This window comes from Hemicordylus capensis, chromosome 6, assembly GCF_027244095.1.
Source record: "Hemicordylus capensis ecotype Gifberg chromosome 6, rHemCap1.1.pri, whole genome shotgun sequence".
Lineage (NCBI taxonomy): Eukaryota > Metazoa > Chordata > Lepidosauria > Squamata > Cordylidae > Hemicordylus > Hemicordylus capensis.
The window spans coordinates 104068121-104183361 of record NC_069662.1 but is presented as its reverse complement, the minus strand read 5'-3'; the positions used below and the strand labels follow the sequence as shown (position 1 = coordinate 104183361).

Below are 115241 nucleotides of genomic sequence, written 5' to 3'. Positions count from 1 at the left end.
ATTAAATAAACTACTACCTTACCTCTGTAAGTATTTAATATACAGTATAGCAAGATCTTCACTCCCCTAATCATATTCTTTACCATCCCTTTGCTCCACCAAGCTAGTTATATTCTCACCCCTGCCACCTTTTATATTGTGCTTGGAAAGTACAGATGGCCCAAAATGTGTTTGCCAGAGTATTAAGTGACAATGGATGCTCTGTGAAATATTACCAGCTGTACTGCCACCCAGTTATAGTTCCGAGGCCCAGTTTAAAAGACTGGACTTGACCTTTCAAGTCCCATGCTGTCTGAGGCCCGTGTATCTTGCCTGCACCAGTGAGAGCCCCTGCTTTGTAGGGATGTGCGGTTCGGTCCGGATCCGGACCGGTTCGTCCCGAACCAGTCCGGATCCGGCGGCTCGATCCCGGACCGAATCGGGCCCTTCCGGGACCGAGCCGGACCGAATTCGAGCCGGTTCGGTACCGAACCGGCTCGGGTTTCCCGAACCGGTTCGGGAATGTAATTGAGTCTCTGGAGTGTCTCTTTAAATTTCCAAGTGTGTCCTCCATTTTGTGTCTCCTTCCCGAAACTTTTGCTCCTCCTTGCATCCATTTTGTGATGCTATTTCCAGGCATTGTATTGGCTGCGCTATTGATCCCTGATTGGCCAGAATGAGTCCTTTGGTCTGGTAGGCTGCTTGGCTGTTGCACTGTTGAGAGCTGGCACCCTGTTGGCCGTGGGGGGAGTGCAAAGGTGGGGGCTCCCAAAGGAGGGAATTTCAAACCTATATAAACCCAAGCCTCTTCTCTGGAAACTTCTCTTGGCTGCGGTTGTGGGATCATCTCTGAGACCTGCTTGCCCTTTGCTGGCTGCTCTGGTGTCTCTGTGAGTCCTGACTGTGTCCTGTGTCTCTCTGTGTGTGCTCTGTGTCCACCTGCCCTTTGTGACTCTCTGTGTGTCTCCTCTCTCTGTCTGTCTCTTGTCTGTATACTGTGTGTTACTTCACTTTACTTTCTTCTTAATTTCCCCCAATTTTCCCTGTTCCTTGTCTGTCTGCTTTTCTCCCCCCCTCCCCCCCTTTTCCTTCTCATCCTTTGGGCCTACCCTCCCCCTCCCCCACTCCCACCCACTGCATCCTCATTGCTTTAAAACTTCTTCCATTAATTATTGCTCTTTGTCCTGCCTTGTTTTTGTCCAACTTTTTGATTTTCACATTGCATTGCATTGGTTTCATTTATATATTGCTTGCTGGTTTTGCTTAAATTGTACCATTTTGTTTGTTTCTGCTGACTGCTGCTGCCCTGCGAGTGGGTTCCCTGAATCCCTCCCCCCCACCCCCAGAGGATTCTGTTGTTGTTTCTTGTTGTCCCATATAATCAGTTTTGGTTCCCTGCTCCCAACTTGCCCCTCCAAGGCCAACCACACCCCACCCCAACCCCACCCCACCCAGCCTTCTCCCAAGTTTGCTGCTGCCAAACAGAGTCCAGTTTTCTTTGCTTGGTTCCACTTATTCATTTGCTATTATTAATTTGCAGCAATTGTGGTTTCATTGTCTCTGTTCACTTAGTGGCCCCCCTCAGAGTCTGTGTTTGGTTCCCCCTCCCCACACCCACACCCCCAAGTTTTTTCTGCTGGTTATAGTCTTTCTTTTCATTTTTTTTTAAACTTCTGGCTTGTGTTCTCTTGATATATATTGCTTTATATATTTTGCTACCCTCCTCCTCCTCCTCCCCCCCTGCCTGCCCCCCCCACCCTCCCTCCTCCCAGACCCTAGCCCAGGCCCAGCTCCTCCCCCAACCACCCCATCCAGCCTAATCGCTGCTGCTGCCCGAGTTGTCCCAGTTTCTCCTTTGCTGTTTGTTGTTGCCCCCTCCCCTTCCCCCCAACACCCCTCTGCCACACACTAGCCCCCAACCACACACACCCTCTCTGCTCCCCCAACCGCAACCCTTTTTTCTCCTTGCCCCTGACTCTCTCCACTTACCCCAGGCCCCCTGCCACACACTAGCCCCCAACCACACACAGCCTCTCTGCTCCCCCCACCCCACCTCTTTTTCTCCTTGCCCCCGACTCTCTCCACTTACCCCAGGCCCCCTGCCACACACTAGCCCCCAACCACACACACCCTCTCTGCTCCCCCCACCCCACCTCTTTTCCTCCTTGCCCCCGACTCTCTCCACTTACCCCAGGCCCCCTGCCACACACTAGCCCCCAACCACACACACCCTCTCTGCTCCCCCCACCCCACCTCTTTTTCTCCTTGCCCCCGACTCTCTCCACTTACCCCAGGCCCCCTGCCACACACTAGCCCCCAACCACACACACCCTCTCTGCTCCCCCCACCCCACCTCTTTTTCTCCTTGCCCCCGACTCTCTCCACTTACCCCAGGCCCCCTGCCACACACTAGCCCCCAACCACACACACCCTCTCTGCTCCCCCCACCCCACCTCTTTTCCTCCTTGCCCCCGACTCTCTCCACTTACCCCAGGCCCCCTGCCACACACTAGCCCCCAACCACACACACCCTCTCTTCTCCCCCCACCCCACCTCTTTTTCTCCTTGCCCCTGACTCTCTCCACTTACCCCAGGCCCCCTGCCACACACTAGCCCCCAACCACACACACCCTCTCTGCTCCCCCCACCCCACCTCTTTTTCTCCTTGCCCCCGACTCTCTCCACTTACCCCAGGCCCCCTGCCACACACTAGCCCCCAACCACACACACCCTCTCTGCTCCCCCCACCCCACCTCTTTTTCTCCTTGCCCCCGACTCTCTCCACTTACCCCAGGCCCCCTGCCACACACTAGCCCCCAACCACACACACCCTCTCTGCTCCCCCCACCTCTTTGGACCGCTGCTACTGCTGTGTCCTCCCCCCACACCTGAATCCCCCCTCCCTGCTGCGCTGCGCTTCTCCTCTCTCCTCTTTCTCTCTATCATCTCTCTTTCTCCTCTCTCTCTCTTTCTTTTCTCTCTCTCTCCTCTCTTTCTCTTTGTCCCTGCCCCCCCTCTCTTTTCTCTCTCTCTTAGTCTTTTCTCTCTCTGCTCCCCTTCACTTTCCACCTCCTCTCCCACAGCTGCAGCCGCACACAGTAGCCTACCCACCTGGCGGCTGCCATCGGTTTTTTTTTTTCTTTTTATAGTTTTTGGTTGATTTTGTCTCTGCTTGGGGGTGAGTTGAGCGACACAAATAGTGTTGTCTCCTCACTTCTGCCCCTCCATCGTTGTTGAACTACCCCGGTTGCCTGTGTGCCTCGTGCGGCCGCCCTGCTGTGTCTCAGCCCAGGGTGGCTGGCTGGCGGCGGCGAATCCGTGACCAGCAGTGAGCGGCAGGAGAAGGACCGGAAGAAGAGGGGTTAGTGCGTGTGCGATTGTGCACCTTTTGTTGCCCCTTTCTCTCCCTAGCTGGCGGTTTTAAATAGGGACACCCCTATTCTGAAATGCATTTGGGTGTGGGGAGGAGGGAGGGAACCTTGGAGAGGAGATGTACTGTTGTAAAACTTGTGTCTTCATGCCCATGCCCAATAAAGAAATTGCTGCTGTGTGTTGCGTTGCATTGCATGCGTCTTGCAGGTGGTTTTTGAACAGGTGCCTTCCAGAGTGCTTCCTTGCCTCTGGGGCAGTCTGAGTGGGGTCCAGGGTTCTGATGCGATGCTGCCACTACATGCTGGGCCCATGCCATGCCAGAGTGCTTCCTTGCCTCTGGGGCAGTCTGAGTGGGGTCCTGGCTGGGCTCTGATGCTGCCACTACATGCTGGGCCCATGCCATGCCAGAGTGCTTCCTTGACTCTGGGGCAGTCTGAGTGGGGTCCTGGCTGGGCTCTGATGCTGCCACTACATGCTGGGCCCATGCCATGCCAGAGTGCTTCCTTGCCTCTGGGGCAGTCTGAGTGGGGTCCTGGCTGGGCTCTGATGCTGCCACTACATGCTGGGCCAATACACACGTATGATGATGATCATGATGTTCAATCCATGAGGCTGCCATCAAGTGTTTGCTGCTGCTTGCTTGCCATGGCATTGGGCAGGCAGAGTCACAGAGTGGGTGGGTTCAACCTCTGTGTTGGTGTGACTGGGTTCTGGTTTTGGTTGTGTGCAATTTAGAGTCACTAAATAGGCTGCATTGAGTTTGATGCTCCCCCCACAGGAGCATTACTTGAGAACCACCCCCCAGAACCCACACTTTGTGTTCCAGTTCACTAAATAAGGGTTTCCTCCTTTGATCTGCAGGTTCCCAAGCGTTGACTGCATCCCTCCCCCACCCCCGGTAGGTGCTGTGCCCTCCCCCCATCCACTCTCCCCCCCCCAAAAAGTTAAAAACTTGCCACCCACACCACAACTACTCCACCCAACTGCCCGTGCCACCCTCCCACACCGGGGTTCCACCCTTTAACCCCCTATTTTTCTAAAAAAAACCCTCCCAGACCCATCTCCCCAATTGGCTTGGTGGTTGACTCCCAAAAGGACACCCTCCCCCTCACTTTGATTGGCTTCCCCCCCCCATATCAAAAAGTCTTCCTTTCCCCCCAATTGGCTTCCTTTTTTGAAAACAAACTTCCCCCCCGCCGCCTCCAAATCAGCTGCCTTTTTTTTGGCCCCTAAGCCCCTCCAAATTATTTTTTTGACCCTGTCTGGCCTTCCTCCTAAAGTCTCCCTCCTTCTGACCTAGCAGCATGTCTGAGCGCCGTGTGGCGGGCAGGGCTCGCTCAAGGCTGGCAGGCAGAGGTGGGAGAGGCCAGGTGCGGGGTGCGCCTGCGGCACGGGGAGGGAAAGGACGCGGGGAGCCTGAGGACACCCCAGTTCTCCCCATTGGAGAATTCTTTGCTCCGGCCCCATCTTTGGTGCGCAGGATTCAGTTCCCCACGCCTGCTGCCGCCAATCGTGGCAGAGGCAGAGGCACCGTTAGGGCTGTGGTGGGTCCCTCCTCGCCAGCGGCACCAGGTGCTGCTGAGCTACCGCCAGTTGTTGAGGTGGAGGAGACTGTGGAGTTGGAAGAGCAGGTAGAGGGCGGTGAGGACCGTGCGGCTGGCAGCGATGCAGCCAGGTTCTCCCTCCCTCTGGGGCCCCTTCCCCCTATCCTTTCGCCGCTCAGTGGGGCCCCCCCTCGTGAAGCCCGACACTCTGGTGGGGAGCGGTCTGGCGAGGTGGTGGAGGAGAGGCCTGCCTCTCCGATGCCAGTTCAGCCGGGCCCTTCCTCCGCTGTGGAGGGCGGAAGGGGTGGGTTGGGTGGCAGCAGTGGGCAGGCAGCGGCGGCCGCCCCCCCCAGGACTGCAGCCACCCTGCGAGAAACGGCCTAGGACGGCGCCCAGGGCGCAGGAGGCCAAGGGCAGTGGTGCATGGGTGCATTTTGAGGTCCCTCAAGATGACCCATTCCACGCCCGCTGTGTCCACTGCAGGATGCTTGTCAGCCGTGGAAGGGACCCTGCGCACCTGGGTACGACGCCTATGTGGAGACACCTAGAGCGTCACCACCCAGGTCTCAGGGGACAGGCTGGCAGTGCTAGTGCGCCTTGTGCATCTGCCACTAGGGCGGGCAGCGGCAGTGTGCCAGCCAGCAGGCAGGCTACACTGCCCGTCCAGCGGTGGACGCAGTCCTCGGGCAGCCAGCGTATTGTTCGCGTGGACCATCATCACCTCACCCGCCTCATAGGGGAGATGATTTCCACCGATGACCAGCCGTTTCAGGTGGTCGAGAACAACGGCTTCCGCCGGATTCTCCAATACCTGGCTCCCGAATACGTCATCCCCTCAAGGACCACGTTCAGCCGGAACGTGGTCCCATCCCTGTACCGCCGGTGCAGGGAGCTCGTGTCGGCCGAGCTGCGTGCAGCTCCGGCCGGGACAAGCGTGCATTTCATGACTGACCTCTGGACCAGTGTCAGTGGGATGCACGCTTCTTTCCTGGCCCTCACTGCCCACTGGTGGGGACCGGAGAGTGAGGGGACCTCCGCGGGCGATGCTTCCGGGTCCGGCGCGGCTCCCGCTGCACTACGGCACAGGTGGGCCGTCCTGCACGTGGAGACGATGGACACGAGGCACACCGCGGAGGAGGTGGCGGCCGTACTCGACCGCCAGATAGAGGAGTGGATTGGCGGGTGTCCACACCTCTCCCGCGGCTTCATTGTCACCGACAATGGAGCCAACGTTACCGCCGCTGTCGAGACAGTCATGGACTGTGTGAACATACGGTGTATGGCACACACGCTCCATCTGACCGTCAGGGACGCCCTTGGCCTTAAGGAGCTGAAGGCGTCCCAGGAGAAGGGGGCCCGCCCCATCCCAGCTGCTGTTGCTGCCACGGCCACGCTTGTGGATAAGTCCCGCAAGCTGGCCACCCACTTCCACCGCAGCGAGAAGTCCAGGAGACTGCTTCACCAGAAGCAGGATGACCTTGGCCTTCCTCGCCATCTCATCCCTACGGATGTGGAGACGTGGTGGAACTCCACCTTCCTCCTGTTCCAGCTCCTGTTGGAGCAGGAGAGAGCCCTTGTCGCCCTGGCGAGGGACGAGTCCTTGGATGTCTGCGACTTCTCGAAGGCAGAGTGGAAGCAGATGTCCGAGGCGGTGTCGGCACTCGAGCCCTTCCAGCTTGCCACGAAGGGCTTGTGTGGCGACACCACTCCCTTGAGCCAGGCGCTGCCCACAGCTGTTGGTCTCGAGAAGCTGATGGGTGGACTCCATATGTCTCTGACCACGCCAGAGGGTCGGCTGAGGTCTGGGGTTGACAAGCGGCTCGTTGATGTGCTGGGAGACAGGGAGGAGTATGTCCTCACTTGTCTCTGTCACCCAGCCCTCAAGGGCAATGCCGTGAGTGCCAACGACTTGCCCAGGTGGAAGGGCATCCTGGTCGAGAAGGTTAGGGAGGAGGAGGCCGCTAGGGCCCGCAGAGACCAGGGTGTTGGTAGTGGTGCGGGGGCAGCCCTCGTGGCCCAACCCGCACCCAGCAGCAGCATGGGTGGCCAGCCGGCGTCAGCTTCCCCTTCCCCTCCCTCTTCCCAGTCCAGCAGCGCGGCATCCCAGGCGGCGCCATCGCAGCAGCCATTTGCTACTGACTCGAGATCCGCCCAGTGGTTTCAGCGGTTCTGCTATGGCGCCATGCCTGGTATGCAGGAGGCTCGACCTGCCAGGTCCCCCTCCAGTGCTGAGCAATGCGTTGCGCAGTACTTGGAGGAGCCTGTGGAGGGAGACGGCGTGGACTGCGCACAGTTCTGGGCGAGCCGCCGCCAAGTCTGGCCGGACCTGGCGGTGGTGGCTGTGCGCCTCCTCTCCTGCCCCCCAACCAGTGTCCAGAGCGAGCGGGTGTTTTCACGTGCCGGGGACGTGGTGACACCCTCTCGCTCCCGCTTGGACCCTGGTCTGGTGAAGCAGCTGGTCTTCCTTAAGGTGAACCTCCCCCTGTTGGGCTACCCCAAGCTGGAGTTTGAGCCGGGCGAGTGATTACCGTGGGTTGCCCCATGGTTGGTCACCTGCCTGGCTCGACCTCTGTGCTTATCCCTACCCCCCCCCTTCCACCTCTAGCTGAGCTGACGTGACAGATGCTGAGCCGTGCCAGCCAGTCGCAGCGTGTAGTGTGCCCACACAGAGATGCAGTTGTAGTAGTAGTTGTAGTGCTGCGACTGGCCAGATGTTTACAATGCCCACGCCCACCTAAAAAGAAACCCAGTGCTGACCAGCACAGGCCCTTTATCTATCCACCTGTCAGCATTTGGGGACCTGGCGTGGGCACGGCACACCCCCCCAAAGTAGCACAGCCCACGGAGTACTAGACTTAGCGGCAGCGGCGGGTATACGTTCTAAAATGCAGTGTAGATATGTAAATACTGTATGTAAATAAACATGTAAATAATTTTTTCTTTAAAAACCCCATGTCAAAATCAAGCCTCAAAATTATGCAAAAGAAAGAAAAAAAGGTGACAGAGAGAGAACAAAATGATGAATGCCAAATGAATTGATTTTATTGAAAATGTTGCCAGAAATCATGTGTGGGGGGCTTGGTTTACATGGAGAAAATGATTGGGTGATTTTTTCAAATGAAACGAATGAATTATTATCATCTTATGTTCATCTTGATTGTGGTCACTGTTGATGTTGGCTGATGGCAAAAAACCCAAAACCATCAGAATATCAATGAACTGGCTGCCAACACAACATATTGATTGATAACTGTGCAGGGGGGGAATTGGGTCTCTGTGTGTGTGTGTGTGTGGTGCAGGCGCAGTCTGTCTCTTCCTGTTGTGTGTCTGTCTGTCTGTCTGTCTGTCTGTGTGAATGGATGCCTAGCACTGTCTCTCTGTGTGGATGCTTTCTGTGTGTAGTGTGGTGTGTGTCTGTCTACATGTTTTTTTTCCTCCCCCCCCCCATGCCTCCCTCCATCCTTCCCCTCTCATCCTCTCCCTTTCCTCTTCACCACCTTCCATCCTCCCTCCCTTCCAGCCCACCACCGCCTCACCTGCCCCCAACCCCGGTCTGGCAGATGATGAGAGTCTGGTCCCTCCCACCGAAGCACACACGTGAGCACGTGTGTGCACAAATATGTGGCTGACCAACTCTGAGCCGGACCCTCCCCCCTTCAATCCCCTCTACATCCCTCTCCCCCTCCCCTTTCCTCCCCCCTGCCTCCCTGCCTCCCTCCCTGCCTCCCTCCCCCCTCCTAGCTAGCAGCGCACACATACACACACAAAACACCTGTGGTGGCAAACACCACCAGCACACATGCACTCACACTGGTGCCACCACCTCTGCCTTGGGCCTCTGTGTCCTTGAGCAGATATGTGGTGGTGGACCAGAGAAGCATTTCTTTCCAGTAAGGCAAAAGGCATGCACTCACTGCACACACACACACACACACACACGAAGAGGTGAAAAGACGAGAAGAGGCAACTTCTAGAACCAGCAGCAGCAGGTGAGTGTCGTGTAATTGTGTTGCTTCCCAAGGCCACTGCCCATGCTCAATGCTCAGTCTGCTGAAACTAAAGAACTAGCTACAATCATCCTTCCTCACACGCAGCTCAGCTCAGCTCAGCTGCACAGCACACTGACTAACTAGACACTACAGCTGGTGGTAGAAAAAACAGAAGTCTAGATTCTAGAAGATGTCCTGGTGGATTTTAAACTTTCAAATCTGTGCTAGGATTGCCTCGCCCGCCTCCTCCTCCTCCTCCTCCTCCTCCTGCCTGTAATTGTGCCCTCTCCCCTTGCAGTTGCGCCGTCGTGATGGGTTGGTGATGTGCGTGCGCCGTCTACTTGTTAGCTCTCTCCTCCTCATGTTGGCTGGGCTTGCCAGGCACTGGCTGGCAGCAGCTGTTGGCTGTGTGCTAGGCTCAGGCTGTGGCACGCGTGACTGGACTGGGAATGTTATTGTAGCGGCAACACTGGTTGTGGTGGTAGCAGTAGTAGCTGTTGCTGTTGCTGGGCTGGTGGCTGCTGGCCTGTGCTGACTCTGCGCACTTGGTCTGGTCTGGTAATTTGGATGCAGATGTAGGGTGTGTGTGCATCATCCATGGGGAGCAGCAGAGCAGAGCAGAGCAGGTTGGCTGGCTTCTGTCTGTCGGGCCTAGTCAGTGGCAGGCACTGAGTGAGGCGGTGGTTTCTTTGGGCGTCACATCACCCATCATGCAGAGCGGCAGGTCTGCTGCTCTGCTGCTCCGCCTCCTGCTTCTTCTCTGTGTGTGCTGCTCTTGTGCTTAGTGTGCTGCTCCGCTGCTGCTGCTGTGCTGGCAGGCAGCACAGCAGTGGCCTTTTTGTTAGATCAGAGAGTGGGTGTTGTCTCTCTGAGTGTCCTCCTCTTACTTGCTTGGATAGGAGTGGTGGTAGTAGGTAGGCATTAAGATGGACTGACTAGGTGTTACGTGTTAGGGCGCCCAGAGAGAGGGGCCAAAAAGATGGGGTGGCAATTGTTGGGTTGCTCCTAGTATTATTGGTGAATTTTTGAAGAAATTTTTTTTTCCATTGGCTAGAATGGGGGTTTGGGGCTGCCCCAGACCCGCCTCTGTGGGGTGGCAGCACCGCCAAAGTGGGTCCGGGGCCATGGCAAAAATGCCCTCAGTCCCTCCCAGCAATCCCCGTAGAGATAGGAGTGATGGTTCTGTTGTTTTTCTGAGGTGTTCTGAGTGAGTGTGGATTCTGTGATAGCAAATGAGAGTGGATTCATGGTGTCTCATTGGAAATCTCATTTGCTATCACAGAATCCACACTCACTCAGAACACCTCAGAAAAACAACAGAACCATCACTCCTATCTCTACGGGGATTGCAGGGAGGGACTGAGGGCATTTTTGCCATGGCCCCGGACCCACTTTGGGGGTGCTGCCACCCCACAGAGGCGGGTCTGGGGCAGCCCCAAACCCCCATTCTAGCCAATCAAAAAAAATTTTTCTTCAAAAATTCACCAATAATACTAGGAGCAACCAATTGCCTTGGGATTTTTGGGGTGGAGGACACCCATGGGTGGCTACCACCCACCCCAGCTTTTTTGCCCCTAAGGGCTCCACATTGTGAGTTATGGGCAAGAATTAATTTTAAAAAAAAATTGTAAAAAATCAGAGGAAGGTCCAATCGACTTGAAATTTGGGTGGCACGTAGAACACAATGTCCCCTTCAAAACCAGCCACTTTTTGTGATCCGAACCGGTTCGAAACCGGACCGGACCGGGGGGTGGTCCGGCAAAACCAAAACCGAACCTCCCCGGTCCGGTCCGGACCCGGTTCGGACCCGAACCGAACCGGGAGAACCGGTTTTATGCACATCCCTACTGCTTTGTACTCCTCCAATCATCTGACCTCAAAAGTGGGTGGATAAATGAAACAAGACCATCCCAGTGATGGCACCAAGATTTTGGAACTACATCTTCTGCAGGGGGCACACCTTGCTAACTCGGAAATGGTAATGTGAGACAGTTCTGTTCTAGAGGGTTTTTGCAGCCACGACAGCCTTTAAATCACGCCGTTGCTACTGGCTATGTTTTCAGGCCTTTGCTTCTTATTGACTGGGTTTAGTAGAAATTGTGCATTTTAGTATCTTTTACTTCACTACAATCGTTTCCACAGTTTGGGAAGCTGGGATAGAAAGAAATCCCTTCCTCCAAACAACCGAAGAACTGACATAACTCCAAAAAACTGCATAATGGAATAACTGAATGGCCCTTAAACATGTGCTACAAGTACAAATTTAAACAAGTATGTGCAGTGCATCTTTAGAGGTCATTCAGATGAACAGCTCCCAAACATGAAGAGATGAACCAGGAGGGTGTTGGAACGTCCATGTCTGGATGGGACAGAACAGTACAGATCTGCAGTCCCTCTTTCTTCTTGTGTGCTGGCCTAGTATCATTGAACTGGCCCAGTTACAAGAAAGCTAAGTACCTGCATCTTGACCACCAGTACTCTTATTCTTGTATATAAAAGTCATTTTTATGCTTGAGTTCATCCACCACTCTGCTCACCTATATAAACATCATGCTCATTTTACCAAAATACCAGGATGTAGATGTTATTTCTTAGGGTGAATAGATGGTAAAGGTAAAGTGTGCCGTCGAGTTGGTGTCGACTCCTGGCGACCACAGAGCCCTGTGATTATTATTATTATTATTAACATTTTATATCCCACTCTTTCTCCAAGAATCCCAGAGCAGTGTACTACATACTTAAGTTTCTCCTCACAACCACCCTGTGAAGTAGGTTAGGCTGAGAGAGAAGTGACTGGCCCAGAGTCACCCAGCTAGTATCATGGCTGAATGGGGAGTTGAACTCGGGTCTCCCCAGTCCTAGTCCAAAACTCTAACCACTACACTACGCTGGCTCCTTGGTAGAATACAGGAGGGATTTACCATTGCCTCCTCAGTATGAGATGATGCTACAGAAAGACAAATCAGGTACAGGAAGGTAATGCTGGGATTATATTTTTCCCTTAAAAGATTTGCAGGAGATTTGGGGCCTGCTAAAAGCAACCCCCACCACCACCCCCAGCCATAACAGGTACAGATCAGTTAGGCCACTTAAGTTTTAACTTGCCAGCATCAGAGTCATAATGACACTATTTGCCAAGTAGTATGTATGTGTCAGCAAACTCAAATATTATATGAAGAAATCAACATCTCTTTAATAAAGACTCTAAGCAACCAGAGAGGGTTCACGTGATAGGTTACTTGTTGGTGGCTTGCTTGTGTGTGATCAGAGAGCAGGCCAAAAGCTGAAGTTATTAACGCTACAGGCTCAGGGAAAACCTCCATTAATACTGCACACTCAGCAGTTTATCATGCATGACAGCAAAGTAATTATGCTGTTGGCAGAGTTCAGAATACACAAGCAGTAGGCAAACACAAGTTAGGGTTTTTTATTTTTGTTTTTTAAAGGACTATTCCAAATGAACTGTGGTAGAAAGGTGGTTTAGAAATGGAAAAATAATTGATGTCTTTAAAAGATTAAGAGACTGGATTTACTGCAGGAATTCTCCCATTTTTATTAAGATTTTCATTGGTCTTACTAAAGATAGAAAAACAAAGATGTCCCACCTATGCCACACAACAGAGAAGAGAAAAACAGACAAAAATTTAGGCACTTTATTTTTGCTCTCTCTGGGGCACGCTTTACTGCAAGAAGAATACAGCAGGCCCTAAATTAACTAAGTAGTTTGAAAACAAAGACTATTTTGATAACTTACTACCTGCGCAAATTAAAGCTTTCACTGAAAATCAATTTATCAAACCAGGGAAGTCAAAGGTGGGAAGATAGCGTGTAATTTTGCAACAATTTCTTGCCAAGAGCAAAAGAAATAACACCACCAACATTGTTGATGTCATTTAATTTTCCAGTGTGTGGTGATGGGTATCTTTCACTCTCCTACAAGTTCCTGGGTGACTGTTTCATAACACAAATAAAAGTTGCAGGAAAAAAAGAGCCAATCTCTATGGAAAATATTTATAGAAGGAATGCAAAAAGCAACTATTTCCCCAGGTTTGCAGTGTAGACAGGGCCTGAAGTATTTATTTCCAATATATTGAGTTCACTAGGTAGGTAGGTAAATAAATTACACACACACACACACACACACACACACACACACACATCCCAGCACACTGAGATAAATACATTTTCAACACCCTTTGAGAAGCGCGCAGAAATTGGCCAGAATGACATTCAGGATGGCATTCCATAATCTTGGTCCCACTCTAGAAAAAAACCTGTCCTTTATACTTATCTCCAATGATAGAGAAACACAGAGTAAGAGATCCTATAACCACATGTGACCAGGTTCACATGGGCAGGCACCCTTGCCTATGCCTGGTTCCAATATTTACTCAGAAGGCAAGTCTGCATGGTAGAGTGGATGCATACATGTCCGGTGAAATGCAGGTGCTTCACACATGCAGTTGCATGAGTGACATGCTTCTTGCCCACTACAGTGGTAGGAGAGAGACTTGTGCAACTCAGACTCACACATACAGGCTTCTGCATGGAGTGCCCAATTCACATATTGCTTGGGTATATTGTAGAAGGGAGGACATCAGTATCAAAACCAGATGTATTTATACCATGTTCACAGCTCACTACTGGAAGACAAGCCTACCATGGCGGCTGCTAGGACGCCACTGCACAGGATCAACAACAGGGAGGTGTCATCGTTTGGTGGAGAAGAGCAAAAGGGGAGCTGAGCAATTAAAAAAAAGCAACAATCCACTATGTACTGTGCATAAAGCGCCACAGAACTGAAGGAGGTCACAGCAGTCAGTACTGGGTGGAGTGTGCTGGGATGTGGGGCTGGAGTCTGTCCCTGTAACTCAGGTCAATGGTCCAACTCTCATGAAGAAGAACAAAGGATGAGCCAATTTATTTCCATGTCCTCAAGTATACTGTAAGTGGGCTCTTCCTATCAAATTAGCAACAGCAGAAATGACAAATATTGAAAAGCAATGTTGTTTTCTACAACTTTTATTACAAATGTAATTACAAAATGATTAAATGAATCCAAAATAGATACTAAAAGGGCCAGGCCACAATACAGAATGAAGGCAGCAACAGTAAATAATATGATAAAGTAAGCACTTTAAGAAAGATTTCCATTATCCACAAGTGAGAAGACAATGTCTTAATGCCCCCTCTCTTCTGTCCTTTAAGAAGCTCCTGAAAGCCTATTTATTTTGCCAGGCTTTTAGTTTTTAATATGTGTGGGGAGGAAGGGTTCTTTTTCTTCTCTCCCCCTCCCCCCCCACACTGCCCTTCTGCTCTTGTCTTACGGTAGTTGTTGTTTTAATTTATGTAAACTGCCTCAAGTCTAAGGAAGTCAGGCGGTCAATAAATTTGCTATTAAAAAGATGTCATAATACACATTCCAGTTTAAGATTATCTAACCCTTTTGTTTTACACAAATAATTTTTATTCTATACAAAGTTTTTAAACTTTACAGTGTCTTCCCAGCTATCTGACAAACATTTCCCATATTACGGGTGGAATTTAGAAGATTATTACTGTGGCTGGGATCCAAAGAATAGCAGAAATATTTCTACACACCCAATGGACCTTTAGGTTTTTATTTCTCAAACAGCAGCCCTCCATGATATATGCAAACTACTTCTGAATTATGGAGTGTTTCACAAGAGGTTTCTAATATGGCAAGGAGGTGGATGGTTCAAAGAGGAAATATCACAGGACATGTCCAAACTCATGGGTGTGCCTAAAGCAGCTCTTTGGATCCCAGCCTATGTTGTACAAGTCTTCTATTCTAGGGCTGCAAACACAGTGGATAACATCCCATGGATAATGCTCACGAGTGCAATGAACAAAGATACACCCATGCAAGAGCATCACACAGTTGAGTGAATGCTTCAAGGTTGCTCCATCTCTTGCACTCTTAGTCCACTCCTGCAACAAGGACAGCGGCAGGCTACGCGTCATTTCCTGCGACACATACGGACTGAGGAAGAGGTCGCACAGCAGGAGGTGTGTCCCAGGTTGCACAAGCACACCTTTTTGTACCAGCACAACACTATCCTGGAATGCAAGCCCCCTACTAACTAGTGCAACATCCTTGCACTAGTGTAACACATTTGCACTAGCAGCGTTGGTCTAGATGTCAGCTAATGCGTTTAAAGGCTTTGCCTTATGCCTCCCAATGGCTACATAAAAAGGGATGGGGTGACATCGGAGTCATCAGTATTTAGAGCAGTGAGTGCATGTGCATGGTCTGAGGGATGGGAGCTTAAATAAATCCTATTTGCATTGGCTTTGAAGCAGAAACCGCAAACATATTGATCAAATGCTAGGAAGAGGTAATCCTGATTTTATTTCAAAACAGAGAAGGAGCCTCAACAGGTCTACTACACAATAAATCCCACTGGCTCTCTTACGCAGTCATGAGATTCCTACCAATTCATTACAGTGTCTGAACTCTTCACAAGATGAACAACACAACAGAAATCTAAGACATTGAATGAAGATAATTTGAAACATAGGCATTTTACAGATAAAACCATTAAATGCTTTGTGCTGATACAAATAGTTCCCTAAACATTTATTAGGTCACCTGTCTACAGATGTCCACAGATACCATGATAAACAATAACAGCTTGAAGGGAAGCAGGAGGAATCCAACTTGCTTCCAGTTTACAACTTCCTTGCCAGGTCACTTGGAAGTGATCCTTACCAGCAAGTGGTTATTTACAAACCTGCATTATTAAGCAATTATCACTGCAGCTTTTCTTCTATGTTAATAAATTCCTTTAAATTAAGAGAGGCACATGGGTGTAAGCAGTAGCATTTTCTTCTATCACCCAACTGCATGGAAAATTAAAGATTACTAATGCCAAAATGGGGATAACATGTCATAGCTTAACAGATGTTTATTTTAGCAGCAAACTGAAATGTAGGTTCCTTTCCTGTAGGTTCGACAGAAACCATCTCCTAGCAGTTTTCTCAACCCTTTAGAATTAATTCCAATAGTTTTGGAGTGAAATACCTTTTAATGAGCAGATGTGAGCACTTGCAAGCTAATGCAACTGAAAATATATAACGACCACCATGTTCTTGCATCCCAGCCTTCAAGGAAGCTCTGACAACACAACCTCCAGTGAAGGGAATGGGGAAGGCATCAGTGAAGTATTGGACAATGAAACTTCAGACTGACCTCTTGAAACATTTTGCCCAAAAACAATTCTAATGAATTAACAGTAACATTCACAATCAAGTGGCTTTCATGTAAGTGGACCATGTTGCACACTTTTAGAAAGCAGCAAGTTGTGAGAAACACCCTCTAATTCTATCGAAAATGCCATAAGTACACGACAACTCCTGTTCCAGGACAGACTTGGGTAGAAGTTGTTTCCCTTTTGTAATTTCAGTGCTGCTTAAACAGTTGCTGGGGTACCAGATCTATCCTGATAAATATGGGGGAAGTCATGTCAGCATCTCACTCTAGGAAGAAGTTGGCTGCCTTAATTTGCCTAACTGGTTGTGACATGTAGGCCGTTTCTTCCCACCTGTAAGCACAGGCTGAATGACAAGTCTAAGACTGTTATATAATATACCCATTAACAGTCGACAGGTATAAATGGTTTTCTCTAAAAGTCTCCACATGGAGTTAGCCTGTTGGGCCCAGGACATCAATGCAAAGGTTTGCCCATGCTTCCCTCTACTCATCAACAGCATCCTGTGCAGTCATATGGGCTGCTACATCTTTGAGGGGTTCATTGCTTGACTTGTTTTCACCAACAGCAAGCACACCATCTGGCCCTGGGTCCCAACATTTTACTGCAGAATATTACAATCCTCAATAAATTTCATCCATATACATACGAGACTGCACATGTAACCAAGTACACAAGAGAGATATTGTGAATGTCACAAATTTAAACATTTTACTAATAAGATTTGAGAAAAATGAAAACCACTTTTAAAATATACTCATAAAATATAAATATACTCATTGGCCCTTTTAATATTAGCCATATCTCCTTTTGTGGTTTCAAACTGTTTTGTCACCATTCTGTTTTCTCCTTTTGAGTGAAAATGTTTTCCTCTTAATATTTTCCCAGCAGGCTAATTTTTTGTTTCTACTTCCTAATTTTTTAAATTTCTATTTTAACGTAATGAACATTCATAACATTTCTACCTTTTACAGAAAGAAATATATATTTAAAGAAAATTGTCATTATATATAATTTACATCTGAATTTTAAAAAGTCATACTAACAAGTTGTATTAGTTTGCTATACAGGTAGCCCTCATTATTTGCAGTTCCGTATCTGCGGTTGGGCAATATATAGCTGACCTCATTATCAGTGGTACGCAGCTTTGCATATCTGCGGTTTTCAGCGGCGCAGTTCTGTTCTTGGTCATGCTCTTGCTGCACATGCTCATGGGTTGTGAGAGGAGGTTTGAGGAGGACAGTGGAGTGCTTTGGTGTGCATGTTTTGAGTTTTTTTGCTTCTAAAAGCCATTTGGGGTAGCATTTGGCGTCTTTAGGGAGCCATTGCTCTGGAGCTTGTGGAGGCTTTTGGGACTGGGAGCCATTCCTGTGGAGCCTTTTTTGGGCCATTTTCTGGAACCTCGTGTAGCATTGTGTTGCCCTCACAAGATGCCAATTATCACTTTTAGCCATTTTAATTTTGATGAAATTTAATTAAAAATTTCAAATTAAAAAATTAATTTTGATTTTGAGAATTACAACGCTATATTTAAATTACAATTAAAATTCAATTTAAATTAAAAATTAAATGTTGATTTTAATTACCCATTTAAAATTGATTCTCTTCTCATTCCTCTGTGTGCATTGACTTGAATTGGATTTAATTTTGTGCTGCCTCTTTGGCTACCTACCAACCAAATAGGCCAAGGGGCTTGTGCTGCTATGCTGGTTTTCAACAGTGGGGTGACGAAACATCATGTTTATGCATTAATGAAGAAGCCGTGGGGCATTGCTAGAGGAGCCAGGGAGTGGGAGAGCTGAGGTGGCCAAGGTACTGTGCTGTGCTCCATCCTTATTTCAGTCATTTTCCGTGGCTCCAGAACATAACCCCACAATTCCCATTTATTTAATTTCATTATTAAGTAGGCCAGAACAGAACCGCCATGAATAACAAGGGCTGTCTGTACTACAAAATGGACAGAATGTAGACACCAGTTCTTCCTATCCTGGAAAGTATGATAAAATTCTTATTGCTCAAGGCACTGTCAATAAAAAACCCTATCTAAGTTTGTGGAAGAGAGATGGCTAGGTGAAGTAAGGAAGAGGTAAAGACAAAGGTTTATCTTACAAAGGTTTGGAGAGTACATCAATAATGTTTGTTAGGTGGTGGACATAATATCTATTTCCCCCCACTTCCTAGTTTTTCCCTGTATATAAGCATGAAAGTATCTTTAAAAGAACTCCAAAAGACTGCATTCCTTCAATTGATCTGGACAGAAGACTTACACAATTCCTCATTTTAGCCATTATCCCATCTCTCCTCCTCCATTATTGGAGCCCTTTTCTTTATGAAACATTTATTATTCTGAATTTGTACCACTGCACCCACCCACTTTTTCACCTATCCGTTTATTCTCTATATTCTTTTAGCTATTTCACAATCCTATCTCAATCAACATTGCCTTGTTTTTCAGCCTACTGCTTCTTATTTAATGGTAGTGCATGGGCAGAAGATTGAACAGGTGCAGTTCTGCAAATTCAGTATTCTTTAAGAAAAATACAAGTGTCCGCAATGCAGGATGTGTGCATGTATAAGAATTGTACAAAGACTAAGCACTGGGACAGTGAAGTATATAAATGAAAGTTAACAGTCTGGACACACCTTTAAAAGAAGAACCGTTTCAGCTTCACTCAGTACTTATAATAATAAACGGCATAACAGAGCTTAGACTTGTTGGTTATTCAGTGGCTGATTCTCTGTTGCATTGAGTGTGTTGGCTCTATTTTCTGGTTGTCTTTGTCCTCTTGCTTTAAGATTCTGCAGAATCATGTGACCAGCATCCACAATAAACACTATACTTGCGAAAAATCCAAACACCTGCGAAATGAAGTGGGGGCAATATAGACATGTCAGTTGCGATTCTAAGACATACAAGAACATACTGACGATCTTCACAGTCCATTTCCCCCTGGTTTATAACATGACAGTATTGAAGAGCACCTCACCTACTTCACAAGCAGGGAAAGGCTTCTCAGCTCTGCCAACAGACACTGTAAGTTAAGCAAGACCTACAGCCCAGGCCAGCACACAGCAGCCCCAGCGGTAACTCTGCCTGCCTAGCCATGGGCTGCATTGTCTGATCAAGCATGGGCTGCAGGAGGTGAGCAGCCAGCCCCACGATGACAGGTTGGCAAAATGCCACTTTGTCATGAATCTTCGCTACGCTGACCAGACAGAACTGCACAAGTGCAAAGATTTATAGATCTCCTCAAATGAACATTTTCTGTGTGCCCCCTGCATTATGCTTTCCTGCTACTCATCACTAGCATAGTTAAGTGCTAACAAGAGAGGCACCTTTTAAAAAATGGTGATTCTCTTTGTTTAGCAGGGGGAGAGCAACTGGCCCTATTCATCCCCAGCACAGCATCCCTCCAGTGGCTGATGCTGGTGTCTAGCTTATGTTTATTTTTTAGATTGTGAGTCCTTTAGGGACAGTCAGCCATTTTATTTATTTACTTACTTATATCTATGTAAACTGCTTTGGGAACTTTTGTTGAAAAGCGGTATATAAATATTCTTTGTATTCGGATTCCTTCAACAGCACTGGGAATCTTGTATTGTTTTAGCTATTCTGAAGGCTCTTCTTTTGCTAGTCTTGCAGAATTATGTACTCACACATGCATGCTGTGTTTGTAACAATACACCTCCCTTAACCTTCCATTTCCTTTGGTTTCTTTCTTGGGTGATCACTTGGCAACATCCACTGAGAGCTTTGTGCGCTGCATGCTGTGTGCAGCACATGTGCACATCCTCTTCTCATGAATACTATTCTATGCACTTTGGGGGCAAGCTTAGTTTTAAGGTGTTATGGGCTGCACTAGTTCAGTTGTTGAACTGCACTAATTACACTGCCGGATGGATGCCTTCTCTTAAAACTCTACTAGGGTATGTGAAGTGCTAAAGAAGTGTTGAGAAAAAGTGAGGTACCCTTAAAATATGGGTGTACAAAAACACACATGTAATCGCACATGCGCATGTACACACAAACACACCCCACACTTGCTTTTAATATAAACTTAGAATAGGAGGGGCAACCACTCTGATGAGAGAAAATGCCCAGCCTTTGTTCAAATGAATAAAGCACATCATGACAAGGTTAGCACTTATTCTCCAGGTTGCCCATTTTAGCACAGAAATTCAGCCCAGCACAGCATATGGTGTTCAGTGTGCACAAAAATTCAATTGTATTTATCATGCAAAACACACAATTTTGGGGGCGGTGAAATAACTCCAGAGTGAACAGGCCCTAAGGTAGACTTCAGGAAGTTTGAAGCAATCATTGCTCCATTGTAGACCTTCAATTTCAGTTCACAATAACTTGGCATTTACAAGTATATTATAAGTGCCCAAAGGAAGGTAAGACTGAAACTGTAGGGATGCACAAGATACACAAAAGGTTTTGAAAAAACAAACAACATACACCCCAAACTTCTAAATGCACCAATATTAGGAAGGCTTCTGTGAAGCCACATGTGAGACAGCATCTGTCTTAATGGTCTCATAAGTTATACTAGAGCCAAGATTTTCATTCAGCTTCATTCAGAGGGCTTAGGAAAGAAGCGGGACTTCTCTCATTTGCCCTGGGATGTGAAGAGGGTTAGAACAGTGGGGGCGCCTCTCCAACTGCTCAAAATGGATTCCTGATGGGATTGAGAAGGGATTCCATCATCCCAAAAATTGCATTGGAAAGGAGATCTCTGGGGAGGAGAACTGTGTGCTGCTGGTGTCCTGTTCGCCAGAGAGCTGGGGGCACTCACCAGTGGCGAGCTGGCAAGTGAATTTGTAGATGCCTACCACACAGATCATATAGAATGCAAGTACTGGGAAGAAGACTGATGTACTTACAACTGCAGCCATTTCAGTAGATGTCGCATCATTGAGTGCAGCAAAGATAATTGAAGCTAAAAGAAAAAAGAGCCCCACTGCTGGAATGATCCAAAAATCCTACAAATAAAGAAAATATAAAACTATTATCAAAAGTCATTTCTTTTTTTCCAGCTTTTCTTTTCTAATGCACATTAAAAATAATACTGCAAATAAGTAATACTTTCATCTTTATCTGTTGGCCCTCACAGCAAGTGAACCAGGGGACTATCAGCAGTCCCATTTTATAGATGGGGACATGAAGCTGAGAAGCAGTGATTAGTCCCAGACTATCCAGTAAGTTTGTGGCTGAGCGGAGTTTCCCCCCCAGCTCAAAGTAACCACACTTCATCAAACTAGCTTCAAAAATATAGGCTGGATTCAGATGTTTTCCAGCTACAAGAACGAACCTGAAACAGCTGCAGGTTCACAAACCAACAGATGGGAGGAAAGCTTTTGGTTTTGGTTTTGACCATTCTGCATTAACCACAGTTCCCTAGATTACATAATGCAGAGCTGTAGCTGAATTAAAACCAAAAGTTTCACTTTCCTCTTCCTATAAGAGAGGAGAGGGGAATGTGTGAGTCATGGCACCCTTAGGCTCATTCTTATAGCAGGAAACCATTATTTCCTAGGTTATTTCTGAACCTGGCCAAAGTTTCTCTTTCTTCTGACTACATTTTCACCAGAATCTACTTTGTCTAGCCCATGTTTGATGCCAGTGGTATTCACTGGGAGCAAAGGAAATTGTGTTAACCCAGGTCAGACCATCAGTCTATCTAGCTTAGTATTGTCTACGCCAGGACTTGACAGTTTTTCTTTCAATCTAGGAGCCAGCCCAAAACTTTAAGAGCCTTTAATTCTAACTTAAATGTATTTCTTTGTGCATGACCCTGAGAGATTAAGTGTTCTGTGAGGTGGTTGGAGAGTCGTGCCACAGTGTGCGGACAAGAGCCACATACCAAGGAGGGTCACTGAGTCACATGCATCCTATTTAGGCAGCATTAGCACTTGGCTCTTCGGGTTGTGCAAGGAAGGTGGAGTGAATGGAGCGGTCTTACCAGCAACTCTTGGTTCCCCTCCACTCCTTTCCCTCACCAATTCCTTGCTCACTCAGCACCCACCACCTGCTGCCTTGCTTTGACCATCCAAACAGCACTAGCCTCAAGTTTTGCTAGTCACTCTCTGCATGCTATGTTCATGCAGAGAGAGCAGCTCCCTTCCCTCACAACCTCTCTTGAGTGTAGGACCTAGAGGTGTGAGAACCTGGTTTGATTCAAACCGGCCCAGCTCAACATTGAACCGGCCCAGCCCCCAAGAAGAGGGGACCGGTCCGAGTTTGAACCAAGTTCAAACCCTTCTTGGCCCACCGGTGCTCCCCCACAACCCCTTGCACTGCGGGCCAGCCCAGTTCCGGTCTCCACACATGCATGGAGGCCATTTATGTAAGGACATAATCCTTACCAGATTCCCCTTCACAAGCAGAGCACTTGAACCAGGACAAACTGGGTCGAACTGGTTCAAGCCGGTTCGACAGCATGAACCAAACTTCTGCTGGTTCTAATAAACCAGTTCAGTTCAAATCTGGACCGAATTGCCTCTGCTGGTTTCATGTACACCCTTAGTAGGACCATCCATAAAATATACTATTATTGGGTAGATTTGTTTTAAATGCAGCTCAACAAATAACCTCTTTAAATAAAAATGCTTTTGTAAACTCATGTGAATTGCAAAACATGAGAGCCCATTCCTTGCCCTTCCACTATTCTCTGCCACAGACACACAAGCATACGAATCTGCCTTAGACTGAATCAGACCATCGGCCCACCTAACTCATCTCATCTACACTGACAGGCAGCAGCTCTCCAAGGTTTCAGACAAGAAAAATCTTTCCTAGCCCAACCTGGAAATGCTAGAGATTGGACTTTTGCATGAAAAACATGTGCTCTACCACCTCCCCAGTCAGGTAACAGCTTTACATGTAAAGGATGTTGGGCCATGGAAATGGAGCAATACAGGGGCTGAGCAAGGTTGGAGTGGGCCCAGAGACAAGATTTTAAAATGCCCCCCCCCCACTGAAGCTCAGCTCATGAAATAAAGAAATCTTAAATGAGGCTGAACAGTGTCACAAAAAGTAAAATTTATCTCTCTCTCTCTCTCTCCTATGTGCCACAATAGAACATCATCCTAAATAGGGTTTTGTAAACTGTGGACGATGCAAGTCATTTAATGGTACCAGAGAAAGACATGCTGTTCTGGTACCTCCAGGTCACATCAATTTCAGAGGATGAATACAACTGAAGGAAGCCCGGGCAGGTGCGTGGCTGGGGGAGTCAGTCATGTGACTTGCCTCGGGGGGGGGGGGGGACAAAGCAAGGGCCCCCCAGACAACTGTCTCCCCTTGCCCTATTATAGTTATGCCCCTGGAGCAATACATCTTCCCTTTCTGCCTGATGAGGTATAACTGGTTTGTGCTAAGACGACAATCTGATGAGCACATCATAGTTCTTTAAAGGAAGTCCAGCTACAAGAGAAACAACACACAGGCACCCCGCCCCCCAATAGTTCCTTTGAAACAAATTACCATTTTTATTGGCCAAGTTCCATAGTCCCTAGCTAAATGTTCTTTCAGTGTACTTCATATAAAATGCTTTAAGTCGCCAATTCATGTTTTGGACTGTTCAACCTACAACTCCCCCTGGCTCTTTTAAGAGGGAGAGAGAAAACCGAAGACCATGTGGCGTAATCCTGAGCATATAGAAATGAGAGCTGAACAGGGCTTCTATCAACACAACAACAAATGTAGAACATTTGTAAAAAGCGGCTTTCTTTACCAGTTGTTTTACTTTATCTTTTCCAATTTTCTCATAGAGAGACGTGCAATACAGAAGGAGAATCGAGACACTCAAGAGAAAGGCGCTACAGCTGACAAACTCAAAGAAGTAAAGCCCACCACAACTGTTGCACTCTTTCACAACTTCTTCACATACAAAGGCCAGAAAGGACAGCACCTGGGGGGGGGGAAGAAAAAAGAAATATTAGATAATCTGTTCAACAGACTGCAAGACATCACTCCTCAGTTTAGGAAAGTTTTTTAGAATCCTTATCTTTACCAACTTTGCAAGGTATGTTCTTAAAATCCTTACCGCATGTCGAACTTCTGCAAGGAGATATAGGCCAGTCTCAGCACCATCTCTGAACTGTTTTCTCTGCATCAGCTAAAAGGGTGCGGTCAACCATTGTCTCTTAATTGTGTTCTCTTTCTCTCTCTCCCTCTCCCCACCACCCACACACAGAGCAAGGAGTCATAGCAAATCACTGAGTTGAGATGGTAAAGAAAACCCCTATAAATATGTTTAATTTGAGAAGAAAAATAGGACCAAATTGAAAAGAATATTGTGTTTCTGCCTAAAACATACACACAAAGCATTCAGAAATCAGCTTCTCCAGCACCAAGCTAGAAAGTATCTCAAAAGAGCAGGAAGCTAGGTATGATAGTGGGTCACTGCATATTCTTGTGACTAAGTATGTCGACAGCAGGAAAGCCATACCCCGCCCTCTGAATTAACAATATTACTAGATCAAGCAAGAGTGCCTCTAACTCATTCCTGTATCTAAAAACAAAGTAGAAGTTTATTGATTGATTGATTAAGTGCCATCAAGTCGGTGTCGACTCTTAGCGACCACATAGATTCTCTCCAGGATGATTACATATGTCATTTTCAAGCACACATGGGTATGAGCCACTCCAGATTCTCAGCATTCCCATGTCTTTCTCAGAAGCTGTATATAAATTCTTACTGTCTCATCCTTACTGTTTATCTCACTAAAAGGTAAAGTGTGCCGTTGAGTCGGTATCAACTCCTGGCAACCACAGAGCCCTGTGGTTGCCTTTGGTAGCATACAGGAGGGGTTTACCAATGCCATTTCCCATGCAGTATGAGATGATGCCTTTCAGCATCTTCCTATATCGCTGCTATCCAATATAGGTGTTTCCCATAGTCTGGGAAACATACCAGTAGGAACTCGAACCGGCAACCTCTGGCTTGTTAGTCAAGTCATTTCACTATGCACAGTTTATCCCCAGATTGCCTCTGGCTTTCATCTGCTTATGTTTGTGCGTAGAAGACAATGTGACTCACTTTGCCTTGCTTTCAGTTTTCATACTCAGTTCAGTGGTATTAATAATCATTCTTCCATAACAAGAAAAGGAACCATACAGAACTCACGTGGCTAGCTGGTCTCTTCAAAACAGCCTCCAAACATGCAGAAATAATGCCATTAATTTTCACGGCAAAAATAAGTGTGGCAGCAATTCATGGATGTTAGATTGATTTAAAAGCTTTTTACCAACCAAAAGGGTTCTCCAGTTAACTGGACAGCAATTTTTTTAAAAGCCTAAGGTGTTGTTATTTTTAACCAAAACTTCAAGTACCATCTTAAAAGATGCATTCCCTTATTGTCTCACATAGAAGGGAATGCTTCTTCTAAAATTAGGCCTCCTATGACACCCATCTAAGGTAAGTAAAGTATGCTGTCAAGTCAATTTCGATGCCTGGTGCCCACAAGGCCTGTGGTTTTCTTTGTTAGAATACAGGAGGGGTTTACCATTGCCTCCTCCCACACAGTGTGAGATGATGCCTTTCAGCATCTTCCTATATTGCTCCTGCCCGATACCAGCAGGGATTTGAACCGGCAACCTTCTGCATGTTAGTCAAGCATTTCCTCACTGAACCACTTAAGGTGGCATGACACCCATCTACATCACCTAAAACCAATAGTCCTATTCAGACATTATTAGTAAAATGCTGTGAGTGAGGACAGTGGGTAAAATGGAGTCGCAAATCCTGCTCCAGCCCCATCTGTCATCCTTGGCAGCGCACCACTCTGAAGTGGTGAATGCCGCATCCGTGATGGTGGGCACTTCCATACTGGGGGGCACGGGCATATTTCCATGTTTAAATACTAAAACTGGATCCAAGTTCTAGTCCCTATCGTGGAGCTGTAATTATTGTGGGACATGGGGAACTACTTCTGTAACCAATAATGCTTGCATATCACCAGATTAAGAAATATGACATCATATACATGGTCAATTGGTTTTTAAGACTGGTAGTATGAAGTCCTTTTAACTATATAACAGTATTAATTGCTTGGGGAACCCACAAAGAAGGTTAGGGAACCCACAAGAGGGAGGTTGCTATTCCCGTGTTGTAAGTCAATGCCTTAACTTTAAAAGACACCTCTTTGCTTGGTAGCGGGGATTGAAAGTCATCAAGAAAAACTTTTGTGCAAAAACAAAAACCCAAATTGTAGCCCGTTCCTGCAAGTAATGCTAAGACGTTTCATGAGCAGCTGCTCTGACAACAGGTTATTGTTTGTGTCGTACACATGGTTAGTAGTCATAATCTGCAAGGCTAGGAGGTGGTTAGTAGTCATAATCTGCAAGACTAGGAGCTGTAATACTAGGTTTAACTCATAACAGAGATGGAAAGGAAAGGAATGTTTGTGCCGTCGAGTCGGTGTTGACTCCTGGCGACCACAGAGCCGTGTGGTTTTCTTTGGTAGAATACAGAAGGGGTTTATCATTGCCTTCTTCTGCACAGTACAAGATTATGCCTTTCAGCACCTTCCTATATCACTGCTGCCCGATAAAGGAGATTCCCATATTCTGTGAATCATACCAGTGGGGATTTGAACCAACAGCCTCCTGCTCTCTAGGCAGGTTGCTTCCCCGCTGCACCATGGGGGAATCATATACTGAAATCAATTTGCATGTTCAAACAATTATCCAAAAACTGAGCATTTCCTAGCCTAAATATGATAGGAAATAAATTCACATGTGCATTAGCACATAGGCAGGGAGTGGCTGATAGGACCTCGGTCAGAACATGCAAGTGTTACTACTAAGGTAATTGTTTATGGAGATACCAGCTGTTCATGAAATACAATTTCTTTTAGTAAAATAAGTGACATCTTAGGGAAAGGAATCTAGGTGTGAAGTTCTGTTTCTCTCTTGTAAGCTAAATACAAGAGAGGGCTAATCACTTTCAGAAAAGTAAGAGTACTATTTTTGTACACTGCCTAGAGAAACACATATCAGGCAGTATAAAGATTTAAAAACAAAAACAAAACTATGTTAACTTCATATATAAATTGAATATGCCAGCATCTGTGACCTAGGAACCAGCAATGAAGTTGCCAGAGATGGTCTATGGGAGGAAAGCTGATCTTGTAGTAGCAAGCATCAATTCTCCCCTTTGCTAAGCAGGGTCCAACCTGGTTTGCATTTGAATGGGAGACTACATGTGAGCACTGTAAGTTATTCCCCTTAAGGGATGGGGCTGCTCTGGGAAGAGAACCTGCATGCAGAAGGTTTCAAGTTCCTGCCCTGGAATCTCCAAGACAGGGCTAGGATAGACTCCTGCCTGCAACCTTGGAGAAACTGCTGCCAATCTGTGTAGGCAATACTGAGCTGGATGGACCAATGGTCTGACTCTGTGTAAGCAGCTTCCTATGTTCCTGTCTGTGGATCAGTTCAGGATAATTCTGTTCGAACACGGAAATTCATTTTAATATATGGTGTCTGTCTGTCTGTCTGTCTGTCTCTCTCACACACACACACACACACACTTTCATGTGAATTCCAAACAAGAGATAGTGAAGCAGAAAGGTAAATGCAAGAACAATATGTTTACTTGTTATTTCTCTGTGTAAACCACCCTGAGCCATTTTTGGAAGGGTGGTATAGAAATCTAATAAATAAATAAATAAATAAATGTTAGAGACAAGTGACCAAAAAAAAATTTAAAATACTGAGGGCAGCCATGTTGAGCCATTAGAAAAACCCAAAAGCCACAATCGAGTAATACTTTCATGACTAACTAAAACGACACAAAGCCTTACACAACCTTTTATGTTTTCCAGAACTCTTTATCAGGCTGGATGTTAAGCAAAGCAAGAAGTGGGTGGGAGAGCCGTACGGATGTGCCGAAATGTTACTCGGCATCTGCATCATAGCAAAATCCCTTAAACTGGCTTCCACAGGGCTTCTACAGCACCTTTAACATGGAGGAGAACAGGTCCGTCCCTGCTCATCCTCTGCTCGCCACCATTACCATACTTGTGGTGCTCCCCCCCAGATATTAGTGCATGCTGGCGGTGCTGTCCCTAAGCTGCCCCTGTGCAGTGCAGTGGTCATTTACATGGTCATGGAGGCCATGTGCATGCTGGCAGTGCACGGGGGCAGCTGGGGGAGAATGATAGCTGGGCGGGGGGGAGGAGGGGGAGGGAGTGCCAAATCTACAGCAATGGTGGTGAGTGGAAGAGCAGCAGGTATGGACCTCCTCTCCTCTGTGTTAAAGTGGTTGTGGAACACTGTTCCCTCGAAGGCATGCACATGAGCACACACTCATACATTTTCTGATGTCCACTCCGTTAATTTTAGATCCTGCCCAGGTTGAATCCGGAAGGCCCCATTCTGAATGCATGTGCGCACACACTGCCTTGATACTGCTGCCCAGAACAAAACCCACTCCGCACACAGATGAAAAAAATGAGAATGAACACTGCTGTGGAAGCCCTCAGTTTTAAAGGGACTGTGCTGCGATTCAGACACCGAATCACATTTCGAGCACATCCCTAGAACTGGGCATGGCATAACAGTACCAAATTCTGCCGTCTAAGAGGGAGAAGAGGAGAAGGTGTAGAATACAGAGCACTCGATACAGTGCATGCGATTAAAAAGTAACATGTGGCTTTTCTATCCAGTTTCTGCCCAAGCTAGCAGATATTTTGCATTTCAGAGTGAATCCTCTATGAGTTTCCTTCTAGCACTAAGAACATGAATGTGAATTCATATTTTAAATCTGGATCTGCCACAGTACTGATAGGATTTCAATTTGTTAGGTTTTTAAAAGCCACTTAGTTCTGGTCTGTTGGTTTAACTATGGAATAGTCCATCCTTCCACATATGAAGATAAAAGAATTATTGCAAATGAATTTCCCTTGAGACAATGATTAGTCACTCTTCATGTATTATTATATTGCAATTTCTCATATCTGGGAAACACTTCTTAAGCTCCAGTTTCTTCAAAGACACACTTCTGCTGGGGTTTGGTAATATGTAAATTTATTTTACCCATGGACAGCCTGGAAAACAAACAAATAGATCATAAAATAAATCAATCCAGAATGTTCACTCAAGGCACAAATGACTAGGTTCAAACTATCATTCTTTGTTCACATTATGCAAAAACCCAGCTCCCTTGAGAAGTCTAAAATGCTGGGGAAAGTCGAAGGAAAGAGAAGAAGAGAGCGACCAGCAGCAAGATGGAGGGACTCAATTACAACAGCAATGAATGCACCGAGAGACCTTAAAGGCCAAGCTGAAGACAGATCATCCTGGAGAGAATCTATGTGGTCACTAAGAGTCAGCACCAACTTGATGGCACTTAATCAAGCAATCAAATTTATTTACATGCAACCTATTAAAACCAACAATTCATCGTTTGCGAGCCCTGTTAGTAGCCGAAAAGGTAACTAATAACCAGTTGAGCATATGGTTCTATTTCCTTGCTAGCGTCAACATGAAATCATTTAAAACCCAGATATTACAACCACTAACAACAACTGCAATACTTGCTGGCAGGGAATGAACAGTAGAATATAGTGTAATACAATCAGTGTTAATAGTAGCTGTTCATAATGCAAAAATAGCAAGGAAATACAGAAACAATGCATTGTGCAAACTGATTAGGTCAGAAAACAAGATGAAGTTCAACAGACAAAAAAAGTGAAGTCTTACATTTAGCTAAGAAAATCCAAATGCACAAGTATAGGGTGGAGGATGCCTGGCTTGGCAGAATCTATATGAAAAGGATCTGGGTGTCTGAGGACCACAAGTTGAACATGAGCCAGCAATGTGATGCAGCTGCTAAAAAGAGCTAATACACTATTGGGCTCCATTAACAGAGGAATACCATCCAGATCCCAAGAAGTAAGAGATCAATTCTATTTTGCACTGCTCAGATGTCTATTTAAATTCTAGGCCCATTCACACTACGTTCAGCACTCATATGAGTGTACACAGGTACAGATCTGTACGCAGATACAGTCATTCACTTGTTATGTTGATTGCAGGCACAGAAGTACACTTTCCATCTGTACCATGCATTTGAAGGGCCTGCATCCAGGTTCATTTTTAAAATGAACAAAAGTACAGTCCTTCACACAAAACACATGTGCAAATGTACAGACATCTGTAGACTCGCACAGCATAATGACTGAATTGGGCTACTGTGTCCAATTCTGGAAACCACATTTTAAAGACATGGATAAACTGAAGCTGGTTCAGAGGAGGAAAATAAAGACGGTGGGAGGTCTAGAAATGAAGCCTGTGAGAGGGTGCTAGGTATGTTTAGCCTGGCACAGGTTAAGGGGAGATACTATAGCTGTCTTCAAATATCTGGAGGAATATCATATAAGCGGAGGAGCTGATTTGTTCTCTGTTGCTCCTGGAGGGCAGGACTAGGAGAAATGGGTTGAAATTTCAAGGAAGCAGATTTAGGAAGACTTTCCTTAGAGCTGTTCAAGAGTGAAACAGACTGCCATGCATAGGGGCTGGCTCTCTTTCGAGGTTTTCATACAGACACTGGATAATCATTTGTCAGGGTTACTGCAGTAGCTCCCTGCACTGAGCAGAGAGTTGGGCTAGAAGCAATACCCCTAGAAACGAGCAGAGAGTTTGACTAGAAGCAACATCCCCTCTAACTCTAAAATTCTATGGTTTTATTAAAGTGAATTCCATCAGAAGTTGCCTGATAAGAAGTACACAGTGAAAAGAATGAAGTGCTGTGGCTGTGTTCATCACAATCAATGACAGACAAAGTGGGCCTGGAAAAGCATTTTAACACTTCTTGGTGATGCTTTGTTTAGAAGACCACACACACATTTATTTTGTCAGCCCTGCACAAGCATTTCTTAAGCACCAGTGCTTAGCTTTAAGGAGCAAGGTAAACCAGACACTGGGTGCATTTTGAGCCCTGGGATTACAGGGCTACCCTAAGATTGAATCCGAAGATTACAGGGCTGATATTTATCTTGCTAAAAACTAAATAGAAAGGAAGGACTCACATCTTTACACAGAACACACACACACACACACACACAGGGGGGAGGGGGAGAGAAGAAGAGAGAGAGAGAGATCTAGTCACTATACTAGCGCAATATTTGGACATATTCAGGAAACCTGTGACACAATAATCTGCTACTGTGCTGAACCAACCTGTTTGTCATTTGAGAACTAGAAAGACAGAAGCTGAGGCCCTAAAAAGAGCAAGTTGCAGGCAGGGGGTTAGGGTTGGGGAGCACTTGCAACTTTGATTTTACACAGTCAGAGGCAGTGACTGCTTTTAAATTTCATCCTCAGTGTGAGTCAGGGAGGCTTAGCTAGGGCCCCAGAGGCCGGGTATGTGCAGTCTCCCAGTTTCACAGCTGCTTCCACCAAAAGTCCTGGCAGCCATTGGCATCAATGTCAAGAGATACTATGCATGTGCAGCAGCTCTAAGCAGCAGGCAGTCCAATCTCAGAACTAAGGATCTGAGCTACACATCCTTACTGAGGGGCCAAGCTCTTAACCTCTTTCACAGCAAATATAAGTAGAAGGCTTACTCACGTGACCTTCTAAGCCTGTGGCAGCACCAGTTTACATATAAAAACACAGGAACATAGGAAGCTGCCATATACTGAGTCAGACCATTGGTCTATCTAGCTCAGTATTGTTTTCACAGACTGGCAGCGGCTTCTCCAAGGTTGCAGCAGGAGAAGCTAGGGAGTGAACTTGGAACCTAGATGCTCTACCCAGAGCGGTTCCATCCCCTAAGGGGAATATCTTTCAGTGCTCACACATCAAGCCTCCCATTCATATGCAACCAGGGCAGACCCTGCTTAGCTAAGGGGACAAGTCATGCTTGCTACCACAAGACCAGCAATTCTCTCCTATTTGAACTCAATCACATCCTTGTGGGCTGATCTGACTGAGAAAGGGCCACCCATCATTGTCTTCCTGGCACAAGGATGAGTACGCTGCATGTTGGTATTCCACTTCAACCTCTCAACATGCAGCAATTAAGCTCAACATTGACTACACAAACCACTGACATCATGGGCTCAAGCGACCAAGTCCTACTTCATGCCTAGAAGAGACTGCATTCAGGGGCGGAGCCATAATTGTGCAAACAGGTTCAAAGAACCTGGGCCACCAATGGGAAAGGGCAAAGCCCACAGGGGGGTGTTCCTCGGGATCCGGAAAGCCCTGATTGAGTTCTCCCATGCCCAGGCTCCAAAGAGCCCTGAGCGAGCTCCCCCCGCCATCCATTTCAGGTAGCGCTTGCTGCCTGACAGCATTTATTTCTCTTTCTCTCCCTTGCTGGAGGAAGAGAAAAGGAAATAAAGGCCGTCAGGCAGCATACGCTGCCTGAAATGGACAGGGGAGAGCTTGCTCGGGGCTCTTCTGAGCCTGGGTGTGGGTGAGCTCACTTGGGACTCTCTGGAGCTTGAGCCATGCTCCCGTGCGCATGAAGGGCCACTGGGCAGGGCCAGACACAAGCCACCGTTCAGCAGGCTCCACGCCCGATTACATTTAAGGACAATTCTTAGAATACATAGAGGCTGACTTGTCTTTTGGCTTCTCTGGCTTTAGTGTACAGCTTAATCAGTGGGAAAGGAAGCTTTAGAAGTCTGGTTCCTTTAAGAAAACACCTGAAACCTCCAGAGCTAGTAACGCTGTTGCCACTTCACTTGAGTTGCAAATGGGAATGAAATTTAATCTACCAATTGCTGGAGGAAAGCGCGCACACACACACACACACACACACACACACACACACACACAGTCTAGTACTGTTGTCACCACTTAAGTGATAACTGGGATCCTTCCAGATTAAGAAGAAAACCTGGAGTGTGATTCCCAGTTCTCCCCTCCCACCTTTCTAGTAATGGATATGGAGGGTAGTTTTGCTGGATGGATGTACAGCTAATGCTGTGGGGTGATAGTCATACTGGTACTTCCACATTTTTGGTAAACTACTGAAAAAATATTCCCTCCTGGAAGCCTATCATTTGTCAAATCCACCCAGATTAGTGAAATAGCAGAGCTGTATGAAGAGAAGGGGTTAAATAATGTACAGTGCACTTTTAAACTTAAAAGTAGCAGCTTTCCATCAGTGCAGAGCTCACATTCCCTACATGCTTTTTTTAAACCCACAAATTAAAAACACACCAATGAATTAAAAATCATTCACGGGCCTGAGGCAGCACTGTTTGTTATCAGTGATGTCAGGGGTACTGTCCAGTAAGTACCTGCCACTCTTGCCACATTCTACACATACTATAGCAATTGCTAGGTTAGTGGGGGGCTGCATTTTCCCCAATTAAAAATAGTGCATGGAGGGTACTACAGAAAATAAAGTCATGGATTAAAAAAAAAAAGGAGGATAAATAAAAGGACAACATCTTTTATCCAAAAAATGCACCACAGCCAAATTTGCTTGGCTGGAGAACAAATACAGATAAGAGAGGTTCTTCTATACTCTTAACATCAATGATCACCTCTGTAAGACTGGAAGCTATCATGTCACAAGTTCACAGGACCTTTATATTAAATATGAAGGGCAGCATTCAGACTAAATAGTTATTACCTTAAGCATCACTGAAATCACTGAGTTAAGTTTAGAAGTCCCATCAATTACAATGGGCTTTAGTCTTAATTAAGTTAGTCTGGATGCTGCCAATTATATTTAACTAGTCGGTGAGGCCCATCATTGACCAAGCAAAGTCATTTTACATGGATTATACTGACAGGGAAGTTCAAGAAATTAAATATATGTAAAAGAATTATTAATGTAGGATTTCAACTTCCAATATTATCCATTGAATATTTACCCTATATGGAAAATTTGAATCACAGTACTGTACATTTGAATCTGAGAAAGATCTTCTACTTATCTTGGGCATGTAATCATTTTGGAATTGATTATTGAGTGTTAAAAATCTTTTGAGAATACCAGCAGTTAAAATATGATTATATGCATAATTTCTTCTAAAAAAATTTTTTTTTAAACAAACTTTTCCCTGAGCATATTCTGGTGTAAAAAGTAGTGCATCCAGCTAATTTCAGTGGCAGGATTGTATATGCAAAATCTGGTATCTGTAGCTCATTTATGTCGCACAAACCAACCAGCCAGCCAGCCACCAGCCAACCCACCCACCCTTCAAAATATATAATACACTATGCTCCTGTGAATTGACAGTCCTGTGCCAGAAATTTCTAGTCTTGTCTACGGGATGCTGGATTTTTTCCGTCAACATTTGTTTAATCAGTATTGGAGGTTACATCACCAAAGGAGATTTCATTGTCTATGAAGAAGAAGCTATTCTAACTGTTCTTGGAGCGCTCTGTCTGCCACTGAACTCAGAAGTTGCTACTGATAAGATCAAACAGTGTTGTTAGAAAAGAGGTTTATGTCTTAGGTTTGGAACTGTTATGTCATTTAAAGATGATTTGGTCAACATTTCTTGCTCAACAATGTGTTCACAGTAAATTTAAATACATTGCAAAATCACTTAACTACCTCAATAAACCAGGCCTTGACAAACTTTCTTTGGATCTAGGAGCCAGCCCAAAAATTTAGGAGACAGAAAATTGTTGAAATTACCTGACTAGGTGCCACAGTTAAATTTCTAGGTGCCATGACTCCCTGGTGCCTGGGATTTGTCAAGCCCTGCAATATATCTAAAGTCACTTTTATCCATGGAAAGGTATCTGAACCCATTGGTTGCCCTTCACTAACTACTAAGTCTGGAACCAAACCCCTGCAATATATTTTCAAACTATTAACTGCCATGAAAAGCAGTGCTTAAACAGAGGTTGGAGTTGAAAAATGTAGGTGGTAGTGGGAGCAGAATTCAGCTCCTCCACCACCCACCTGCCCATAAATCGCCCTATGAAAATAAGATGTAATAATCAACCTTTCTGAAAAACCAGTTAAGGTGCTTCAGGTAGTGCACACAGAAACACAAAGGACAATCAAGCCAAAATGCAAGTTTAAATCCACCATTTGATATAGCAGCTTAAAACTAGAACACACACACACTCCAAGCATTACTTAGTATATTTCATATTCATGAAGAAAGGTACATGACAGCAACTAAGAAGTACTCCTAATACAATGACAGTGCTTGCTATGCCACAATGGTGCACGCTCTGGTCTGGTGTGCAAGGTTGGCCTTGGCTGCCTTAGAACCCAGGGAGCTAGGGTAAAGAGAGATGAAAAAAGGGAGCTATGCAATTCCCTGATTTTAAGAATATATATGCACAGAGCCCTGAGCACATCAAGATTATGCCACAGCCACTCCTTAGGATGCTCTTCAGATGGATGGCAGTGAGATGGGATAACATCCCAGCACAGTGAAAGGGAGAACTGACTTTGGGATAAAAGTAGGATTGGTTCCCAGGACCACAGAGTCTAGTTGGACAATGCAGAATTCCTTTTGTACCAAGAGTGCCCCCAGTTTGGAAACGCTGAATGCAGATGTAATGGAGACCAGACAAAGGACCTTGTGAGTGGAGTCTTGGGAGAGATATACCAGAGTAGCTCAAAGAGGGGCACACATTTTTATTATTGTTAAGTTTATATGCCACCTTTCGTTAAAACAACCCCAAGGTGGTTTACACAAAAATTAAAACAAGACTATAAAAAATACACAATTAAAATATAAGCTAAAATATAAAAACAGATCTGACTAAAAAGATTTAATACACAAGCATAAAATAACCATACAAAATACAAAGAAGCAGCAGCAGAGACAATAATATAAGAGCCTAGGTAAAAAGCCAAGATTTCAAACACTTTCTAAAAACGGTGGTGGAGACCAATGAGTGAAGCACCACCTGGAAAACATTCCAGAGTCTGGGGGCAGCAACAGAGAAGACCCTGTCCCATGTGCACAACAGCCGAGCCTCCCTCGTAGTTGGCACCCGGAGCAGAGCCCCCTCAGCTGACCTCATCAAGCGGATAGTAACCTTTGGGAGCAGGCGGTCCCTCAGGTATCCAGGGCCCAAACCATTAAGGGCTTTAAAGATCAAAACCAGCACCATGAATTGGACCCGGAAACACTTTCAAAATGGGCATGATGTGATCCCAGCGGGCAGCTCCAGATAAAATCCTAGCTGCCGCATTTTGCACTAGCTGCAGTTTCCGATTATTATTCAAGGGCAACCCCACATAGAGAGCATTACAGTAATCCAGCTGTGACGTGACTAAGACATGGGTAACTGTGGCCAGATCTGCCTTCTCGAGAAAGGGACGCAGCTAGCACACTAGCTGAAGCTGTGCAGAGGCACCCCTGGCTACTGACTCAACCTGAGTTTCCAAAACAGAGCAGGGTCCAGCAATACCCCCAAGCTGTGCACTTGCTCCTTCAAGGGGAGTGCAACCCCATCCAGAACTGGTAGAATCTCCTCATCCTGAATGGCTCTCCTGCTGACCAACATTACCTCCACTTTGTCTGGATTCAGTCTCAATTTATTAGCCCACATCCAACCCATCATGGCTTCCGGCCCCCGATTCAAGACATCCACTGCCTCCCTAGGATGAGGTGACAAGGAGAGATAGAGCTGAGAGTCATCTGCATATTGCTTACAACTCAGTCCAAGACCCCAAATGACCTCTCCCAGAGGTTTCTTGTAGATGTTAAACAGCATGGGAGACAAAACCAAACCCTGCGGGATTGGATTGGCCAATGGCCACAGAGCTGAGCAATAGTCCCCCAGCACCACCTTCTGGACCCTCCCCCAAGTAAGGACTGGAGCCACTCCAAAGCAGTACCCCCGATTCCCATACTCAAGAGGTGGTCCAGAAGGATACTATGGTCGATGGTATCAAATGCCATTTGAGAGGTCCAGCAGAACCAATAGGGACGCACTCCTCATGTCTAGTTCCCGGCATAGGTCATCCACTAGAACGACCAAAGCAGTTTCAGTTCATATCTGGGGTGGAAGCCAGATTGAAAAAGAGTCTAGATAATCCCTATCATCCAAGACCCTCTGCAGCCGGGACACCACCACATACTCTATCACCTTGCTCAAAAAGGGAAGGTTAGAGACAGGTCTATAGTTGTCTGGGTTGGAGAAATCAAGGGAGGACTTTTTTAAAAAATAACAGTCCTACCATCATCTCCTTGAGGCATTCTGTTCTCCCTTAATGAAACATTAATAATCACCTCCATCTGCCTTTACCCTCCCTGACAGCTTTTATTAGCCATGAAGGGTAAGGCTCAAGAGAGCACAATGTTGCCCACACATTGACCAGGATCTTGTCCACATCCTCAGGCTGCACCAAATGAAAATAATCCAACACAATAGGACCAGATGGTACCAGAGGCACGTCTGCCAGAACGGCCAAAACTCTGGAGTCCAAATCAGCACAGATGCAAGCAATGTTATCTGCAAAGTGACATGAAAACTGATCACAATGGGCTGTAGAGGATTCCTCCCCCATTACCTGGGGGTATGTGTGCAGCAATGTCTTTGTATTGAGAACATAACAGCCCTGCTAGATCAGGCCCAAGCCTCATCCAATCCAGCATCCTGTTTCACACAGTGGCCCACCAGAAGCCACTGGAAGCCTACAGGCAGGAGTTGAGGGCAGGCCCTCCCTCTTGCTGTTACTCCCCTGCAACTGGTACTCAGAGGCATCCTGCCTTTGAGGCTGGAGGTGGTCTATAGCCCTCCAACTAGTAGCCGATGATAAGACCTCTCCTCCATGAAGTTATCCAAACCCCTCTTAAAGCCATCTTGGATGATAACACAATGTAACTGATAGCCAGCTACACTGTGTGAGAAACTGGCTACGTGAGCCAGGCAAGCTTGCCCCTTGTCTTCCTTTCCAATGAAGGACTGAGCTTTTGTGATGGCAACACATATTTCTTGCTCACAGGTCATGTTCAATGCATGCACAATGCGTGTACACTGTACACACGCGCAGTTCCATGTTCAACGCACGGATACCCGCGCACTTTCAATCTGCCCCCTGTATTTGAGGTGACCTGTATCCAGGTTCACTTTTAAAGTGACTGAACGTACAAGCGCCTCATAAAGAAACACGAAGGATGTACCGATTACCTGCACGCGCACACTACTGTTGCGTCCCAGCCGGGCTACGGCCGCCAAGCAAAGTAACAGTGTAGCGGATTACCAATTAATTGTAAAGGACAGCGGATGGCAACGCTTCAGGCCCAAGTTTGCATTCCTCAGCGCCAGTCCGGAAACATCCCGCTCCCCAGAAGCGCCAGGAGCAGGAGACCAGTCCGCTCCGCCCGTTGCGCGTGAGCGAGGGCAGGCAAGCAAGACCGGAGGGCCGGGCGGAGTCCTCCCAGTCCCTGCTTCGCCCGCGGACTCACCAACTCCAGGACTTTCAGGATGAGGCGCAGGCAGCCCAGGTGGGCGACAGAGCCCCCACTGCAGCGCGCTCCCTTGGTCGCCGGCTGCTCGGCAGGGACGGTGGTTTCGGCGTAGACCGGGGTGCCGTTCTCCATGACCGCGGAAGAAGCGAGCGAGCGAGTCGCAGTAGCTGTAGTAGGTCCTGCAAGAAACCGAAAGGAAAAGGCGGCCCCACCTCAGCCCAGAGGAGGCGGAGTCGCCTCGAGCGGACTGGGGAAGGGGTGGAGGGAGGGTGCCCCACAGCGGAATTCCCCGAGCCGCCTTCCTCGCAGACGCCGGCAGGCAGCTTCTTCCTGCCCCCAAGGTAAACACGGGCCCTGGAAGCAACAGGCCAATGAGTGCTCGGGGAGCCTCCGTGGAGGCGTGGCGGGCGGGCGGCAGCTCCACTCCACTCTGTCTGAGACACGGAACCGAGACGAGGGCAGGGGAAGGCGGCGCCCCCCTCTACCAGCCCTCCATGGAGCTGGCGGATAACTCACCCTAATTTCGGTTATTCCCGCGAATAACAAAAGGCTCAAGCCAAGAGCCGCGGCCTGGCTGTTAACAAACCTATTTTCAAGGTCAGGAACATGTGCAGTAAAAGGAGGAAGTGCCTCTGAGCACGCACAGAGTACTTTTCTCGCACCACTAAATAACCAGGGAGGCGGGGAAGTGACTTCTTAACAGACACTTGAGCTTCCTTGGTTTACAAATCGCTACTAGAACAGTATCCATGTGAAAGTTGAAAGGCTACTTCTCTTGAAAAAGTGGTAATTATGTATTTCACAATATAGAGCACTCACAAGCGGGATTTTGTATTGGGGAGATGGGGAGGCGGTTGGATTTATCATATCTATACAACGTGTAGATTTTATTTATTTATTTATTGTTAAATTTATATACCACCTTTCATTAAGAACAATCCCAAGGAGGTTTATAATCCCTGCAATTGCACATTAGAATGGTTTTCCGCTTTCCATCCCTCATTAATACCTGCATATAAACACAGGCTGAAGGTGTCCTTTAGGCAAAATGATTTTCTAGGCTGTATAAGTTTTAACATATTCCTTATACCCATGGAAAATGCAAAACAAAAAACTTCAACTACCAAAAAAAAAAAAAAAAATTAAGCCCAAGAGGTAGGTAGTACAGTCTGGGGAAAAAACCACTTGTGACAGTTGGTAAAGGAAACCAAAAGCAGAAGTAAGTTTCCGCACAACCCAGTGAGTATTAGGGAAATAGTACACACTGGAAAGTACATTTGACTTTAAAATGAGTGTTAAGGTATTTGTCAAAGTGGCTTTAGGAATATGTTCTAGCACATTATGTAGGAGGATTGGGTGAAAATAAGACTATTTACCAAGCAACTATTTTACCAAGACTATTTTCAAGATTTTCTGCAGTACATTAAAAAGTATTGTTTGTATTTAGTTATAGGTTTATATTGTTTTATGATGTGCTGATGCAAACTGAAAAAAGTGGTATATAAATATTTTAAGTAAAATAAACTTTCCACTTGGCACTTGGTAAGTTCTCTGTCTGCATTGTCATACTAAGTGGTTAGGACAATTTTACCAGGCTCCTGGTTGCCTGGAGCCCTGACAAGGCAGTGATTTTGGAAGGGCAGGTATGTGTTCACATATTGTCCAGATTTACTTTGAAGTCCCTGTGAGCTACCAGGGGCATTCCTTACATGATTTGGGTTTTTCATTGCACATTGGAGCTTAGCCCAATTTATGTCCAGTGTAAAAAATTCCACTTTTTGCATCTAGTTTTTGGGCAAATTCAAAAAGTTTTATATGTCCCATATCTCAGAGTATTCCACCCCTCTTAAGCCCACAGTGCCACCTAATGGTGCAGTGGGAAATGACTTAACTAGCAAGCCAGAGGTTGCCAGTTTGAAGCTCCACTGGTATGTTTCACAGACTATGGGAAACACCTATATCAGGCAGAAGCGATACAGAAGATGCTGAAAGGCATCATCTCATACTGTGCAGGAGGCAGCAATAGTAAACTCCTCCTGTATTCTATCTACCAAAGACAACCACAGGGAGCTCTGTGTTGCCAGGAGTCATTTTACCTTTAAGCCCACAGTAAAGCCTTTTGTCGGGGAAAGGCCATGGATTTTTGATCACACAGAGAAATGTGATACTCCCTGCTACTTAGCAGGACAATATGAAGGATTTGCTTACTAAGTGGCTATTACAATGTAGTGAATTAGCACTTAATAACTGCATTACTCATTTTTAAAATGCAGAATAGAAAGTGGAAGACCAACCAGGCAGCCTTCTGATTTTCAAAGGGGTTTACTGAGTTTTCAGAAATATATTGCACAAATAAAAGCATAAAAGGAACACTGACAAAGCTATCCATACACCCCTCCCCAGTTTCTCACTCTTTGGAATATAAGAATTAAAGTTTAACAAAGGAAGATCCTCCAGTTTCAATGCCACATCAGTTGGCACAAATTACACCCTCCCAAGAAGAAGGCTGGGCAGTGAGAGTGCCTGTGTACAACTGTGGATAGAGAGTTGAACTCCTAGAGCTGGGAGACTTGGGATCGAGTCACAATTATTTTCCTTGAGCAAAGCACTCTGAGCTTTATCCTAGACACTTTTACTCAGTAAGCTCTATAAACATCCATGTGATTTTCCCAAGCAACATATATGTAGAATTCTAAAATCTGGAAATCAGGGACATATTCTACAAAGTGGGGGCAGGGCTAAGATTGTATACTATATGGTACAAAATGCTTTACATCATCATCATAATCCGTAACATGCACTGAAAGAGAGTAGTTCAACCCATCCTTCTAACCCTCTTTAAACACAAAGGTTATGTGAGAGTCTTGAAAACATGTTACAGAGAAAGCAATGTAGATTGTATATTTTTAAAAATACATTTTAAGTTACATCAGTAATTTATTTCTTTAAACTTGTTAAGAAGTTTGCAGTTCCCCTCTTGTAGACACCCATAGACATACAAATATATTTCTATAATTCAGTATATGTCTCCAGGTAACCTGCCTAGGGTATGCTGCACCTGGTCAGAACAAAAAAGTGAGAGGCAACTACCAGGGAACTGTTACTATTCCTATTCTTTCCCATCTCTATATATTAAACCTGCCATATCCCCTTCCATATATGGCAAGTTTAATATATAACGAGAGAGAAGTGTCTCCTGGGTAGTCACATCTATCTATCTATCTATCTATCTATCTATCTATCTATCTATCTATCTATCTATGTCTAGACACGTTTAGCATGGAGTTGCAATACTAGGCTCAATCTTAGTCAAAGATGTTTAGGAAATAAAATTGTGTGACCTTGGTAAAAATACAGGAAACAGGAGTTGCTTACCTTTATTTGTGGTCCTTGAGTGGCCCACTTTCATATAAAAATTGCTGCCAGGTGTAACACTGGGTGGAAAACTCCTGTAAATGGGCAAATTTTCTTTTCCTGATAAAACATCTCAAGCCCAGGGGCATGGCTATATATAAGTACGGATATATAAAATGTGTATGGGGATAAGAGAGGATGACTTTCATAGTGGTTTAAATTATGGATCCCACTAAGTCTTGTTTGGAAATGCATCTGTCAGAGCAGTAGTCACAGTGAACATTAATCTGAAATGTGGCACATAAAGGTGATACCTAGTTGGCTAAATAACAAAGGGGCAGATTGCAATCCTATCAGTCTGTGCAACTCATCTTTATAATATATGTACATAGTTATATACATGGGAGTTGCTGTGGTATACTCATAATATGCATGATCATTCCTGTAAGACGCAAGACACAGTTGTCTCAGACCTTCTAAGATTAATCTATTAGTGGAGTTTTACTATTGTAGCTTTGTTGAGAGAGAGAGAGAGGGAGAGAGAGTGTGTATGTGTGCGAGAGAGCTTGTTTGCACACACACGAATGTAGGAGTGTGGACCTGGACACCCCTGTCCAGGTAACTAAAATAGGGCAAGGGGAGACAGTTGTCTAGGGGCCCACTGCTTTGCCCCCCCCCCGAGGCAAGTAACATGACTGACTCCCCCAGCCATGCACCCGTCCGGGCTTCCTTCAGTTGTATTCATCCTTTTTACTACAAAAATTTTTACTACTGCTTTTTGTTACCACTATTCAGCCTCATTTAATGTTTCTTTACTTCATGAGCTGAGCTTCGGGGGGGGGGGGGCATTTTAAAATCTTGTCTCTGGGCCCACTCCAATCTTGCTACGCCCCTGGACCTGGATTTATAATCTTTTGACACAGTCATGTTTTATTTGAAATAAAAGGCCTGTGAACAGAAACACATTCACACACTTTCCTGCCCTAAGCCAGATGTTTCTACTCTTACTTAAAGATGCTGGAATATTCTTCAAAGTCTATTGCTCTTTGTTTAGTAAAAATTGGAGGTTGCATGAAACAGGTAAAATTTTACCAACTGCTGGAGATAGTTTTGAAGTGCTTTTGATAAGGTTAATGAAGGTTGTAAGAGAAAAGAGAGGTTTTTGTCTTTACTTTAGAACTGCGATTTCATTTAGGGCAGCTTCACATGCAACAATGGCATGCAAGCTGGCGGGACACGAAGGTTCCTGTGGAGCGCACACTCTTAGCGCGAGCTGCAAGTTGTAGCCATTTCGCAATGCCTGAAGCTGCCAATGTCATAGGAACATAGGAAACTGCCATATACTGAGTCAGACCATTGGTCTATCTAGCTCAGTATTGTCTTCACAGACTGGCAGTAGCTTCTCCAAGGTTGCAGGCAGGAATCTCTCTCAGCCCTATCTTGGAGAAGCCAGAGAGGGAACTTGGAACCTAGATGCTCTACCCAGAGCGGCTTCATCCCGAGGGGAATATCTTGCAGTGCTCACACATCAAGTCTCCCATTCAGATGCAACCAGGGCAGACCCTGCTTAGCTATGGGGACAAGTCATGCTTGCTACCACAAGACCAGCTCTCCTCTCCTGTCAGATTTGTTTGTTTGTTTATTGTTGAATTTATATACTGCCTTTCATTAAAAACAACCCAAAGGCAGTTTACAAAAGTTAAAAACATACAATAAAAATGACAATTAAAATATTAAGCTAAAAATATAAAACAAATCTAATTTAAAAACTATAAAATACAAGCATAAAAACTATAAATGAGTAAAAATACATAGAAGCAGCAGTAGAAACAGTCATGTACAGTGAGGGAAATAAGTATTTGATCCCCTGCTGATTTTGTCCGTTTGCCCTCTGACACAGAAATGACCAGGCTATAATTGGAATGGTAGGTTTATTGTAGCTGTGAGAGACAGAATAACAACAAACAAACCCTCAAAAGCCCAGTGCCCAAAAGTCAGCAATGGATTTGCATTGTAGTGAGGGAAATAAGTATTCGATCCCTTCACAAAAGATGTCTTAGTACTTGGTGGCAAAACCCTTGTTGGCAATCACAGAGGTCAGATGTTTCTTGTAGTTGGCCACCAGGTTTGCACACAACCCAGGAGGGATGTTGTCCCACTCCTCTTTGCAGATCCTCTCCAAGTCAGAAAGGTTTCGAGGCTGATGTTTGGCAACCCGAACCTTCAGCTCCCTCCACAGATTTTCTATGGGATTAAGGTCTGGAGACTGGCTGGGCCACTCCAGGACCTTCATGTGCTTCTTCTTGAGCCACTCCTTTGTTGCCTTGGCTGTGTGTTTTGGGTCATTGTCATGCTGGAATACCCATCCATGACCCATTCTCAATGCCCTGGCTGAGGGAAGGAGGTGCTCACCCAAGATCTGACGGTACATGGTCCCGTCCATCGTCCCTTCGATGCGGTGAAGGTGTCCTGTCCCCTTAGCAGAAAAACACCCCCAAAGCATAATGTGTCCACCTCCATGTTTGACGGTGGGGATGGTGTTCTTGGACTCATAGGCAGCATTCCTCCTCCTCCACACACGGCGAGTTGAGTTGATGCCAAAGAGCTCGATTTTGGTCTCATCTGACCACAACATTTTCGCCCAGTTCTCCTCTGGATAATTCAGATGTGCATTGGCAAACTGCAGACGGGCCTGTACATGTGCTGCCTTGAGCAGGGGGACCTTGCGGGCACTGCAAGATTTCAGTCCTTGACGGCGTAGTGTGTTACCAATTGTTTTCTTGGTGACTATGGTTCCAGCTGCCCTGAGATCATTGACAAGTTCCCCCCATGTAGTTCTGGGCTGCTTTGTCACCGTTCTCATGATCATTGCAACTCCACGAGGTGAGATCTTGCATAGAGCCCCAGACCGAGGGAGATTGACAGTTATTTTGTGTTTCTTCCATTTGCGAGTTATCATGCCAACTGTAGTCACCTTCTCACCAAGCTGCTTGGCGATAGTCTTGTAGCCCAGTCCAGCCTTGTGCAGGTCTACAACCTTGTCCCTGACATCCTTCGACAGCTCTTTGGTCTTGGGCATGGTGGTGAGTTTGGAAGCTGAGTGATTGCTTGCTTCTATGGACAGGTGTCTTTTATACAGGTACTGTAACAAGCTGGGATTAGGAGCACTCCCTTACAGAGGGTGTTCCTCATCTCAGCTCGTTACCTGCATATAGTGAAAAGACACCTAGGAGCCTGAAATCTTGCTGGTTGATAGGGGATCGAATACTTATTTCCCTCACTACAATGCAAATCCATCGCTGACTTTTGGGCACTGGGCTTTTGAGGGTTTGTTTGTTGTTATTCTGTCTCTCACAGCTACAATAAACCTACCATTCCAATTATAGCCTGGTCATTTCTGTGTCAGAGGGCAAACGGACAAAATCAGCAGGGGATCAAATACTTATTTCCCTCACTGTAAAAGCCTGGGTAAAAAGCCAAGATTTAAGAAGCTTTCTAAAAACTGTGATGGAGTCCGAGGAGCAAATGGCCACTGGGAGAGCATTCCAAAGTCTGGGGGCAGCAACAGAGAAGGCCCTGTCCCGAGTGCACGACAGATAAACCTCCTTCATTGTAGGCACCCAGAGCAGAGCCCTCTCAGATGACCTTGTCAGGCGGGCAGCAATCCTTGGGAGCAGGTGGCCCCTCAGATTCCCCGGGCCCAAACCGTTAAGGGCTTTAAAGGTCAAAACCAGCACCTTGAATTGGACCCGGAAACGAACTGGCAGCCAGTGCAGCTCTTTCAGGATGGGTGTGATGTGCTCCCACCGGGCAGCTCTGGACAAAACCCTAGCTGCTGCGTTTTGCACTAGCTGCAGTTTCCGGATATTCTTTAAGGGCAGCCCCACATAGAGCGCGTTACAGTAATCCAGCCGTGACGTGACTAAGGCATGGGTAACCGTGGCCAGATCTGCCTTCTTGAGAAAGGGATGCAGCTGGCGCCACCGCCTCCACCTGAGCTTCCAAAAGCAGAGCTGGGTCCAGTAGTACCCCCAAGCTGAATACTTCCTCTTTCAAGGGGAGTGCAACCCCATCCAGAACTGGTAGAATCTCCTCATCCCAATTGGCTTTCCTACTGACCAACAGTACCTCCATCTTGTCCGGATTCAATTTCAGTTTATTAGCCCACATCCAACCCATCACGGCCTCCAATCCCCAATTCAGGACATCCACCATCTCCCTAGGATCAGATGACAAGGAGAGATACAGCTGAGTGTCATCCACATATTGCTGACAACTCAGTCCAAGTCCCCAGATGACCTCTCCCAGCGGTTTCATGTAGATGTTAAACAGCATGGGGGACAAGACCGAACCCTGTGGGACCCCACAGGCCAGTGGCCACGGAGCCGAGCAGTAGTTCCCCAGCACCACCTTCTGGACCCTCCCCCCAAGAAAGGACCAGAACCACTGCAATGCAGTACCTCCAATTCCCATAAAGAGGCAGCCCAGAAGGATACCATGATCGATGGTATCGAAAGCCACCGAGAGGTCCAGCAGAACCAACAGGGACGCACTCCCCCTGTCTAGTTCCCGGCGTAGGTCATCCACTAGAGCGACCAAGGCAGTCTCAGTCCCATACGCGGGGTGGAAGCCAGATTGAAAAGGGTCCAGATAATCCATATCATCCAAGACCCTCTGCAGCTGGGACGCCACCACACGCTCTATCACCTTGCCCAAAAAGGGAAGGTTAGACACAGGTCTATGTCCAGGTTGGAGGAATCAAGGGAGGGCTTTTTTAGTAGTGGTCTTACCACCGCCTCCTTGAGGCACAGTGGCATCCTGCCGTCCCTTAATGAGGCATTAATGGTCACCTCCAACCATCTACCTGTACCCTCCCTGGCAGCTTTTATTAGCCATGAAGGGCAAGGCTCAAGAGCACACGATGTCGCCCGCACACTGCCCAGGATCTTGTCCACATCCTCAGGCTGCACCAACTGAAAAGAATCCAACACAACTGGACCAGATGGTACCAGAGGCACGTCTGCAGGAACTGCCAAATCTCTGGAGTCCAAATAGGCACGGATACGATCAACTTTATCTGCAAAGTGGCAAACTGATTACAGTGAGCTGTGGATGATTGCTCCCCCATTACCTGGGGGGATGTGTGGAGCAATGTTTTTACCACACGAAACAGCTCTGTTTGTCTGCACTGAGCAGATGCAATGGAGGCGGAGGAAAAAACGTTTCTTCGCAGCCTCCACTGCCACGGTGTAGTCCCTAAAATGGGCTCTAGCCAGTGTTTGGTCGGATTCGTCACGACTCTTCCTCCAGCGTCGCTCCAGCTGTCATCCGAGTTGTTTCATCGCCCTAAGCTGCGAGGAAAACCAAGGAGCAGATCGGGCTCCACCAAGCCGGAGAGGGCGTTTAGGAGCAACCCTGTCAACAGCCCGGGCTTTCTCTCCATTCCAGAGATCAACCAGGGCCTCAACAGGGTCACCAGCTCTGGACACTGGAAACTCCCCGAGGGCCGTCTGGAATCCAAGCGGATCCACAAGCCTCCGGGGGCGGACCATCCTAATCGGCCCACCACCCCTGCAGAGGGCAGATGGAACAGTCAGACTAAACCCCACCAGATGATGATCTGTCCATGACAAGGGAGTGGTCTCAAATTCCCCCACCTCCAGATCATTTATTTCCCGGTCGGCAAAAACCAGATCCAGAGTATGTCCTGCCACGTGGGTAGGGCCCGATACCAACTGAGACAGGCCCATGGTTGCCATGGAGACCATGGAATCCTGAGCCGCACCCACTAGGGGGGCCTCAGCGTGGACATTGAAATCCCCCAAAACAATAAGCCTGGGGGAACCCAAGGCCACCTCCGAGACCACCCCTGCCAGCTCAGGTAGAGAAACTGAAGTGCAGCGGGGTGGTCAGTACACCAGCAGAATCCCCAGCCTATCTCAGAGGCCCACCCTCAAGGACAAGCACTCAAAATTCTGAGATTGCTTGACTGGGCATCTGGAAACGGGGAGGATCTCTCTATAGATGACTGCAACGCCCCCTCCCCGACCCTCAAGGCGGGGCTGTTGCATGATCTGGAAACCTGGAGGACAGAGCTGAGAGAGACCAACCCCGCCCAGCTCATCCAACCAGGTCTCCATCACACATACCGGGTCAGCATGCTCATCCACAATCAAATCGTGGATGAGAGATGTTTTAGCATTAACTGACCTGGCATTCAGCAGCAGTACCCTAATCCTCGAGGGAGTGTTCTCAGAGCTCCCAGGGGTCTCAGAGTTGGGAGAAGGGCTGGAAAAAGGAACAGGCCTCAATTGCCTGGACCGTTTCCCCCTGTAACGGCCTGCCCAACTCCCACTGCCATACCTCCCTCTGCCCGCTACCCATGATATTGCTGCCCCCACTCCATCCCCATTTTTCCACTTTCCCAGACTAACCACTACATCTCCTTGGCTTAATAAAAAACCAACTATAGATTCAACTCTTGCTGACTTCTTCGTAACAGGAAGGTCGGTCTTCCGGGCCCCCGGCAGCTCGCCCCATGGCTGAGAGCCCTTGTGCTCTCGCCCTTCGGCTCGCGCCAAGAGGCTTGTGCCCTTGGGCCAGCCTGCCATATATATAGGAACAGAGCCCCAGCAGCAGCAGCCCAGAGGAGATCCAACACACCTGGAGGAAAGGTGGGGCAGAGGCAAAAACAGCACAGTCAGTGCCCCACCCAAGCTGTTCCCTTCTTCTTTCACCCAAGCCCTTGGGCCAGCCTGCCCTATATAGGAACAGAGCCCCAGCAACAGCAGCCCAGAGGAGATCCAACACACCTGGAGGAAAGGGCAGTATAGAAAGGGCGGTATAGAAATCGAATTATCTATTATATTAATTCTCCTGGGTGTGCCTTGGAATGTGCATCCCAGCTGACTGGCTGGGCGGCGGACGCGCCTGATTGGCTGAGGCGCACCCAGGAGAATTGGTTGTCATGGCAGTGGCCCGGCCGTGGAGGCCAGAGGTGGTGGGCCCAGCCCGGCCATGGAGGCAAGGCCCTGGAGGGAAGAAAGAAAGTATGTGGGAGGGGAGAAGTGGCAGTGGGGAGGAGAGGAGGCTGGGCCCGGAAGCGGAGACTGGGGCAGAAGCAGGGGGGAGAGGTAACCACCAAAGAGCACACAGATGGTCTGTGCGGGGTCAGCTAGTTGTTGTTATTGTTGTTGTTGTTATTATTATTGAACCAGTTATCACTTTTTGTGCTTAGGGGTTCAGCTCAGTTTCAAGGCAACCAAGATGTTTTAGGTTCAGAATCTGTTCTGGTTCACTTAAAAGCCATCTCTGAAGCAGCATTTTGGTTCAGGTCTACTTTGATTCCCTGTATGCAGCAGTTCCATTATACTATAGAAATACTATAAATTAGCAGCTACGGGACTGAGTAGCTAGTTATAATCAACAAGTGAAATCCCCCCCGCCCAGCTTGCACTGCTTCTTAGCCCATGTTGCCCTCAAAGTTGCCAAATCACAATGTGGTGTGACAACATAAACTATAAGTGACAGAATTTTCATTTTATGCAGTTATTAGAAGGCAATGCATTTTGTCAAGGTGTAAGCTCTAGATCTAGAAATCCAATATCCCACAGTTCCCAGCCCTCCAAACCACCTGTGCCTTCCTACCACGTGCAGAGCTCCTCTCAGCTCTGGACCCTTTGGGAGGCCCTACTATCTATTTGGCTCCTCCTTTCTTCCAGCTTGCCTTTTACTGCAGGATACCCATCAGGAGAGCTCCATCTCCGGTGCTGCCAATTCATCTGGCAGCAGCTTGGAGTTATACTTTCTCAGTAGCTACTTGTAGCTTGTGTAAAATATTCCATGGGGGAAGAAAAAGTCTATCATCCTTAGAGGTGTTCAAGAGCTGTGAAGATCTCTTTTTTAAGCTTAGCTTTTAATAATACTTAAATAGCTTTTAATTAGTTTTACATTAACTTTAAATGGCTTTATTTCAGATTATGAAGTGCCCCGAGCCATCTTGGATAAGCATTATATAAATGGAATAAACGAATAAAACTCAGTGGTCTCAACCTCTCACTTTTCTGAAGGTCTCTAATTTTCAAACCGCCTGTTGTGTTCTATTATGTTTAGTTACCCCTCTCTTGACAAGCACCCCAGCACTTCTCTCTCTCTCCCTCTCCCTGCTACCCCAAACCTACCCCACATTTGGAGCTTGCTCTTTTATTTGAGTTTTCTTACCTCAGTTCTTCATCTCCTCTGCCCTTCTTAATCCCCTTCCCCTTCCCTTGGCTTTCTCTCTATGTTTCGACACAGTTGCCTAATGTGTAACCTTCCTTTAACAAATCTGCCTCTGAGCTACATGCACCTTAGCTTCTGCACCTCCTAGAACATCTTCCAGTCCTCAGATCTGCCTTCACAACACTACTCCTGCCTCTAGGGCTTGTGTGAGATAGCCGTGGATGCCTAGGGTGGGTTGAGATGTCCTCAACTATAGAAGCTGAGCAAGAAGAAGCCTTCATGGTAAGTGACCAATGCTCCTTTCTCAGCTGCTGGGTGAGGACCTCTCACGTGGGACATGGCACAGCTGGACCCTGGGAGGGGGGTGACCTCAGCTACTGGGGTGGGAGAATGTGCTGGAGCATGCACCTGCCAAAGGCAGCCTAAGAGGAACATATGAGGTACAGTTTGTAGTGTCTTGTAAACATGGAAGGAGAGGACCATATTGCCGCTCTGCAGATGTCTTCTAGTGGAGCGTTTGTGGAGAATGCTGCTGAGGTGACTGCTGACCAAGTGGAGTGAGTTGTAATCTTCAGCAGTGTAGGAAGGTGTTGAACCTCATATGCCAGGGAAATACAGGCCTTGATCCACCTGGCCAAGGTAATGCCTAAACTTGCTGTCCCATTGGCAGGAAAGACACAAATAACACCTCTATGGAGTGGAGTGAGGAAGTCCGTGACAGATAAGCCTTCAGACAGCAGCAGACGTAAAGTTTGTGCCATTCTCTCTCTCTCAGATGAGGGGTTGGAGCAGAATGACAGGAGGACCAGGTCCTGCGACCTATGGAAGGCTGAAGCCATCTTGGGCAGGACATTAGAATCCAGGATCAAGGTGACAGAATCTGGAGAGAGAACACAAAACCTTGGATTGTTGGACAGGGACTGGAAACCCGTCTAGCTGAGGTAATGTCTATCCGAAAAGTCAGCTTTATTGAGAGGATGCGTAGAGGTATCAATCGGAGTGGTTCAAAAGGAGTTGTTTGCAGTACACTGAGGACTTTGTGTAGGTCCCATGAAGGAAACCTGTGTTCCACTGGACCAGAGGACAAGGCGGCCCCTCTCAAAACATTTCAAGTGTGCGTGGGAGGTCAGACCCCTTACCCTGAAAGGTGAGAGTAGAGTCCCCAAAGCAGCTGCATGTCATTTGATGGTGTTTGCCTTCAAGCCCTTATCCAGGCCATCCTGGAGAAATGGCAGAAGTTCTGGAAGTCCACATGCTATTGCAGAGAGCTTGCATTGTCTACACCACTGGAGAAAAATGCGCCAAGTGGATTGGTAAATCCGGTTGGTTGAAGTCTTTCTGGATGTGGAAGATGGTATCTAGGACTCGCTGGTCGTATCCAAAATGGCTTAGGATGTTGCACTCAGCCGCCGTGGTTCTCTTTGTTTAGCAGGGGGAGAATAACTGGCCCTATCCACCCCCAGCACAGTACCTCCAGTGACTGTTGCTGGTGTCTATCTTATGTTTCTTTTTAGATTGTGAGCCCTTTGGGGACAGGGATCCATCTTATTTATTATTATTTCTCTGTATATACCGCCCTGAGCCATTTTTTGGAAGGGCGGTATAGAAATCAAATGAATGAATAAATGAATGAATGAACATCCATTATATCAGGGGCAGGAAACCTCAGACTCTTGACATGTTGTCAAGAGTGCCGCAATTTACAGCATCACATTGTAACAGGAATTATTAATGGACCACAGGCGTACTGACTCGATCAGCACCATGGCAGCTGATCAGAAACAAACACTCCGGCAGGCCCTCCTACACCAATGAGCCCCTTCAAGCTGCCAGAGAAGCCCCCCCCCACAAGAAGAGCATAATAACACCCAGCCCCTGAGAGGTGGAGGGCCTCCAAGCTCACCCCCACCCAAACAGCCACCCACACCGCAAGACGAGCCTATGGAGCCACCAGCAATGCCGGCCATCCCTGCTCAGCCTGCTCTCAGGGTGCCTCTGAATACCAGTTGCAGGGGAGTAATGGCAGGAGAGAGGGCACACCCTCAACTCCTGCCTGTGGCTTCCAGTGGCATCTGGTGGGCCACTGTGCGAAACAGGATGCTGGACTAGATGGGCCTTGAGCCTGATCCAGCAGGGCTGTTCTTATGTTCTCTGCTGAGTCCAGGGCCTGTTAGGCCTCTTACCCCATACGAGCCCATGCATCCTGAGGTAACCCCTGGGCCCTACCAACCCAGCAGCTGAGAATGACTTCCTTTATTGTCATAGAACCTGGACTGCAAATAGCTTGTTTCTCAAATACTTGGAATGTTTGTGTCACCACACCAGCTTAACTAGTCACTGTCATAAACACAATACAGTATAAAGACAGGCCCTTTACCATATTTACCCAAATAGCAAATTACTCTGAATTTAAGATGATCCTCTTAAAAAGCAGAGGTTAAATACAGGTTATTCCTTCATTTTCTTGAAAAGGAACAGAATTAAAGATGACCTCCTGATAGTCTTAACTTGGAAAAAACCTAGTCTTGGATTCAGGTACATATAGTAGGTGTTTAGGGCATATAACAAGGAAGAGCCAAAGCTCAGTGGCAGAGCACATGCTTTGCACGCAGAATGGTTCAATCCCCGGCATCTCTAGGTAGAGTTGGGAAAGCTCCCTGTCTGCAACCTGGGAGAACTGCCATCAGTCAGTGTGGTAGATGATACTAAGCTAGATGGACCAATGATGTGATTTGGTATAAAACATCTTAACTACCACACGGAAATGTTAGTACACAACATGGATACATTTACCTGTCTGTGAATACACAGAACTTTGGCCACATAAATGCTATCTATCAAGTAAAGAAATTTGTAGCCCTGCTCAGACAATTTCATGCACTATCAACACACTGGGGCAGGGGCTGGCTAGACCATGTCCTTTGGCTCTACCCTAACCCCTCTATAGTGGTAGTGTCGTATGAGTACAGGCTCTGTACTGGCAAGGTGAGAGTATGGGGGCGGGGACTCTATCTGCACATTTGTAAGTTACCTGCAATTTTTTTTATTTTTTATTTGCACAGGATAGCTTATTTTGTGTATACACTGTGTCAACGAAACATGTCAGGGGACAGGTCTAGCAAAAGCAATGTCGCTCCCCACCTTCATGCACTGATTCGACACAGAATTGTCTATGATCACTACTTGAGATTCTCTGAAAATTCTAACTTAAGGGTGTCCTCTCCCCCACCCGTTTTTCAGAAACATGAAGACAGTCTGTGTACTGTATTCACAACAAAACAAAGCTAGGCCTACATGATGCATATCTGGTAGACACAGGACAAGTTTACATTAAGAGATTACATTCACACCAATGTAGAAGTGTGTAACTGGATGAGCAGCTTGAAAGTTGATTTGACCTTCCTGCTTCCTTTTTAAGTTTTCATATGTCCTGTGCCTTGACAATCTGGAACCACAGCTACATGTTTATTTCACTAAAGTAAATTGGCAGGGGTGGTGGTGGTTATAGGAGTAATTTTCATACAGATCAGTGTGAACTCTTGAGCTGCAGTCCAAGAAAAGCAAATTGTTATTGTAATCATAAAATCAGGAAAGGCTTGGAATTTTAGTAAGCATTTCCTTAAAAATAAACACTCAAGATGTTCTAAGGAGATTATTTAAGGCTATTTATTTGCTTTAGTTTTAAAAAAAGACTCAAAATTATTCTTCCAGGGCCTTTCTCCCTCTGGATATAGGAAGAAATGGAACTTCGGTCTTACTGGAAATCATTTTTGAAGAACTGTATCATTTTTCAGAGGTCATGTCACTTAACAGCAGTTAAATTCAGTTAAGTTAGGCCAAAGCAAAATAAATAAATAAATGAGACTTCTTGGAATGCAGAGTAGTTGCTGTTCAGGATGTCTGTGATGAACTGACTGAAAGGCATGTGAAAGTAAAAATATCTTTTCTGCATAATTGAAGTTCTGTGTTCTTGGAACTCTACTGTACTGGCATCTTTCCAGACATTTTCTTTAATAAATTTTGCAAGACAGAACTGTCATCATATAAGCCATTTAACCTGTGCAGGTTGGCCGGGTTGGCCAATCCACTAGACTGTCGCCTAGGGCCCCAATTTTTGCGGCGGGAAGGTGCTACATGCACCCCTTTCCTTCTCCAAGCAACCATTGACTTGCTGGGAGTACCCATTCGCTCTCCTCCCTGGAGCAGGGCAAAAGAGCACTCCCAACCTTGGCTTGTTTTGTTCTCTCCCCTGTCCAGAACAGTCTCTCATCCCAGTGAATGGGCAGCCTGCATTGTTCAAGCTGGGGCTCCTCACTTCTCAGCTGTGGGAGTGCCAAAGTCAAACTTTGTCTAGAGCACCAAAAACCTTAAGGCCAGCCTTTTGTGTTTGTCATTTGTTTGGAAAACACAGCATGTGTTGAGTATGGGTCTCACATAACATTAACCTGAGAATTGCACAGTCACTGAAGTGATGCTTTCTTCTTGTAACAGTTCAGAGTGATCAGCAGTTGTGCTAGTCGTTGTGAAATTATTCTGAATCCTGCCATAAGTTCTGTTGGTATGTTGTGATCAGGACAGACTTAACCCAATAATCTTTGGCTGCCAAATCACATGGCTTAAAGCAATAAACCCACATTTCTGTAGATGTGTGGCAACTTACTAGTTGGCTTAAAATTAGGGTGCAAGATTTCTTTAGTTGATTGAGGTTTACATTTCTTAGGCAAAGAGTGGTGTAATCAACAAGCCTAATATCGTAAAAATAAAAAACCCCAAAGTTTATCATAAACAAGCTGAAGAAAAAGAGTATTTCAAAAGATGTGCAACTGTACTTTTTAATACTTTCCTTTTAAATGTATAGTATTATTCAGAATATGGATGTCTTACAGATGTGTTCTTCATGCTGTACTTAAGGTTTCAAACAAGGGAGTTAATTGTGAACAAGCAAGGCATCTTAAAGTACTTACATTCCCTAGATTTTCTTTGTGTAAGTTGAATTTTTCATGGTCTCAGCTATATCAACCATTATTCTTTCATTCATATTACACTGCCCTGAAGATGCCATAGTCTATTTAAAGAAGGATTCTCTCTAGTTATTAATTTCTTAAGCGGGCCAAAGTTCGACTGCTACACTTCTGTCCTGAAAGCTCCCACCATATACCCTTATCTGTGGGAAATGGTTAGGATTATTCAGTGGTGAGGGAAAGGAATTCTGCACATTCTCAAATGCACTTATTTCACATGTTCCAAGGTTGAACCCTGACTCAAAATGAGTTCCCATTTCACACACTCATGTTTGAAAGCCATGTCCAATATTTGTTGAGTCGTCATGATTGCCAAAGAGCCAGTGTTTTGGTTCTGATATCTCATGGAGCCCAGATTGAATCCTGGTTTTGTGCAACATTTCCTCGCTTTGGCTGCGTGCCCACCCATCCCCCGCCCTTCACATACAAGGCCAAGGCAGAGTGCATGCACCTGAGGCTGTGGGACATTGTGTGACATCCGAACCAGGTCAGTAACATTCACGAGGTTTTTTTGGATAGGATCTTTTTACCAGTTTAAACATAAACATTCAATAACTAAGCATTGTTGGTATTTATTAGGGCTGTGTGCAGTCACATTCATCTGACAGAACCAATATGCCCTCTATCAGGCATTATTGGAATGAGTTCAGACATGACTACAAGGAGTCCCGACAGTCAAAAGCTCTCACTGAGCTCCCTACTGTGGCGCATGGACTACAACATTCCTGTCTGACCAACTTATATAGTTAGCGAGCCACTTCTTAGCCAAGAGGCTGCACAGACCATTTAACTAGCGGGGCTGGTTGTGAGGGGTTGCTAACTGGAAATCAGGAGAAAGGGAAACTGGGAAACCCCCTATAGGGAACCTTTGGGAAATCCAGCCCAACTCAACTGTTTTGGTGGGCTGCGTCAGCCCTCCCAACAATTTTCCTGTTGGGTCTGGTCAGATCGAATCTGCCAGTATTCATGGTGCACAGGCCTAGTAAAGGTAAAGTAAAGTGTGCCATCAAGTTGATTTCGACTCCTGGCGCCCACAGAGCCTTCTAGTTTTCTTTGGTAGAATACAGGAGGGATTTACCATTGCCTCCTCCCCCACAGTATGAGATGATGCCATTCAGCATCTTCCTATATTGCTGCTGCCCAATATAGTACCAGCAGGGATTCAAACTGGCAACCTTCTGCTTGTTAGTCAAGCATTTCCCTGCTGCGCCACTTAAGGTCAACACAGGCCTAGCATTTATATCAAAATGCCAGCTCAGCTTGATTATAGCATACATTTGGGAAAACATTTTATGTTAAACTTTTACTTCAGCCAAAGAAAATAAATGCGAATCTGGATGTTTTCATTTGCACCACTTTGGTTAAGTAGAAGTTTTCTGTAGTTTTCCGCTATGCTTACAAAAGCCTGTGTTAAGACTAACTGTATTTTATATGCTACATACACAGTTATCTTTGCTTTGTGTCATGGCATCAATTTAAAAAACCATGTTTTTCCCTCTGCAAAATGTGATCCTAAGTTTGTCTATGTTATACAGCCACAACATATTATAAGCACAAAATCAAAATGCTAATGCCCACTAGAAAGTCTGGGCAGCTAGTATCCAACCTACCTGAAATGTTTCTGTCCACATATGCCATAGTGAGCACTGATTCTGATCTATTTGACACCAACCAGGTGCAAAGTTTCAACGAAGAAGGAATGGAGAATGGCATTCTACGTGGTGGCTTCACAATAACTTTTTTCCCTGGAAAGGAGACAGAGCACATTCTAAAACCATTCTACTTTTCCATTTGGCTGGTATTTAGTGGCCAGGGTTAGACTTAATGTACTTGAGCTATTCTATATTTTGAAGAGCTTCTGGATTTGTTTATGCAAAATGAAGTCATACTTCACGGTTACCTACAGATACCAAATTTTTCACCTGGTATATGCTTAGTGAAAGGTTTAACATTTTTGGTATTTTTTAGAAGACATTCTGAATATGATGATATTTTAACTATTACTGTTCAGATTAACACACAATCAGATCAATAATTCAAAAACATCATGCCCAAGAGAAGCAGAATATCTTTCTTAGATTCAAATTTACTATGTATAGTAATTATTCATTCAATAAAATGTTTGAAGTTGAATTCCTATTAATTTACACTATTTTTACTTTTTCCAAGCACATTCATAAAAAAAAATCTGTGACATTTAATTTCTTGAACTTCCCTATCAATGTAACCTACACAAAATGACTTTGTTCAGTCAATGATGGGCCTCACCTCCTAGTATTAGTATATTTTAGTAAGGTTAGTATATTTTATCCCATTTACAGTATTGCTATCTTCATTTTACTCCCTCATCATACAGATCGGCTGTCAACAAGAGGCAGATCCAGACTACTCAGTCATGATTAAGCCCCACTGAAATCAATGAAACAAGTTAGCCTCGACAAACTTAAGTCTCATTAATTTCAATGGGATTTAGTTATGACCAACTTAGTTTGGATGCTGCCTATTAATTACAAGTCTACTGATACCTATTTTCTTGTCCTTTTAAAGTTTATCTTATCACTAAAATGCAAACATTTGTAGAAGCTGCATATAATACAGAAAAATCTTCTTTGCCTGTGCTTTTGTTTGCTGCCTTAGCACATCAGCAAATTCTAACAAATGCTGTGCAATATACATGCAGAAAAACATTTGTCTGTTATTTTAAAGGTGTTATAGTTTGCTACAAGATATTCTTATGTGAACAAAATAGAGGCCAGATACTTTAAACCTTGTATATAAAAACCTTTTCAGAAATATGGTTTTAACGTGCCCAAAAGTTTTAATATTGTTACAATTCAAGATTTTGGTATTAAACTGTAAATTAAGATTGTAGATAAATTAACTTACCTCATCTGTAGCGTAAATTCATGCACATCTTAAATGCACATCAATATGTTCATTCTTTATTTAGAGTAGTAATCTGTTTAAAAGGTACAATCTGTGCCATGCATTTAATTAGAAGTGAAAAACATATAGTCTTCTATAAACTGCTCCTTAATGGATTATGTATTTGTTCAGCAGTTACAATCCTTTCCCCCCACCATTGTTTGAGCTCTCCTCTTTATTATCAGGCAGTTGTGGAATTCTTCTAAAAAATATTTTGCAGATCTCTGCCTTATTGAGTAATATGTTTAGACTCGGGATGTAGAAATTCTGCACCAGAGAGAAATCTTCTCTGTAATCAAGTTTTAAAAGCAGCACTTTCAAATATAGGACCATATGCAGATCCAGGCTTAGTTTCTTCGTTGCTACATATATTGGCAATGTGCCAATATATACAGAAGTGTGCTCTGGGTTTGTTTCTTTGAACAGCAGTCCCACATATCAAACTGTGATAGTGAAGGAAGTTTCAGAAGCAGCTGGATGTGGTTATGACATGTGGGTCTGCTGCTCAAGAGGAGGAAAAATACTAGCGACACACAAAGTAGTTCTGTGAAGTTCTTGCTGTTTTAGGGACCTTAATTAAAGGCACTAGTCCAGGATAAATACCAATCCACCATGCTTTTCTGCTGGCAACTATCTAGGATCTCCTGCAAGACACTGCATTAACAGCAGACTCTAACCCCAAATCTGTGTATAGCCTTTAATTTGCAATTATAGACATTGAAACAGATTCTTAGACATGTTGGTTTAGGGCCCAAGGAAGGTCCGAGATCATCCAAGCATCAGCTACTGCAGCACTGCTAAAGCTAAGCAGATATAAACCTATCAACCCCTTGGAGGGAGACCACTGGAAGCCCCATGCAACAGAAGTATATAAATGTAACAGATATTTGAAGACACAATATTGCTTTAGACAAACAGTTAATACTCTCTCCCAGAAATGTTAAAATGTACTGGTCTGGAAGCAACTTACAGAAAAGGGTATGATACGTGAGACTGATGGCAGCTTTATCAACAAAGGAAAACAACTGTTTACTCTCTAATTAAATGCAATCCATTTGGATCCATATGGGGAGAAGGACTACAAATCCCATAGCTATCCAAATAATGAAAGAAGGCTAGTTGATAGATAAAGAAATATCTGAAGTCAGTTATTGTGTTTCCTATGGTAACTTTTGTTGCTTTCTACAGACAGTATGCTCCAGAGTTCCAGGTCCCTCAGGAATTCCCACCACTAAACTACCAAAATTACTTTTTAGATATCTAAATTCATTCATCTTTTTAAAACTCTGGAATTTAAAGAACACTCAGAGGTTCATTGGAAATCCTCAATAGTATAATACAGTGATCCAATATGACAGTTTAGTTCCAATAGTAAGACATTATTTAAATCTCAAATGAGATCACAACAGTCTGCAGTCATATTCCAAATCAAGTGTTAAATTTTATTTGAGTTAGTTTATTGATGGTGCACAAAAGAACAACAACTGATTGATCTCTTTCCAACAAAACTAGTAAATCCTTTCCCTGGAAGTTAATTTATAAAATTTCATTAACTAAAAAGGTTGGGAGATCAATATAAATTAAGTGCCCATGTTGCATATCCTTTCCAACTCTTCAAGCTGTCTGTTGCATTACAAATGATTAAGTGGACATGTTCAATTTTACAGAGTGACACTGACTTTTTAAACAGAATCCAGGAATCAAAAACTTCTGTATGCCACATTGTACTGAAGAGCAGTCTTACACTGTGTAATAATTTTCCATCTGTACAGTTCCTTTTTACAAAATTGGGCAACACAAAGACATCAACCGCTTGTCCTTCTCTGAAAGTTTTTCAGCTCCCTAGTTCCAGTCACTGAAGGAAGAGGCAGAGGCAAGTTTAAATTATCCCAGACAACTGAATAATGGGCTATATTTGGTGTCTTCAAGATGCTTCACCTTCTGTAGGGGATGCAGGTGACGTTGGAGAGACCAAATCTGGTTTTCGTGACATTCTGTCCAATTCAGCTTGAACATCTGTTAAGACAGGCTTCTGGCCTACATATAGAGGAGGGCACAAAACAATTATTGAAATGCAGCTTCTACAAGGAGTGCATCTTCTGATTCCTTTAAATAAACTGCATTTGTTTCATCTAAAAAATAACCAGGCAGCGGCAAGTTGCCTACTTAGCACTTACATTTATATACCGCTTTATAGCTGAAGCTCTCTAAGCGGTTTACAATGATTTAGCATATTGCCCCCAACATTCTGGGTACTCATTTTACCGACCTCGGAAGGATGGAAGGCCGAGTCAACCTTAAGCCCCTGGTCAGGATCGAACTTGTAACCTTCTGGTTACAGGGCGGCAGTTTTACCACTGCGCCACCAGGGGCTCTACTTAAGATTCACCAGGGGCTCTACTTAAGATTCATTATAAAGCATTACACTTGAAGCTCACTATAAAGTACACGAATCAGAATCTAAGTGGCATCTTTAAAAGAAACGGAACTGTTACGCACAAATTTGGTTGTCAATGAGTGTAGTACTATATACATTTTACATAGTAGTTATGTCTAAAATACTATGCAATATTTCTGAATAAGAGAGGATCGTTTATTTTCAGGATTAGAGCGCTCAGTACTGCTGAAAACTCTTTGTAGTAGCCAAAAGCCACTTCAAACATGCAGCTTCTGAGGTACAACAATCTGTTTTCAGGTCTGAGAAAGAGAGTTGGCAACTCTGGTTTCATTGACCAGTCAAGTATTGCCAACTGATGACCAATTTGACTGTCATCAAGCATTCCATTAAACTGGGATGTTGATGATGCTTGAAGAACTGGCTTGCTGCCTTCTTAGCGCAACTATCTTCTAAAATTAGGGTTTTTTAAAAAAAGTAGTTAGTACTATTTTGCTTTATTTCCTTTTTTTTGTAACTAAGGTGAAGGAAAGAAGGCCACACATGCTCTTTCAGCTTTCTCCTGGCTCCACTAGGACCCACTCCCTCAAAACACACAGAAGGGGCAATAAAAAGAGATCAGTATCTGCTATGCAATGCAACTGAAGCAGATTTCATCAAAGTATGTCTGGAGTTTTTCTGTGATAACTTCAACCAGCATTAAAAAAAAAAATTAGCTTACATTCAACACACCAATCCAGTTAGTATTTCTTTTACAGTTAGTAAATTAGCATATCAAAAGTTTGGAGGAGCATTCCTATCAGTGGCAGGTCTATAATTTAACTGGGGGTGGGGAAGAGCTATTTAAAACTTTTCCTCAACTGCCTCTTTGTCCTGGCACTATCCACAGTGATTCATGTAAAAGAGAAGAGAGGCTTTGCTACATCCCCTTCTCTGTCCTTGCCAACGAGAAGATACCATTGCCACCAGATTATGGCTTCTAGCTCTAGTTCTGCTGCAACCTTCTACTCTGAGCTCCCCCAGCTATCCTCAGTTAGTGGTTTTAAGAGAGAAGCATGCAACTAAAGCAACATCTCCTCAAGATCCTTTAAAACACTCTTCCCCCACTCAGATCTGCCACTGGTTCCAACTGATGCAAAGCGTTATACCTAAGTATACAATGGAATTGCAAGTTACATGACAAACTTAAGCAACTGAAATAAGGCTGTATTTCTATTCTCCACCCTCCATGTTATATTTCTGCTCTGGGCAATTTTATTTTATTTACAATTCTTTTTGGATGACATAGTCTAACAAGCCAAGAGAAACTATATTCCAACAGCACACTCCATACCATAAGTCATGCAGTGACATGTGAGACCACACCTATATCTCACACTCACCCCAATAACATGCCTGTTGCAAAGGACATTGCTTCTGTTCTTAAAGCGAAAATCTTTACCTGACTTTTTTGCAGATGGTGGTAAACTGCTGCTGCCACCACCTCCAGATCCCCCTACTCCTGCAGGACTACCACCACCAGGTCCACCGGGCGAGCCAGTTTTCTTAGTCAGCAAACTGTTGAAGAAGTTAGCAAGGACTCCTTCACTTGTAGCTCCAGCTTATTTCAAAAGAGAGCGAGAGAGAAAGAGACAAACGTTTGCTCTTCCAAACATACTGATAACAGTTAACATCCAGACTAACACCACTCCCAGAGAACATTTTGTGTATGCAATGGGGAATAGGCAATCACCAATCCTCCCTTCCCTCTGCAATCACCTGTGCCTCCCAAGAATACATCCCTAAGAGTGGTGGTACCCTCAGACACATTTTCAGAAGGCTCAGATGGCTGTGGAAGGCAGGGGTGCATCTAGGTCATTTTGGTGCCCAGACCACCCCTGGCGGGAGGCCCCCCCCCAGCCAAGTACACCCAGCGCAAGAGGGCCCCCAAGCCTACTTTTGGGGGCCTTCTGCGCCCACCAAACATTCCTTAAAAAAACATTTTCCAGACACTGTGCGGCCATGGCGTGGCTGCTTGGAGGTGCCAGTAGTCCTCTCCTCTCCCCCACCGGTGGCAACTGGAGAGCAATGCTGGGCATGGGCTCACGACGAGCTCTCACAACTGTGCAGGCATCACTGTCCGGTCACTGCTGCTGGCAGGGGGTGAGGGGAGAAGACTGGGGGACTGCTGTGGGCAGGGCAGCCTGCTGCGGCAGTGGAAGGAGCATTTGGAGCCCCACCCCCAGGCAGCGAGGACTGGGCCAGATCCCTGTGGCCTGGTCCTTAGAGTGCCTCTAGTAGGAGGAATGGGGCTGCGAAAGGAATTAGCTAAAATTATCCCTCTCCCATTGCTCATACAAAACATTCTGCATATGTAATGATCATGGCGATATGCAGATGAAGTATTTATTCAATATGAAGTATTTTCTTTGGTTTACAGCTTTCCCTGAAATTTTACATACAAACAATGAAAAAGGGAATTGGATCTAAAGGTTAGTTATGAGTACATTCCCATTAAGGGATACAATCCTTTACTTAATGTCAGGGTTTTTTTTTTTGTATCTAGCCTTCTTTGGATCCAAAATAGGTTGCTTACCTGTAACTTATGATCTGGAGCTGATCCGTTGTCAGTCATGAGAAATGCATTACTGCACCTGCACAAGGACCTTCTGGATGGGTTAATTAGCTCTTCTCTGGCACCCCTCCTGCCATGCCTTGCTTTACTCAGCAATCAGGCGCCATTTTGATTCTGTTTCTTGCCGAGCGCGCCTGATGTTTAGATGATCCTTGAAGTGTCCAATCAACTGTCCATATAGGTAAGTCATCTGCCAACTTTACAATGTTGCAGCAGGAAGGTACTGGTGGGTCTGTGGGGTTGTACTGTGGAGTCCCTTATTAGGGCCTGCTTAGAGGCATCTTTTCCAGCACGGAGTCTCCGGTTTTTGTTCTTTTGTCCAAAGAACCTTTTTGTGGTACAGCTTGTACTGTTTCTTATAATCTTTATGGTCTTGACACTGGAAGCCAGAACGTTGTTGGTTGAAGTTCTGGTAGCGGGAAGACCCTTGAGTAGTCACAACAGACAAAAAGCTCTTTGCTGTAGACTTTGACTTCTTTAAAGTCTCCATCATCAATGCGATCTCTCATGTCATTCTGCAAGGTTGAAAAATGTAACCAGGCATGGCGTCTGAGAGAGAGACTGCAGTGGTCATTGTCCTACATTCAGTTTTCTCCAAGTTTCTGAGTGTACTTAGCTGCTGTCTGGTAAGGTCAGCTGTAGAATTCTAAACCACCAAGTCCGACGTCCAGAAACCAAACAATAGTAAACTCACAGTCCGTAGATCGAAAGACACAGTCAAATCTGATCAAATAAAGCTTTATTTTCTAATCTCTGAGGAGCAACAACCCAAAGGTCTCGACACATCAGTGGTCAAAAAGAAACTGAATCAAAATGGCGCCCGACTGCCAGGTAAAGGAAGGCACTGAGCATGTGCACTGCAGGGAGTGCAGAGAGCCAGAGAGGAGCTAATTAATCCATCTGGAAGGTCCCTGCGCCGGCGTCGTTTCTCATGACGACAACCAATCACTTCCAGATCCTAGAAGTTTCTATACAACACATCAAGTATACAAAGGGCAAACAACCCACAAGAGTATATTACAAATCATCTAAATCAACAGAAGAGTTCTACAGATTTGATATTAGTGGACAATGCCATTTTTCTCAATATAAGAGAAAATTTATTCATTTAATTTATACATCTTATTTATTTATTATTTATCTGTGTAAACCGCCCTGAGCCATTTTTGGAAGGGCAGTATAGAACTCAATCAATCAATCAAATAAATAAAATAAATTCCCACTAGATGGAACTAGAATTTCAGTTCCATCCTATTCACAAAGATGCATATCTTGAAAAGTTTAAGCATCTTTTGCATGTCAAAAATTATCACAGTTTTCATCTGATTAAAATGCAAGCAATTGTTTCCCTTCATTTAAAATTTAATAGTTATCAGACAATGCTCTGCAGAAAAAGAAAATGTGAAGAATTTTAGAAGGAGGCTAGTATTTACAACCACCATATGATACAAAGTCAGATATTCTGAAAAATTTGTAATGTTATTTATCCCCATGTTCATACTAGGTTATTTATCTCACCTTTCATACTAGGATCAATTTTTTTGGATCCAGCAGGAATGGGTGTAACACTGGCAACATTGGAGGTTACTGATCTGTTTGGTGTCCTCGGCGATCCTCCAGGTACTCTTGGTGAGGTATCCTAAATAGAATTTGAAAAGAGTATGAAGTACTCAAGATGAAACACTTGCATTCCACTCAAATTACAAAAAGAGAGAGTAAATTTTAAGTTACATGAGCATTTTAAAAAGACAAAGTGTTCCTAAACAAATTAATTTTAAATTAGAAGCTGAAACGCTATTGGTGAGTCACATAGTTGCAGATTATGCCATCTGTATAAGCAATTTAAAAAAGATACTTCCCTACTTTTCTAAAAGCCATGGAAAAATTGATATTGCATTGCCAACCACAATCTAGTTCAAAAGGTAGGAGAAGTGCATAGGGGCACATGTGTGCACAGACGTATGAGTGCTGTGCATGACGACTGTGGTGAAATAATTCCTTCTTTTTTGCTATAAAACTTGCTAAAGCCTTGATGGTAAGAACCATCCTTTAGATTAGGTAAGGCATTTGAGAATTCCTATTGGGAAAGAAAAACAGAAGTCCAGCATTTACTTCTGACCATCACTACATGAATAGTGTTTACACACACCAAAGTTGACAGAAATGCACATTTAGCCAATGAAACCATGCTGACATTTTCTTCTGCATCCTCACAAAGTCATCTGAAAAATCTACACAAACATTTGGGGTGGGGAAAGAAAGGATACCTTAAGAGGCAAAAGGGTAAAACTTACTGATATAGAATGCCAAATGAGGTAGAGATGTGCACAAACGGGGGGTTACCTTTAAGGAGTAGGGAGGGTGCCCCTCACCCCACCCACACACAATTCCCTCACCGGCACTGCTGCCAAAACCGCTGGTGCGGGGCTGCTGCATCCCTCCTTGTAGCTCCTTGAGCATGTGCGTTGGGAACTTCCAGTTTGACACTGACTGGGGCTGCAAGGAGGTATGCAGCAGCCCCACACCAACAGTTTTGTCACCAGCGCCAGTGGGGGACTTGCAGCGGGGTGGGGGGGAAGGGCACCTGCCCTGCTCCTTAAAGGTAACCCCCCACTGCCGAGCCAGTCCGAACACTGGACCTCTGAACTGGTCCGGTGGTCTGGAAATGGACCGCTGAACTGGTTCATGCACATCCCTAATATGAGCTACCATAAAATGTACTGCTTAACATTTTAGTATTTAAATATGCATTACTAACCACTGGTCTTCCAGCTGCAGTAGGTGGCTGTTTTGCTAACAGAGACTGCAATATAAAATGAAAAAAGAGGAGCAGGTTTGAACACAATTGACACATTCAAATACAAATCTAATCCAATTCAAGGTATTTTAAACTAACTGACCTGGCGCAGAGCATGTGCACCCTTTGTTCTCCCCAGCTCCCCCCATCTTCATTTCATGCTCTCCCACTTCAGTCCCTTTTCATCCTCCCTTGGTAGCCAGGCGGCCACTTCTCCTTCCTCAGCAGCCAGCCAGGCCACCACTTGTCCACCTTCGGCAGCAGCCGCTTCTGCTCCCTTGACAGCTTGCCGGCCGGACCACCACTTCTCCTCCCTGGCTGCTCGGCCGTTCTCCTGGCTAGCAGTTTCTTTCTGCCTATCCCCATCGCTAATTGGCAGCTCGCTCGCGAACTCTCGCGAGAGCTGCCACATATGGGATTAGCGACTGGTACATTTAGGAGAGATAGATAGATAGATAGATAGATAGATAGATAGATAGATAGGATGAAACGCAGAGTGAGCACCAATCAGTCAGTACCTGTTGCTTCATCAGAAATACTTGGTCATCTTCTGCTACTATTTCTTTCTCATGTACAAACTACAATAAAAAAGGGGGTTATAATGTATCGTTAATTTTTTTTTTCTAGAGTAAGAAGTATAGACAGTGGAATCAAGAGACTATCAGAGTAAATGCAAGAAATTGTTGCAGAATAGTCTTAATACATTTTCTGCATTCATAAGAGCAGCCCTGCTGGATCAGGCCCAAGGCCTATCTAGTCCAGCATCCTGTTTCCCACAGTGGCCCACCAGACATCTCTGAGAAATTAGGAGCATTTATAAATTGCTGTAAAATGCTCTACATAGGGCTACCCTTGCAAACTATTTGGAGGCTTCAGGAACTGCCTAATGGAGCTGCTCATTTATGAATAGGAGCCAGTCACAGAGAGCATGTTAAACTTGTGTTAGCTCACCTGCAGTGGCTGCCTATATGTGATCAAGGTCAAAGGACTGGTTGTGACATTTAAGCTATGAGTAGTCTGGACCCAGCATAACTGTGGGAATGTCACCTCTTGTGAGTTTCCCCTCTGCTTGTAATCTGTCAGAGAATCCTGGCTCTTAGTGCTTTTCTTGTATGTCAAAAACTTATGGGGTTTGGGGCAGGTATCTCTCCATCGCGGCATCACAGCTTGGAGCCAGATGCACAGAGCAACCCAACAAGCAATATCTTCTAGACAAGTTCATGAAAAATAGACCCATCAACAGCTGTTCATCATGACACCTAAACAGAACCTCCATGTTCAGAGGCTGTGCAGAACACTGCTGGGGACAAATGAAGGAGGGCTGTTGTCATCATGGCCCACTAGGGGCTTCCCAGAAACTTCTGGCTGGCCACTGTTGAGAAGCAAATGCAAGTCGAGTGGGATCCTTGGTCTGATAATCCGGAAAAGCTCTAAAGTTCTTTGTTTAAAAAGCTAAAACCTGTTCTCTCAGGCTATAAAACTTGAATTCTTGAAATGGATGTTGCTCTTGCTTTTTGTTTTCTAATTTTAGCTTGTTTGATTTTCAAGAGGCAGTAGCCGCCTTATATCAGGAAGACAGTTATTTGTGACCATATCCCAAAGATCCCTACTCCAGATGAAGGAAACCTTAGGACACAACTACTTTATATTTTATTTATTTTTCACATACACACACTCATATTCCTTAACAGTCCTTATGACACATTTAGATCAGCTTTTTTATTGATACAAAAATGGCAAATTTGTAACAGAAAAGTAGTTGCTGTTTTCAAAGCTTGCTTGTATGTATATTTTATATAAGTGAAGATATGCAAGGCAATGCAAGTCCAATATGTTAACTGACCAGAAAGTCCAACCTGAATGATACAGCTACATGTTTCAAACCCATCTTTCACTTCTCCTAAACACAAGTCCTAATGACTACCCTATAACATCCTAAGCAGAAACTGAAGAGCTTTTCATCTGACCCCGATCTCCAGTCCCCAAAGATATGTGCTTTTTGTGCCAGCAGAACTTGCACACATGCTACTGTAGCAGCATTCATTATAACAGGTGGGGAAGGGTGCATCTTCATGTTGCTTCATGGTGGCACTCTCATACCAACAATTTACTTTCAATTATTTAAGAGAATGCCTGCTCCCACACAATCTCGCCTGCTCCTTGGTATCTTTGGGGAGACACTGCACCATGCCCCACCATCTTGAAAAGTGTAGTTGGTAGAGATGCAGGAGGGGGTTTTCTCCGATGCAGCACTCAAACTGTGGCATCTCTCCCATCAGCTGGTAAAGACAATCTGATTAATATGCACCCTCAATAATGACAAATTGCTTCTCATTATTAGCTATTTTTATGAAGCTGTTTGGTTCTGCTCCTGTCCCTCTACTGCTCAAATATTGTTGCTCTGTGTGTGGTTTTTTTTTTAACTTTGTCAAATTATCTCTGTTGCATTCTTTAAATTGTGGAATGCTGCTCTGAATGTCCTTCTGGGGTAAAAAAGCACATCATGCAATGATGTCAATGCAGAATTGCTAAAATGCATCTAATAATCAGGGCCAGAGCCAGGCTGCAGTAGACCATTGGGGCAAAGCCCCAGGTTCTCCCACCCCACTCCACTAGTACTCAATCAGGAAAATTTACTGGCAAATGGAACTTGGTAGTGGCTCAATGCTCGGGGTGGGGTGGGGTGGGGTGCATGCATCAGCAGGATCTCTTGCTAACTAGGCAAAGAGGCACTCTTAGCAGCAATTTTACTATATTTAGCAGGGGGAGAGCAACTGGTCTTATTCAACACTAGCACAGCATTTCATTGGTGGCAGTTGCTGGTGTCTACCTTGTATTTTTAGACTGTGAACCCTTTGAGGGACAAGGAACCATCATCTTATCTTATTCTAGGTAAATCGCTTTGAAAGTTATGTATCACAAAGCAGTATATAAATAACAGTAGGAAGCAAGCAAACTGCCACTGCCAACACTCCACCCAAATGCCACTGCTGCTGAATCTCTTAGCTCAACCTCCTTTCACCCTCCCCACAGGTGAAAGGGCTTACTCCCATAGGACCCGGCATCACTGCACGATCCTCTGGGATAAACCATTTTCTTCAGTGGATAGGAGAAGGTGGCAGCATCCATACTGCTTTTCAACTAAGTTCCCAAAGTGGCTTACATAGATATAAATAAATAAATATGGGCATTTGTCCATATCTCTGGGAGACACCGACAAATGAGAACATCCCCCAGAGTTCCCAAAGTGACACAGGACCTCCTGGGGGACACTCCATTGCAGGTGGGGAATGCAAGGCAAAGGCAGTGGCAGTGTCTCCGCTGAAATAAGATTCTGAATAAATGCAATCCCTGCTAACTGGGCCAAGAGGCACCTTTGCAAGTGAGGGCTCTCTTATCTTGCAGAGGATACCAAGTGTTCCTACTGAATTCAGTATGACTTCTCTGCTGGGGTAATTGCTGCTGCTGCTATGTTTTGTTTTTTAGATTATGAGCCTCAGAGAACCATTTTCTCATTCCATTTGTTTTTTACACTGAAAAGCAGTAAACAGCAGAAGCTGAAGCAGTCCCACTGATTTTTAATGGAATTTAGTTCAAAATCCATTTATTTCATTCATTTATTTGATGATGATGATGATGATGAAGAATATTTAGATGCTGCCTTTCAATAAAGATAGTTCTCAAAGTGGCTTGTATATAAAAAAGAATAAGATGGTTCCCTGTCCTAAAAGAGCTCATAACCTAAAACAAAACACAAGGTAGATACCAGCAATAGCCTCTAGAGAGATGCTGTGCTGGGGTTAGACAGGGACAGTGGCCCTCCCCTGCTAAATATGAGAGAGCCAACACTTTAAAAGGTGCCTCTTTTGCCCAGTTAGCAGGGGTTAGTAATTAAGCCACAGCCTGAAAGTCATTGTAGCACAAGCAGTGGGTGGCATAGTTGTAACTTCAAGGAATTTCGTATTCTTCAAAGTGAGGCAGTGTGTTAAAGTTGTAGACTTTAGCAAAAAACATTCACTCCAATCACGGAGAAGTAATTACCTTTCTGACAGGTGGTTTTGTGATGATATCCTCAAAGCTGTCACTTGCTTTTAAGTTCTGCAAGTTCTCATGCAATATTCCTATCTTCTTTTCATTATCCCATCCTGCAGGACTGAAAGCAAATAAGATTACATCGCCAATTGTTCAAAGCTTGGACCCCTTTCTATCCAAACCTGTCCTCTACAAAAAACCTCACCCTTTTTAAGGCACAAGAGATATTTTCATTTTTAAGGCAGCCAAGCAATGCTCTTAGCCCAGTGATACAAAATTCCCTAGATCCATGTTGTGGTATAGGTGCAGTAAAGTGCATACGGCATACTGGACAACATTCAAACTAGCCACATGACTAAGTTAGTCATTGAAAACAGTGGAACAAGGTAGTCATGACTAAGTTAATCTCGGTGTTGCCCAATTTGTTTTAAATACTAAGCACTATTACACTCAAAAGTGTTCACAGCAACACTAAGGTGGCATGAGTGGTGGATGGAACGAACCCATCACTGAAATAAAAGACTCGCTGGTCTTAAACTAGCAGTATGGTAGTGAAACTGGGAACTTGCATGCAAGGCAGGGATTCCCACATACTGTAGGGACTTCCCAGGTTGCAGAACTATATTGTTGCGGGTCCAAAGGCACCCTTCCATTAGCCTCTTCTGCTCCCAGAATGGCTGTTTTCCAACTTAGTGGGAAAGTATTTTACAAGAAAAGTGACCCTCCAAATCCAGAGGATTTGGATCCAAAAAAATCAATGCAGACAAGTTGCTATGCAGGACTTTGCACGAGCTCTTTTCAAGACCTTTTTAATAGTCCACTACAGTTTATATGATACAACCCCTATCTTCCTTATTCACTATGTTTCTTGTACTGTAATACAACCCTTGAGAGTACATTGTGGCTCTGCATTGCAAGAAATCTTCCACTAGCACAAGAGTTTGTAAAACAGCACACAGTCATATTTTCCTACTGCTCACTGTTATTTAGATTCAGGGCAAATAACTAAATGAAATGAAATGCCATTATATGAGGAACATTAAAGGCACTGGCTAGGCTTAGCCTGGAGCAGAGAATACTGAATGATATGATATCCAAAGGGTCATCACACAGAAGCAGCAGACTTGTTCTCTGTTGCTCCTGGGAGCAGGACTAGAAACAATAGGTTTGAAATGACAAGGAAGCAAATTCGTACTAGGCATTAGTGCTTGTTATTATCTCTAAAGCCCTTTACAGCTTTAGGAGAGGAGAGCTGGTTTTGTGGTAGCAAGCATGACTTGTCCCCTTATAGCTAAGCAGGGTCTGCCCTGGTTGCATATGAAAGTATGAGCACTGTAAGATATTCCCTTTAGAGGATGGAGCTGCTTTGGGAAGAGCAGAAGGCTCCAAGTTCCCTCCCTGGCATCTTCATGATAGGGCTGAGAGAGATTCCTGCCTGCAACATTGGAGAAGCTGCTGCCAGTCTGTGAAGACAATACTGAGCTAGATGGACCAATGGTCTGACTCACTATATGGCAGCTTCCTAGGTTCCTAGCTTAGGTCCAGGGTACTTAAGAGAGCACCTTCACTGTTGTGAACCCTGTCACCTATTAAGATCATCTGAAGAGGTCAGATTATGGTTGCCACCAACTCGTTTGGTGGCTACCTGGGGCCGTGCCTTCTCTATAGCTGCCCTAGGGCTTTGGAACGCGCTCACTGCTGAAATAAGAGCATCGATTTCTCTGTTTATTTTTAGGAGAACCCTGAAGACGTACCTATTTTCCCAGGCCTTCAACTGAGACTAAACTTTTAAATTTTAATGTGTTTTTATCTATTATGATTTTTATCTTTTTATGCATTTTAAATGTTTTATATTATATTTTATGTTTTAATTCTGAACAGTGCCTTGAGATGTTTATACTAGGCGGTATATAAATTCAATCAATCAATCAATCAATATTAGCAGCCATTTCATAACTGTGAAACCGGTCTGATTGCCTTGCATAGTGGTGGACTCTTCTTCACAAGAGTTTTTCAAACAGAATTCCAGTAGCCAGGGATGGCATAGCAGATTCCTGCATCAAGCAGGAGGTTGCACTTGAAGGCCACAAAGGTATCATCGAATGCTAAAATTCCAACACTCGCACACAGAGACACCCCCCCCCCAATGAGAACCAAGCATGCTCAATTGTCAGTGCAATGAAAGAGCCATGGAATGTTGAGTGCGTCTGAAGGAAGAAAACAGGAAAGTGGAGGAGGTTGTCTGCTTGAACCCCTGTTAGAGCACAGTATCCCAGAGGTGAAAATGAATGTCAGAACATCTTGAGGTTGGAAACTCCCCTCCTTGCACCATATGAAGAAATTTCAGGAGGAAAGAAAAGGTGTCCTTTTCTCATCTTCTCCTCCTGAAACCTCTCTCCACATCAAACAGCACGACAAGGCTGGCTATAGCTCTGAACAGGAGCACTCTGCATTTACCACTTATAGTATATATTTAATAATTAGCTTAACTTACATAAATACTGCATCTTTTTCCACCACAACAGCAGGTATGTTGAAGGGAAATCCATATAATTTCTGGACAATATATTTATATACTAAATCAATATTCTTATTTTCCTTTACTGACGTGTAAATAAGTGCTGCACCATCTGAATACTTGTTAAAGAAAATACAACATGTGTATTTGCTCGGCAATGGCAATTTGAAATCAATTGTGATAGCTTTAATTCTTTTGTTATATGCAACCTTATACAAAAGTGTTGGAATTATTACATTCTTAGATTTCCAATAACTATTATATTTCAAAAACCAAGTATATTACTTTGCCTTGTCAGACAGATTAAAATTTCCTCCCTAAAATGTAAATATAAAATCTACACAAAACAGAATAAAATAAGCCAATGTTGATATTAAAAGGTTGTAATGGGAAATCTATTAAATTCAAACTCTTCAAATGGCAGAGCAATTTGCAGCTATTTCACATGATTATTTTCTTACACAAAGATCATTCCTATGTAGGAGAAAATGATACATACTCTTCTGACAGACATATTGCCATATACACTGATGGTATATAAACTATACAGTAAGCTATCTTTTATGGGATACAACTTTTCCTACATCAAAGCAGTAACAGTGCAAGAAAGTCACCAGGCTTGATCAATCAGCCCTCAAAACTTCTAAAAATCTTGTGACTGAAGAATAGCATGTTTAGGTACGTTGCAAGACTAACTGAAGATTACAGTTGCTATGAACACACAATACTATATCATGAGCAGAATTCAAAGGAATAGCAAAGCTACTACTGCATACGCAAGGGGATTTTTGCCATGTGTTTTTCGAAAAGCTGCTCCTCACTCTATCTGCTAAATGATTTTTGAAATACTTTTAAAAACTGTTTCAGATATGGCCTGCTATTCTAACTATAAAATAAGGCAAGACAGACACCAGACATGCCCAAGCCCTTGGGCATACCCAACACAACTCTCCAATTCTAGCACATAAATGCACTACTAAAAATGCTTTGCTATGTTTATCTTGTTTACTTCACAGTACCATTATTCGTATTCCATATGAGAATCTGAGGCCAAGGAGGGAGTTGATAAAAGCTACCCAGCAAATCATGGAGCTATGCAGACTATCTGACTCCAGGTCCAATTTTAATTATACACCTTCATTTTTAAAGGATACATTGTAAACAAAACCTTCGGATATGTGACTGAATAAAATCCAAGTGCTCATCTCTGTAGTCATGTTCTTTTTCCAGCAGACTAATGGCATCACACTGCAGAACCAAAAACAGTCTCGGATCAGTATTGCTCTTGCACCATCCTATCACTACCACAGTTCTAGAAATCCACAATTTGAGAACAATAAGCAGTGTTTATATTCAGCTTTCTAGTACAGGAAGAGAATCCACCATCTTGCTATTCAAGCATCCCACAGCTAAGTTACTGTACCAGCCAAAATTTTGTGTAGCATCTATCACTGGCATTGCCTAAAGGAGGCCCACTTCAAATTTTAGTAAGAGTTTTGTGACTAGGCCAATTATAATTTTAGACCCATCTAAAAATATATGTTTCAAGAGAAATCTCGAGGGGCTAAATTTAGTAGAAATATATAATCCTTGTATTACATATATGCGCCTCTCCAGTATCTGTAAAAGAGCCTTAATTTATATAATACTTCTCCCTGCTGCCGCGCCCCCCCCCCCACTTCCTGGAATATTTCTAATGGAAACTACTTAAGGTATGTCTCAGGGCTTGGTTCTGCTCACTGGCAGTTCTGACTCCATCCCCCTGCCCTCTTAACAGCCCTGCCCCCTGCCCATACCACATCAGAAAATGCTTTTGCAGCAGTTTCAAAAATGGCTTGCTATGTAGCATAGGGGCTATTTGAGAAACTTAGGCACAAAGCCTCCTTGACAGGAGAACTAGCCACATGCTTCCTTCAGGCCTTGACAAGTTTTCTTGGGATCTAGGAGCCAGCCCAAAAATTTGGGAGACAATGTCTCCCAAAATTATCAAATTATCGAAATTTAGCAGAAAAAATTACCAAACTTAGCAGCAGACACTATGGAGCGGGGAAGGTAGACGGACTTCTCTTTATTCACTGTACAAGTAACATACTTAGAAGAGAAACAGGGCTGCCTGGGTCAAAGATTTTGTTAAACAACTCTACCTCTGTCTATCCTGGTCTATATGCCACGTTTAAGTTTCTAGGTACCATGGCTGGAATTTGACATGCCCTGGCTTTTTTGGATTTCCATCAATATTAAGGTTTGACAATCAAAAATTTAAAAAACTAAGATGTAAAAAGAAAAGCCAAGCAAAGTGTTGGATACAAAACAAACTAGGTTCTGATGAATTCATGTGCAAATCATTATTGCCTGAGAAGACTGATCAGCTTATTTCCATGATATGGAAAAGAGATATGGCAAAACATGAATAAAAATCAGAATGCCTAATTTGACTATGGTACCAGTATATCTCCCCTTTCCAGCTTATTTTTCTCCCAATATAGGCCAACTGAAAATAGTTTAAAGATAAGGCTGGGATCCAAGCGCACCAACCACCAACAGCTCTGATTTGATTCCACTGATCTCAGAAGTTAACATTTTTGCTCCCCTGTTATCAGGTCCAAAATGGCCAGCACTAACAATCCAGCTTTGAGTGCCAACTGCAGTGTATTGTCCACATACATTAATTCTTTATATCCCAAATGTATAACTGATATATGAAGGAGCATTCACGTGTCTCATGCCAATGGCTCAAAGACTACCGTATAGCAGTAGAGGACATTCCTGCCTACTGCTTTTGCATAAGGAGTAGAATTTAAGATTCCATTGGAAAGGATTTGACTTAAGTTTATACAGATGCTACTTTGAGGCTGGGGTTGCAGAGGGAGTGTGTTAAATGGGTTACTTCTAAGAGGCTTCATCAAAGCCTATTCCTTAACAAGCTCCCAATATCACATTATGTCAATATTTATTTATTTTAAAAAATTATGTCCTGCACTACTGCTTGGGGCAGCTCACATTTATAAGATAGTTATAATGTAAAAATCAGACAAATAGAATTAACCAAATTTAATTAAGTTAAAATTTCAAGTTAAAACCAAAATCAGAATTATAGATTATAAAATTTCAAATTAAAAAGTTTTTTTAAAAAAACTAAAAAACCTATCAGATATAAGCAACAGGTGAAACATTAAAAAGCCTCATTAAAAGATGTGTTTTTAGTTGTTGTTTTGAGACACTGAGGGAGGGAACGTGGCAAAGCTCTACTGGGAAGGTGTTCCAGAGCGGAGGGACCACTACTAAGAAGGCCCTGTCTAGTCCCTGCCAACCAGATCTCTTTCAGTCATGAGCAGGGCCCAAGACGATGAGTGGAGGGCCCTGGCAGGTTCATATGGGCAAATGTGGTCCGACGGATACCATGACCCCAAGCTGTGTAGAGCTTTAAAGGTCAAGACCAGAACCTTGAATCTAGCTTGGAAGTGAACTGGTAACCAATGAAGCTACCACAGGATGCGTGTGATACTCATGAAGCGCACCCATCAACATCCTTGTGGCAGCATTCTGCACCAGCTGAAGCTTCCAAACAGTCTTCAATGGCAGCCCCACATAAAGCACACTGCAGTAGTCCATTCTGGATGTTACTAAAGCAGGGGTGCGGAACCTTGGCCCTCCAGCTGTTTTTGAACTGCAACTCCCACCATCCTCAGCCACAATAATTGTGGCTGGGGATGATGGGAGTTGTAGTTCAACAACAGCTGGAGGGCCAAGGTTCCGCACCCCTGTACTAAAACATGAGTGACTGAGGTCAGGTCCGACTCCTCCAAGTAGGGTTGCAGCTTGTGTGCCAGCCTCCAAGGACAGCATATGAGCTAGAAACACCACCAAGCTGCAGACTTTGCCTTTCAGAGCTAGTGTGAGCCCGTCCAAGAACATATTTACCTCACTACTCGGATGATCAGTTTTACCCACCTAGAACACTTCCATCTTATCTGGATTAGTTTTCAGCTTGTTTGCCCCAATCCAGTCCAGAACAGCCTCCAAGCCCCAAGTTCAGAGCATCCACTGCCTCCCTGGTGTCTGCTGATAGGTAGAGTGGGGTGTCATCAGCATACTGATGGCACCGTGGCCCACACCCATGGATGACCTCTCCCAGAGATTTCATGTAAATGCTAAACAGCATAGGGAACAGAATAGATCCCTGTAGCACCCCATAGACCAAAGGCCACGGGGTGGCGCAGGCATCCCCCAGGGCCACCTTCAAGGTAGGAGCAGAGCCACCGTATAACCGCGCCCCCGTCCCAATCCAGAGAGACGTCCGAGAAGGATACCATGGTCGATTGTATCAAAAGCTGCTGAGAGGTCCAAGAGAATCAACAGAGTCACATTCCCTCTGTCTATCTCCCGGCGTAGGTCATCCATCAGGGAGACCAAAGCAGTTTCTGTCCCATATCCAGGTTGGAAGCCAGACTGGACAGAATCTAAGCAATCAGATTCATCCAGGGCAGCCTGGAGCCGAGACGCCACCAAGCTCACCAACACCTTGACCAAGAAGGGGAGATTAGAAACTAGTCAAAGGTTATTCAGGTCATCTGGGTCCTACCTCCTTCAGCTGAGGGGGCACCACCCCCTGCTTCAGAGAGGCATTCACTACCCCCGCCATCCATGGACAGTAGCCCAACATTTGCCCTGGCTTTTTAAGTACTGGCTTTGATATATAGAGCCTTAGATGGTATAGACCAGGGTTTCTTAATCTTGGGCCCCCGGATGATGTTGGACTACAACTCCCAGAATCCCCAAACATGGCCTTTGTGGCTGGGGATTCTGGGAGTTGTAGTCCAACAACATCTGGGGGCCCAAGGTTAAGAAACCCTGGCCTGGACCTTTCAAAAACCACCTACTCCCTTATGTTCTGTTGCTATCAATAAGATCTAAAAAGGGTATTGTAAGTACATCACCCATATTGCAAGTTCAAACCAGAGCAGGCAGGCACGCATACCGGCACACACACCCTGAGCTTTCTGAAAGTGATGCAAGATGTTCCCTTTTATTCATTTAAACAATTCAAGACCTTTTTATGGCCTTTTACATTTATATGTGACTGGCTCGAAATAAAGGGGCTGTATAGATTAGAACTATTTTAAACTAATAAATATGTTTAATAAAGGTTGCTGTCCATTATGAGTCCTTATGGAATGCAGACTCTTAATTAAAATAAACTCCTGAGATACACTTGAGAAAGTAAAGATTACTTATGCTAACAGAAAACTATATATTAAACCAAGTAAACCAAGTATTTAGAACGATGTTGTTTAACAGTACTGCCCACTTATTTTATGAAGTATAACCTATGCTGGCTCTTTAAAGATATGCAAAAATAATCTGAAATATTTAACAAACCTTTGTACAAACTACTACTACAGGAATGCCTAAGTTACATGTTAGCGTATCTGCACCCAATGGTAAAATCACACTGTCATCTTTGTCTTCTTGTAATGAAGTATTTCTCCTCTGTGGAGAAGCTGGAAAGTCTTCACCTGGTTCTGTGTATTCTTGAAAGTCTCTTACCACTGAAACAAAAGAGAAAATTTGGATTAGGTCCCTTTAAGGGGAAATGACTCATATGAATACAAACTCTTTCCAAGAACAAAGTAATATATTAGCCATGGTTTGTTGTTACATGCACAAGCCAGAGCAAGTTTCATTTAATAACCTGATTTGTGAACATACTGTGGCTTGTACAAGTCACAGTTTGCTGTTTTTGGACTAAATTGCAAGTCACAGTTTGCTGCAGAATGTAAAGGAAAATTTCTATCCCCCCCCCCCTTCACCCACGAAGGAAGGGAAAAGGAAGGGGCAAGTTGCAAAAGCCAGAGATAAACTATTTTTGTTTGTTGCATTTGAATTGAACCACATATTGCTTAGTGCTGCTGGTTTCAAAAGTGCCAGTTATCTTTGTTCTATGCATAGGAAGTATCCAATAAATAATCAGAAGTTCAAAAAGAACCTGGCCTTCTTGGTTTGGTTTTTTTAACAAGAAAAATTCATAAAGCCTATTCCTTTCAAAGAACAATATTAATCATTCAAGAAAAACAATCCAAATTGTTGTACAAACTAACAAGTTTTTCTAGTAAGAACTAATCAGCCTACTTTCCTTTCACTGTCTCTACATCTGGACTAAATTTGGTACAAATAGAGGTCCACAGGTTAGTTTTCTTGGGCCTCAAATGTTCATTTATCCGCCATCTTGGTTCGAGGTGGATGTCATCATTACAAACTGCACCACTGAGGTGTCCCTGTGTGTCACTTACTACAGCTGTTCCAAATTTGGTTCAAATCAGATAGTCCTCAAGTTAGTGTACTTGCGCTTCAAAAGTTTATGCATCTGCCATCTTGGATCGGGATAGGTGACATCATCACAAACTACACCATTGGAGAATCCCTATGTGTCCCTACAACTGTAGCAAATTTGGTTCAAATCAGTTAAGCGGTTCACAAGTTAGCTCACTTACACCTCAAAAGTTTACGCGTCTGCCATCTTGAATGGGTTACATCTTGTGCATGACATCACAAACCACGTCTCTGGAGATGTCCCTACAACTGTAGCTGATTTGGCTCATATTGGTCCAGGTGCTGCGAAGTTGGGGTGGGGGACACATGGACACACACACAGAGAATGCCAGGTGATCTCATAAGCCTACTGGAAAGTAGGCTAAAAAAACCCAAACCACGAAGACAACATAGTTACTGCATAAGACGACAGTATCCTGACTAATCAGTCATTACTAAGCACCACTGAAATAACTGAGACCAAGTTAATAAGGATAGAGATGTGCACCAACTGCTTATGCAACCACGGGCAGGGCAAGGATCAGTTCCTTTTAAAAGACAGTAAGCAAGACCATACCTGTGCCTCCGCAGCCCCACCATTTTTCAGGGCACAATGCCCGCTGTTCCAAAGGTCGCATGCAGCTGCAGCGCTGCTCCAAGCAGCCTGTGTGTGGCATTAGCACACGCATGGCAGCTATGTACATGCTGGCACTGTGCGTAGGCTGCTGGGAGCAGCACTGCAGCCACACATGGCCTTTTGAACATCAAGCACCATGCCCAGAAAAGTGGTAGGGCCGTGGAGGAGCAGGTACAGTCTTGCTTACCTGCTTTTAAAAGGAACTGACCCCCACCCCGCCAAACCGGTTCAAATGCTGGTGCCTGAACCAGTGCTTCCCTCAAGGATGTTCAGTGCTTCCTCAAGGAGGCGCTGAACCGGTTTGGGCACATCCCTAAATAAGGACTAACTTAAACCCCATTTATTTCTATATATCTGCTAAACAAATGGGGTTGCAGCAGTCAAAGTTAGTTATTTTGTTTAAACTTTAGAGAAATACAGGTTGCTTACCTGTAACTTAAGATCTGGAAGTGATCCATTGTAGTCATAAGGAATGGGTTCTACGCCTGCGCAGGGACCTCACAGACTGATTGATTAGCTCCTCATAACACCCCCTCCCACCTGCACATGCCGTGCCAAGTCATTAAAAGAGGCGGATGTGGCGTCCATTTTCCAGTTTCTCGCAGAAAAATAGTGACAATCCACAAGTTGAACTTTGATGTTGCTTTCCTTCATTTAGTACTGCAGCGGGGATGGTCGGGAGGGGTTTATGACTACAACGGATCACTTCCAGATCTTAAGTTACAGGTAAGCAACCTGTATATCTGGATCGTGATCCGTTGTGGTCATAAGGAATGGGTGATTAGCCAGCTTTCCCTCAAGGAGGTGGGTGCAGTAAACCCTAGCTCATGCTAACACCCTTTTTAGAACATTTCTCCCAAAATCCATGTCTTTCACCATCCTCAAATCCAAAGCATAGTGTGATGAATGGCAGTTGTGACGACCATGTGGCCGCCATGCAGATATCCGACATCTTAATGCCAGACAAGTGGGCCGTTGATGTTGCGTATGCCCTAGTCGAGTGCGCACGCACAGTCTTTGGTGGGGCAACACCCTGGCACCCTGACACCCTGCTAGGCAAATAGTCTCCACCAACCAATGTGCCAGGCGCTGCCTAGAAATTGGGCAGCCCTTGCATTTTCCTTTGAACCCTATAAAGAGTCTCCTTGTTTTCCTGTAACTCTGTGTCCTTTGTAAATAAAATAAGAGGGCTCTCCTCACATCCAAGGAATGGAGCGCTATTTCCAATGGTGTCTCCGCATTTTGAAAGAAGGTAGGTCACACAACCTCTTGGTTAATATGGAAGTCCATCACAATCTTAGTGTGAAAACGCGGGCCCAATCTCATGACCACTTTGTAAGGATAGAATTGAGTGTATGGTTTATCTACCCGGAAAGCTGTTAGCTCACCCACCCGCTTAGCAGATGTGATTGCCACCAAGAAAGTGGTCTTCAATTTAATCATTCTGAGGGGTACCGTCGCCAAGGGCTCAAATGGCCCCTCTGTCAATGCTGATAAAACCAAGGACAAACTCCATTGCTCCATCGGTTGCCGTACAGGCGGATATAAATTATTTAACCTCTTCATGAAGCGCTTGTAATCTGGATGGGAGAACACAGTTGACCCATCCCAACCCCCATGCCTCGGCAAAATGGCCGCCAAATTATCTTGATAGACACGTTAGTGAAGCCCTTTAGATTCAAGGTGTTAGGTATAGCAAAACATCCCAAGAAGTGGCCTGTAAAGGCCTAACTCCTCTACTCTTCGTATTGGCTCTAAAGCGTTTCCATTTGCTTGCATAATTCCTGTGTGTGGACTGCCTCCTACTATTGAGTAGGATATCCTTCATTGAGCGATCCTCCAGGCTGTCATCTTTAACGCGTGAACTTCTGGGTGCAAGACCTGTCCTTGTTCTCTTTGCAACAGATCTGGCGCCTGTGGGAGCCTGAGATAGGTCCCTTGAGACAATTGCAGAAGCGGTGCAAACCACAGTTGGTGTGGCCACCATGGTGTCAGTAGTATGCAGTTTGCTCTGTCCTGAATAATCTGCCCCAACGCCTGTCCTATCAATGGCAGCGGTGGGAAGAGATAAAGAAGGCATCCCCCAAGGACCCCCGTCCAATGCCTGCATGTGAACAATAGTTTGCACACTTTTTGTTGGCATGCATTGCAAATAAGTCCGTCGTGGGAACCCCCCAGGTGCTGAATATCTTTTGGAGATATGAAGTTTTTATCTCCCACTTGTGCCTCTGGTTATAATCCATAATTCTGCTGAGGCTGTCAGCCAAGTGATTGCCTACGCCTCTTATGTGGAGTGCAGTCGGGGAGATGACCTGGTGAACGCACCAATTCCATATTCTTTGAGCAAGGAGCCATAACGATATGGAGACCATCCCCCCTTGGCGATTGATGTAGGCGATTGCCGTTGTGTTGTCCAATGTTATTTGGATCACCGACCCTCGCAACTGTGGCTGGAATGCCTTCAAAGCTAGGAACACCGCCATTAGTTCTAGGTAGTTGATATGTTGCCTGATCTGGAAACACATCCATCTCCCTTGGACGCAATAGCTGTTGCAATGCGCACCCCATCCCATCAATGACGCATCCGTCGTTATCCAGTGGCTTGGGGCTAGTGATTCGAATGGTACACCTTGTGTCAGATTGTTGGTTTCCATCCACCAACGCAACCCCTTCAAAACCACTTGCGGAATTTCTAAGCACATGTTTTGGCTGTCCACATTGGGACGGAAGTTGCACAGATACCAGTGCTGCAATGTGCGCATACGCAACTGTGTGTACAGAACTGCTGTGGCACAGGAGGCCATTAGGTCCAACAGTTTCTGAATCTGCACTGCTGGCTGTCGCGGGTTTTGCACAAACCTCTGAATGAGCGAATGTATTTGCTGAATGCACTCCTGAGGTAAATATGCTCTCTTCTCGAAATCCAACACCGCACCTATGAAATTTATTTGTTTCTTGGGGACAAGGTTCGATTTTTTCCAATTGATATTGATCCCCAGATCTTTGAGTAGGTGGACCATGTGTTGAATCTGTTCGAAAAGCAGTTCTCTGTCGTGGCTCACCAGGAGCCAGTCGTCCAAGTACGGATAGACCATCATCCCGTGTCCTCAGGTAGGCCACCACCACTGCCACCACCTTGGTGAATACCCATGGTGCTGTCGAGAGATCAAAGGGTAGAACCTGATATTGGTATATTTTATCCCCTACTGTGAAGCGGAGATATTTGCGGTGATTTTCCTGGATGCCTACATGAAAGTAAGAATCTTTCAGATCTAAGGTCGCCGCCCAAGTTCCCCGGGCTAAGAAGGGAAGAATAGCTTGGAAAGTTGTCATTCTGAATTTAGTGGTCTGGATATAATCGTTGAGACCCCAAAGGTCCATTATTGCCCTGATTCCACCATCATTCCTTGGAATCTGAAAATACCGGGAATAAAAACCCAACAGCCTGTCCAGCCACTGCACCTGAGCAATCGCTACCTTCTCTAACAGCACCTTCACTTCCTCCTGCAGTATCTCTGTGGCTGCTGTGAATATCAAACCGGAGAACGGCGGCTTGGTCTTGAACTCCAGCGCATAGCCTGTCTGAACTATCCTTAGCACCCAGCGATCTGATGTTATATTGTGCCATGCTTGGGCATGGCTTGCCAGTTTGATGGTATTTCTGGCAACTACAGAACCGTTGGTAAGGGTCCTGGCATGCCTGGCTTTCATGGGTGGTAAGGAGCCAGTGTCGTGGTTGAAGGATATTGTCAGTGTGTGCAGTGGATAGACAGTCCCATTAAAAGGTCTGCTTCGGGTTGTCTTTATTCGGACAGGTAGTATTGTTTTTTTTATTTTTGGCGGAAGCCTTTAGACCGCTGGCTAGGTCTATACTGTCTCTTGAAATCTCTCCTGCCCTGATATTTGAAGGGTCTTTGGCGAGAGAAAGAGCGACTCTGATGAACTGCCTGATGGGCCTGAAGATGTCATGAAGGTACGTGCCGTGAATTTTGACTTTTTTAACGACTCCATAGTAGAATCTGTATCATCGTGAAAAAGGCCTTTTCCATCAAAGGCCAGGCTCTCTACCCTCGCCTTCATGTCCTGTTGCAATGACGTGGAACGGAGCAAGGCATGGCGGCGCATGCTAACTGCTGTCACCATTGTGCGCAACTGTTTGCGCCAGATGTTTAAAGGTGCTTAACTGTTGTCTAGTCACTGCTGTTTTTTCATAGATCTCATTAAATTTCTACTGGAATTCCTTTATCTATTCCTCTGGAGTCATGGATGTAGAGTCTTGTAACAAGGAGTCCCACAACAGGTGACTATAACACGCCATGCACACATGTTCTCAACTTTTCATTGTGAGAAGTTGAGTTACCTGCCCATTGTTTCAAAGATGACTGCCTATTCAGATTTAGAAATCAGCTTTCAAGAGAATGTAGTACTTTCACAAATACTTTTATGCATTCCAAGGTGGAATAAAAACAGAATTTCAAGCAGTATTGAGCTGAACTCCTTGTATCTTCCCAATCCAAAACATTAACATGCTATATAGCAAGAATTCTTAACATTCAGACCTTATATCTTCCAGGATTCCTAAATGTCAACTTCATCACTAGCACAAACCTGTCAACAATTTGTTTGGCTGTGCCCAACACCCATCTAGTTTTACTATTCGATATATTCAGGTTTTATTGACAGATACCAGAATGTAGATTACATCCAAGAAAATACGGGGAAATGGGATAAATTCATAGGGTGAATTATAAAACTAGTTTGAAGACAGGCTGTCATCTTGTCTTCAATTTGTAGTGTCTTGCATCTTCATCTATTTCAGCAAATGATATCATGATTAGTAGTTTGGTGTGAGGGGATGAAAGAGCTGGTAGAAGACAAATAGTAGCATTTTGCAGAAAAGGCATTTTGCTTAGATAAAGCTTTGGTATAGGATCATAATGATAGCTCTTCTTTAGGAACCCAGACCTCTCCTATGGGATACTGCCTTCCAGTTTGTGGAAGTTATCATCATTCAGGAGTTTTTTGGTGTGTTTTTTTTAAGTCTGGTCTTTTTCGTTTTGTTTTAACATTAGAAGGCCACACACACCTCCACCACATGTAGAGGTTTATAAAAGATACTTGTTTTTAAAAAAGTAAAAGCTTATAAAACAATTACAAACAACTAGTTACATGAAGGGGTTAAGTACATAGTAGCGATGTGCAAAATGTCTCAAAGTCAAAAAATTTTTGACTCAAAACGGGCCATTTCAAGTTTGGAACAAAACTCCCTTTAAATAAAGGGCCTGTTTCAAGCTCAGAAAGAAACAACCCCAAATGTTTTGAGCACCATTTTGGAGACCTGCTTTCCCCTTGCTGGTTGGTTTTCTGGCACTTGCTTCTGATTGGCTTGTGATCTCCTTGCTTCTTGGTTGGCTTGTTCTCATACAAATCAAGTGTTTTCCTGTGCAACTTTGCCCCCACTGGCTTGGTGGAGGGAGGAGAGAACACAAAAGGAGGGAGTTTCCAAGTGTATTCAAAGGGACTACGAGGCAGAGAGAGCCCTTATAGTGTGCCTCTCTTGAAGAGAAGACAACAGGAGAGGAGGAGGAATTGTGATTTTGTGGTTTTCTCAGCACCGAGTATAATATGCTGTGCCATTGCTGCTAAAATTATTTGGTTTTACTGGATCTCAGATTGACAAAGGCGGAACTTGGGTGCCTGCCTTCCTTCAGTTGTGGTTTGTTTTGTTTGTGAGATAGTGTTGTGGTGAGAAAGACATATACAACCATTTAAATAAGTTATTGATCAGTGTAAAGCCACCTCAGTCAAGGTACAGACACTGAACTTCACACAATGTGATAGGTTTACAATGGACATGGAATGCAGAGAATTTCCAGTTGTACTAACCATGTGCTTGTGTAATTCAAACACAAATTGTGAAGATAAGGCTAGAAATAAGTAACTGAGCAAAGGGCACCTTTTCAGTGGCAATTTTCTTATATTAGGGAAAGCAACCATCCCTATCCAACCCAGCACAGCATCCTTTAAAAGCTTATCATTGGTGTTTACCTTATGTTTCTTTTTAGACTGTGAGGCCTTTTGGGATAGGGAACCATCTTATTTATATTTATCTTTTATGGAAACTGCTTTGAGAACTTTTGTCAAAAAGCAGTATATAAATATTTGGAGGAGGAGAAGGAGAGAATGGTCTACAGAGAACCTTTATACTGTTTTAGAACTGTAGAGCAAATACAAATATAATTGATCAGCTGACTGTGACAGACATATTGCAATTAGGTTCCTTCTTTACATGGGATCTTTCTTAACCAGACAGCCTGTGAAGAAAAGAACACATTTACACACACATGAATTTAGCGCGCTCTCCTCAACAGCTATCAAGTGTGCACACTTAAAATACTCACTTTTTTGTTCCATCTCTTTAATTTCTTCAGGAGGAATTTTTAATTTGTCAATATGCTCCCTTACAACACTTGCCCATTTTTGTAAAGAGTCTAAAGCAGTCCATGGCTTAGACATGTCCACTACCAGCATAACCAGAGTGTCCTTAAGAGAGCTGGCTTCCATTGCAAATTTAAGTAGACCTTTATGATACAGGTCACCATCCAAAATCCATACATTACATCTTGTCTGATCTGTAACAAAAGCAGAAAATAAGGTTTAGTTGACATGTACCATAGTCCACTATCCCTGTTAGTACTTATGAGTGCTACTTAGTGATGCTGTCAGCAGACAGGGGAACAGTGTAACACTATCAAATCTACAGTCACCAATAGACAAGCAAGAAACATGGTACTGGGAAAAACTGCATGGTCTGGTGCAGGGCTTATTTAACAGTTAGGAAAGGCTCAGAAATATTAGGAGAAAACTAGCCTACACTGAGGACAGTGTTGCACTAGCATAATGACACATAATGACGACACATAATGACAGTGCATGTTGTGCAAAGAAAGGAACATTCATTGCAACTTTGTTGTGCTAGCAGAATGTGCTCACATGTTTCACAACGTATTATGCAACTTTGCATGTGTCTCGACTGTGAAACATCATTGATCATCATGAATTTGCACAACTCCACAGACTCAAATATGTGCAACTTCTTGCATTGCACTAGGACACCACTAGACTAGATGCCAGCCATGGAGAAGCAGCTCATGTAGATGTGGGCTAGGAAAAGGTTAGAGAGAGTGGATGCAAGTAAGGGGCAATAAAAGCAATAAGGGGATCTTACCACAGTCAGTTCCCAGCTGGCCAACACCTACCCCACTGAAAACTCACAAAGTTCACTCTTCTTAGCCTACCAACTGCCTTCCCAGAACACTTCCTCCTCTCAATGGCAGGGAGAGGATATGGAGCGAAGAGAGTTATAGCAGGCAATGGCATCCAGTAACTAGGGATGTGCAGGGAATCGTGGCTGGGAGGCTCAAAGGCGGTGGGGATCTCTGTTGGGATCTCTGTTGTGCACTTACCCCTCCCGCCGCTTTCCCTCGCCAGCATCAGTATTTTGCAAAGCCGGTCGGGGTGGCAGCATACCTCCCTGCCTCCCCATTGCCCTCATCTTCCGTATATGACCAAAAGCCGCCAGCGTGTCCTGGCACGGGTGACATGAATGTGTCTGTGCCGTGCATCAGCAACTACCGGTCATATCTGGAAGACGAGGGCAACGGGTCAGCAGGGAGATACGCTGCCGCCCCAATTGGCTTTGCAAAACACAGACGCCGGCGGAGGGAAAAGCAGCGCGAGGGTTAAATGCACCCTCCCCTACTCCACCTCCCCACCACCGCCTTCGAACTGGCGGAACTGACGGATCTTTGAACCGTTCCATGCACATTCCTACCAGTAACTGCTGACTAGTGAAAATATGACACCTTTTAAAGGTGGATTAAACTCAAGCTACCAAGAATGTAATGCTTTCATAATGTAAGCTTAAAATTATCAGAACTGGTACTTACCGTCTCTGTCTTCATCATGTACATTTAAGTACAAATATTCCATTCCTCTTCCTTTCTTGTATTCCTCAATTCCCTGAAGTTTTCCTATTAAACTAGTTTTACCTGCTCCATCTTCCCCTAGAAAATTTTAAACACTGAGTTAATATCACATATTCAACATCTTTCTGCAACATAAATATTACCTGTTAGTGAAATTATTTGGGGTAAAACATTTTAAAAATTTGGCCTATACATAGATCTGTGTTACATATGCAGATGTGATGTGATATACAGCACTCATACTGGATCAGCAGCAAGGCAAGTGTATGAACTGGTCTGACAACTCTGGATCTCATACCATTAAAAAACAAAACAAAACACTGAGGCTGTAACTATACAGTACACAGCCACCTTCTATCAGTCACTTGAGGGGAATAATTGCAAGGTAAGATGGGTAGGGTGAGGTAAGGTTGGGTGAGGTAACTTGTCTGCTGTGGGAGCTAGGGTTTCAGTACATATTCTGGCTGTGGAACGTCATTACAATCTCAATGCCTTTATACTGAATCTAAAGAATATTTGAGTTGATGGTGGAATATATGCCAATACATGTTTGCAATACCCATATTTCAGATTCTTCCTGTTCAGTAAGTATTTTCAGTTCTACTTGCGTTTAGATTTTTAGTTTAGCAATACTCCCTAAGCTGCAATCCTAAATGGATGGAAATAAGTTCCAAACCAAAGTTAACTTCCCTAAAGCTAAATTTGTGGGGAAATAAGAGGGTTTAAAAAAAAATTAATACTCTACATCTCCAGCAGGTGCATTGCTTTGAAATACAACAGCTGCTTCTGTCACATGTAACTAAGATGGCACAAAGCAAGTCTTTAAAAAATAGAATTAGCACTGTTATTCATAACAAGCTTACAAAAAGATCCAACAGTAACACAACTTTAAATGTTTGCTTTTCCCATTGTGCACACTTTACTCTTTTGAACATCAATGTATTCTACACTTCCATCCACCCTAAAAGAGCAGCAAGAGCTCTCGTTTTACACATAACTACATTTGTTAAGAGGCCTTATATAGGATATACTGTACTCTCATTTTCCTAAGTTACTTCTTGATAGTTACTAAGAATTACAAATACTAAAGGAATACTAAATACTGAATACTAAAGCAAAAGTATAATCCAGGAAGCCACTGTGTTGACCTGCATGAGTGCAAGGATCTTTAAAAATGCTTCAATTCATTTTCTGTACCCACATATACTGTACTAATGGATTCACTTGCATCATCCAGAAACTAACATGCTACAAGCCAGCCAGAAGATAAAGCAATTAACCAATTCTGACTAGAATCCTTTTACATTAAAATGTATCACTTCAAAGTAATTATTTCTTCATTATTTAATTTCAACAGAAAACAAATAGTTGTAAGTAGAACTAACAGAGCCTGCTCTCTGCTTCTTTTAACATGGTGACCATTACCTAGGACCTTTCCCCATGTACTTTGAATTTGGTTTGTATTCAAATATCAGCACAGGGGTTACAAGAGAGTGTTGCCAATACTTGAGTGGCTATCATGCCATTTCAAAACATGACATATCAGCCAAAACAATAAAAAACAAAACCTGCTGGGATCCCCTAGGACCCATTCCCATATGCTGCAAGTTTAGTTTGTATCAGACTGTAATCAAAAAAGGACACACAAAGAGAGATCTTATAAGCTTTCTTTCCTTCAGAAACTATGCTAACAAATTAAACTATGGAGAATATTTGTGATGGACCGTCACAAAAAGCTACCAGTTGTATTGTACACATTAATAAAATTATTTGGGCTCCAAACCAGAACAGCTGAGCACCAATATTAACTCATTCTGAGCAACCAACATACACTAATTTAACTGACTGTAGGACACCTAACAGATATTTGACAGAGAGTTCCTGTGATAGCAAAGCACCTGAATAGAAAGACAAAGCACTCACTGAGACATCTTAAGGTATAAAATGCTGTAAATACACACAGGCTGTCAAGTTATCTAAAAGGTAAACTGTGTTGTCAAGTCGATTCTGACTCCTGGCGCCCACAGAACCCTGTGTTTCTTTGGCAGAATACAGGAGTGGTTTCCAATTGCCTCCTCCCATGCAGTATGAGATGACTGCTGCCCGATATAGGTGTTTCCCATAGTCTGGGAAACATACCAGCAGGGACTCGAACCAGCAACCTTCTGCTTGTTAGCCAAGCATTTCCTCACTGCGCTACTTCTTAGCACCTTCTAAGAGGTCCAAATTACACATGATGCTCAGTCATGTACACTATTTCTTCAGTGTTTTCTTAGTTTATAAAACACTGCCATGACTGTTGTAATCTGCAGTAGAAGACTGATACAAGGGGAAGATATTTAACCTTTTCCTTTCCAAACGTCTTCCGTTCATCAATACACACACACCCATGTGATGAGCAAAAAACTAGTGGAGGATAAAGCGTTAAACTAACTTTGCCCCACACTCCCTTCCCTCACCCTGCACACTGTTGCAAACAGATAATTACCAACTTCTACCTCAAACATTCACGCACCCATCTTGAATTGGGGTGGATGAATGAATTTGGACAACCACAAACTAAACTGTTGAGGTGTCCCTACAGCTGAACTAAATTTGGTGCAAATTGGTTCCCACTTGCGCCTCAAATGTTCACACATCCGCCATCTTGAACTGGGGTGGATATTATCACAAACTATGCCATTCAGGTGTCCCTACAACTATAACAATTTTGATTCGAATTGGTTAGGCATTTCACAAATTGGTTCCCACTTGCGCCTCAAATGTTCGCACATCCACAATCTTGAATGGGGGTGGATGACATCATCACAAATTATGCCACTGAGGTGTCCCTATGTGTCACCCACTACGACTGTACCCTATGTGTCCCTACAGCTGTAGCATGCTTTGTACAAATCCGTCCAGGCATTGCAGAGTTGATAGGGACACTCGCAGGGTTGATTTGATTTAAGTCAAATAGATTTAAATCATTATTTAAATCACTTCACAGAAGGACTCAATTTTAATGATTTAAACAATTTAAATGACTAGTCAGGAAGGTTCTAGTTAATCATCATTTTCTAGTAAAAGTACATTGTTGTCTTATCTTCTATATATTTAATTCTCTAAGGCATACTCGCGGCTAAGCACATGTGTGGTAGCTCATGTGTGGTAGCACATGTGTGGAGCTGCCGGATAGCCACAGGATGGGCTGGAGGAAAGAAAATGGTGGCTGTGCTAGCAGCCAGCCACTTGGCCAGCCAGAAAGTGGCGGTGGGGGTGAGGGTAGAGAAGAAGTGGGCTGGCTGGCCAGCCAGAAAATGGGGGCGGGGGGCCAAGAATCAGGCAGTGAGGAGAAACAAAAAGGCGGCGGCGGCGGCAGGTGGGTGGGTGGGCTGGCTGAAGGCACAGATGCTCTGCACCCAGCCAGTATAACCTTAATACATGCAGGGGTGTACTAACCACCAGACCTTGGTGACCTGATCCGGCCCTCCAAATGGTCAAGGGGCCTCAGCAGCCACCCTGCGCCTCACCCTGCCAAACCTCCAGTTTTTGTTGGTTTGGTTTTTTTTTTAACTTTTCCTCCTCTTTACCGTGGCTGAGGGGTGCCTGCGGGGGAGAGAGTAGCAGTTCTCCCTTCTCCCCCCTCCCCGGCAGCGGAGAGACCAGAGGGTCACTGGCCACATCCATTCAAGCCAGTGTCTTTAACGTGCAAGGTGCGCCTGTGCAATTTATAGATCGTCGCAAGGGACGATCTCCAAACTGCGCAGGTGCACCTTGCACTTTGTTAACAACACTGGCTTGAACGGACGCAGCCAGCAGCCTCCGGTCTCTCCACCGCTGGGGGAGGGGGGAGAAGTGAGAAAGACTGCTCCGCTCCCCCCTGCAGGAACCCCTCAGCTGTGGTAAGGGGAACAAAGTTCTTTTTAAAACCTGGAGGTTTGGCGGGCCGGGCCGCCCAAAAGAGATTTCAGGGGCCCTCACGAACGGAGGGAGCCTTGCGACTGGGGGATCCAGGCATTCCGGGCACCCAAATCATCTTGGTGCACCCTGAATATATGTAGGTTTCATTTTTAGAAAGTAGGTACACAATTCTCATAATGCTGTTTCATTCAGGCAACCAGGCCTTGCATTTCTTTGTTGCACTGTTTGAATTTCGCATGCATGCCTGTCTTATCCACAGGTACAGGAACCCTAACCCTTTTATGGCCTTCTACCATGATAGGTATTCCCTTCTACAATGGAGGATACATTCAGAAAAAACATTTCCTCAGGACTGCATATGTCCTGTTCACTTTTGGTTTCACTTTCTATTCCCCTACCTTATCACTTTCATTTATATCTAGACTCCTCCCCGCTCAGATCTACCCCCCCCCGCCATCCTCTATTCATTCACTGGCATTCCTTAACCCAATTCAGACATTATGCTGTACAAGTGTACAGATGTTTGTACACTTGTCTGTGTAAATTATGTACCTGGGTTCATTAAGGGAACCTGGATACAGGCCCTTCAAATGCATGGTACAGATAGGAAGTGTACTGCTGTATCAGAGTTCAATGTAACATATGAATGACTGTACCTATGTAAGAGCTGTACCTGTGTACACTACACACGCATTGTACGAGTGTTGAACACAATGTATGAGTGGTCCTAATGTCCTTGTACTTTAGAGAGAAAAGGAGAGGGGCAAGGGGCGTTCGTGTGTGCGCACGTGGGACATATACAACAGCTGCAGAATAGGATTGCTCAGGTCTGCCATCAACCCCATATACTGCTAACAAGTTCACAGAATATAATTAGGAGTTATGATTAAGATTCATGATTATATCTTTGACCTAGGTTTTCTTTTTTTATTAAAAAAATTTTTTTAAATCCAATTTAAATCAAAAATTCATTGATTTCTATCAGCCCTGGACACATGGGACACACATGTGATCTAATAAACTTACTTTCCTTAAGGGAAATCGGATAAAAGTGTTGGAGAAAAATTGTGTGTATACATGTGATTATTCACAGAGCAGTGTGTAGAGTTTGGCCCCAGGACTATAATACAAGGCAGCTGCTAAGTCCCAAGAACATTGCAGAAGCCAGATATATCATCTGGAATGGATATTGGAACTGAGGCGGCATAGGTAAATTGGGAATCATGGTCTTTAACACTATGAAGCAAAAAGGCCTGTAGACTATATCTGCAAGAAATGTCTCTTAACAATAGTAAATTTTAAAATCACTTCTTGGCTGAGGAATATGCAAAAACTATCCATTTTCAAATATGACACACAAGTAGACTTCAGAATTTCCCTTTACTCCAGTGAACAGAGTAAATAATGGCTGGAATTCAAAACACTGTAAGTGATGTTCTAGATATACATGGAAGTCTTTCAGCTCCCCTCCTGGGGACAAGCCCCTGAAAGAATATTCATTCATTCAATTTTTATACCGCCCTTCCAAAGTGGCTCAGGGCGATTTACAATTAAATAGTTAATAGTTAATTAATTAATAGTTAAAACAGAAATATAAACAATATACAAATCAATTAACAATTAAAACATCATTAAAAACAAAACAATTAAAAAACCCTGGAAATCAGGCATTAAAACAATTAAAACTAATTAAAAACCCTGGAAGGCCAGGCCAAACAGATAGGTTTTAGGGGATCTCCTGAAGGTCAATAAAGAATTCAGATTGCGGATTTCTGCCAGAAGTGCATTCTACAGCCCAGGAGCAGCTACAGAGAAGACCCGCCTCTGTCCTCCAAACTGGGAGGAACCTTCTGAAACAGCAACCCAGATAGATAAACTTTATTACAGTCTTTGACCAGTACAGAAACGTGAACATAATACCCATTACAATAGAAATAGCATAGTTTTTATGAATATACAATGACATAATAAATAAATCCATTACATTAGTCATTCAGTTTTGCCTATATTCATTGCTATTAGACAAAACTTAGCCACATTAGAAGTAAAGGCTTGATAATCTGACAAAAGAAATAAGTATGTACTTCATCTTCTCTGCCTCACAGGGGAGACATCTTAATTATGAAGCAGCAACCCAGAAACACAAGGCTACCACTAGAAGGGGAAAAGAATATGTGCACATGCACACCAGCTTTTCTGGACCTCTCAACCAGGGTCTATAACCATCCAATATGCAGCCAACAAATCAAGCTAAGGTAAAAATGTGACCCCTTTGATAGGAGTCTTTTCACATTCCAGTTTTGCACAAAATATTAGCAAGTTAACAGGGATACCTCCAAACATGGCTTGGTCCAAAAAGCTCATCATTACATCTAGGTCAGAAACTCAAGCAAGCATGCCAGTTTACAAAACATGTGCCTCAAGCAGGAACCTACTGTTTGTAAATAAAGCTATTAAGTAGGCCACTACCCAGGCCAACCCACTGCTGCAGCTAAAGTATGATGGTGTGAATCCTGACTATATTTCTTTTCTACTACTATGGACTACTGAATATTGAGTGAATCCTTATGAAGGACTTTTTTCTAGTTTTATTTTAAAACAACATTTTGATTCATTTGTTCTTTGCATTTTCTACATTGTCTTTTGACCAAAACAGACCTCAAGGCAGCTTACAGCAGTCAAACTGTTAAAGTGAAAAAAATATATAGCCACAGCACATCACACACAGAATGATCTTTTAATTTTTTTTCCTAATTTCTAAAAACCTGAATTTAAGTGACACCTAATACTACACCAGGTTATTTTAATATGACGACACATTTCAACTCAAACTGAACCTATGATCCCCCATAGTTCAAGCTTGCTTTTCTATATGAACACAAACCAGAGGCAAAAATATCTGACTTTTGAGGTCAAGCACTATTGTGTGAGACACAACAGTAGAATTATTATTGGGTAAATGATGAATATTTAGACTGTTAATGAAAGGGTATCAACATTTACTTGCAATCTTACAGAGGAAGAACACTGTTCAACCCATAATAACCCCATATTCAGAAAGTAAAAAACACTTGAATCTTTAAATAAGTGAACTTGCTTAATTTCACAATAGCTCTGTCTCTAGAGATCTACATTACAAAAGATGTGTGGGTTGTACGCCCAAATATTTTAAATAATGGTCCATAGCATACTTCTGAGAATTCTGATTCAGAAGATAAATCCAACTCATTTCAATGACACTTACTACCAAGTAAGTCTTCAGAATTTCAGCCTGTTCAGAACTGTCTGGTGTGATTTGCCTTGGTTGTGGAGCTGGCTAATAATCACTCTTTTTTTCTTGCTGACCCAGCTCCTTCAAAAGATAAGCAAGCATCAGCAATGGCATTGGCACAAGACAGCACCAGTGTTCTCTCTAACAGGGATTCCCAGATGTTGTTGACTACAACTCCCATAATCCCCAAGCAAAAGACATTGCAGCTGAGGATTCTGGGAGTTATAGTCAACAACATCTGGGAATCCCAGTTAGAGGGAAGACTGGACAGCACCAAGCCTCTGTGGCTTCATCTAACTACTCTTACCATTCTGTCACGCAAGGGGAGTGGTGATGGAGGGGAAAGGCACCAATCAGAGCCTAATGTTTGGTTTAACAATGCAAAAAAAAAAATACAAATATATTGATCAACTGCATATAAATTTCAGCTGCAGGTTGTTTTGCAACACCACAGGATATATCTGAACAATGAACTGATTTTATACCAAATATGCTGTGAAGATAATGGTGTTATGCAGGAAACCCATGCAATTCTTATTTTGCTCACATTGTTCGTTTTCTCCCTTAAGAATTAACAGAAAAACTAAATGTGCAGCACCCTCATCTGAAAGTGCATTTAAAAAAGAAAGTTATCAGTAATGTAAATTTTAACATTAGATCTTGCAAGCATTAGAGCATTGCAGCCTATTCCTAACATGTTTTCACTCTATCATTTAGGCAAACATATCTTAATTGGAATTTTAGTGAAAATCTAATAGCAGGTTGAATTCTTGCTTACATCAGTGCTGATCAATGGCTGCTAACACTCTCCTTACTGATTCTGAGTTATTTCCAATACCAGAGATATGGCTTACTGTATGCCTAATAGAAATTGTGTAATATTGTTGCAGACAATAAATCTCCCTAATGAAGTTCAAATTTTAATATAGCACCTGCAGCAGAAACTGTCTTTAATTTTAAGATCCTGAGTATTCTCAATATGACAGGCTACAAAATATCCTTATTTCTATAACTTCTTTCCATTTGTTGGCAAATTAAGAATGGACCAACTTTAAAACTGTCTGGAGTCTACATATAATACAGTGCTGGAATATAATTTTAATACAGCCCATTAGTACAAATTCCAATACCTTTGCAAAGCAAGGCAGGCTAGTTACTGCTGTGTTCTGTACAACACTCATCATACTGTCAACACTCAAAGGTTAAGCAGCAATTATTAGGGTGGGGCTCAACAAACCCAGAAACCAACTCTCCACTCTGCCTAGAAATTTAACCGTGGCACCTAGAGACATAGAGTCATCCAATGGCGCAGCAGGGAAGCAACCTGTCTAGAGAGCAGGAGGCTGTTGGTTTGAATCCCCACTGGTGTGTTTCCCAGAATATGAGGAACTCCTATAATCGGGCAGCAGCAATATAGGAAGGTGCTGATGGGCATCATCTCATACTGTGAGGGAGAAGGCAATGGTAATCCCCTCCTGTATTCTACCAAGAAAACCACATGGCTCTGTGGTCGCCAGGAGTTGACACTAACTCAACAGCACAACCTTTCCTTTTTTCCTACCTAAAGAAATTGTCATCTCAAGTCGGGGACTTGGGGGATGCTTGCCCAGGGCCCTGAGCACTCTGGCACAGGCAGAGAGGGAGTTCCAGTGTGCGGCCTGCTGCTACCACCAGTTCCATCTGCCAAGGACTAGCAGTAGCTCAATCTCTCCCCGCCCCACACACACCCCTTTTGTGCTGCTGGCAGGGAGAAGGAGCAATAGTGGAGTGGAAGGCAGCAGTAGCTAGCCACAAAACCATTGCTGGGTAGGGGCCCTTTCTGCTTCCTCTCCCCAGCAAGTCAGTCCCCCAGTGTGTTTCCACCCCCAGAGTATCACAGCCACAGCCCCATCTGACTGCCCTATCTCTCTTCTCAGAAGGGGGAGGGTGCAGCCACCCACTGCCTGGATATGGAAGACAGCATTTGCAGCAGCAGAGAGGAGAAAGTAGAGCAGATTGTGTGTTTCTGTTCCAGTCTGTTCCTTCTGCCAGGGAGGAATGGGAGGAGAGCTGGTCTTGTGGTAAAGGTAAAGGTAACGTGTGCCGTCAAGTCGATTTTGACTCCTGGCGTCCACAGAGCCCTGTGGTTGTCTTTGGTAGAATACAGGAGGGGTTACCATTGCCGCCTCCTGCACAGTATGAGATGCCTTTCAACATCTTCCTATATCGCTGCTGCCCAATATAGTACCAGCGGGGATTCGAACCGGCAACCTTCTGCTTGGTTAGTCAAGCATTTCCCCACTGCGCCACTTAAGGCGACTCGTCTTTGGGTAGCAAGCATGAGTTGTTCCCTCTGCTAAGCAACGTTGCATTTGAATGGGAGACTATATGTGAGCACTGTAAGATATTCCCCTAAGGGGATGGGAAGAGCACCTACATGCTTGCATGCAGAAGGTTCCAAGTTTCCTCCCTGGCATATCCAGATAGGGCTGAGAGAGAGTCCTGCCTGTAACCTTGGAGAAACTAGTACCAGTCTATTCAGACAATACTGAGCTAGATGGTCCAATGGTCTGACTCACTATATGGCAGTTTCCTATGTTCTTGTGCCAGCACAGGCTACTCCAACTCCCCACCCCCACTTGGAACAGCAGTGTATGTGCATATACCATATTTACTCGAATCGAAGATGCCTTTGAATTTAAGACATCCCCCTTAAATAGTACAGGTTAAATACAGGTTCTACCTGCATTTACTCAAAAGGAACAGGACTCTGAGTTTAGACAACCTCCTGATTTATAGTATCAAAAAAATGGGGTGGGGGGGGAGAACTAACCTTGGATTCAGTATATGGACTGGGTTTTTAAAACTCATTGAGTATGGCTTCGAAGAATGTAGAGAAGAGAAAATTCTGGGTTAATGTTCGAGCAAAAATGATCTGCATTTGTTTTATCATCTGGTGGCTGCTGGGGGTTGGGTGGTTGGAGAACGCTAGGATGTTTACTAGCTTTAATCTTCTGTGTTTTTGCCTTATTAATTAAAAATATACATATATACTGCTTTTCAACAAAAAAAGTTCTCAAAACAGTTTACACAGTAAAACAAATGAGAACTATGCATTTCGATGGTGGAGAAAAAGAGAAAGGACTGTAGAGGAAGAGTTCCACTCAACTGGAGATATCTTTGGTATAAGATTTTGCTTGCAAAGTAAATTCCAGTCTTAGATATATCTGAAACCCTGAAGACTGGAAAATGAGTCTGGCTCCTAAGTCCAAAGAAAATTAGTCAAGGTTTGTATTAAAGCTCAAATTTTTCAAATTTGATCAGGCAGAACTAGGCTGAGGCAGATAAAACAGGAAGTCCTTTTCCGAGATTCCCCTAGTGCCACTAAGCCAATCAGCTGCTCTGTAAGATGAATAAACACAGAACAAAAACCCAAAGATGCCAAGATCTAAGATTTCCAGGGGAATCGAGGCTAGAACACAAGAGAGCCCATTTTTAAAAGGTGTATCACCACAGGTGTCTCAAGCGGCAAGACAAAACACCAGATGGGGAATTTACCCCACTGCGACTTCAAAGGAAGTAGAGCACAGTGTCACTGGCACACCACCATCCATCTCAAATAATCTGTTAGAATAAGTTCAGAGGAACTTGCACTCCAAAAAGGAGTGTAGGGAAACGGCCAGAATGTGATCAGACACATACAACTTTTTAAAGATGTATGTATGGTAGGTGAGTGGTCGAATTAAACCTGGCAAAAATCCTGAAACTTTGCTGTCATTCCCACATCTCAGATTTGTATCTAGCCATTTTTACACAAGATGTGAGTCTTCAGCCATTTTCTAACATCCCCCTTAAATAGTACAGGTTAAATACAGGTTCTACCTGCATTTACTTAAAAGGAACAGGACTCTGAGTTTAGACAACCTCCTGATTTATAGTATCAAAAACTTGGGGTGGGGAAAAAGTATAACCCTAGGAAAAAAGTATAACTTTGGATGTTATTTATGCTTTAATACCTATGGCGTTTTAAACCCTACCCATGGACTGTAGTTGGATAAAGGAAAGCATCAAAACTACAAATAATGCTTTAATCAAGTTAATGTGTCTACAGTCCAATACCAGTTAAGTATAAAGGTTCATCAGAAAAGCTAGCTTATTGCAACAGTAGCTTCTTTCAGTCCTCAAAGCAGCACTTACAGAGACACTTGGATAGTTTATACACAACATTTGCCACAAATGTGTAATGCTGACATTGTCAGTGCTCCTGAACAAACAGTACCAGTTTATTAAGTAGCCAAGGTTGCAATCCTATGCTCGTTCACCTAGGAATACACCCCACACTGAACATAGTAAGACTTCCTTTAGAGTAAAGATACACAGAAGTGGAAGAAATGTTATCGAGAACCAGAGACTTTGATCAGACATGCTTTTGTTAAGAAGCATGGCTACCAAATTTAAAAATTAGCTGCAAGACATTTTGTGCATAAAGAACTGCAATTATCTCAAATTAAAATGGCAGAAGAGGTAGCTTTTGGCATTCTACAGTGCTTGGTTAAGTAATATGGAGTCACACTGATGGAGTTACACTGGCTGCCTATAGGTTTCCAGGCAAAATATAAAGTGCTAGTTATAACTTATAAAGCCCTAAACAGCTTAGGCCCTGGGTATCTGAGAGAATGTCTTCTTCATTATGAGCCCCACCGTCCATTGGGTCATCCATGGAGGTCTGTCTCCAGTTGCTGCCAGACGGAGACGGGCCTTCTCCATTGCTGCCCCAAGACTATGGACTGCGCTCCCTATTGAGATACGATCCTCCCCATCTCTGACAATTTTTAAAAAATACTTAAAGACACATATTTTTACTCAAGCTTTTTCAGCTTTTTAATTCTGTGATTGACTTATAAATTGTTAGTTTTTAATTGTTTTTATGTGTGTTTTTAGCTGTTTTATCATTGTGAACCACCAGACACACGAGTTTGGGGTGGTATAAAAGTTAAACAAACAAACAAACAAACAACCTGTCTTCATTAAAATAAAATTTAGTATAACCAGATACTAAGGGAAAACAACTAAACAAGCTGAATAAAAGCACTTTCACTCAAAAAAGGTGGGGCAGGCTAAATTAAGTGAAACTTGCAAAGAACACTAGACTGCGGTCTCGTAGGATGATTTTAAAAAGCAATATGGGCAAATATCTAAAAGTCACATGGGCCAGGACAGACATAACATTGTTTAATCTTATAACTGTGGTTAAGACTAGGAATAGATCATGGGATTGCATGATCCCCTCAACTTAATTGCAAAATTAAGCATCACAAAGATAATCAGGATCCCCTATTATCTAGGAGCTGAAACCTGCTCCAAATACTGGTGAAGAGAGAACCCTGGCTAGATCTATATTTAAAGTTTATGTCCACAGAATGCTTAACTGAAGTGGGGAAAAGGGAAAGAAAGGAAATTTCACTCAATATGCAAGGAGCCCAAGGATACCATGTCCCATTCTCGATCTCTTATGAAAAACCAAATGCTTTAGATGCCCATTTTAGCTATACTGTACTACACTTTGGCCAGTTTTGCAAGGCCTGAATGCTATCCTCACATTGCATTTGTAATGCCACTGGCCAAATGCCATTGACATGGCATTTGTAAAGGCAGTCAAATATCTAATCGGTTGTAGAGTCATAAAGAATCCTTTAACGAAAATAGTCATGAAAATAATCATGAAACATACTTCTTAGTAAAAAGCTAAAGTTTTTTTAATTGGGGGGGGAGGAAGGTAAGAGTGTTTAATCCTATATAATAAAACCCTTGAGTGTGTGCCCGTGTCTCCCTCAGCTGTTCTGGGCATGCCCAGAACAGCCGAGGGAGACACGACCACAGGCACCAGGCGGCCATGTTGGCCGGTTGGTCGGCCCAGCCGAGGGGAGGCCAGAGGCGGCCAGAGGCGGCCACGGAGAGGGCAGAGGCGGCGGCGTCGGGTCCAGCCCGGCCGCCGCTGAAGCCGGGCGGGGGGGGGGAGGCAGCGGGGAGGAGGCGGCGGGAGGAGGCGGCCGAGGCAGCGGCGGGGGGAAGCCGGCTGAGGCGGTGGCGGAGCCGCGGCCTCGGCCAGAGAACACGGTATGGCCGAGCGGCTGCAGCAAGGAGACTGGGCCCGCTGGAGGCGGTGGCTGCGGCGGGGGAACTGAGCCCGCTGGCGGACTGGGGCTGATGGCAGCGGCGGCGGCGAGAGGACTGGGCCCGGCCCGCTGGTGGCAGCGGCCACGGCGGGCCGGGCCTGCTGGCGGCGGCGGCCGCACTCGGCCCCGCCAGAGACGGAGGGAGTGGAAGGAGAAAGGAAGGAAGCTGCGTCTGAGCAGCGGAATTGGGGCCCAAGTGAGTGGATGTGATGTGAGGAGGGGGAAGGGCAAGAGGGAGTGGGGCAGGAGGCTGACAGGGAGGGCAGGGTGAGAGAGGGGTGGGAGGGGGAGGGAGGGCAAGAGAGTGGGCAAGTGAGTCTTCTCTACTAGCGCCCGTTAATGAAACGGGCTTAAAGCTACTAGTGAAGTTATAAACAGCATTAACAGTATATATAAAAATATTATCTTGCTCAGAACTAAAAGAACTTCAGTGAAACTGACTGTCCTGATGCATAGTTAATTTAAAGAATTTACTCCCACAGGATGATGCAATGCTAGTGTGATGGGTTAGTTTTTTAAAAAGGGCTTCATCCCTGGAGAAATAAATCTGTTAATGGCTCCAAGCCATGATATCCAGGAATTTAATCTCCATCCAGATGCTAGATGGAGCATCTCCATCCAGATGCAGGATGCATAACGGTCTCCCATTATGACTTGCTTAAAAATTTCCCAGAAACACTGACCAGCCACTGTTGGAGACAACATCCTGTCAATATATTCTATCTTTGTTAAGACCATTCTTATATTTTAAATGAGTAAAGCAATTTCTTAATTCACTCACCCTGAATAGCTATCACTTTGACAAAAATCTGTCAGGCCTGTTTCACACAACGAATCTACTTACAGCAAACAACTAGGAGTCCACAAACAGGGTCAGTGCTAGGGGTTCTGGCACCCCCTGCAACCTATAAATCAGCACGCCCACCCATCAGTATTAATGACTATATAAGGGGCTATATCACCCCTTTCCCCCAAACTCCTTTACAAACTCTCAATTTGTTCACACTATGCTACTATTTTTCCTTCAAATTGAATGATGTAATAAGAAAAATGCAGTGAAGGGGCAAATGCTTTCAATGAAACTGTATAAAATGAACACATTGGGCCGCTTCAAATGTCCCACGGAACCTCAGTTAAAGCTGCGTAACATCTCTGAGCCACAGGCACGCCTACTCCCCTCTCTCATCTCTGCGCCCACTTCCTATCTAGGTTAAAATAAACCAAGGCTGATTGTGACATTCAAATTAACTAATCTCAAATATACTGATATCTGAACCCAAAGTCTGAAGTAAGTTGTTACAGATCTCAGCATATTTGAAGTAAGTAGCTCAGACAGCAGGACCATTCTTGGTTTATTTTAAACTAGATGGGAAGTGGACACTTGGCATAGGAATAGGGTGAGGGAGGGATGCATTTCCAAGGATCTGAGATGTCACGTGGTAACGGGCTTTTACTAAGGTTCTGCATGACATCTGAGCCGACCAAATGATAACTATGTAATCTGAAAAAGATGTTATTTTAAATGGTTTATTTTTAAATACTTAAAAGGCTTATAAGCGTACAGCAGGACATTTTTTTTAACCCAAGGGGGAAAAAACAATCATGCCACTGCTGTCTGTTTGATTACTGAACCACTTATCTGGAACTAGTTACTGCTTTTTGTGTTCAGGACTCAATTCTGCTTCAGGTTCAAGCAAAAGATTTTGGGTGCAAGTTAACGGAAACAAGTCTCTCCAAACCGGGTTTTGGATCTGGGTTCAAGTTAGATTCAATTCCTAACAAGCAAGTTAAAGGGGGGGGGGGTTTGTGCGTATATACACACATACACAATTCTCTAAGGTGTACCCGTGGCTAATCCCGTGTGTGGCAGCTCTCGCGAGAGTTCGCAAGCAGCTGCCAGGAGTTGCAAGAGCTGGCAAGGAGGAAGGGAGGGTGACCGAGGAGAAGGAGGTGCCATTGCAAACTGCTGAAGACAGCCAAGCAGGTGGCAAACATGGGGCTGTTGGCCTCCTCGTAAGGATGACGAGAGCTGGCAGGGGGGAGGGAGGCGGGGGGAGGTCAAGGAGAAGGCGGTGCTGCCACTGCGAGTGGCCGAGCAGCTGACAAAAAAAGGCTTCTGGGCTCCTCATAAGGATGAGAGCTGATGGGGGGAGGGCCCTCGAGGAGGAGGAGACGGCGCCACTGCAAGTGGCCAAGCAGGCAACGAAAACAGGGCCACCAGCCTCCTCATGAGGCGAATGAGAGCTGCCAGCAGCGAGGGAGACTGGCTGAGCCCTGAAATGGAGGGGGAGGAAGGGAGAACTAGGGGCGCAGATGCTCTGCGCTTGGGTCAGCTAGTTATATATATATATCCTCATATGTCATAACTGCATTTGTAGACCACTTAATGTTCTTGTGATAGTTTTTTAGGGTTGTTTTATGTAGCTTTAATGTCAGCTGCCTTAGACAAGGAATTGGAAAGGTGGGATATAAATCCATTAAATAACAATAAATGAAGAAGAAATCACCTTCGCAACTCATCATCTTTGCAGAATATAAAGATCATAATTGTGGCATTTGCAAGGCTATGGCCAGGTGCAAGTGGCTCTGAAGCAGAGTCAACACTAAAGTGTACACTTGAACATGCATATTGGGAAAGAAATGCATTATTAGCACACATTCGGACATTATGTTGTAGCTGCATCCATGTCTGAACATATGCACATGTTTTTGTGCGAATGAATGACTATACCAGCGTTCATTTTAAAAGTGAACCTGGGTGCAGGCCCCTCAAATGCAGGATACAGATAGCAAGTGTACTGCTGTACCTGCGTTACTGTTCAACACATGCGGATAACTGTAGCTGTGAACATTATACACCAGCCTATTCACACTCTATGTGCAGCACTTGAACAATGAGTGCACCATGTGTACAGATTTGTACACACATATAGTAGTACACTTCCTTTCTGTACCATACATTTGAGGGCCTGGTGCCCAGCCTCACTTTTAAAATGAACGGAGGTATAGTTATTAATACAAAAATGTGCATGAATGCACAGACAGCTGAATGCAGGTAAAACGAATAGGGCTAGATTGTACAAGTGTTGAGTATGATGTGTGGATAGGCTATACTTGCAAGAGGGTCAGTACTGGCTGTAGCACTTCTTGATTGTACACTTGGTGGCAAATCTGGGTTTGTTGCTGTGTAACATATGAAGCTGCCTCCTAGTAGGTATTCCTTCAAATATTGCAGCCTGGTAATTGGGATTTATTTTTATCCAGCTATCTGCATGATCTTCAACATTCATGACTTGAAAGGCAGCAAATTTCTGGGAGAAGGCATTAGAATGCCTGCCATCTGCATTTGCGCTTGCCAACAGCGAAGTGCTGCTTCCCAGCAAGCCCCTTACACCCCCAAGTCTCCCAGTCTGCCTCTTCCAACGTGCTCTCTCACCCTCCCGGCATCTTCCTGCGGTCTCCAAGCGATAACGGAGCGTGGGCATCCCAAAGTCTCTCTCTCTGTTTTGCGCAGCTCCCTCCATCCACCAATAGCTAGGCGAGTCAACGGCCACTCAGTAGCATAGACAGCAGAGCTGTTCAATGGGCCAGCAGGCGTGGAGAACATTTGGAATGCAATGTTTCTTCCATCTGCCTTTTCTCTTGGGTGCTGCTGGCAGTGACAGAGCGAGTGTGGTGCTGGGTTGGCGCAGCGAGAAGAGAGAGAACCTCCAGCAAAGCCCTGGACATCGGCTGCAAGGCGCCTATTGTTTCTTTTGGCTGGCGACTCTGGGGTGAAGCTGTGCCCAAAGCAGAGGGAGTATACCAGTGGCGGGGAGAAGGCAGCGCAGTGGGGGGATGGAAGCAGCACATGCTCCCCCAACATTGGCACCTCCCTGTGATGCGGTCCCTGCTTACCAGGTTGCACCAGCCCTGGCTATTAAGCATCACATATCTACAGTTGATGCCCATTAAGCATCACATATCTACAGTTCTGTGTACTGCCATTTCTAGCTCCTCTCCAGTTCCTTCATAATTTTACAGAGCCTTAGTTTAACTTACATTTCCAGAATGTTCTAATAAAGCTGTGTCTCTAACCACTCTCTTTCAAGCAAGTGAACAAGCAAGCTCCACCCTAAAATATCTATAGATTGCTGTTTCCATATCTGTACATCCCACACATTTAAATGTCCTCCCTGTACTTTATATACCCCCAACTACCAAGTTCAGAGGAAGGTTAGGGTGCTTACTCTTAAACAGCACCACCACCAAGAGAGAGTACTATCCAGAACAGTTCATAGCCAACTTTGTTCGGGGGAGGACACGAAGCATGGTTCCCTCACTTAGGAATGAAACTAACCCAAGACCAAGCTACAAACTGTGTTATGCATATGCTGGAGCCAATGAGCTTGCTTCTTTTATACAATAGCAGCAGCAGATGGAGCAATCAGCATGCAAGGAGGGGGCTTTTTTTAAGAGCATGGTTAACAGCTTTAAAATTAGCTCCAAGACATCTAGTGCATAAAATAATTGCAACGATCTCAAATTAAAATGGCAGAAGAGGTAGCTTTTGGCATTCTACAATGTGAGGAGGGAGCTTTAACCTTTTCTCCCCTACAGAGTCTGTATCAGGACCCCCACCCACCTGCAGCTACTTACCCAAGGAAGAAAGCTCCCTTTGTTGCAAACTACAACTGCAGTTTGTCAAGGAGCAAAAAGTGGTCCTAGCAAGGTGCAATGACAGCGGGGAAAATGGTTAGAGCCCCCTTCCCCCACATGCTGCAGTCCCAATTGGTGGACCCTGCAGCAGCTAAGAAAATAATAAATATAACTCATATTAGTCCCAATCATGGAGTTTGGCCCTATCAGAAACTTCTTGAACACAGCCAGTTGGAGTGCTTACTCATGAGTGGTTCTACTTATAAGCAACATCCTAGCATACCATTTCAAGCTATAAGCTTCTGGGGTGGAGAAAGCATTTTGTCTGTTGATACATTATTTGAAACATTGTTAAGGAAGCAAGTACATTTCCCCCCAGTGAATTCAGTGCCAAGATCCAGAATCTAATCAGAGCATCACCCAAAAAGTGATGACCCAGCTGATCATGACGCAAGTTCTGGGGAGTGAGGGACAGGATGCCAATGCACTTAGTATACCAGATCTCAGCTTCTCACTTTTTCAGCTTCTCCAGTGAAAACATTATCTCTATTGACAGGAACAAGACATACACACCCATGGAAGAGGAGCTGGATATTTCTAATGGGCGGGGACAAGAAATCATAATCCAAGCCAGCAAGAGAGAGAAAGGCTGCTGCTGACACACATTATGACAACAATGCTCTGGACCAACCTCATTCATGTGGGCGACGCATACTCTTCCAGCCTGTCAGCCAACAAACCGCAGAGGCCCCTCAACTGATCTTGGAAACTAGGTTTCAAGCATTACACTGCATGCAGTCCTTCACAGAAGCAGTGAAAAATACAAGGGATTTAGCACTACAATGCCTACGGTGCATTTTCATTCAGCAGAGAGGAATCAGCCGGATCCCGCAAAGGGGGAGGGGGCTGGAGAGACCCGTGGGCTCAATGAGGCGCTGCAGTTACCCCTCCCATCTCCACCCCATACAAACACAACGCGGCACCTTGCAAGCAGCACTCCGCACACGCCCTCCTCCTAGATGGAGCAACCGAGAAGCGGTCCAGTCCCTCTAATTAATAAATCAAAAGGTGGAAGAAAAACATAATGTAAAATAAAATAAAGGCGGGGTGGGAGGCGCCAAGGGTTCACTTACCCAGCAGCACGACGTTTTTCCCCGCAGGCAGTTTAGATCGGGAACGAGTGGAGACCTCGCTGAGGATACAAGACCTGCCGGGGAGGAAGAAAAACAAAGAGGCCTGTGAGGAAAGGGGAAGGTCTGTGGGGAAAAAGGCGCAGCAGGAGGAGATGGGCAAGGCGGGAGACTCGGGAGGGGGGAATCAGAGGAAGGGATCGTGCGCTGCACGAGGGCCGGTGGGGAAGCTGCTGGGCAGCCCCGACCCTGCGGGAGGGGCCCGTTCCACGATGCTCGGAGAGGACCTCTGAGACGGCCAAGGTGGGCAGGGGCCGGGACTACGGCTACTCCCACCAATATGTATATAGCGCCTTTCAACAGAAGTTCCAAAGCGGTTTACATAGAGAATTAAATTAATTGAATTAATGAGCTGGAACCCCGTCTCCAAAAAGGCTCACAGTCTAGAAAGTAAGCACAAGAAACAGTTTATTTTTGTAAACCGCCTAGAGCCTTTGGAGTCAGGCGGTATATAAGGTAAGTAAATAAATAAATACTAATATAAGACACCAGCCACAGTCCCTGGAGGGATGCTGTGCTGGAGGTGGGTAGGGCCAGTTGCTCTCCCCCTGCTCAATAAAAGAGAATCGCCACTTTTAAAGAGGTGCCTCGTTGCCTGCCCAGTTAAGCAGGGGGCGTGGGAAGATGCTAGCCTAGACAAGAGGCGGGGGGCGAAGACACCTGGCCCGCAGCGGGGGAAGAGGAGGAGCTACCAGGTAGTAACGCTCCCCCTTTGGAAGGAGGAGGAGGAGGGGGGATGTCAATTATTACCAGAGATTCTGTCCATCGTCCTCGTCTCCGCCCGCTCTCGAGTCACCGCCGCTGCCGCTATTGAAGGAAGCAGCCCCATAGCCCGAGCCCAGCCCCGACGACGAGGAGGAACCGAAGGAGCCGGCTCTCCCTCCGACCACCGCCGCCATCTTCGCTGTACACACAGACACACACGAGCGTTTGCGCGCGCTCCCTTCCCTCCACGCCGCCACCCCCCGCCGAGCCAAGCTCCGCCGCTTTTGCGTTGCTGCCGCCGCCGCCGCCGCCGCCGCCTTTCCTCAATGAGAGAGAAAGTCACAGAGGGAGTCTGTGGGGGCGGGGAGAAGGAGCAGGCGGCAGCGACACTGACGGGAACCCGGATGTTGGGACTGTAGGCGGGTCTGCAAAGCGTGAAGAGGCGGGGCTGCTGCTGCTCTGCTGCTGCTGGCACTCTCTTCGTCTCTGTTGCTTTGGGGCTACTGTTGTCCTCCCCGCCGCCTCGGGCAATATGCTCTGCCTACCCTTTCTTCACCGGCGGCGTTATTTATTACCCTTGACTAGCGGGTGACGAAAACAAAGGGAGAAAAGGCTCAGGCGGGCTGTGTCACAAACGCGCGCGCCCTGACAGCCCCACCCACGCCAGGCCGACCAGCCACGCCCTGGGCTTGTGTCAGCCTTACACCTCTTGGGGTCCATCCAAGCGTCTACTACGGCCTTTGTTGTCCGCAAGAGGGGCCGCCGCATAAAGCCTGCCTGAGCGGCCGAGGCAATGGCTGAGCGTGTATTCAGCGAGCGAGAAAAGGCATGGCTGGCTGGAAGCCACGTTCTCTGACCTAAAAAGAAAAAAGTCTTCTGGCACTTTAAGGACGGGCAGATTTATTGTTTCCTGGAACAGAGCCCACTTCGGCAAATATCTTAAAGGCTTCAGACATCTGATGAAGTGGGCTGTGGACTACATGAGCGTATACATCTGTTTGTCTTTCAAGTGCCACAAAACACTATTTTTCTGTGTTTCAAGATAATTAACAAAAATTAAAAGAATGATTTTGCTGTACCCCAACAGAGCTCAAGCAGTTATTCTTGAATTGTGCTTTTCATTATCTGAAAGCCTGTCAGCCCTCTAATATATGTGAGCTGGGCCACTGGCCTGAGCACAAGAGGGGAACATAGGAAGCTGCCATATACTGAGTCAGACCATTGGTCCATCTCGCTCAGTATTGTCTTCAAAGACTGGCAGCAGCTTCTCCAAGGTTGCAGGCAGGAATTTCTCTGTCCTGTCTTGGAGATGCCAGGGAGGGAACTTGGAACCTAGGTGCAGGTAGGTAGGATATAGAAACTGAACTGCTGCCAAATCATACTCTTGTGCAGTTTTTGTTGAATTTGCTTTCCTCAAGAAATCCATCTCCCACTCCTCTGCCTGTAATAGCACCCCAAAACTACCATGTGAGAAAACTGCATTACTTCAGCCCTTCATGGTAGGGCTGGCTCTACTGTGAAAATGGCTTTGGTTAATTGGAATAAGTTCACACATGCATGTTTGTTGCCAGATGACAGCACTGTCTGGTAGCAGCTTGCACAAGTGAAGAAGTTGCACATCGGTTACAACAGAGAAAGTATTTCTGTCTCCTCTTACATTCTATTCAATGGAGGTAGTTTATACATTCTTCTGCTGGTCTTGCAGTAGAGAGCATGAATTGTCCCCTTTGCTAAGCAGGGTCTGCCCTGGTTTTTATTTGAATAGGAGATGTGTGATCACTAAGATATTCCCCTCAGAGGATGGGGCCACTCTGGGAAAAGCATGTCCCAAGTTCCTGGCATCTCCAAGACAGGGCTGAGAGACACTCCTGCCTGCAACCTTGGAGAAGCAGCTGCCGGTCTGTGTAGACAGTACTGAGCTAGATGAACCAATGGTCTGACTTGGTAGAAGGCAGCTTGCTATGTTCCTATGATAAGTAACTGAGTGATGGGATACCACATTATGTAAATACATGTGGTGATTCGGCTGTTAGCTAGACATTCTGTTACATAATGTACCCTGTGCTGACATTTCTAACTCTGTATAGAAGTGTACAGTTACAGTCTAACGGAATAATTACCCCAACATCTTTTTTAAAATGTGCTGTGAGTTTGGAGACTGCACTATGAGAGCTCCATTACAAGATTGTCAACATATATCGTTTGGAGACATTCCAAAACATGATGCTGGTGCATCAGAAATTTATAGACACAGCAGTCATCATGTCCTTCATTACAGAATCACAGCATTGCTCGTCTACTTATAGTGTAGGTCATTTTTCAGATGTCCTCCCCTGCAAAATATTACATCACTGAAGCTTTATTAATTTTTTGTTTAGATCTAGCACTGAGAATGACCAGCAGTCTCAAACAGTATTATAGTCATGTATGGTTAGATGGTGGATGGCATCAATTACGACAGCAATGAATGCACCGCTGCGAGACCTTAAAGGCCAAGTTGAAGACAGATCATCTGGGAGAGAATCTATGTTGTCACTAAGAGTCAACACCGACTTGACGGCACTTTATCATTCAATCAATCAATCAATCAATCAATCAATGGTTAGATGCCCCTATTTAAAATGAATTTCTCTATTTTCAATGTCCCCTGCTAACTGAGCAAAGAGGCACTTTTAAAAAGTGTTTATTCTCTTTATTTAGCAGGGGGAGAGAGCAACTGGCCCTATCCATTCTTAGCACAGCACCCCTCCAGTGGCTGTTGCTGGTGTCTATCTTATATTTCTTTTTTAGATTGTGAGCCCTTTGGGGACAGGGTAGCCATTTTATTTATTTATTTATATCCATGTAGACTGCTTTGGGAACTTCTGATGAAAAGTGTTATATAAATATTTGTCGTATTCATTGTATTAATTTCTTTACTCTTTACTCTGCATTTCTTTACTCTGCATTTCTTTAATCTGCATTTCATTTTCTATGCTTTCATCTGATATTATCATGCTCTGTCATTTTTATAGATAGAGTGTGGCTCTTGATTGCTAAGCCAATGGAAACAGATGAAATGGTTTGTTCAGTGCTCTGATGCTTGGGCATTAAGATGATGTGGTTTAGTAATGACTGAATCCAGTTAAGACAGAGGTACTTATTGTGCAGGGTCAGAACTCCAGAGACGATTTTGATCTACCTGTTCTAGATGGGGTCACACTTCCCAAAAGGAACAGGTTCGCAGTCTGGGAGTACCTCTGGATCCACACCTCTCCCTGGTTTCTCAGGTTGAGGCGGTGGCCAGGGGTGCTTTCTATCAGCTTCAGCTGATATGCCAGCTGTGCCCGTTTCTCGAGATCAGTGACCTCAAAACAGTGGTACATTTGTTCGTAACCTCCAGGCTGGACTTCTGTAATGTGCTCTACGTGGGGCTGCCTTTGTATGTAGTCCGGAACCTTCAGTTGGTTTAGAATGTGGCAGCCAGGTTGGTCTCTGGGTCATCTCGGAGAGACCACATTACTCCCATGTTGATTGAGCTATACTGGCTGCCAATAGGTTTCCGGGCAGAATACAAAGTGCTAGTTATAACTTATAAAACCCTAAATGGCTTAGGCCCTGGGTATTTAAGAGAATGTCTTCTTCGTTATGTGCCCCACCGCCTATTGAGGTCACTTGAGGAGGTCCGTCTCCATTTACCGCCAGCTCGTCGGGTGATCACATGGAGACGAGCCTTCTCGATTGCTGCCCCGAGATTGTGGAATGTGCTCCCTGCTCAGATACAATCCTCCCCATCTGGCAGTTTTTAAAAAAGTCTGAAGACCCAACTCTTCACCCAAGCTTTTTCAGCTTTTTTAATTTGTAGGTTTTAATTTTATGCTGTTTTTAAATTGTTAAACTGTTTTAACCTTTTATATTTGTTTTAATTGTTTTTATGTCATTGTTAACTGCCCAGAGATGAAAGTTTGGGCGGTATACAAGTTAAATAAATACATAAATAATAGTCCAGATCCCTTGACTCTTTTAAAAATTATTATTTGTGTGTATATATTTGGAGCCCACCTTTCTGCCTGACAACAATCCTCCAAGACAGTTGACAATAAAATAAAATTAATACATATTAAGGCAGTGGTGAGTGTGGTGGGTGACGAAGCCACTGAGTGGACTACGATGTAGAATGTTCTCTCTTCAGTTCTTACAAGTTATTGTTGCTGCTGCCCTGGCTGCTCCAACTGCTGCTTTTTAAATGTTAAATAGTAGCCACAGGCAAAAACAGCCCCTCTGGAAGAGTACAGCCTAGCAACCAAAGCCAGGTAGCACTAGCTGTTTTTGTTCCTGGAAAGTGAAGTATCATTGCCTACTATTCCTCCAAACCTCCCTGAGCTGCTTTCACATGATTTCAAGGTGGCCTCCCAGCTCCACAGATCCATATATGTTTCTGTAAGGATAGTGGACTGTAGTTGTATGGAACCAGTTGGAACCACTAACACTGATGGCAATTTACAGTGACCTGTCTGAATGGTAACATTGCTCTCAGCTATTGAGATAGAGGCATCCATGTGTCATCTCCCAATACTGCAAATTAACACAGCTCCCTGGCATTCTGGCAGCATGTGCTACAAACCAGAATTCTTTCTGTATGGCAACAGCCTGGTGTGGAAATCCAAGCGTTTTACAGCTATAAGTTCTCCCTTTTGTGGTGAGATGGCCACCTACTTCACTATACTGTAGATGGTGAGCAAACAACTTTTGATGAAAATAAGACAGGGCGACTGGGGAAAAGCTGTTTCCCACTAGGGTATTCAGAATTGTGTGGTTGACTACAGTGCCAATGTTGGATTCATGGGAATCTTCAGCCAAGTGCTTTTGCGGTCCCCTTAGTGGAGGGGCAGGACAGTCACTGGTAGCTACCATCTCATATTTTTAACCTATAATGCAATGCCCTTGCTCTCTGGAGGCAGAAGCAGATACATTGCATTATAGAAAAAGGAAAATGATGGTTCCCAGCACAGCTACTGAAGAATGCTCCAAGCTGCTGCTGCTGTTGAGGTAAGCCCTACAAGGATTTGGGGAAGTCTTACCTTGGTACCCTGTTTCCCTGAAAGTAAGACCTACCCCGAAAGTAAGACCTAGCAGTAATTTCTGATGTACCGCTAATTGCCCTAGTGCATTTTGGGGGGCTAAAATTAATATAAAGTCTTATTTTCGGGGAAACACGGTAATAGTGGCAGCAGCTTTTCAGCAGCTACACTGTTGGCTGCCATCTTTTCTTTTCTTTCTTTTTTTACCAGGGCTTCATGGGTTTGCCATGGAACCCTTTAGTTTCTTAAATGTCTGGTTTGTTGTTAAAAACAAAACAAAACATAAGTTTTTAGAGACCTTCATAATTTGAGTGGTAAGCCCACTTTGCAAGTGTGCCCATTGCATTTTCTTTCTATGTGACAATAATATCTCTTGGATCAAGCTCAGGTGAAATGGATTCGGTGTATTTACTGCAAATGCCAGCCATGCATGCATCACACTGGTTGTCTGGAAACTGGAATTGTCATTAACCCCCAAAATAGTTTTTCAACATTTTAAACATGGATTCTGCTTTAAAAAGGGGTGTACTTGTGATTGAATAAATACGTGCACAGTGCTATAGAAATCTGAAAAGATGGACAGCCTGCCTGAAACATGGGGAGAAAAGGCAAGACTGACTACTGTGTACTAAGTATTTAATGGGATCCATCTTATCTTCCACCCATTAAAGAGAGACTGAACCTTGGCTGAGGTTCCAAATGAGGTTCTTCAGCTTACCCTGATGGTAAAAAAAACCCTTGACCAGTGCCTCTTTGTCTGTGTTCAAAGAGAGGTGGAGGGATATTGACACAGTTCATTGCACTGTTCCATTATAAGGCTTCCAGATAAAAAATGTTGTCTAGTCTGTACTCACTCTTGAATATCAGATGTTGAAAAAAATGTTTCAATCTGTATGATTGGGACAAACATACCATTTACTGAGCCTCAGTCTTTCTAGAGGTAGCATTCAAAGTTAGATATAAATATGTGTAATCTAATTAATCTTCATATATTGAAGATAATTTGATTTTGATGTACAGGAAATTGTAGGAGTTGGGTTTTTGTTTTTGCCTCATATTTTATCAGCCACAAGGATGGTTGCTATGTAAGTGTTTTTAATTTATGTGATTACCTATGGTTTTAAATTTGAACTCAACAGACTACTTTTGAACTGATCGGTCCATTGTTGATTTGCTGACTGGTATGGCTGTCAAATGTTGCAAAGGTGCAAGGGGAAGCAAGGCTTGAGCTGCTAAGAAAGTGGCATTGTCTGCATCTGTGTGAACATTTACCATAAGTCATTTGATGCTGTGATTCTATATGCAAGCTGCCCTTTGGAGAAACCTCATAAAAAATGGAAAATGTATCAAACAAGGCCACTCCCAGAAGCAACTTTAAAAATAAATGAATGCTAATGTGGGGTGCGGGGGGATGTGAATAAGAGGGCAACATAAATGCATAACAGCCTGAAGTACACACTCACAAATATGCTAGGGAAGAACACATGATAATGATGAGAAGAGAATCGTCATAGGAGAGAGCTGAGCAGAAAGATGCTGTTCCTGAAGGCTCCAGTATCCTTATAGACCATTATTTCTTCCTGAAAATGCATAGCTAGTGACAGACCTGCCAAATGTCATTCATTTAGCTGAAGGCAGAATCCATTTTCTTCCCTTTCCTCCTGCATTCATTTATGCTAAATGTTTAAAGTTATTTATTATTGTTTTTCTCTCCTGTAATGGAGGTTTTTTCTTGGAGCCAAGGATAGCACTGATTCTTCTCAGCTATTTATATATCTTGTCATACTGTTTTTCAGATGGTCATAGTCTGGAAATACCACTGTTTGTCATGAATGCTTCGGCGTTCCACATACAATTAAATCCCACATGTACAAAAAGGAAAATGCTTGGTCATTGTGCAGATTTAGGAACTAACACACGCTCAGGATTGGGGGGGAGGAGATAAAACCCTTTGCACCATTCTGTGAAATAAAAATACCACAGTCTTCCTGATGTATGGTATATTATTCTGTATGCAGGACAAGCAAAACTGGGAGGTAAAGCAGTGGTGGAAGAAGGCACACACAGATAGAAAAGCAGCCAGCTCTGCACAATGAAATCCTCCCATGTCAGCATAACTACACCACAAACATTTAGTTAAAATGGGTTTTGTTCCTTCTCCTCAGCGAATTCAAGGAACTGTAGTTTGGCAGAGGGAAGAGGGGGAGGGATATGTAACAAACAGTTCTCAGCAACCCCATCTATATTTAACAAGATTCTTTATTGGTCTGGGTCACATGCCAGCCTCCTCCCAATGATCATAAATGATCTTATTTATGCTGTGTCACATTAGTGGTCCTTTTAGCCCAGTTCTGTCCACCCTGGTTTAGAGCTATGTGAATGTGCTTTGGGCAACTGGCACTCCCCTCCTCCTCTCGTCTCTCAGACACAAGAGAAGAATGAACACTTCCATTTTAATTGTAGAGCACACCATAGTGCTGCATAATATACAGACTTGAGGAGTTGGTTTTTTTCTTCCTAACGCTAGTGATTTGTTAAACCAGGATATTAAACCAGGGTTTGATCCTGATGGGTTAGTTGGGGTGGGGGGATCACTTCCTCCTAACTCTGATGGCTATAGTTAAAGAGAGACCTTCAGATTTCTCTTAAATAATACTTCCGTAATCTATTGATCATTAAGGAACATTAATATACTCCCTCCCATTCTTCACCCCCAATCTCAGGCCCTGCTCAGGCATAAATCAGATGAAGGCAAATCCATAACAATATTAACTTGATAAAAACAAACAAACTGTAGAATATAAACAGTCTTCATTCAATATATTAGGTCAGGCTAAACAACTGTCATTGTCCCAGCTCCATGCTTATCAGTTGCTATCTGGATCCTTTAATCCCCCCCCCCCCTTTTAATCACATTCTCTGTAGGAAGTTTATTTACTTAAAGTTCTTAAACTACTCAATTTCCTGCTGAAAGTGAAGTAAAAACACAATCAAAGAATCCTACCGAAGGGCAGATAAGGAAAAT

At 44.5% G+C, this 115241-nt stretch overlaps 2 protein-coding genes and 2 long non-coding RNA genes across 6 annotated transcripts; 2 read left to right on the top strand and 2 right to left on the bottom strand.

Annotated features, from left to right (window-relative positions):
• Positions 1-13877: 13877 nt before the first annotated feature.
• Positions 13878-56833, bottom strand: CMTM6 (CKLF like MARVEL transmembrane domain containing 6). 2 transcript variants are annotated; one of them, XM_053260627.1, is made up of 5 exons: positions 56690-56833; positions 38482-38663; positions 23856-24032; positions 21004-21102; positions 13878-18975 (listed from the first exon to the last, which is right to left on the bottom strand). In XM_053260627.1, exons 1-5 carry the CDS (start codon positions 56790-56792, stop codon positions 18823-18825), a joined length of 714 nt encoding a protein of 237 aa, XP_053116602.1. In that variant the 5' UTR covers positions 56793-56833; the 3' UTR covers positions 13878-18822. The 2 variants fall into 2 exon arrangements, with proteins under 2 accessions (XP_053116602.1, XP_053116603.1); XM_053260628.1 differs by lacking the exon at positions 56690-56833 and adding an exon at positions 48502-48637.
• Positions 48783-54115, top strand: LOC128329432 (uncharacterized). The gene is made up of 3 exons (XR_008309648.1): positions 48783-48887; positions 50834-50999; positions 53770-54115. It is a non-coding gene; the product is annotated as an uncharacterized LOC128329432 (long non-coding RNA).
• A 2587-nt stretch (positions 56834-59420) lies between the features above and the next one.
• On the bottom strand, positions 59421-107732 carry DYNC1LI1 (dynein cytoplasmic 1 light intermediate chain 1). Of its 2 annotated transcripts, XM_053260625.1 has the most exons (13): positions 107202-107732; positions 106395-106468; positions 87256-87372; positions 85708-85938; positions 77740-77909; positions 73515-73608; positions 72337-72472; positions 69852-69963; positions 66329-66388; positions 65772-65816; positions 64532-64652; positions 61841-61999; positions 59421-60041 (listed from the first exon to the last, which is right to left on the bottom strand). In XM_053260625.1, the coding sequence occupies exons 1-13, from the start codon at positions 107348-107350 to the stop codon at positions 59929-59931; spliced, it is 1581 nt and encodes a 526-aa protein (XP_053116600.1). In that variant the 5' UTR covers positions 107351-107732; the 3' UTR covers positions 59421-59928. The 2 variants fall into 2 exon arrangements, 1 of the variants encoding a protein (XP_053116600.1); XR_008309647.1 differs by lacking the exons at positions 59421-60041; positions 61841-61999; positions 64532-64652; ... (7 more) ...; positions 106395-106468; positions 107202-107732 and adding an exon at positions 78852-85697 and having other exon boundaries at positions 77773-77909.
• On the top strand, positions 106426-111145 carry LOC128329433 (uncharacterized). Its single transcript, XR_008309649.1, has 2 exons — positions 106426-106515; positions 109535-111145. It is a non-coding gene; the product is annotated as an uncharacterized LOC128329433 (long non-coding RNA).
• Positions 111146-115241: the final 4096 nt, after the last annotated feature.

Bases quoted from the DNA above. Each gene is read 5' to 3' on its own strand.
- CMTM6 (XM_053260627.1), bottom strand. From the start codon at position 56,792: ATGCCATTCTCCATTCCTTCTTCGTTGAAACTTTGCACCTGGTTGGTG. The intron at 38,664-56,689 runs GTAGGTTGGATA...GGTTTCTTGCAG, and splicing joins TGTGGACAGAAACATTTCAG to GACCTACTACAGCTACTGCG. The intron at 21,103-23,855 runs GTAAAGAAAGCC...CTTTATTTGTAG, and splicing joins AAGATAAAGTAAAACAACTG to GATTTTTGGATCATTCCAGC.
- DYNC1LI1 (XM_053260625.1), bottom strand. From the start codon at position 107,350: ATGGCGGCGGTGGTCGGAGGGAGAGCCGGCTCCTTCGGTTCCTCCTCG. The intron at 77,910-85,707 runs GTGAGTATTTTA...CTTTTGTTTCAG, and splicing joins TAAAGAGATGGAACAAAAAA to TGGTAAGAGACTTTCAAGAA. The intron at 60,042-61,840 runs GTAAAGATTTTC...CTCTATATGTAG, and splicing joins ACCATCTGCAAAAAAGTCAG to GCCAGAAGCCTGTCTTAACA.